Raw genomic sequence first — 123,024 nt, forward strand, 5'->3', positions numbered from 1 at the left:
GGTGCATTGTAAGGAACAACTCCGATCTAGTCAGATACAACCTTTAGTTATTTAGGTAAAACTTAGGCTAATAGTAGCTTCCAATCTTAAAAAAAGCCTTTTCATGATGCTTTCAGCTCCATCAGTACTGTTTTACAATTTTTCGGGGAGTGCAAGTAATCTACGTACTCCTGAATTGCAGAATAAAGACAAACAAAAAAATTTTAATTTTCAGAAGTTTCCATGATGAATCCATGCAATTCCCTGGAAAAAAAGGTGGAGGACTTGGCAATTTGGAGTATTTTGCTGATATCCTACACAAACTACTACTCCTACACACCAGCATTGTGTTACCATTGCAAATGCAAGTTGACTGAACTCAGAAAAGAAAAAATTATTAACAGTAGTAATCATCATCATACAGAGAAGATACAAAAAAATAATATTTCTTGGTCAATAACTTATGACAGGGGACTATTCATTTCCAGGGATTATCAGCTTCAGAAACCACTAGGTTTTTACCTGTTTCAGTGTATTGGTCCTAGAATTTGCAGATATATTTTCACAAGTGCAGGACAAAGCAAAAACCCAAACAATACCAACCTATGTCCCCAATAAAAAAACTTCATAAACCCAGCAGAGAGAAAGTAAAATTAAAAAAAAAAATTTGATTTTTTTAAAACTCTACAGAGGTAAAGTGGTGCAGCAGGACTGACTGAAATTAGAATGGTTTACCTGGGCCTCACCCAGCCAGGTTTTTACAACTTCAAAGGACAGAAATCTTACTACCAGACTAGAGCACTTGTATCCCAGTGCCTAGCCACTCATAATTCCTAAAGCTCACACCCACACAGCACATTTCCCATAACCTTCCATTCCCTGACAATCCCTTTTTAACAGAGGAAAACAGCAAATAATTTTTCAACTGCTGTGTAAGGAACAGATCAGAACACTCTTGCACAGACCTGCTCTGTTACCCCCTAATCTGAGGGGCAAACACATCTGCTGGGCTGCCTTGCTTCCCCCTCCAGGGCCCTTGTGAGGACAGAACAAATCCTGCACTTGCAGCTGGGAACCTCAACAGTGCTCTGCTACTCTACAGAAGACTGCATCCACATGTATGAATGACTGATTAAATTATCTTGTTTTCTGTCCTTAAGTCTCCTAAGAAATCTCCCCAAGAGAACAGAGATGATTTGTTGATCTCACCCACAATTACACAGTAAGGGGTACCCAAGTGACTTTTACAACCTGGACATGCAAATCTTAACAAGGGTGAGATTGCATCTACTCATTTTGGCTCCTGAAATTAGCCAGATGTGTCCAATGGCAATCCTGAAGGAGTGGATGTAGCCCATCTGAAGATTCAGCTTTTCTCTTCTGGACAGGAAGAGCAGGAAGCAAGGAATTTTCTTACAAAGATTTTTCTCAACAGAACATCCATTGAGGATCAGTGCCAAATTTTTCACTAATAAAAAGTGGCAACTCTAGCACAGAGGTTATGGACTTCCAGTTTAAATATCACTTTCATTCTGTCACATACAAAATCCTGTAATAGGAGCTCCTAAATCCTGTTTGGTTTAGGTCTGAATATGAATGAGTGAAGCATTTATCTGGAAGCCATGTTTTAGTAAATCCATAAATCTACCTACTGTTCAACTCTCCTAAATTACTGAAGCAGGAAGCAGCTTGCTGCTTCCTAAGAATTCACATCAGAAGAACATGTCACATTTTGGTGGATAAGGGTAAAAATAGTTGGTGTTGGATGAGATGCCGTTTGTCTTTCCTGACCTCACACACACAGATATGCATATTGTCAGTATGTGCTGCACATGGGCCAGTCATAATTTCTTTTTATACTCAGGCAACAATCTGTCAATAGAAAATATTATGAATGAAGCAAATACTTTTTTGAGAATCCATAATTGATTTGAAACCAAAAAGGCTACTGTGCCATAGGCAGCTCTAAGCCAAAACTTTTGCAGTAGCACAACACTGAGAATTGTGAGCAGAGCTTTAAACAGGCACTATCAGTTAAGGTTCTGAGGCATCCTCTGATATTTTTCTTCACACATTTTTTTGTTATCCAAGATACTTCTTTTCAGGCTTCTAAGGCTACTTCCAAAATCCTCCTTTTTTGGTACATCTGCTTTCCACACTTCAAGCCCCAATTGAAATGGTCTAAGTGCATAAGAGCAGCCACCCAATCAATAGCTCCGACATGTCTTTTAATTGAAGAATTAAAAGGTCATAACTTTGCTTTAGTCCAGGTATTACTAAATTTATAGCCAAACTGTACTGGCAGCAGTCAGCAAGTAGGCAGCTTCCTGTCTTTGAGAGCACAGAAGCTGACAGATTTACTTCCCCACAGTATACACCAAGTGATCAGTTCCCTGTTAGCTCGCAATTCAGGCTTTTCTTTTTACCCACAAATGAGGAAGAGCTCACATTGCTTCAAGGCATGCTGTTTTCTAGTGCTACTCTAACTATTGCTATGCCCATTCTCAAGAGGCTGCTCTCATGGAAAGAAACAGTGCTGAACCAGGAGCATGGTACCAGCTGTCACATTTCTGTCTTCTTACCCTGCCTCAGCACACAGGGATGGAGTTACAGAGGAAAACCAACGCAACACCAGCACTGATATCTCTTGTAAATAGGAGTAGATCACAAGTGAGCTCTTTCTGTGATGGACTCTGTGGGTCCCATCCCTCTATTCAATTTGCAGCCTCTTCCTTCCACTTTTCAAGCCCATGACTAGTTTTGCCTATGAACACTGTACAAAATAGTCACTAGGTGACTGGGATCAAGGGGATTTCTCATTTTTAATCACAGAACAGGGGTTCAAGGGAGAACCCTAATGCAGTCTACTAACAAGGATAGACAGTTGAGCAGAATCCATAGGAGGAATAAAGCTAAATCAGCATCTGGGACAGAAGGAAGAAAAAGCTGGAGTCTAGGAAGTTACAAAACCAATGTTGCTGCACTTAATCTTTGTGTCTGCAGAGATTATATATCCCTCTGTCAGCTATGTCCCACTGGTTAACTGACTGACAAAAAAAAATAATTGTTATTATCCAAGCTACAACTGAGTAGTTATTATTTTCCCTTCCCACTACTTCTCTGCTTCTCTCCAGCAGATACTCATTAAGATTGACCAAGTATCCTCCCTGATTGCCAATCCCTAGCCCTGCATTGCTGTCTATTAAAAACACTTCAGTTCCCTTTCTCAGTATTCACAGATATATATATACATCCAATCTCTGAGGAGGCTGAAACCTAGATTAAGAATTTGAAAGGAATTTAAAAACTACAGTAATTTAAAAACTACTAGGAAAAAAAAAGTTAATTAAAAGTTATGGCATCCCAAAGAACTAGTCAGTTGATCTCCTCTTGAGAATACTGCAGGCACTGCCTCCAGCTCCTCTGCTTTCTCATTATCGAAGGATCAAATCCGTAAGTACAAAAGAAACATGCATGCTCATTACTCCCTTCAGAAAAACATCACCATCACTTGAGGGCACCCATCCACCTTCCAAGTTCATTCTGAAGGTGCTCAGCATGAACAATTTAAAGCAGATGTTCAAAGTGTACATCAAAGAATGGGACAAGGTCGAGTGTCACTTCATCCATTAAGTATCCCATAAAAAAAGTACAGAAGAGTGACTGGTCTCCAAAGTTTATTAAAAATCAAAGAATAGAAAACTTTACATAAAAATATGTCAATTTTAGCTTCCACATAGTTGTCCACACAAAAAATTTAAACATTTTTTAAACCTGTAGCACATAACCACAGTGATAGCCAGGCCAATTCATTTGGTTCACCATGACTGAAGTGTTACATGATACCACTTTTCAAATGAGTTTTGCTTTAAAATGGACACTAGTATAAGACACCAATTAAAGCCTCTGAAGGCTCTTTAATGTAGTTATGCTCAATATTGCTAGTGTGTGAAGACTAAGCAGTACAGGCTCATGTAACAGCCCTTAGATATTATTTATGAATCAGCTCACAATTTTTAGAACTTTGTTATTGTGATGAGTCTGGAGCATTAAGACAAACTTTCTGCAAACAGATATGCACTACTCTAGTTTGGAATGTTGCCCTCTCTCCCCTCAAGGACCTGTTGTGTTTGACAGATTCAGTAATAACGTGAACTACTTCTGCTTCAAAGGCATACAGCATATTAAAAAGCTTCATGCTTGACACCTCATTTCAATATTCAGATACCAGTTTTAAAACCTTCTATATCTGTACACAGTATAGATGTCCTGTTAACAGTATTCTTTAGCTTTCTCTGCTAGTGGACTTATATAACTCACCAGTAGTTTTCTGTATAGCTTAAGAACTCTCACTTAAAAAAAGGGAAGTCAGAGGGCATGAGATGTGACCTACTCCCAGGACAACTGTGGTGCTTTAAAAACTCAGGGTTAGGCAGGATGTACATTTTTCAAAAAGTTAAAGACAGTGTTTGTCATGGCAATACACACTTGCATAGTATACCTGTATGCATCTGTAAATTAAGTGCCAGCCACTCATACTGTGTACAACACTGGGCTGTGCACTCCTGCAACACATTAAAAGATACTTCTTGTAATGCTTAGAGCAGCTGAAGTACTTTTTATATATTTGCTCTTAACAGAACTAATGCATACTACTATACAGATTCCTCAATGGAATCAACATATTTCCTTTCTCCACATTCCTTAAGCCGGGTACCTCTGTTTAATAGTGTTCTTTCAACCCAAACGTTAACAGGTTACATTACTAAAATGCATCAAAGCATGTAGTTCACAGCTTTTTAATTTCATATCAGGACTCGAACCAACCTTTTTCCCATTCCTCTCAAAAGTTTTACTTCTGGTACTACAAACGTTCGATTTGTTGTCTAGTTAAAGAAAATTAAAACTCATTGGTCAGAGCAAGACGATTGATAGAGGCCAGACAATGAGCTAAAAAACACAGGGTCAAAATGCTTTGGAGCTTAGTAAATTCTTAAAACTGTAAGCCAAATCGCACTTTCATTGTGAATCAAGAAGCCTCAAATATTACCAAATGTCATGTTTATAACACTGTTCAGACAACCTGCCAAAACTATGACCCCAACTTAGATAATGCAACCTGGGAAAGGATCTGTAAATTAAAAAACCTCTTCCCCTTAAATATAACTTATGTGATAATATGAAATTAAATTAAAAATTCCAAGTTATTGCACAAATCATACTTCCAATATTTACAGAGAAAAAAAATTGAGCTTTGAAAAAAAAAAAAAAACCAGGAGAGCAGCAAATTCACTTTTATGATTTCTCAACTTGATTTGCTGCAAAGAAGAAAAAAAAAAATAATTCCAAGGGGCTGAAGTTTCCTTCACTTCTAAAATAAAAGAAAAGGAACAGATATAGCCACAGCAAAAAAGCTACAGCATTTGTAAATGTCCTTGCAGTTCTATTGTCAGAGCTGCTTCGGCACTGAATGAACCATTGTGGGAAGGCAGAAAACAAACTTCCACATTGAATAAGGCTTCACAGATAAGCACAACTACTTCTTGAAGATGGACTGAACCACCACACAAAGAAACATGCAAAGAAGTCAGCTGCAGATATTTGGCAACACCAACAAAACGATGTGCTGGACGCTGGTCTCCATCCCTCAAGTGGAGTGGCACTCACTCAGTCTGTCTGAACAGGGAAGGTCATTTTGGCATCTGCCATTATCTGCTCAGACTAATAGGCAAGCTGTCTCTGTGTTTTTTCCTTCTCCATATGTTACGATTGTACTGGTGGTGTCCACGGTTACCAACCGGTTGCCTCATGCCTCCACTGCTCACAGGGCTGTAGCTGTTGCCTTGGCTATGAGTTCCTTTCATGGAAAACTTCATTCCACTGTGCTGCTAAAAAAAATAAAATAAGATAAGCATTTATTTAGGCATAAAAACAGCAAACAAAACATATATCACCAGTTGTATTTCCTCAACATATAAGTCACTTCCACAAAACACTGCTTGAAGCAACGGGTCTTTTCATGCTTGTTTATTTGTAGCTGTGCAAGTCCCAAGGCACTAACAGCTTACTAAGTGTTTTCTGAAGAAAATGTCCTGCAAATGAAATGGTGTAGATTTCAAAGCATCCTTAACACCCTTGGAATCTCGGTATGAAATATACTCACTGTACAACTCCCTTATAAAACCATGAGAGAACTTCCACATTAAATACTAACTGTGACAGATGGGTATATTTTGGAGTATCTCAGCAAGAGCATGACCAGATGAGATACTTCATTTCTTCAGAAACATCATGAAGAAATGTCAGGGCATGATCACACAAGCTGATGCATGGGGAGTACAAGTCAACTTTCCCCATAACCTCAAGTCAGTTACAGGCAAACTAAACTATTGTTTGTGAGGAGCTTGTGAATCCTACTCATCTGATCATCAGCTTACACAGTTCCTAGACTGTACCTCATATGCAGACCAAGGCAAAACAATTATGTGATCAGAAATATAGCAGAACACTTTTTTGGGGGGATCTCCAATAAATTGAAACAAAAACTGCCCAGAAGGTTTAGTAGCAGCCTGAGTAAACCTACCCCACCATAAGGTACCACAAGCATCTCTATCACTTAATGGTACACAATAAGGAAGTTGGCTTAATGTGTACGTACTTAAATTAGGTACAAGAGTTTCAGAAGATGAAACAGAAAGACTTCCTAAATACTGGTAACGCCAATGCAAGCAACCTTTCCTGAGTTTTTATTGTTATTGTCTGACAGCAATAACTCAGCAGACAACTGACTGCCTGTAACAAGAGCTAATTCTAATCTTAAGGGATTGCACAGGAACACAGAGCTAACATTTGGGACAATTGCTTAGAACACTGAAGTAGCAGCAGGTATTTCATATTTGGTATTTCCCAACGAGTGTGAAGTCAAAAGAAACAAGAACACCAAGCCACAATTGTGTGCACAAAACAAAAAGAGTTATTGAAAGCATAATTCCATAAGCAACATTTTACTGTCAAACTGTTACTACAGGAGACACTGAGCATCCAGAAAGACAAACTGATGAAGACCAGAGTTGAGGAACAACGACAGTTAACTGCAGGGTGGCAAAATAACCTTAAAATGATTTTTGATTTATACCGTGTCCTACAGCAACCTGATCAACCTTCACCATGCAACTTCTAAACACCAAGTGTTGTTCTCAGACTACCAGTGGCAAAATAAGTCAAGGACAAACAGAAAAACGAAACTCAAGCAGAGAATTTTCCATATTTAAGAGATACTACTTCCCAAACATAACTTATTGATACATGTTTCATAAATAGCTTCTAGTAGATATTTTAGCAAGTAAACAACATGAACCTATAAAAAATTAGAATGTTTTCTATTTTGGGCAAGTCGTCCTTCAAGCAAACACACCATGTCACATCCTTGTGCAAAGTTTTCTAGTTCAGTAAGTATAGCTCTGACTCAATTATATACACACATTTACTTGAAATGACATCAAAACACTAAAAATTACCCCGTAATCGTAAAGTACTAAGAGTAGCCAGTCATCAAAGTGACCCTCAACTATGTGCTGAAGAAAGACAGAGGAAAACTTTAGTATTGCTACTGAACAAGCAGAACAAAACTGATCAAGGATCATACAAACTTCCAGGAAGCCAATCTATTCCCTTCAGCTGAAAATGTGAAAAATCTGCGAATTTCTTCCTCCGTATCAGTAAAGATTCACCAAAAAAACCTTGGTGAATCCTCACTGATATTGAGGAAGATATACTCACTGATATACTCCTACTGGGAGCAGGATGGCAGGTGACCCCAAGATCAGACAAGCAGCACAGCAAGCATGACAAGTGCATCCACCTGTATCCTAAAAGATGTCATACCCCTTGTTTGCTCAAAAGGTAAACAAACCTTCAAAGAATGATTAATAACCTAGGCCAGAATGTGAACTCGAGCTTGTGATGACGCATTCTGCATTGTTTTTAGGCCATCAAGATAAACACTGTCAATCTACTGGAGCAGGATCTGAATCCATCAGTCTTAGGACTCATCAGCTGAGAGAGGTGCTTAAGGAAGTTGACTCAGGGACCACTTCAGTAAGAGATGATACCTTTATCTTTACCAGTTCTCAACTACATTTTGTTCACTTTTTTTTTTACACCATCAGCTTTTAGCATCCTGCATCCTGTGCTATGGCATTTCACAGCTTAAATGAGCATCACATTTAATTTGGCCTACTATGGGATGATGTGTCAGTTCTTGGAGTAAGAAATTTCTTGTCATTCTGTTCTCTAACTTTTTCATATACAGCTGATGACCACACAGACCTAGATCATATGCCTCATCTTGTTGAGGTTAAACAATCATTCTTTCTTCACACAGAAGCAATTTCATGTGTTTGATCACTATTGATATCTTTCCCTATTCTCCTTCCATTTGTGTTTTGACTTCCCTCTGATGAGGAAAGATATGGCAAAATCATACTCACTGCTGGTGCTCTGCAAGATGTCATCTTTACAAGAAACTGTCTGCTCAGGGCCTACCACTCTCTACAAAGTTTAAATTATTTCTCTCCCTCCTGATGCATCACCTTGAAATGTCCTTCTGCATCCTTTCTCAAGTAGCCCTTAAGGTGCTTCACACCATCAGCAAACTTCACCAGGCTTCATCCACTGCCTTTTAGATATTAGGCAGCACAAACTTCTGCAAGGCTTTCCTGGTAAACTTTATCTTTTAGAAAAATTGTTCCTCATTTTCCAATTAGTTAATTGTTTAAAATGGGACACATATCATTCACTTAGCTTCCTTCCAGACCTTTGATAAAAGAACTTTACTTCATGTTTTTGGAAATCTCAAAAGGCTGCATCAAACACCTTTTCTCCTGTGCACAAACTTCTGGATGTGCCCATGCTCAGGACTCACAATCACTGAGAGATGATATCTGCAGCAAATGATGTCTAGAGAGATCAGATAATCCAAAAAGAAAGCCCTTCCTCTGTGATATGACAGAAATCTTCTATTTAGAAATTTCAACTTCTTTGGATCTATTTCTCTAGATAGAACAAGCTCTCCCATCTTAAGGCTATTGATTCAACAAATAGAACAGACAGTATGGGTTTGGTTTTTAGCTGTGTTGAATAATCTGTTACATCTGGAGGGTAAACTAAAGAATTCACATTTAAGCCAGAGGTGGGGGTGGGGGTAAGGTGGAATTCTTCATCACATACCAGGTTAAAAAAGCTTCTAGAAGAAAAAAAACAAACAAAGAAACAAACCCCCCCAGAATCTAACAAAAACAACAACAACAACGAAACAAAACAACAACCAAAAAAACCAAACAAACATAACCACAGAGGAAAATTTAAAAAAAATTAAAAGCCCCAGAAAAAAACTCAAGAAAACAAATCTGGTTGCAATAGAGATTCCAACTAATTATTTGCTAAGGAAACCAAATTTCTATTCTTAAATACTGGCAAATTTACTGTACAAAACTGCTGACATTTAAAGACTGCCATTATTCAAAAAGAAAATGTTTAGCCAAAAATCAATCCCCTACAATTTGAAATAACACAAGTAACATAACAGAGCTGAAATCTAAACATAAACAGGCTTCTGAATTGTTTTGGTCTTTTGTTAGGTTTCTTTTTTTGCCTGATAGAATTTCTAAAGTAAGGAGAAAAGAAAGACAGAAAAAATGTTGGTAATAAAGTATCTGTGCTCAACTTAAAAATATATTATACAGCACTACAGTGCTCCAAAATGATTGGTAAGTACTTACAGAGGTAAAGGAAAAGCTTAGAAAAGGCATAAGACATTTTGAAAGATCACATATTTAATATTTTGTTGTTAAGAGGATTAAATGCCATGACTGAATCTAGTCTGCAGCAGATCAGACTTGTAATCAAACTCCTACACCTCAAAATCATTTAATGTGAAATACCAGAGAAGTATTCAGTGCTACCTTAATGCACCATTAACACTTTATGTAAACTTTAAATAACATATTATGCATTCTCAAAATATTTCACAAAGTTTGCAAACTATTTCCAAATTCTCTATTTTAGGCTTGTAGCACTCACTTACTGACTTTCTGATCATATAATCTGTAAATACACTAAAAAATTTAACTTCTTCTTTATGAAATAATCTATTTCATAAATAGTATGAAATAATCTAGTGTTTTGCAGAGAAATAATGGACAATGACCTAACCAACATTTTAGCCACAACTACATAAGCAATAAGTCAATTATTAGGCAACCTAGCCTCATTATTTTAGATTAGTTAATAGGATTCTGCAAGATATTTGCATGTGCTACCTGGGGGTACTCTTAACCTGGTAAGATTTGTATGTGGTTTAGAATTCTAAGCTGAAGTAGAGACAAACCAAAGTAAGTTATTCCAAAAGTTGTTCAGTACTGGCTATCTAAGGAAATAAGGCTCAAAGCACAGCAAACAAAGACACTTCTCTGTTTGGGACCTACAGGTCACTTTCAGCTACAACCAATAAGATCTTGAGTCCTGAATAGATTTTATAAAATGAGCCCAAATTCTTTTCTGCTGTTACTAAAAGGGGAAATTTATGGACCCAACCATAAGAACAGCAAAGAAAAGGAAAATCAACATGGGAAAAAAGAGCTCAAAAGCAAGAAAGATTTTATATGTTTCTCACCTTCCAGCACAAAAGAACTTGGAAAAATAAAAGCTTCAAGAGAGCAATTATTTCAATATTTTATATCTTATTTCACTTCATTATAGATTATTGGCAGAGCTACTGCACAAAGTTCAAGGTTCTCTTCACCTTTCACAACATGTTAGGCAGTATGAGTATGAGCAGCTCCAAGATAAATTAGTATTTGAGAGAGCAGAGGGCCTAGTCCCCAAAATGAAGGACTGACAGCAGGTAGCACCGTCAGCATCGCCACAAATACTGAACTATGTTATGGTAAAGAGAGCAGGATGACACACGAAATAAACACCCTTTTTGATCTTGTCAGTACTCAAGTTTCAAAACTGAGGGGCAAGAGTCAAAACAACACTACCAGAAGAGAGAACTCATACTGCAACTTTGCTGCTGTTGTGACATGGGCCATGAAGTGTATCTGCATACTTGTCACTACAGAGAACAAGAGATAATAGCTTTTTTAGCACAAAGCTGACAGTTTCAGACCTTAAAGAGAAATCTTACCTCACTGAGAATTCTCACTTTTGATTTGGAACAGAAAAACTATTACTACAGTAAGAAAAACCCTTTCCAAATGATACGGTGATACCAATACATGTGAAAAAGTCTGCAGAGGAAATACATATGTGATTATTCAAATCAATCTCAGTTTGTGAGCAAAAAGCTGACTACAATGACACTAGAAGATAAAGCAGTACTATGTTAACAAAAGGAAGGTATGACTTCTGCATTTCCATAAGTATTTTATTTATGGTGGGTTTTTTTATGTTTCTAAGAAACTACTAGGTAAGACTTCCCTGCAACTCAGGAAGCAACCAAAAATGTGGCCAGAGGATTTCATACAGTCCTTTAAACATCTAGACTAGATGTTTATAAGGAGCCCTCTGGAGACCACTTAATCCAACATTCTGTTGTAAGCAGCCACATGAGGTTAGCCAGGGTCTGGTCAGGCTAAGTCAGATTCCATACATGGAAGGATAACACCACATAAAGACTGTCTGTGTAAATACAGGGCAACCTAGACGGAAAATTCTGTATTTACACAGACAGTCTTTCGTGTTTTCAGCTGAACAACCTCTGAAACTCAGATTCAGTTTTTCCTTCTCTTCTTTCCTTAGAAAAGGAAATAAAACATCATCTTCCCCTAAGTTCTGCATGTGTTAAAAACCAAACAATGTTCTGTCACACACAGAAGGTAGGAGTCTGTCATTTAGAATCAAAACTGTTTCCAAAGTAGACAACCATAGCCTACTTCCTATGATGTTTCCAAAGTAGACAACCATAGCCTACGTCCTATGAAAACACATGGACACTAAAAAAATTACTCCACCCTAAATGAGAGCATTCTCAATTAAAAAAAAAAAAAAAAAAAAACAAAAAAACACAAAAATGTCATCTGGTTGAATGAAGAAGCCTTCAGTACCTAAACAGCTTAAAAATGCCATTGAACAAATGAGGTCATTTCTGAATTGAATTTGACATACTGAGAACAAGGAAGTATCTCAATACACAAAGGGAATTCAGCATACTTCTGCATTGGCATGAACTAAAATGTCTTCACAAACTTATCCTTCATCCAAGTTGAGCTACACTTTACTGTTTGTACTCATCTAAAAGAAAATTTGACTCGAGTCCCTGACCAATTTAGTTGCAATGCTGCTAACCTTCCAGCAATCATCTCAGAGACAGAAGCAGTATCAGCAATACTAGTGACACAAAGCAACACCATTAACAACTGCTCTGGATAAAAGCAAACTCTGAAACAAAGTATGCTAACCACAGAAGTGCCTATAATACAATAAAAAAAAGGCAGTTTTTCTAAGTTTAAATGTTCTACCTTATTTGGCCAAACTCAAAAGAATCTGAAAAAAAAAATCTACTCCTGCAAGTCCCTTTACAGGTTTTGACTGTGGTATTTCAGCGCTGACATTAAGGTTTCACTTCCTAGTTGTCTCTATAGCAACAAACATATTCCCAATCAGACACCACTCATCTTTACTGGAGACTTCCTCAGACACACTAAAAGCCAGCCAGTGCAGCAGAGGGACTGGTGCTTGCTGGTTTTAGATACTTTGGAATCAAAACATAACCCTTTGGGGGGGGAAAAAGAAAGCATCTTAAAAGTTAAATGAAAGAGTTCTTCTGACCTAAGAAAAAGGAAACTTCTTCTCTCTTCATTTTGGTAACCTAGTGAACAGTAATCCAGCATGAATTAAACTTATCTCAAAGCAGCAACAGGGAATGTAGTCCCTTCCTCTCCTTGGGAAGTTACCAAGCAATTTCTGCCCCCTCTACTAATCTGGACATGCGTCTCAGCATCTGTTTCTCCGCTTATTTCTAATGGGCAGCACTGCTTCGTAAACTTCAAGTAAAATTTCAAACTGCTGTCAGCAGAGTAGAAGAATTATTACCTTGGAAAAATCATGGATGATAATGATCCTGAAAAGCACACAGACCTGTGCCAGGAGCTTAATCAGTCCCTGAACTACCTGGAAATTCTCCAATTAATTTTGCAGTACATAAACAGAATTGGCAATCACACCAAACATATTTCAAAAATAAAAATACCAGGAAGCTTTAACAGCAGCAAACTTGCCTAGAAGGCAGTAATTTGTTCAAAATACAGTTAAATGCTCTTGGCACCTCCTGCTTTTGAGAGTTGTATTCAACACCCAGGTACAGCTTTCCAAGCTGAACTAAGGTGGAAAAAGCTGAAGACACCATGCAGACAAATGAGTTCCTTTCAAAATTTTTTAATAGGAAAGAAGATTTGCTTTTAAGAAAGCATTAAGAAATCATGTGCAAATCTATCAGGGCAGGAGTCCTCTAAGATAGTAGAGTGCACCTATTAAGAGTTATAAGCTAGCTGAGTCTCATCAACTCAAAGAAAAGCCACCGGCCTAATCTAGCACAGTCATGCTCCAGAAAGTTGGAAGTGGAAAGGAGATACTTACAGTATTCTGGGTAAAATGATTTCATTTCCCCCTTCTGATTCAATCATGAACTTTATCAAAAAAACCCACTTCTACTTCACAAAATATAAGTTTTTGGTAAATTCAATGCAAATAGCCTATTATCCCATTTCTAAACTACAGGTAGCAAGAAATTCTTCTGATTTAATGTGCTTCTCAAAGGCATTAACATCTTTGTCAAGCAAAGCCACAAAAAAATTCCTGCTTTTAAACATTTAAGTACTATAAAATTCTAACAGAACAGTTAACAATCACTTGAAAGGACAGCCAAGGAACACAAAGCCAGAAAAAGTGCTACAAAGCAGCTGTTTTCCAGGATTCCGAATTCTAGCAGACATCCAAAATTCACACAACACATTCTCTTCACAACTGTGGGAAACACTCTGAATGCCAACTTGTTTTGTACTAACAACTGCATGCCTCCTAGCTAGCTCCAGGGTACTTCAGAAAAGCAGAGCTGTTAAGGAAAGAATAACCTACACTAAGTTTGCATTTTAGATGAAGTTTAACTTAAAATAACTCTCCAGTTTTATTCTAAAAAACCTTCTGAAGTTTCAGACTGGACTGTACTCGCTAGCCAGTGAATACTCAACTGCAGACATTATAATAGAAATATATTATTCTATTAGCTTCTCACTAATACATTTCCTGTGCAGGTAAGCTGGTATTGCCTAGGTGGGACTGAGCAGTAGGGAAAGAAAGGAGGGGAAGAACCTGTGTAATCAGTTAGAAGCTTAAAACCAAAGGCAAGTCAAGGGAAGTGATTATTTCCCCTCTACTCAGCATAGGTGAGGTCGCATATGAAGTGCTGGGCCTAGGTCTGGGCTCCCCAGGAACAGAGATATGGACAAATAGGAGAGTGTCCAGTGAAGATCCATGAAGTGCATGCTGAATCAAATAAAAAAAAAAAAAGGCATTAAGTTGAAAATCTCCTGGCCCTTGATTCCCAAGAACTCTGATAGAAGGACTTGGAGAAGTAGGAAGAGAACCTGACCAAAACTAAGTTTCAAAGAAACCAGCTCACTGTTTTGTTACCACAGGCAACCTACAACCCACAATTTGCATTAAGCCTCATGTGAGGTATGTTTGACTAATAGCTGTAATTATCAAGACTGAGGGAGTGTTTTCCTGCAGGAAGAGGCACTGAGGTTGTACCAGAATGGATACATTAGCCAAAATACATTCAGGTTCCACAATTATGCACATATTTTATTTTTTGGTAAAAAACTTTGTGCATATGTCCATAATTAATCTTCTGTTTTCTACCCTTAAAATGTATTACAGAATATTACAAGTGTAACCAAATCTAATAATTCAAAATCAAGATAACAAAATAAGCCTAGAAAGGTCAGTACTATTCCTTAAAATTAAAAAAAAACTCTTACAGCTCCACCACCTATATGGTGGTGGAAATTAAAGAGCCTAAAAATCTACAAATACCCCACCAGCTGGGCACCAGGATTCTCAACTACAACTTAAGGAGTCAGACACCTGACACTCCTCCTTTAACTTACTCCTTGGTGTCTGTGCTGCACAGGGGCCTCTTCTCCAAACCCTTTCCCACCCTTTGCTCTCCCCACAGCTGTGACACAGCAGGTAAGTACTTTGATGACCACATGAAGCTCAGCACATGCTCTATGAAGGCTATCCTCAGACTGACAGCACAGATGAGCTGCAGCTGCAGTGTGACAGAGTTGCTGGCTCATACCTGATTACTGGCGGCCACTATCAGGGCTCTCGGAGGCGCAGATTGGGGTTTACCACTTGGCAGGGGCAATGCGGGTGCTAAACTGGCCATAAGCTGAGTCGGTGCTTGAAGACTGAACTGGTAAACATTAGGAGCTGTGCAAGGTGGTGTATCTGATTCCTTTTGGCAGAGAAAAAGGGGAAAAGAAAAGCAACTTTACAGAAAGTACAGTATATACAGGCTATGCACGTGAAAATGCACCCAAATATCAACTCAAGTGAATACTGTAAACATAACGATTTTTGTTCAATAGTAAAAAAAAAAAGTAAAATAAAAGCCAGCACTACGTTTATTTTATACATCTAGCAAAATTTTAACTGAACATCCATAACGAAGACAATGTCAACAGGTCTATGGCAATCACAGGTCAGTTCCAGTCAGCACAAATCTAAAGCCAAAGTTATGTCTCTAGCAAATTCAAACTAGGAGATAAGAACTAAAGCTGGGAAAAAACAGAACAAGAACAGTAACACTCTGGGTGATAGAAGAGCAAGAATTTTAGGTGTCATGACAGATTCTGTCCTCAGAACAGTGTTCTGGAGTATACTGATTTATATGGCAAAGTTACTCACTGTAATTGTCACAGTCTTCTCCCACTCCACCCAGCAACAGCAAAGTTAGGGCTCCACCTCCCAAGAAACAAGTTGATGCTCTGCCCCTCAGGACCAGTATATACACACCAGTCACACATGCTACTGCTCTTGGGGAGTTCTGCTCCCCTCACTTTCCATCTGAAATCTGAGGGACAGTTCTTCAGGGAAAGCAAGATGAATGCAGGATAACAGAAAAGATGGAACTGATATCACTGATTACTATTCTTCCTCCTTCCAGCCTGGTCACCTGCAATCTCAGATGCATCCTAAGCAAACATATTGGTGATGCTAAAGTACTGTGTGTCTGGAGCACCTAACAGCAAGGAGGCAAGCACAGATCCAGGGCTTTGCAGGAAATTCTGAAGTCTGAAAATATCCAACTACCTGAGTTCTTAAATGATCAATTATTTTCTAAGTTGAGAAATGCGGAAAGCAAGCTACAGCCTTTTAAAACAACTTTGAACACAAAAACTCTTTTAAAACTAATTTTTAAGCCATAACATAATGGCAGAAGTAGCTTTCCCTATGTTTCACTGCCGGTTTTTGCCACATTCTGAACTCCAAAGCATTCTCAACTTAAAAACAATGGAAAGACCTATTCTTTACCCCAAACCACTAGCGTTTTTTCCAGTGCCAGCTGTTAGGTTCAAAATATAGCAAGAGATGGGGGTTGGCCAATTAGTAGTTTAGAAGTTACCACATTAAAAGGCATTATTGGCTCAGGTCATCACAGATCTTTACTGTTCAAGTAATTACTGAAGCGTTCTATTGCTCTGTCTCTAAAGATTAATTGCCTGGAAGCAAAGACTCTTCACTTAAATCACATAAACTTTAAATAGATCTGCAGCACTACTACTTGCCCTCAAATGGCCTTGTTTTCTAAATTAGATTCTTCAGTTAGAGAATAGGCTGCTCAAGAACAGAAACAAGAGAATGTTTAAAAGCTTTTCTTGGGGAAGAAGATTACAGAAGTGAGACTGACAACTGTGAATACTGAGCAGCCTAAGCAATGAGCTACTACAAAGCAAAACTTGCATCTCAGCTGAATTGAATACTCATGGTAGAAAGAGTCCTCAATAAAACCAATTTGTTAGAACAACCAGTCTTTTATTGGTCTGTATAAAGTTGTGCTTACTAAAAAATGAGATCTAGAAAGAAAGGAGCTGCTCTCCTATTAGTTCAACTAGTGATAAAAGTTACAGTATGCCTCTGTGAAGCAGATAACTGCATCATGAATTCACTAGAGACACATCATGCTTGTAAAACAATCTGTGCAGAAAGTTTCTTATTTATGAGATCAGATATTTATTCTTTAATAAATATGTCCATCATAGAGGGAAACTACATGCTGTAGCACTGACCAAAAATTAAGCTTAGTTGATGCCTGGAATAGGTGGCATTTTTCTCCTTAGTCCAATCCTACACTATCAACACTGTGGGAACATGCTAAGGTCTCCACAAAGATGAGTTTCCTTGGACACTTTTGGTCATGGAATTTATTTAAAAAGCTAATGAGAAGAGAGGGAAATGAAGAGACAAGTTCTAAGCATGCTCACAAGTACCAATGAGCTAGCAAGTGGGATGGAGAAAGGAATCTTATTGTCTAGCCAAATCAATGTGCAAATCTGCAATGCAACCTTCACAAACCTGACCAAAGAACAATTTTAGTGTCTCCATTCAAAGGATCTCTTTTTCTCTTCTGCTTAGATACAATTAGATCCCTGAAGGTTCACATACCTAACTCAGATGGGACACTTCTCATTAATGAGATTTCTAAGGGGCTTTAAAGCAACAAAAAGTTGTTCAAAAGAAAAAGAGTAGCAGATGGCAGAGAGCATCACAACATTTAATTGAGATCAGAATTCACCACAAACTAAGCTTGTGTTGCTTTATTTTAATTTTTTAAAAGGTATGTTTTTCTGCCTCAAGCGTTATTTACTGAAACACATCTCATACAGGCAGATTGTATCCTTTTTCTAAGGCAATCCTGGATTGCCAGTAGCATTACGGTATGGAGTTGATATTGACTGACTTATATTACTGATATTTTGATGCTCTTGATTTTTTAAGAGCATCAAAACACTTCCATAAAGAGCAGTATTACCCTTCTTAAACTGAAAGATTAAAATTGGATCAGAAAATTGAGCCCAATGTGAACAAATCTGATTTTCCATAAGCACAGCCTACACTGAAGGATTAAATGTTTCTTGGTCTTCTAGACCACATTCTTAAGTGTAACATGCAAACTTCAGATGTTACAGAAGTTCAGGTGACCTACAAGTAAATACATGGAGGTAACACTTTTAACACATTAGGTACACATCTGGAAGACAAAAGCTCTGACCACTCCTAGGGTGTGGGCTACAGAGGTCAAATTAAAAAAGATAAATGTTGACTAAAGGGGTATGATCCCTCAATTGAGTTTAGCATATAATATAGGGATAAAGCTACAAGACTGCACCTCATAGCAGTACCTCATCCTGCAAGGAAAATATCTTCTAAAGATATCCTTTTGGAAACCAAGAAAGACTAACAGATGCAGGTATATCCTCCTGGGAGGTTTCCATTTTAAAACATGCTCTTTAACCAGTTTCAACTTCCTGATTAACAAGTTGGTATGTGGAAGGAAGAGTTCTACTGCTCACAGCCCTGATTACTGTAGACTCTAGTTTAATGCTGGAGGAAGGTATGGAAGATACCTAGAAACACTGATGAACTTCTGCCTAAACAGAAACAGTGAAACACTGCAGTCATATGAAAGATTAAGAACTTAAATCCAGGCTTCTCTTCTTGACACAGGATGAAAACAAAGTAAAATAATTTACTTTTCTGTAAAATGCATCTCCCATTATAAGAAGACTAAGGACCCCATGACCAAGAGAATATTTACTTGCCAAAACCTCATTACTGACTCGGTCTGGCCATAAGAGCTTATTTCAATTCCAATTAGTAACTCAAGGCTTAAGATACCTGGTAACTTCTCAGTTAACAACAGCTACCATTTTAGAGCTTTCCATTTTCAAGACAGTATGCTTTCCTAAGAGCTGAAGTCACCTAAGATTAATTCATGACCCCAGTGTGTTTAAGTTTGGCTCAATGCTAAAGGAGTCTAATTATCCTAAAGTCAGTACTCAGAAATAAAAACATAAAACAATAGAATGCAAGTTTCTTGATAGTGTGATGAGTTTGGGTTTTCACCCTCATCTCTAAGAATGAACTACAAGTCTTGGCAAAAAGATCCTTATTGTTTCCACCCTCAAAATTTCTTCCACTAACATTTTTTTTTCTCTTTCCCACAACATTCAGGAGCTGGAAGCTGTGAGAGAACAATGACTATTTAAGTAAAAACTCTGCTCCATCTTTGAAAGCAAAGAACTGAAAAGTCTTGTTTATAGTTAACACTTTACACTGTACATTTTCAAGTGTTCCTCTCCTTGCTTACAATTACAGTGATTTAACAGATGAGTGCTGCCAGTCTTACTCCTTCTGCCTCTTTTCCCATTCCAGCCTTTCTCCATTACACCTGTCTTAGCATCTGACATTATTATGTGCTAATTCACAGAGGTGAACCACAGAAACAGTAATCACCTTCTTACTAGTTTCACTTTCTGAATCAGCTCACCACAGGAGTAAGTGAACACCAGTACAGAAAAGCAGGAGTAGCTAATGAAAGGAAATTTGGCTAGCAAATACATCATATTACTGAATTAGCTTAGTAATGTGCAAAACCACATTCCTTTGAACATAAAGCAACACCAGAGGACTTCAGACATTTCCTAGTTTGAAGCCATGCACAGCAGAACTTCAATGCATGCTCTCATTTGAATAGCTTAAGCTCCAGCCTACTGAACTGTGCTTGATAAACCACCGTGCTTCCAAAGGTGACTGTATGATCACCCCCTGCCCTCATCCCGTTTCTTCCACAGTGCGTCATTTCCTTTCTTGGTAGGTGGAGCCATAACTTCAGCTATGGTGTAAATAAGTAGAATGGAGACAAACAAAATTTCTACTTTTATGGAAGGTCACAAGATAATTTGCATCAATATAGTTGCTCCACTTCCACTGGCCAGCCTATAAATAATGTAAGTCTTGAATTAAGGTGAAATTGGTTGATTTTTCTGCCTTTCATTGCAAAAAGAAAAGATCTTGGTCATTGTGATTACAGAAGGGGAGAAATGAAAGAATATAGGATACAGAAGCAAACTGAAAAATATGCATACTCCAAAAGCATTAGTGTTTGTTTTACAGAAAGACAACTGAAAACATTATCTAATTAGCATGTACCAGATTAAACACAAGCCCTTCAACCACACCTCATTATACCCTGAGAGGCCTGACTGCAAGCTTATTCCATGTTCTGTCAATACTCACTGTATTTCAGATAAGCCATCTTAAATAAAAAAGGTCCCAAAAGTGCATAATTTAAGACTTCCTTTGTTGTCCCAATACTTTTATTTCGCAGGCTTTCAACTGGTCTGTACTGCTAACAATATAAAAATATTTAATTTAATTTTCAAGTTATGCACTGAATTGCAGGACTCCTTATGAAAGGTGAACATGCACCATACTAGACTATAAATACTGAATTTAGGTTTTCTTCCATCCTAAAATGGCTTAGGTACCTCTGTGGGGTTTTTTTTCCATGGGAGGGAATGTTTAGATATGCAAAATTACAGCTTAGACTTCAGCACCAGAAACTAGTCTGAAGTCGACTCTTAAAAAATTACATGCTCCTCTCCTTACTTCACTGACCTCACAGCAGTAAAATCCCACTTTACTTGCTGAATTACAGATTCTCTCTGCATCCTCTGCTGCTTAGAATAACTTATTAAATAAAATTACTTTAGAATTTTGTATTCAATACTGTGCCTCCTGCAGCTTTGTAGAAATTTACTCCAAGTGGATATGGAGAAGAGACTGCTCAAGGAACTGATACAGAGGAACTGAAGAAAAGCATGAGACAGTCTAAAACTCCACACTGTCAGAGATACAGGTTAAAAACTTCAAAACCAAACATGGGGCCATACAGTGAAAGAGTAAAATAGCCCAAAGCAACACTGGAAAAATCTGTTCCCCTCTAATCCACACGAAGTGTTCATAATCTGCATAGCAAGTATAAGAAAAAATATTATCCACTTCTAAGGATTTGGGGCCTAAACTCTTAAATGCCCCAAATCAAATGTCAATTAAATGCTTTTCCCCAGTTAACCCCAGGTTGTCTGCGTCTCTGCACTCAGTGTTGCCCACTGCTTTATTTGAAGACAAGCTGTCTGCAAGTCAGCACTTACATCTCTCTGAAGGCTAAACATTAAGAGAGGCTTTTTAAAGAACTTGCTTCTATTTGTTCAGGAAGGGGAGAAGCCTAAGACAAAACCTGCATTATTCTACACAAAGATGATCAACTATTCATACATATTTGAACAGTTACTTTGGTTAGGACACAAGAATATACAGGCACGTAAAAAGAAGAGAGAAAAATCTGTGTAGCTCCTGCTCTCAAGGCTGAGAATTTTATTAGGCAACCTCCTTTTGCCCCCACTCCTTATACACACAATTTTAACTGCAACTCTATAAATTGATCTGTCATTACAGTGGATTTAACAAGACTTCAAGAAGAGCTGTTACATATTCTGAAGTGTCTGTCCCTCTACTGAAGATAAGCATGCCTCATGCCTGCAAATTTAACCACTTTTAAAAAGCACATTTATCCAGACAAGATATGTCATACACTCTATCACCTCTCTGTGAATATGGAAGCACAACAGCTCCTGCTAATAAGCTGACATTTAGCCTGGCTAATAGGAAGGAAGGTGAGATGGCTGATAATTTCATCAGGCATGTTGAGTTCAACTACTAAACCACCATTACTGTAAAGCAAGTAACAGTTCCAAAAATGAGTGTGGATCTTGTATGCATTCAGCAGAACTGAAAGAACAATGAGTCTTTTTCTTATCAGACACATTTTTATATTAGTCTCAGAATGTAACATCCAATCAAGGTACCAAACAGAAAAAACTTCAATAGAGTGAAAAGACAGATTCACAGAACACTGAAGGTTCTGCTCAGCAGCATATTCTCGAGCTGATGGGGCTGAACCATGGGCAGATCAAGCACTGACATTCTGATGAAAGGGTTATACTTAATTTCAAGAACCATCTGAAAGAAGCTATTGTAAATGTTAAAAAGTTAAAAAGAGGGGAGGATTGTGTACTCTCCAAAGCTAGACTACAGGGGTACCTTGTTCACTGAAATTTTAACTACATTGGCATGACTGCAGAATTCAGAGGTCTTCATGAAATTATCTCATCACAGAAGCCTACACAACATGATCACCAGAAACACTGAGATAAGGTGTATGAAATTTGGTAGAAACAAACTTCTAAGACAACTTGGAGTTTCTGTGATGGACTGGATATGACATTATAGATCCATAAGGTAACAGAAAAGGGCTTTAAGAATTTCCTATGAGCCATTTTATCTGCTACTGATATGCAGACACCACTGTCACATAAAATCTTAAGCTTTATTTGGCGTAACATTATCAGAACTGCAGAACATACTTAGCACCAGAAATCAAATCAGACCAAAATGAGACTGCAAAAACATACCTAGGATTATTTCTTGGCAGAGACTGTTGATCAGGCAATAGATATTCTCTAGCACTACTCTAGGACTTCCTGAGCTAATGAAAAGCATTTTTCCACAATGCTTAGGCAACAAGAAATCCTGGTCACCAGTTACAGAGTGCAGGTCCAAAATGAAAAAAAATGCACACAGAAAAAAAAACCCCAACCAACATAGCATTTTCAAGAGGAATTTGGTCACTGCTTGATTGTGAGACTGACATCTGTAACTACCCAAAACAAGTGGAGAGCTGGGGCTGAACATAGCTCATTTCATCTAGTTTCAGATTCTCATAGCACTCAGTACCAAGGTGAGATTTTTTTAATGCCAGAGGCTTCTTTTCTGTTGTTAAACAGTTTCACTCTGGCTTCCATAAAGTAAAAAAAGGACACTTTGCACTGTCCTTGATGGCAAAGACATTTATAAAACATCTTCCATTATTCGCTTCAACATTTGTTGGATCATGTAGGAACGCATCATATTGTACAACTTACCTGTTTGCAGGAGTGAAGAATATACCTGCTTTTTTCAGGGCAGCAGAGGGCATTTGAAATCAGAAGAAAGCTTCATTGAGAGAGACTTACTACATAGATCAGTTTGATAATTAACATAATTGAAAAAATATATGAATGGTCTGATATTTCTGATAACCAGATTCCTTGTATCCATAAGGTTTTTCAATACATGTTCTTTAGTTTGCTCCTGATCACTAATATTTACATTCTTCACAGAACCAAGGTAACATGGCAGAAATTTTAGTACTCAGTATTTTGCACAGAACTGTATTAGAAATACTGCTGAGTGAGTCAGAGCTCTGTATTGACATGTACAGTAGGACAATCCCATAAACTGAACAGCTCTCCCACTAATAGTTACAGGATACCCAAAGACAGACTTCTCTTCCATAACATCTTTGATCCAAAATTTACTGGCCCTTTGAAGAGCTGTCCTTTGTGATTAAGATTTTACAGTTGGCTAGAACACCTACTAAAGACAGCATGACTAGAATTTCATTGGCCAGAGAGTGCTAGACTAGGGCATTTTGTAAATAGCTTTGCTACTTTGGGAAATTCATAAAAGAATACCTTTTGTTAAAATTATGATCTGGTCTCATTAGATCAAGTTTTTCATTTTGGGCTGTGTAGACACACAATGGCCTAGAAGCATGTTCTCCTGCAAGCTAGTCCTAGATGTGCAAAGATGAAAGTAAACATCCTCCTGAGTTTCAGATAGTATGCTGAGAAAAACCACATGAATTTAAATTATATAGGGAAAGAGGAGACTGTCCTTTGAGAAGACAGTTCTCTTGTTCCTCAATGGTACTTAAGTTCTCATCTTTAAAAAGTTGCCACTAGTATGGAGAACTCAGGGTAGTAACTATAAGCTCTTATTTTCTTCCATTGTTCTGAGCATATACAGACATTGAGAGGCTGACTTCTAAATGTTAGATCTGGTTTATGACAATCCAGTCTTGAGAAAAACTTATTGTTCTGTTTTTCTGCTGCTGGAATAAATCTATAACCATTGCTTTAGCTGACAGACCCGTAAGTCCAAGACACCAGAAACAATTATCCATTCAGCTGCTGAGTCATATTTACAGATTATTAATGCAAAACCTGTAATGCTGTCAGAACTCCAAAGGAGCAAATCTTTAAAAACCAAACAGCATGCTGCATTGCAACCAACTACTAAACTATAGGGTTTAATAAAAATTCTAGGATCCCTATGAGCAATACTGCACTGCTCTGATAATGCCTACACACTCAATATATACTGCTAATATTGCTTCCAGGACATGTTGACAAATATATGCAAGGCCTCCAGACTTATCACCAGCAAACAGTGATGCGATGACTTCAAAATACAACTACTTCAGTGGATGGCTGGAGAGGGGCAATGTGAGAAAGTAATGTCACAAGTTTTCAAGCCTATTTCCTCTTCCTCAACACAAGTAAGCTGACTTCTATTATACTGGTAGGTAGAACTCAGAAAGGACCACTTCATCACTATTACCCGTGAAACTTTAGCAGTAAATAGAAAAGCAAATACACTATCTAGTGTCTATGATTTAACACATAGGATCCTGCATCTCACAAACAGCAAAAGATATTCTGCAGTCATGAAAAACACACCTCCTGAAACAATGTCTTATTGTAGAGTTTGTGCTTAAGGTTAACAGTGACATAGGAAATAACATCTTGCTATTAAAATAAAACCTTAATTATTGGGAAGAGTTCAGCAAGCTGTAACTCTGGGGTCTCCTCGGCTCCTGCATTTTCTTTATAACCAATACCTTACTTTCACAGTCCTCCAAGTACTGGAAAATTTCAGATTATTTAACTTTAAATAATTACAGAATCCTTCCTGAGGAACAATCCTTCCACAAGATCAGAGGTCACACTGCACGTAACTCTAAAGTGATGAGATGCACCATATTCATAATTACCTTCTTCTGAAGCTGAGAGAAAAGCTCATCACATCATGCCTATTAATAATGCATCAGAAGTTCTGGCACAAATACCAAATTGTCACACATGCCAGATGTTCCTCTGCTGCAACCTGGGCACCGCACTATGCCAGATCATGGCACAGATCACCTGAGTATGGCAGAATAGGCTTCTCTTCCTGAATCAGGTGCAGCTCAGGACTGCTCAGCCAGAACTTTCTCTTCTTCACAAGCCCAAGTAAGAGCAGGATGAACTCATCAGTCATTTTTTAGAAACCTGCCATTCCATTCCAAATTAAGTTAACATTCTATCAGTCTGCTAAGGACATGATGCCAATATATGACCTGGCCTTTCTCAAAACGACATGGACATGGTTTTTTATTTTGTTAGAAAACATGGCATTTCATTTTACTTTGTGAATGCCCAAGTAGATTTCAGTTCTATCTTGCTGAGGTCCTTTTCACTTTTCATTAATTTCTCTGGCATCAGGCAATGAAGTTTCACCTTCAACATCAAGCTAAACTGGACTAAGGGGAGTTCATAACAACTCACCACCCAATACTGTGCACTCCAATGTAATAAGCAAATATTTGCATTTTTCATAAAATTTATTACAGCAAAATCTTTTCCACTGATATACTTAAACCAGGAACATGGCTAATGGTATCACTGGCAAGTATCATGCTGTTCTTTGCTCATTAGCCAGATGGTACCAACTAAAACATTTGTCCTGTTTACTGAAGGTGGCATAAAAAGACAATTCAACACCAGAAGAACTGTAGCATGAAGTAATTACAGAAAGTAACCAGAACATATATAGGCAGTGCTTGTCCCTCAAAAATTACTATATGTTTATTGAATAAAATTCCCAATTTTTAATTCCATATTTGATTAGTTATTGAAAGCAGTCAAGAAACAGGTATTTGGACCTCCCTTAGCATTATCCAGTTATTCACTTCATAGTTGACTGCATATTACATCTCCTTCCATCAATGCCTTTACCTAAGACAGAATGCTTCAGAGGATTCACAGCATAATATAATGTTCATGTTCAATTTCAGGTATGGGGAACAAGGATCAGAATTTGACAATGGAAGACTTGGCTTAATGGAAGGATATATGAAGACATTTCTCCTCTTCTACTTGATTAGCTACTGTTAAATTGGGTTGTTATATTTCATTACATCTAACTACTACCACAAAGGGTACCAAAGATTTAGGATGGAAATAAGACTCATTTAATTCAAAAACAAAAAAAATTGATTTCAGTAATGTTTCTGAGCAGAGGACATTACAGTTTTGCTGTAGCAGTTTAGGGACAGTATCCCATTAACTGTTATATATACTGCTGTATCAATTGAGGCTTTGAAGATAATCTCTGCTACTTACTAGATTAACCCGTTAAAAGAAAAAGCTTACAATGTCACTGCTGGAGAGAGATGATACAGAAGAGGCAGATGAACCAGAGGATAACTGCTGTGTGCTGGCCAATGACAATGCCAAGTGCTGATTGTAAGATGGTTCAGAGTCTCTGTTCTGCTGCTGTTCTCCATTGCAGAGAGCTATTGGGTCTCTTATTTTCAACCTATTATCTGTTAACAGAAAACATAAGTATCATTTAAGAGCACAGAATACAAACACATGGGCCTTGAAGTCTAAGAAGAGCTGCAGTTTAACAAGCTAACTGAAAAACAGGCTCAGAAAAACTAATTTGGGTTAGAAAGTTACAGGTTCCTTTTATTTTTTCCTGTATATCTGAATGATTAATTTCAAGGCAAGAGTATTTTGAATTACATCAAAGTCAAGAAAAAAATTTAAGTTGGTTTCCTGCTATACCTACCAAGTTCAGGTGATAAATTAATTTTGCTCCCCCACTTCTTTTTAATCCAGGCCCTGTAGTCAATCACTTCTTGGGTCACTTTGATGATTCTACCTAATGTGCTAAAAAAATTTTTCAATTAAGTATTAAACAAAGACTGTTGGTTACATATTTGCAAGCATTTTAACAAGCTACCAAATTACACTAAAAGTCAGTTTTAGATATCCCTAACCAAAAAATCTTTTTGAACCTTCTTTTTTTTAGCACACCATTTCATCCACTGAAGCACCACTTATATTCATATTATTTTTCTTTTACCATACTAACATGCAAGCAGTGACACACAGGAAAGATTTTTACTCTATATTTCTAAATGGTATGCATATTAACTATAAAGAATGCACATGCTGATAACAGTATATTTGATAAAAGCAATTTATGGTTCTTGCATTTCTCCATACAGAAAATTTTTCCACAGAATCTGGATTATAAATGGGATGTACAGAAGACAAAAAGCATCCCAGTACCACAACTGGCTGTGTGGAGACAGAGACCTTCACTAATCCTTGCTTCTAGATTGACAAGACAAAAGGTGATAAGACCCCCACAATTATAAAGGAAGTACCATGGATCGTGAGGTAGTGGAACAAGAAACAGACTGGCTCCAAAATAAGGTAGGATTTCAATAAATTCATAACAGTGAGAGGCTCAGAGAAAAAGCTTACCTGGTCCTGCTGAACAGTGACCAGTTATCAACAAAGTAGTGTTTTCCCAACACACTTTCCCAACACTCAGCTATTTGAATCGTACTTCTTGAGTCTTCTTGTTTGAGAGATAAATTTTCAAGCTTTGTTTTCATTAGAGACTAATCATTGAAACACTAACTATAAACTCCACACTCAAAATACATGAAGAAATTACTATTGTACAAAAATGGGCTGTACAAAGTTACCACTGTGGAGCAGATAATGTTATTTTTATTCATCTTCAATGATTACATTAAAGTTTATTTTGTATTTCACATCAGAAAAGTACCTTGTACCAGTATGGAATTTTGTTTTAGTTTAGGTGTACAATGGGAAGGCAGGACATACAAAACCCTAATATATTTAGACTACCTTACTAGTTTTCATGCAATAGGTAGCAATAATTCTCCTACTATCCCAGCAATTACTATCTCATGCAAGACCAAATATCACATGTTCCATGTTAGTCTTCCAACTTTAAAGACATGTTACTGTTAGGATTGAAAACGTCAGTCCAGTAAACATTGAACCAAATAATATCATCTAAATTACAAGTCCAAGTGCAGCTGCAGATGGGCCACCAGGACAGAATGCATGTCATCCACCATCCTATTTATGTAATGTGGATAAAATGATGCATGCTGGAAAATAAAATCTTGAATTTTACACACAGAATTACAGGTGTACTTGTCAGCACTCAGAAATTAAAGATCTGGGTTATAATTAAAGATCAACTTTGGGAACCACAGTTCAATAGCTAAGCAGAGCACACTAAGAAAAGAACAAATAAGTCAGAGGATCACATTTTGTTAATGTATACTCCCATGACATAACAGCATTTTAAATACTCAATGCAGTTCTGGTTTCTCAGTCCCAAAGAGTAAGTTGAGCAAGAGGAGACAGAATGAAGATGGGGATGACCAAAACTGCAGAGATTCAGCCATGGCCCTAAAGCTGCAGTTCCCAAAAGAGCAACACCACTATGGGACTCAAACATGCACCAGCTGGGTCTCATCAGCACCAGGACAGGGAAGGAAATCTTGCAGTTAACAAGTTTCATCTGAGAAGGCCTTCAGAAAGAGTAGAGCTTCTACTCGAGGATTACACATAAATTTCATGACTACCACCAGCTGTGGTCTTACAACCAGAAAGTGAACATGGGCTGAGTAACAAGCTTATTTCATTTAAGGAGTTTGTCAAACATGATGCTTCTTCAGAGTATTGTCCTGGAAGTGAAGTGAGAGTCATGATTTCACATAGCAGAAGCAAAATGAACAATAGAGGTTGGCATTTTTATCAGACTGGGTGACTGATATACTGAAGAACAGGCAAAATGGGTGAAGTGACTGCTACACCAACAATTGTGGCAGAGTTGCACGCACAGAATGGGGGAATACGTTCTCTAACCAGAACCAGAATGGGGGAATATGCCCTCTCAAAGGGCACAGAGATCCCTCTTTTTTGGTATAAAGGTAGAAAAAGGAAATTCACTAAGTTATACGGTCAGGAGTCCAGAGGCAGATCCATGCTACATTGCTTGTGCAGCAAAATTAAAGACGTTCATTATGAGACATCAGAAGCTGAAAGGTGATTAAGGTTATACTGACATACACTTAATAAAGTAGCAAAGAAAGAGGAAGCAAGTGTGATCAAACCAGGTACTGACCTCAAAAGAACATCATTTCCTATGTATGGGACTCAAGCACATCCATGGGTTCAAAGACCAATTTTTTAAAATAAGCATTTGAAAATTGTTCCTAAATTTATTTTCAACACTGAAAATGCTTAGGAACAAAAAAAGCCCCTATTAATCTATCCTGCCTTTATTGTGAAAAATGTCATGCTTTTGGGGCTTTTATTTCAACTGAGGCCAGAACTTCTACAGATGTCTGAGACAAACAGTTCTTCAAATATGCTTGTTTGGAAGACTTAAAAAATACTGTTAACTGGTTAGTAAAATAAGACACATCTCCTGAGAAAGATGTCCCTTTAAGTTTTTTCCCTTAATATGATCATATAGTAAGACCATGAATAAACTATTTACCAAACCAGTTTATTTTATATATTTTATACATATATATTTCTATATTTATTTATGTCTATATTTATTTATATATTTATATATATTATTTATTTATATATTTTATATAATATTTTATATATTTATAGTATATTTTATATAAGGAAGAGACCCAACAACTTTCCAAGCACTGAGATGGAAAGATCACTTTCTACCTGGCTATGGCTGTTTTGAAGACTATCACCTGTAAATGACAACTCCAGACATGCAGTAGGACACTGACTAGGCTTTCTCAAACTCTGATCTTTTGGCATGACAGGTCTTTCCCTTATCCAGCTGCACCACATCCAGCACAATACAGAGCCTAATTTATAGTGAAGGGCATGCGACAGCAAACCAAGTCTTTCATTTCTCATTGCTTATGACCTCCTCAGCTTCCCAAATGTGGCCACAGAACTGTTTAGAGATGCAGTCTGAGCACACATTCCTAGCCAAACTATGTGACAGACCAGTGTGTGAGCCAATATCCCAATCTGCAAAACAAATATTAACCTAAGGATGGATTTTTGTCACATCCAGAGCAGCAAAACTTAGGGCTGTGAAACGATACAGTACCACTCTCTACCTCTTGCCCCAAATGTGAACTTCTGATGCTTCTGATCTACCCGTCATCAGCCACAAGCTGGATCAACTTCTTGACATGACATAAGTGTTGAGATACTTGTTTTCAGTCAGACCAAAAAGTCCATCTGACTCACCTTCTGACTGCAGGACTGCTAGATCTCATGCAAAAGGCAAGATTCAGACTGAGAGGGAAGGAACAGCACAGCTGACAGAAGATAGTACACAGGTACTTAGCCTGGGCAAGGTACAATATGAAATTACACCTTACTATAAAGGCCATGGATAGGGTGGTAACAGATAATCCACTATTTAAATGAACACTATTTAAATGAACAATAAGCAGAGCTTATTGAGAGCTTGCTGTCAAATATCTGCTAAGGTTTCCTGTGGTTCATCAAGAAACAGAACTGGAAAAATGGTCTCAAAACCAAGTCCAAAGAAGGGCAATGAAGCTGGTGAAGGGTCTGGAGCACGAGTCCTGAGAAGATCAGGTTGCTTATCCTGGGAAAAAAAGAAGCTCAGGGTTGACTTTATCTTTCTCTACACTACCTGAAAGGAGGTTGTACCAGGTGGACATTGGTCTCTTCTCACCAATGATAAGTTAAAGCATAAGAGGCAATGACCTCAGGCTGCACTACAGAAGGTTCAGATTAGATATTATAAAGAATTTCAACAACAAACAGGCTGTCAAGCACTGGAACAGGGTGTCCAGGGAAGCAACGAAGTTACTGTCCCTAGATGTACTTAAAAGCCATGTAACTGTGGCACTGAGGGACATGATTTAGTGGTGAACACAGTAGTGGCTGGGTTAACAGCTGAACCCAATGATCTTAGGGGTCTTTTCCAACCTAAATGATTCTGTGAAAATATCATTCCTCACAGACTGAAGAAATGATCTCACTTGAGATGGCACACTCTCTTTCCCAGAGACAGGCTAGGGGCAAAGATCATATGAAAGCTGTTCAAAGCACATACCAATACCAATCCTTAAGCAGGAGATATCCTGCCCATAACTGTATTTCACAGCTAGAGTCATGTCTCTGTGGCCCTAAATATTAAGACATCAATCACAATTTTCAGTCACCTTGTCTGAAGACAACACCAAACTTTACCTTGCATACAAGCTGTACAAGTTCAAAATGGATCAGTCTCTTTTTCTAAGAGGAAACTCCTTTTTCCAAGATGACAGGAAGCTGCTTGCTCTAATAAAATCAACCAAACTGTCAATCAAGCTCTCCTAAGCCATTCTCAGGAGGGGATAGGTAAGATTGACTGAGGACAAAATAGTGTTAAGGTTATTTCTGTAGCTCTAAGAATTACCTTCAGGATTCAGCTGATTACTGTTTCCACTGAGAAGAAAGCTTTTCCACGATAGGAGATAGCTTTTAATTCCCACTACATCTCAGATGTTCTATTTGGAAGCCTGAATGACAATGGTGGTAAGAGTGATGTAAATCTATCCCTTATTATTCTGTGAGACTTGCTACCACAGAACATGATGAAGAAAAAGGCCTATGCTGCTGAAGGACTACTATCTGACTTTTTTTTTCCCCATTGGGACTATCAGAAGTAGCAACTCTTTAGAAAGCCCTCCATGTAGACATATTTTAGTGTTGGACTGACCCTGAAAAAGAACTACAACAATCACCAAGAAAGATGTGAAATCTACCAAGTGTCATCTACAAAATAGAACTCTGGACACAGAAACCTTCCCTGGGAAGAGGAAATATGCATTCAAATCCATCAGATAATTCAAGAACCATCCCACTTAGGAACAGCTAGCCCCAATTAGGATAAAACGGAATAAACTCAGCCTGGAGAGTTCAGCCTCCTGCAACTTCCTATCCTTTCAAGTCATCTTCGTTTAGCCTTGATCCCTCTAGTAGAACATAATGTTCTACTAGAAGCCAGTCCCTGGTCTTAAACGGAGCCCATTGTTTATAGGTACAGTTATGTTATAGTTTAACCTACCTACTAACAAGTCTAGAAAAGGAAAAAAAATGGATCAGGAGAAAGGACTCCCAGATAGCCAAGCTTTAGGTCAGGTCACCAGAAAGGTCTTTATACAGAGCATGGACCACTCTGCCTTACAGCAGGAAGAGGGATCCACAAACATACCCGGATCACCCAAGCACATCAGGTTTAACTGAGACCACACATGGACTGCTGACTTGGCAACAAATTTGTTACCAAACAGCTCATCATCCACTTACAAGTCCTTTGGCAGTGACAAGACTGGTGCTAGGGGAACTATTTGTATACAGAAATTTGTTGAATGCTGTTCCCCTTGCAAGCCAGTGGCATGATGGGTTCTGAGATTCAGATGTCACTGGCACAGACAGCCCAGAACTCACAGACAGGTCAGACATGACACCTGAACACTGCTGCTGGGACTGCTCCACAGGTTTGCAGTTGTAAACAAAATTCAAACATTTCCCAGCTACAGTAACAAGTGCAAGTCCATGCAAAGTGCACATACTGATGACACCTGAGGCTCGCATTAGATGCTATACAAATATACTTTTTAATGCCTGTAGTAAATACATACACCTCATAATGACTATATTCTTCAGAGAAAAACAGAAGTTAATGGAGACCAGGACCCAAGACAAGCAGAACTTCAGGAATCCCTAGGTTACTCTACTTGTACTTAGGTAAGACCAAAGTTTCATTCAGTACCAAGAACTGTCAGCCAATACACATTTAACAGTGACCTTTAATATCTTAAGACAGCAGTCTCAAATGTCAGTGTGCAACACTCCATAGCCCCCTTCTGTACCTCCATCACAGTGCAGTCTCAACCTTTGTGAATTTAATACCACTGAAAACCTAAAGAATTTACAGGCACTCCTAAAGTACTGTCAGTTTTAAACTCACAAGTGAAAGACTGCGTCCACTTTGATGTAAGCTTATTAGAGGAAACTATTTCACCTTCCAATGACATTGATGCTGAAAGTTTATATCATGACTAGAGTTTGCAGTTGTACTGAAATGGTTTATGTGACAACTTACAGCCATCCTTCCCTGTGATTAGCTGGGGAGCTCAAAGCCATTGAGATTTTAGGGAAGTCTCAGGGAAGAAACATCTTCTGATCTAGCCCAAATTCACACTAATGGTTAGAACAAAAGGTGCTAGAGCAGATACATGAATGGAAATACCACGCCTGGAATACCAGGCATGGCAGCCATGCCTTCATTATCTTTCTCCTCTCTCTTTCAAAAAACAGAAATTGCAAAGGTGAGAGCTCAAAGTACTGGTTGTGTCTCTATGAAAGACACTAAGAACTGCATTTAAAATGGCATGTCTAAAAGCATGCTAGTTTTAATGGCAGTTCTGGCAATACAATCAAACTGGACCGATTCTATTAGGTTTTTTTTAATATAGTATTTTAAGTCTTTAATTCTTAAATACATATCAAATCTTTTAAAACAGTTTATGGGGGCATTTATTAAAGAACCAGGTAAATTCTTAGCCTTGTGGTCTAGTTTTCTAACAGCCTAAACAAGTAATTTGATCACACATTTCTTTCTGCCACAATACATACATGCATCATACTAAACATTACACCAGCAAACCCTCCTTTGAAATACTTCAAGCAGAATGTTGGACTCATCCTGGATTTTATCATACTCTCTTCATTTAAGTGCTGCACATTGAGGCATTGTACTCTCATATTCCTGGGCGGGTTAAATTTCTGTGCAGATTTCAATACGACCACAGTTAAAAAATAAATAACATTCCTTTTATTAATCTAGAACCAAACATTCCTAACTGATTACACAGACAAATGGATATTGAAAAAGTGAACTAATTACCTCTCAGAATCTCTATTTGGATATGATCTTGCAAGTGGTGATACTGCATGGCTAAGAACAATGTAGGCATAATCAAAAACTTGTTTCACTTGCATGGCACCGTAAGAACTTCTGCCAACGTCGTTTCCTGAAATAATGTGACAGTCATCAGATCATCTTTTTTTAATATCCATACCAAAACATTAGTCATACTTAAAGCTCAGAAGCCTCAACAATACAAGCTTAATTCTGTTTAAACCAGTTATCCCATCCTAGCCACATCAGGAACACCTAAGTGTGCCTATTTCAGCAAAAGAAGTTGACCTTACGAATGACACTTAACATTATGCACTTAGTTTACCACTTCTAAAATACTCGCATATAGTGCTTCAAAGAAACAGAGCACAGAGATCAGCTTAAAGCTTTTAGAGCTGTCTTCCAGAGGGAACGTACCAAGCTTAAAGAACCATGTCTCACTTACCAGTAGAGTTCCTGCAGGCCAAATTCAGTTTAAAATTTCATTTGTGTAACCTTCATTATGTCAGACAGACTCACGGAAAACCCTATTTAACCTTATCAAAACTACAGATTAATAAACCATCACATACAGATATTTATCTCCATAGGACAAGCCAGTTTTTCAAAAATCTATCATAAAAGATTCCAGAAGCTTTTATAGTACTGTTTTTTGATCAAGTTTGTAGCACTCTCAACTGCCCTACTTTAGGAATGAGTGACATTTTAATTGGAACTCTTTCCAAATCTATTGCAATGTGAACTGCAGAAGTTCAGAATGTTGTATACCTTCTGTATCAGTGACAATGTACAAGAATAGATCACCCATCTGATACCTAGAACAATCTTGCTGTTACTAGCAGAAGGCATTTGGGAGCTTCATGTGGATGTATTTGGCACCAGACAACAAAATTGACTGTCAGCATTCAATTTAAGAAGCACAAATGAAACTCCTTTCAAATTGCATAAAATATGGACTAGGTCTTGAGTGGGTAGAAAACTGCTTACAGTGCAAGGTTCCCTCCTTCAGAATGATGGGTGAAATGCTGTGAGAACACTAGAAAGGGAAGAACCACCAAATATGAAAATCAGATCAGAGCCCATGAATAAATGAAATTAATGAAAAATATAAATTAAAGAAAAATCTGCTTTGAAAAATTGATGGGTAAAGGACAGAATCCATCCTTTGGAGGACAGAATCCAACACGGCTGAGATTGACTTTAGAGGAACGCTTCACTCCCCTGAGTGTTTTGTCCAGCTACTATAGACAAACCTGCTGAGCTCTGCCCATCCAGGGGAAGAAAACAGATTCCTTTCAAAATTCTCCAACCATAATGCCATTCTAGCAGGAAAGTATAATCAGTGAAAGCTAACTGAAAACATAAATGCATTTTGGGAAAACAATTTTTCCAGTAATTCACATGGTCAAATAAAAACCGATCAAGAAACACCTCCTGCTCACTGACATAACAGAGTATCTTGCTCTGAGGGCACAACTGTGGTATACAGCAGCCACTAATTACAGAAGCCTCTCCAAATGGTTTATTTGCTATTGGACTCTATCCTGAAGTAAAAAAGAAATCAGTGTGGGCCTAGGACAGTGAATCTAGGAGGAAACACATGGTAATGTTCTTCACAGAGGACTTCACAAAGGACTTACTCCAAAGGTGGCTGAAAAGTGACCAAAATATTTTAGTAGTCATAAAATCAGAAGACAATGTTAATTATACTAAAAAGTAATGATTAATTCAGTAAGGGCTTTTCAGAGCCCTTACTGTGTGTCCAGCCACATAATGATATTCTAAACCTAGATATGTAAGATAATTAAACTCAGAAGCAAAACAGAAATGGAATACATACTAAAAACACATAATCGCACCTACCACTAAATTAAAGTCCATCTGTGGCTGGAGTTGAGGTTAGGGCTCTTTTCCAACCTAAATGAGCCCAATAAATTCACATAACACTAATTAAGAATACACACTCAACATGCACTCAAAGAATCTTTTTTAGTTTTGTCTAACCCAATGCTAGGCAGGTACATTTGGCATGTATCCTGCCAAAGTTGTACCAAAATGAAGACAGGGTTGCCACAAAATATTGGCTGTTTCTTTCATCAGTTGTCACTACCTCCTCTGTTGTGCCAGCAAAAGAAATCATAAGCCTTCCCTAAACCAATTAGAGTAAACTTGGGCAGTTTAGTTTTAATCAATGAAGTTGTGTTTGAGTCTTGATTGAAGCAGATTTGATAAGAGAGGCAGAATAGCTAATGCCACACCTTGCTTGGGTTCCTGGATTGCCTCATTCTGCACCTGCAACTCATTCATAAAACTGTCTGAATTAACAGGTCTTAATCAATTATCCAGTCTGCAGAGCTTTTACTTGGGCTGCAGCTGGAGCTACTGTGAACTGATCTGTCAAGTCTGTATAAAGATGACCCTAGCCAATCCACAAAACAACATAGTAAAAGAAGCCAGAAGATCACACATTTGCATTTGCTGCCCTGAATAGATTTTCTTTTGAGAGATCACTCTCATTAGAGAACCATGTCTTACATAACTGAGCATCCTTCTTTGGTCACAATCTAGACTGATCAGTTAGAAGCACGCAACCCAAATGCTGTCACTCTTTAAAAAAATCATACATACTTCAATCCTCAGATGTACATTAGCAGATTACAATGGTGTGTGATTTCATGTATAATTCAATTCTTATTCTTTCTTACAAAGCCTTCATCCCTAAAGGAGCATGTCCAAAATTTCCATCACTTGCTATCAGTATTACCACTCCATCAGGTAGCCTTCCTTTACCTGAAGCGGTTATAAGAACACGGCCTGAAAAGGTAAAGGTAAGACCATGAGCTAGAACTGCAGCAGACCCATTCATGTTAAGCTATTAGCTAGTAAACAGCTTTTTGCAACATTCAGCATTAAAGAGGTTCTTTCAAATGCTAACTTCAATGAACCTGGGTATTTTTATAAGCACTTATGTTTTATATACACACACATATATATTTGCAGGTTCTAATGATAAATAGCTGATACTGAAAAGCTGCAATGAATCATTCTGGGCAGCCACTAAGGCTAGAAGAGATAATCTCATAGATGTTGCCAATCTCAAATCTATTTACTTCCCATACTTGTGACCTATCAAGATGCAGAAGCAAGCAACATGAAGCATAATAAACCCTCCAAGTTAAAGATTCTCTTTTCCAAGGAAACACATTTAAGGTTTAGAACTTTCATTACTGCCCACAGCAATTAAGAATGAGGAACAAACTTCTCACAAATGGAGCTGCACAGGTGGAACTCCAAGTTTTAAACTTGGTGTTAAAGAGTAGCAATTTAGCTACTCTAGCTACTGCCAGCCTGAAACTAGACCAAAAATTATTCCTGTTCTGAGCATCAGAAATGACTGGAGAACCTTGATAACCACCTGATTCACAAAGGTATAAAATAACAAGCTCCCCACAACAGTCTGCTGGCTAAGTGCCAAGCTTGTTTTACAACCACAGATTAAAAGATTTGTCAACTGCCAACAGTTATGTCTTGCAAGACAGGATACTGCTAAACCAGCTCCAGACAAACCTCTTCCAAGATGACATCATCTACCCGGCTCCAATATATTCCGGTGAACAAACTTCTGAGTGCCTGGCTTTGCAGTTCTCCTTAATAAATGCTTTTACTTTTTATATATTTTACAAAAAGGACAAGTGCTTTGAGAAACTGAAATGGTGCAGCTACAAGATGCTTATGGAAATTCCCTCCTTTAGACAATGCTAAGGGAATGATTTTCATTTCATTACCCTGTCCTAGGACACTAACCCAAGAGGAAAGATCTTTGACTATCTACAAAGACCAAGTATAAATGATTACTTCAAAATTGAAATCACCACTATATTAGTCTGATAACTCAAATCCAGACCTCAACAAGCCCCCCACTTGAAGTGTTGACTCCTGACACCTTTGTTGGAATCCTGGTTCTTAAATCACACAAATTATCATCTTCTGGCACACAATGATCAGTCTCTGAGAATCTCTGAGGAAACCCTGTAGTACCTAAGAGAATCTAAGAAAACCCACTACTACCAAAACAACACCACAATATGGAACCTGGATGCCGGTTCCTCCCAAATCCAGGAACTAACAGAAGGTAATGAGCAGGTTAGAATGATGTATCACGTCCTCCTGATGACACCTTTCATCTCTTAGCCAGACATCACCCATCATTTCACACTGAAAAAAAACCAGTTCCTCCAACTTAAAGAAACTAATCCCACGAAACACATTCCTGTTCTCTGCAAGACCACTTTAAAGCTATTCTTTTGGGTTATACCCTTCAGTATCGCATTGCTGAACTACTGCATACACTCACAGGAGCGACTTGTACACTACTTTGATAACCCTTAAGAAATTGAAAGGGAGAGGGTTTTTTTATCCCTGTACTTTTTGTCTCATTTTGGGATTAAGAAGCCATCTTTTCAAGTACTCTTCCAAGGCTTAACAGGAACATTATAAACAGTTGTGATCAGGCTAAAAAAAAAAAAAAGATTGAAAAACAAAGTTAAAAACCTGAGCATACACAGTGCAAACACAGGTTTGCAGGGGTAAAACTCACCAGCACCTTATGCTAATTTGAGACATCTGTGTCCACTCTTTATGAAAATAATTTATTCCCATCTCCTTCACAGTACTGCCACCAACCCTCAGTCAGACATTGAGTGGATCTGAACAAATCTCATCAGAGATGACTTGTAAACTGGGCAAGGACTTGAACCCTTGGGAAAGATTTTTGTACTGGGACAGAAGGAATAACAGAACTAAACTAATTAACAGAATTCTAGATGTTACTAACATACACTTGACAGGCAATTTTAGATACTGTAGGAATATGTGATTAAGTCTGAATCTGAATCTAAGGAGGCTGTACTCATCAGATTTGATTCAAAGAGCCATCCTAGATGTGCTACATAATTTTCTTCCTCGCTTCATCTGGCAAGTTCTGAAGGTCTATGGTAGCTGCTAAAGAATATCCCTATGAGACACAGTGGTCAGATAACTTAAAAATATTGTCAGTTTTCATTTCCATTGCCAAAACACTATCCCCTATAAGAATTATATTATCTCACACCATACAAACTCTTTATTTAATTTAATTTCATTCTTATCAACTCTTTGACAGCATATAGGTATTCTTTCTTCTAAACTACAGTTCTTCGTTTCTGCAAGATTAATGCCAGGAGGAACAGTTCAGAGCCCCTATTAGACCTTTTTTTTCCTTCTCCATAGTACTATTGGCAGTGATTAAAACACTCAGTTGCACATGCAATTTGTTCTTCTTCAGTCCCCAGCAGATAGAAAGGAACAGAACTGAAGGGCAGGAAGGATTTTTGACTCTAAACAATTGTGGCTCATGCTGCTATTCAAACGGGACTTCAGGCAAGTAAGTACACAGCTCCTAAAGGAAATCTCAATGACAATGACAGTTCTGCACAATCACACCCTAACCTATGCCTGGCCAAATACAAGAGTCATGATGGACACAGAGTTACAAACGTATCAGACACATAGCTAGACAAATGAGTATCACAGCCTGCAACCTGTTCTAGGGAAGTATGAACATTCAGCATATTGAGTATTTAGAAAGGTGCCAGCTTTCAGCTCCTGATCCATGGTATTTGCTTTAGAAGTGCTGTACAAGTGCTATAAAATGTCTACACACAAAATGTGACAGTATGGACTTGGACTGCCAATTACATTCTAGAAATATTTGTGCTGAAGTCCAAATTAACTGAAAATTGACTTTGTTAAAAAGCTGGTTTGGAATTTCAGCTACTTGTGATGGTCTAAATAGAATACAAACTGAGTACTATAAAGTTGGAAATTTTCCTGAGGCACTTAGCCAAAATTAAGCTCAATTATTTTGAGGGTTACTGAATTAAAACCAAATCTAAAAAAAAAAAAAACCTATGTTAAGTACTATCCAAAGAAGATGCAACTCTAAAAACGCTAAATGGCATTCCCTAAAGATCCCTGTGCCGCACAGAAGCCAGTTATGCAAAGTGCTCTCCACACCACCACCACCGCAGCTGTTTTTTACAGATACCCACCCCTGCTCCTGTGCAGTCCCTGTGGTATCACCTTGCAGGACAGGTTCTGCACCTGGGGCATTTCTTTCCCATATGGTGTGATTTATCTGAAGTATGGCACCACAGACTGTGGCAGTTAAAGCAACACTTTCCAATCTCATTCTCACAGCAAATAATGGAGAACTGTTCTGCTAACAACCCTCCTTCCAGGATTTCCTGGAATTCTTTCTTTCACTACCTCTCAATGCTGTCAGAGAATCTCCTTATGTCCTCTGGATCTCCAAAGCATTATGGAACTACACTGTTTGTATGTAATTCAATTTACTCAGGCTAAGAAACTTGTGAGACCTCAAGCCCATATCCCTCAGCCCTCCTACCTGACTGTACCTCTACAGCAGCAATAGCCTCTTCCCAGTGCAGCTTCTTAACTCATCTGACGGACTAATGCAAGCTGAGAGCACAAGCTGTGCCAGAGCTCTGGAATACTGCAAGAAGTGTACAGTCTTACCAGGCAGAAGAGGATCTTCAATACATAGCATGGATGGTCTGTATCCATTAGTCATGACTTTCATGATTTCTTCTTTGGCAATATAGGCACCTCCATTTTTTATTCTAATACCAGTTTTCAAGTAGTTAAAATTCCTTCCATAGAGTTCAAAAAATTCTATTAGAAGCATTCCAAGGTTTTCATCAGCTCTTCTGGCATCAATTCTTGGATGTAGCTGTAACACAAACCAGTTTTTGCATATTAAAAACTACTAGTTTTCAGACCATAACACAGGGCAACAAAAAGGTCTCATTTAACAGCTGAGTATTTCTTCACAGAAGTCTCAACTGAATAATTCACTCTTCATGTACTTAAACCACTCTCACACAACCTAGAGGAGGCAGCACATCAGTAGTATCTGAAAGCCAAATTCTTTCATCTTTCCTCACGTAGCTTTTTGAGGATTAGGGAATTCTTTTCCTTAAGTCTCAAACAAGAAATAAGTACTGCATACTAAATTATAGCCTAGTTAGTAACAAAGTAGTACCCGATTTTCTACAACAAATTCATCCCTCAAAGCTTTCAGAAAGTGGGGGGCAATCTAGTTTCCCCAACTGAAATACAGTTTGTCTCTCTCTCTCTACTTATTACATTTGGTACATAAAATCTATAGTAATATTGCAGTCAACACCACCAGCAGCAGAATATGTAAGTTTTCCATTACCACAGCTGCTGAGAGATGTTAACCCTATATCTCATCATACCTGTAGGAGGCTCACTGTCACAAAACTGTATGAAGAGAAGTTGTAACTTGTTACTATTTCATCACTCAAGTACAGCATCTGCCAGTCTTAAGCATGTCAAAACCTAACCAATATTTAAGAAAAAAGAACCAAACTTGACTGTTGGATTTCATCATTTTAATAAACACTGAAATCAACTACTCTTCACATTCAGTACCAGTAGTCTGGGAAGCAAAAGACAAAAATGCATCCTGCAGATTTATGAAGCACCGTTACGATGATTCAGGTAGAGGCCCTGGTGTAGAGAGCAATGCACAGCCGCCATGCCTTTCACAAGGCTCCTGCTGCTGTTCCAGCTCACACAGGATAGACCCTGGATGTTTGAGAGGTAGTCCACCGGATCTTTCAAGAGTCAAACACTCAGAACCATAACAGTAATGCTGCACTGTGCAAGGGGCATCTGAAGAAACAGTACAATAAAAGGGCACAAATACAGAACCCAAAATATTTTATTTAAGAACAGAGAAACAAATAAGGAACAGACTTACCTGCAGGAAACTAATTGCCATTAAAATTAGGCTGTAAGAGCTAATTCCACCAGTAAAAACTTCATTCAAATCCCTCTGAAGGAGGAACTGTTTTAATACTAAAATCAAGTACGGTAGCAAAGAATATTTCTGCAAAGCAAAACAAGTTTTATCAATGACAACGTCAACATTCCAAAACAAACAAAGAAGTACACAATCTCAGTAAAGATTCATCTAATACAAAAATATTTCCAGTGGTGTGCTATACAGTGTTTCCACAGGAAGAACTGAAACAATTGCTTTTTTTTATTCTAGAAACAGATGAATAGCCTTCAACTCTTATTTGATCAAAGACCTTATGTATTAAATTTATTTCCCACCTAAACAGTAAGATTTTTATATCCTTCTTTGAATGGCAATATCACTGACTATAGCCAAAGGTTTCACTCTAAATAGTACTTTTACTACAGAGCGTAAAAGGAAACTTTTAAGTGTGTAGCTACACAAGAATTGGTTTTTGACAGTTTAGCAGGACAGTATTCATAATGCAGCATCACTTAAATTCAAGGTAAGCAAACCTTGAAAAGAGACTTGCTTCAGAAGCAAAGTTTAGTGCCTATCTGTACATCTAGGCATGACCATAGAAGGTCTTTCACAGTGTACAGGTTTATTCAAACACCTAGCACTCTAAGTGAACACTGAATGGACACCAATAGATAATAAATTAAAACATCCATGTTTAATTAGTATTAATGAAAATAGTCTTCAGCAATAAACTGTCAAGCCATACCAAAAAAGGTTAGCTAAGCATCTAGCACATCCTTGCTAAGTAGCATAACATTCAATACATGGCTGATACCTTCATGTATTCCTTGATAAATCGAGCTGCCTTCACACCAGTTTCTACATTAAAACTGATGTCAACTTTCACTTCTGTCTCCTGGTCAGTGAGTTTTATTATTGGTACCTGAAAAGATTAAGACAAGAATGTGAATCCCCAGGAATACAACACTGGTGCTGTTCCTTAGCTTACTCAAGACACGTGGATATTAGCAGTCCAAATGATTGCAACTATCAAGGCTGTCTAAGAGGAGGTAACAATCCTGACCTGACTGACCAATGAATGCTTTCCAGGGAGCTGATTAATGTACAATCACCTTAACCTACCATCACTCTAGTACTCTACCACAGCCATTAGCTATCTGCCTTCATAGCTGCAATAGCAGTGTTTCATATGACAACTTAATTTACTTAATGACTCATTCCAATTAATAGGAGATCTTGTAATCTCATAACCTGTGGGAACTGCATTCCTCTGACCCAGTATTGCACCATTCACTTGCTGAACTGACAGGAAACCAGCCTAGCAGAAAGTAATGCCTGTTGGTTTATCAAGATGAACTGGCTCAATGCAGAGTCAAATGAAAGCCAGAAGAAATAAAGCAAAGCCATACAGTAATATGGCAGGAATAAATGAATATAAAATGACTGAATATGTAGTTTAGCTTCACACCACCACTGGAAGGCAGTGCCCTACAAAATCATCTTAAAATCATAACCTAAACTTCAGCTGAAAAGATTTATTTTAAATTAAACTCTTCATATTTTTAATCTGAAATGAAAAATAAAAAAGAGCAGAAGTATAGCATTTTATACCAATATCAGAAGAAAAAAATAAGAAGGAATAGTACAATTGTAAGCAATTTTCCTAGTGCCATTTTCCATCATTAACTGGTAATACAGATTCTGAAAATCCCAATTGTTCTCAGGTAAACCAAAGACTACCAATGCTACTATTATGTACTGCTACTCTAATGAAAGCCACAGGAATATTATGAACCTAAAAGAGGAAGACAGTTTTAGAGACCACAAAACAGAAGCTTGCTAACAGAAGTTTGGAATACTCACCTTAGTCCCCTGAAGAAAACATCACTTGCCCAGTAACATAAAATTCTCATGCATTAAGTTTTTAACTTATTCAACATGATTCAGGCTTACAAGAAAGATGCAAGACGTAACACACATCAGTCTTACAAATGACATAAAGCTCTCAAATAGTATATTTTGGACAGGAAAACCCAATGTTAAGTTTGGAACACTTCACTATGCCATCAGAAACAAGACAACCTGAAAACCATGTTGAAAGCTAGACAGCTCTAGTTACTGGCTTAACAAATTCCCCTCAAAGGTCAGTGGAAAAACATTATGCAAATAGTTAACTTATTTTAATGGATATTCTGCAAATACTAACTTTCAGATCTTTATTGACAACCTAAGTATAAAGTATGGCCTTCAGTAAGCACAGTACATAGAATTACCAACGGCCATACAAAAGACTCCGTGCTATTGCTAAGCATATACAGATTCTACTGAAATCTTGCAGAGAGTTTAAGACAATATAATTTGCTCCAGGAATTAAGAATACTATTTATCACCAACATCTGAAGGGGTCTGAAAGTTTTTCAGTTCAGTATTCCACAGCTATGACTTACCGTAGCTTTGTCAAGTACTTTAATGGAATATGGCTCAGCCACATTGTGTTTTCTCAGTGCTTGCTCCAACAGCTGTAAAGGGGGTCGCTCCCATTTCCCAAAAACAACTAGGTCAATATCACTAGACAAAAAGAACACAGCATGAAACCCAGTAAATCTAAAGCACAATATACTGCCAAAAAGTATGGTAAGACTGGCATTCTACATATTACAAGTACCATGATAATTACAAGTACCAAATGACCACACATGGTGATCATTTTGCAATTTGCAATATAGGTTACCAATAAGCTTCTTCTAGGAGCATTAAGCAAGACAGTCCATGGTATTTTAGGACCCAAAGCAGTATTCTAGTTTTTTGCTTCCATTACTCTAATGAGTTTTTCTCCGAGTTCCTTTCCCTTTTACCTTTCATGCTCCCTCCCCTCTGACTTAGACCAATTCCATCCATCACCTGTCAACTCATGTTGACGGGCATTTGAATAATCCAAAGAATTTTATCAGTGATTGGTATTCACAGAAACAAAATTTCCAGTGCTTTCCTTCTGAAAATTTAATTTATATAAAGACAACCTCATCTTCAAGGCAGAGCTACACAGGTTTCCACATCAAACTGAACCATTAAGTGATAGAAAATACCAAATTAAGTAAGACATTTTGCTCTCCAAAAAGATGGGAATGCAGCACTGTGATGGTTCTTTTGACTTTACACAGTAACTCTGTGGTAAGTGACATATTCTTAGTAATTTATCTTATTTAACAAAACAGTCTTTACAAGGGAAATGCCAAACATTCAGTTGCACTGTCTGTTTAAAAAAAAAGCCAAAGACTAACCCCAGACACAAGAAAGAAAAGGTAATTCACCAAAGGGTCAACAAGCAGAGCAGTAAAATAATACATCAAATACAAATCTTGAAGTTCAAAAGCTCTTCCCTGTGTCACATGAATTTCAAAAGTTTTACTGAAAGTTTGACACATTTGCACATTCCATTCTAAACTCCTCTTTGAGATCTACCATTTCTCTAAAAGAAGACAAGAGTAAACTATTACTTACCTAGTTGGAAGATAAAGCCCTGTACTAAAGCTGCCAAATATCTGGACCTGAAAAGAACACAGCAAGAAAACATCTTGCAATTATGAATGCTCAATTCCTTTTACTTTCACAAAACTTCATACTTTTCTCCAGTTCTTAAGGACATAGTAAGTAAAAAAGTTACTTTACTATATACTCTCTGTACAAGCACACTTTTTCTTAGAGATGATACTTTAGAGGAAATTTGGCTTCTTTACCATGAAATAACTACCAATCCAGCTTGCAGGGAATAAATTTAGGCAAGTTCTTTGCATTACTTATTTCCAGTTTGACAGACATACAAGCTTTTACTCGTTTCTTTCCCTTCTGCTCCTTCCTTTCCTTACAGGACAGCTTTACTGAAACAGTTTAAGGGAATTTTTTTCCAAATGTTTATGTTTAAAAACCAGCAAGTACATCTAAACATATCATTCAGATAAATATGAATACTACAGATTTTACTGTCAAGAACAACTATGAAGTAGCAGCAGGTGTTTTTGTGTGGAAAAGCAGGCACAATGAAGATACATCCACAGACCACATCAAATACTTTCAGTGAGCTTGCCATCTTAAGAATTGAGATGTCCTTCCCTCTCTGACACAGAAGAGCCCAATGCACAAGCTCACTTGGTTTTTGGCCAGGCAACACAGGCCCTTTTCAGTGTTTATATCAATTTCCACAAGGTACAAAAATCTCACTATGAAGGAAAAACATGGGTGAGGATGAAGCAGATCAGCTTTACAGTATTTTTAGCTCAGTGCTGTAGCCTGAGCCCTTCACTGTCTGCCATGGAAGGCTACGAAATCACTGTGGTCTGAAACATTTTTCTGGTGTCTAATGACAAAGCTACAATCTGGCAATCACAAAGGTGATGCTAGAATAGAGTAAAATCTTTTTGAATAAGCAGACTTATTCATTGGGTAACAAAGTGTTTGAAATCACACCAGTTTAGATGGCAATGTATCTCAAGGAGTGCAATTTTCCCACTACAGTGGGGCTAAAGCAATTCCTTGAATGTCAAATTCATGAAGAGTACAAAAAAAATCTGCATTTAATTGCTCTTTCATAAAATATTTTGATTTAAAAATATCCACACATTCAGGACTCCTTGCAGAAATGGATATATAGGTAGTCAGTCCCACTTTATTATTCAAAATTAAATTATACAGAGACAATCAATTTAATAAGCTTTTTTTAAGAAAGGCACTACTAAAAGAATCACATTACCAGCTCTCAAAATGAAAAAAACATTCAGTAGAATTCATTAACCCAAAATCTAGGTTTAAAATTTCCCCTCTTTTTAAAATAAATTTCAAATAAATTTCCAAATATTGCAAGAACTGTGATATTAAGTCAATTGCCTTAAACGTGAAAAGTTACCTGTTCATTCCTAAAAGAAAGAAAGATAATAGCAAGATTAAGTGAACCAAGCTCTACAATTTACTAGAGAAGCAAATCACAACTGAAGCTACACTCACATCAGCGGTAGGCCAGAGATCTTTGATGACTGTTTCTATCCTTTTTACCACTTCTCTTCTCATAGCTGCTTCTTCAGGACGAGGGGACATGAAGTCATAGAAGTCAATGATTTCTTCATGTAGTCTAATGGAGAAAACAAGATCAGTTAAAGTCACAATTGAACTATTTAACTATTACCATAAATTTTACAAGAAACAGACCATAGGCTTTATTTAATATCATCCTTTACCAGAGAGCTCAGAACACTAACTCTAGTAGACATTCACTAAATTTCTTACTGGCTCAGCAGTGAAGGCCAAATTCAGCTCCTGATCCTTAATGATTCTTTTCTTTAGAAAACAAAGCTGAGCCTTAAAAACTACATTATGATGGAAATGTGAAGCAGCACAAGATCAACAAAAGTCTTCAAGCAGGTTTATTCTTCCAGCAGTTCTTTACTTCTGTGTATGTAGCAGTTTACACAGACTGCAAACAGGCTACTGGCAATGGTGAGATTTTGCAGAGGACAATAAAAAGGACATTTGAGAATTTCTTGATGTAAAAACATACACTTTGACACTCAAGCCCTTCATTAGCCATTCATTCATATAGAAAGCAACCTTCCAACTGAACTCAAAGTCAGAAATGTTAAATATATTCTCAAGTGTAAAGTATTTTTATACCAATGTTACACGAGGAGTCCTGACACTGGAACCTTATACACCTATTAAGCCCTTTTGTTTCACATCTACCAGCACTATAGAACTCCTGCTGCCAAATTTGAGTATTCAGGTGAATGTCATGTTTGCCTTCAATGGAAAAGCATCAAGCCATGCCAAACACAAATGCAAATAACTACCACTGTGACATTTTTCCAAAACATCTTTTTTGATGTTGACATATTTCTAAGAGTTCTGTCTAACTCACAAAATGTATCTAGTCAACATTGTAGTGAAATCCAAATGCTGTCCTAAACCCAAAAATTAGTCTCTAGTTTATATACTTAACCTTCCAAAAGCAAAATTTAATACCTTTCTAGTAGAACTCAACTCTTCATCTGAGACTTTTGCAATTCATTTTACTCAGTAACTCTCCTGCTAGCAGGTAACTTCCAAGAGACCACATGCCTAATTTTTAAGTGTCAGTATTCCTTCCCACACACAAAGAGATTTTTGCAGCAAAGCTCGAAGATACTTCCAAAAAGCATAAATATTTTGAATTACTGTTTGCCCTTTCTCTTTTCTTAAACTGAGCTTGGACCCACAACTGAACATTTAACTACACAGCAGATGTAACTAACATTTCAATTTGCTGATGAATCCACTTGATTCCAAAATTTTAGAGCAAGACAGAAAATACAAACTAACATGCTCTTATTTTGTTTTGTTTATAGAAAGTATGCTTTTTTCTTACCTTTCCAAGACAAAAAGACCAACGAATAAAATACCTGAATACACCTAACAGCAATGGGGACAGCCTAAAGACTTCCTATTCTTCTGCCTATAATAATCTGCAGTAGGCAGATAGAGGGTGAAAGCAAGAAAAGGCAAGAAAAACAAAGGTGCAACCATCCTTCCAAGCCTCCAGTAATTTCATCCGGCATACGTTCAGGGTGAATCCCAACCTGATACCTACTAGCTCAAAGAACTTAATTCCATAGATTTTTCCAGGTCTTTTAGTCCATTTCTGCTTTGTTATTTGTGGCATTCAATGAGAATTTAAGTATGCATCAGAATCAAGAGTGCTTTATTTTAAACTGCTGCCTGGTAATGATTTTATCTGATGTTTTTTCCTGGGGCAAAAAAAAAAAAGTTGTTACTGGCAGTTCACCTCAAAACACAAGACTTCTCAGGCTCTCAATCCATTTATCTCTATCCACCAGTAGTTTTCCAAGTGACTAATCCTTACAGGTTTTTGTCTCCTTTGACAAGAGGAAGCCCAAAGTTTGATCACTGCTAACCTCCTTAGGCATGTTTTCCATTTGCACCACGTTTTCTGACAGGTGGGCAGAAAGACACACAGAGTCAACACGTCATTCTGCCATTCAGTCCAGAACGCGCATCTGTTTTCATTTTGTTCTCCCTACACTTGGGAATATTGCTGCTTGAGGGTACCTGAGCACATAGCTGCTCTTTAAAAGAAACCATAATGAAGGAGCTTCAAAGTATTTTCTGAACAAAACTATCAACATAGAGCCCACTCACTGTGTGCATTCAGCCCAAATTATTTTTCTTCAGTCATGATTCTATATTTACAAGAATTTAATTTTACCAGCAATTTTATAATCTAATGAACAATGAACTCCCACGGTGTCTGTCTGCAGTCAGCTCTAGCTTTCTATTATCCTTTCTATCCTTTTCTCACTCGTTTCTTCCCTCCAGGTATTTATGAACATATCGAGCAACAGTCTTGACTACTTCTATTTGTAACTTTCCCTTATTATAAAGCAAATAATTTATTCTTTCCTTTGGTTATTTCTAAGAGCTAACCCAGCAAACCTGTAAATGTTTGGTTTTTACAGTCTTCAAAAAGAATCTTAAACATTCTTCTGAAAAAAAAATCCACAAGTTATGTTATCAACGGAACACAGGAATTAACAATAAATCCTTCAAGAAAATGAGACCTGTGAGACACAACTACCTTAATCAAAACATGTACTAGATCCTTTCTTTATGTTTGGTCACGCAAGAAGTTCTGGGTTTTTATGCTATCAGCACCATCCAACCACTTCAGGAGATCTAGACATTTCTGGGGAAAAAATGCATTTACAGTAGCCATCCTGTATTAGGGAAAAGAATAAAAGGGGAACCATCTCCATCACAACCTCTACCACACACAGCACAGCCTTTCAAAAGCAGCCCCAGTGCATCAGTGAGCTCAGGAAAACAGCCAACCCACAAGTACTCTCAACTTTGATGCCCCACCGAGCCTCTCTTCCAATGATTAACACAGTCACAATCGTTAACCACGTTATGAAAGACTTAGAAGAGTATCACTCATCACTAGTCTACATGTCCTTCCCTCATCTGCTCTTTAATATGAAGTCAGGTTCACATTTTCTACTTCACACTGGCAAGGCAGTACTTGGTTTAATGCTTCAATTTGCACAGGACAACAGCAGAAGTCTAGATATCAAAGCTCATTTAGCCATGAGTGTGGCTTGAACTCTAATTCCCAACTTCTTTGGCACATACCACAAGACATGGGTGTATAACCATGTATTATTCTGCTGACTCGATTTAAACTCTTACTGAAATTTAAAACTGCAGTTGCCTGGAGTCAAAGCTTTCTTAAGTCTCTGAAGTCCTTCTCTGACAGAAAGCAATTAGTTCACTTAGTTCTTACTACATGGTTTGTGTTCCCCCTGGTGCCCTTTCACGTCTCTCTCTGAGCCCTACTGACTCTGGCAGGTTTCTTGCTTTTGATGTGCACGACTTTCAGGTCTTAATGCATGTGGCAACCAGCTCTTAACCGTCTGACTTAAAAGACTTCTATTTTGCTTGCTCTTTCCAGTTTTCCTTAATTCAATTTCTAAAAGATCATCTTCTTGGTCTATGTCCTACTGGATAAGAATCAATGCTATACTCACAGTCAGCATAAGGTAGTACAACCACTGTGGCATTTTATCTTCTGGTTTACACCTGAAGAAGCTTCTCAAAACAGAGATGCTTTTTTAAAACTTAATGTTACAGGAGTTTGCATTCTGTAAACATCTTTGCTCAGATAAAGTTATAGGAACACTGTCACAAAAAAAACTCCAGCTCTCATGTATATAAAACAAGATCCTGTATGCTGTTCAGGACTAAGCCCAGTATAACCTCTCACTAGCTGAAAGAATAATGCAGTGTCTGAGAAAAACAGATAACCATGGAACAGTCAGCCAGCCAATACAGGGATAGTTTTTACTTAAGTATTTTGTCCACCTACCCTCTATGGTTTTCATAAGCACTTTTTAAGTCAGGACTGTGACATTATTTTAACCATTAGGGACATAATTTCCATCTGCAGCACATAATGTACATGCAGATACAAGTAACATCCTAACTGCTCTTTTTTTCATAGAGCTTCCCTTAACATATATACAAGTCAGTCTTCTCAATTTCCTTCAGGCTTCTTAAAGAATTTGGATTCCCAACAGCATCACAGCACCTAGCAATCTCCTGTAACATTTTAAGATGCCCATTGTATTACCTCACTAGCAAATGTAGGCCTTTTAATCAACTTTTTCACAAGACAGCTTTACTGTATTTATAGAAATACTGGGAAAGAAACTTGTTGGTAAGCTATAACTGTACTCTTACTTAATATAAGATGGGAAAGATTAGAACACAGGAATGAAAAAGAGAGGCTACTTGTACTTGCTAGATTATTCAGGTTGCTAATTTTAACAGCCTGGAGGAACCTACCATTTACTGATGTTATTACTGCTAAGCACAGCAAGCATCTGCTGCTTACAGGCTGAACTACGGCAACAAAATAAACATCTTCTGTTTATCAAAAAATTATCCCTTCTACTCTTTAAGGAAAGGCAGCCACTCTTCTAGCCTCTAACACTAAAATAACATTCAGGTGACATTCTCAGACTTTTGCAATGGTTTTCCTCAAAGGCAGGTTTCTAAGAAAGGAGATCATCCATTTTACTCATTTACTGCAAACATATTATACATAAGATTGACTTATTACTTCAAGGACTAGCTTCAATGCAGTGAAACAAAATTGTCAAACATCATAAAGAAACTAGAAGGTAAATTAAAACCTACAGAGACTTTGTTCCCTCAAGTAAGCATCTGGTTCAACATGATTACACTACTAAGCACAATAATTTATTCTAAAGGAACAGTACAACATGATTGCATCTTTTATGTGGAACAATTAACATTTTCTAAAAACAATCTTTACTGAGTATTTTTCTAGCTGAAGGCTAACACATCATCCAAGTATCCTTATTAAAGGAAATAACAGATGCCACAGTTAAAGCATGGGGGTCTAATACTAGGGATGTGTAGAAAATGGAGGTAAGGAAATGGGGAGGTTTACACAGCATCTCAAAAGAATCTCTGTTGAAATAAAGGTTACAAGTCATAGAATATATTCCTCCAATGAAGCAGGAATTCCAAAACATGCATGACTTCACTGTCTCAAGACTAAATGATGAAATGCACGTCAGTCACTGCACATATTTTGGAAATCTGTTGAACTGTACCTTCACCTATGACTAGGGCAAAGCACAATTGCATTATCATGGAAACGCAGGTGAAATCTCACACTACCACAATCAAATGCATTCAATAGTTGAAATCAGTCAATCAGTCTTACAGTCTAAAACTACAGAACACGGTTCAGTGAAATAAAGGAGGAGATACATATTGAGATTATATATATATATATATACACACACACACACAGAGAGAGAGAGAGAGAGTGAAAGCAAGGATGCATTCTGAGACAGATTTCTCCCAGTATGATCTAAGATTAAGACATCTGCAGAAGGGGCTAAAATGCATCTATGACCAAGAAGAGATGAACCACAATCCTTCCCATTCCCACTCACAACACCCATCAGATTCCTTTACCCTTGTATAATAGTCCTCCTCAACACTAGTAAGGCTCAGGCAGCACTACTACTGCTCCTCTATGCAATGTTCTAAGCTTACAGATGAGAGAAACTATGAAAACACAGTGCTACATTCACAGACCATACTGCTGCACCAAATCAGTCTCATACTACTACATTATTCAGACAGCAATTACCTTTGTCACTGTAATTGTATGGAAGGCAGCAAACTAAAATGACTGGCAGAATAAAAAAAAATCCCAATTATATAGTACCTACAAATCTCAGCTCTGAAATGTTTTACAGACAGGTAAATACCAAAGTCAAGAAGTGAGCTTGCTTTGCATGTTAGCTACAAAGGAGAGATAGGAAGAAAAAAGGAACCACAGAAAAAATACACTGTACATTTTCCACAAGAGATCATATTGTTCTTTTTTCCTCTCTAAGCTTTCTCTTTGCCCCAGAGTCATGCAAGTCAGAGCCCATCCTAACTTCAGACCAGGTTTCTTGGCAATTTGATTTTACGTCTTAAAAACACCTTGACAGTTGATGCACCCAAGAAACTAAGTTTGTTGGATTGATTTATATTGCAAGTGTCCAGACCTAAGTAACAATTTGTCTGCATTTTGAAGAAAATCAGAAACTAAAATATTTTTGCAAACTATATCAATCCAATAAAACTCAACCAATTACCTTATTAATGGCTGGATGGGTTCTGAAAAATCTGCATCATAAAAAAAATTACAAATAAGCAGATGTACATCTCCAATTCAATACATGGCAATGCAGATCTGCTACATAAGCTTCTGACTTGGACTGATGATCAGCTAATAATAAGCTTCTGACTTGGACTGATGATGGGCTAATGTCAGCATTACTCCTGACTTGGACTGATGAACCTCCCTACACCACCAAGAACACATCACAATCATTTTGTTGCAACAGTGAAGGAGAATGCCATATATTAAACCTTGGGACTGAATCAGCAAGCTTGCTATGCCAATAAATAGAACCACTAAACCCTGAAATTCCTGTCTTAATACCATTCTTTTCCAAATGCTCAAAGATAGCAAGCGATTAACATCCCAGACAAGTCAGACTGCAACAGCAGAAACATATTAGTGATGAGAGACTAATTTAGCCCATGTAGATCAGGTATTCATTACATCAGGTTAGCCACTGAAACATTAAAGAGAAGCAACTCTTGACGTAATTCTGAGCAGCAGACTCTTAATTCAAAATGCACCCATCAAAGCACTACTGGCAACAAACCCTTCACATTCAAAGTCAGCATCTCTGCAAGGCAAAAAAAGCTAGAAAAATCCTTTCTGGATTTAAGTACTGCTGCAGTTTGCCATATAACAGAGGAAGCTCCTTCAAAATCATAACCAAAAGAACAATGTGTTTCAGTCTTCTAAAGATATCACACTGGTTGTTTAGTGTGCATCACTAATCAGATTTTAGGGGAAAAGAAGAGCTTTTACTACTTTGTCATAGGATTCCATCAGAAGATGTCTTCAGAAATCCTGAAGTCATGTATAAAGCAGGAAAAGAGGATTGGAAGATTAAGGATATCAACAACGATTATGAGGAACAACTTAACAAGATGCAAAGCTATGACTAAGAAAGGCTAAACTAGTTCAAGAGCCCAAAAACCTGCTTCTGTTAAGTGAATTAAGTTATCAGTACAGAGAAATTTAAGTGATCCAAATGCATGATATGTAGAGAAGTTAGTGGTTAATTTTTTTTTAATTCCTCAGAGACTTCCCTCATCCACAACTATGAAGGAAGAACTTGTCCCAAACTTTTTAATAGAAAATACTTCGCAGCAAAACCTATTCCTGATAATTCAGCATTCACCAAAAGTCATACACACTCAATACTGCATTTGTACCAGAACAATAAGTAATCTGTCTTTTTTAATTTAAAAGGATTAGCTTTGACATTCAAAACAGTCAAAGTAGCCTAAAGCAGAATCAATGCAATAAATAAATAGCTATGACTATATCAAGATGCTAATGTAACTATCATGAATGGAAGCAGTGTCTTAAAAAAAAAAAAAAACAACAACAACAACATTCAGAGCTACTTGGAAGAATCAGAGAACCACACAGGAAAATCTATCAATTTTTTTGGATTTCCAAATGGCATTTGGAGTTTGACAATGGTCCCATGCACCCTTATGCAGGCTTATGAAGAAATTAAGCTGACATGGGATGAGGGGAAAGACCCTCCATATAGATAAAGAAATGTTTTAACCAGGAAACAAGCAACTGGAACTCTTAGCTTCCATATTAAAAGAAGAGCCCAGGGGAAGCCTCCAAGCACAAAAACATCAGACAAGTCCCATGCTAGTAATAAGGAGACAGAGTACAAGACAGAACAAGATAGCCCAAGATGTAGGAAAACTGTGACACTATCACACACAGGTATGGTTCATATGAGTCCCAAAGATAAAGCAGGGACTGAAAAGCATACAGCAGAGATAAACATCTAGAGGCAGGAAACAGTTTCAATACAAGAAATAATTTAACAGACTAGAAAACAAACAACTGTCAGGTGACTCAACCTCCCCCCTCCTCCTTTTTCAAGTCACCTGCAAAAAGCACTCATGGTCTGCCTCTGTGGTGCACAGACCTGCAACTGGCAGGCACTACAACCCTACTGACAGCCTCAGGATAAAAAAAATAAAAATAAAAATCATTACATAATGCATAGCTTTACTCAGGAACATCTTCCCACAGGTCATTGCTAATCCCAGATCATAAAAGATCAAGGCAAGACACATTCATACATAAAATCTACAATAAGCATAACAATGCACTGCCTATAACCCAGGTAGTCCAAGAACCACTAATAATCTAAAGCTGGGAGATGCTTCCAGAAAATATCACCACAAGCTCATGTTTACATATTCCTTCCCCAATATTTGGCATTGGCCTCTAAGGGTCTCACCCAGTACAGCTGTTGGTGTTCTTAGTGCCAGCTGTCTCTACTGCCAAAGCCTAACAACTGGCAAAAACACCATGGAGCTGATGCCAGGATTAAACTGCTCCAAACATGTCACATTCTCCTTTACACACAGATGTGAGCACCTGTCATACAAGGCCTTCTCATGTTTTACTACTGTAGCTCAGCCTTTCTGACCTCTAGTACCTCTGGTGACTCTGGAGCCTACTGCTGCCAAAACATTCCTTTCATTCCACTCCCCACAGCAGCAGTCTCTAACTCTACACTAGGTACCCACTTTGCATGGAAATTTTGTGCTTTACCAAGGCAACTTACTTGACCACAGGAAAAAAGAGATGTTCTGTTCTGGACAATTCATCCAGCAGCTACCCTGGAACTTCCCTTCATACCAAGCTTCAGGCATGAAAACAATCTATTTAACTAAATCCTGATGCTCTCTCCAGAAATTTACTATGACTAACAGGCAACTACTTCCACTTCTTGCATACACTCCAGCATATACTGCCTACTTCCACCCTGACCCTATAGTAAAGCAAAACAAGAACTGAGTGTAACATGCCAGTGTGACCTGCGTCCTCCATCAACACTTCCACTACAGGTGTCCATCTAGCACCACAGACAGCAGACACCAAGGACTGGACAGCAGTGTGGGTGAAGCACAGCCCACTGTGTTGATTCTTTACTAGAAGGTGTTGGAGCAAGACAGCACTGTTAAGCAAGGGAGAAGTTAAGAATAATCACCCTTGGGAGGCCCCCAAAAGCCCCTACAAGTGCTGGACATCTCACTGCAGACAGTAAAGGCTTCAGAGCATTTCCAAAGTCTACACTCTTTCAGCTCAAAATACAAGAAAACAAAATTTGCAGAAGGGGCTGACAGTGTGGCATGCCCACACATTAATTTGTATCTGACAGCTCTGACAGCAGGATGATAAGAAGAAAAGGTTGATAAACATGCAACCACAGCTATGCACAGCCCTGAATGCAATGGATTTTTAACAGTGCACTGCACTAAACTGTAATTAAATTTATCTTAGTTAAAATTCTGAAATATATAAAAAAATGCAAAAAACCTCTGTAAGACTGGAATTAGAAACACTGCATACCGGTGAAGAAATAAAGATGATCTAATATAAGCTTAGCACAGAGGCACACCACTGTATCTCTAGACATCACTTTTTGTGCACTGTATCGTTCAGCTGCAAACTGGTGAACACTGAAACAAGTCTTCTGTAGCAGCATTGCCATAAGCTCACCTTGCTTATGAGAACTCTCCCCAAGTACCTGCTGTAGTCATTAGGGAATACTGCCCTGAATCCTCCTTCAGCATAAGGAAATGTGGAGGTCTTGGTGCTCTTGTACTCTACAGCAGAACTTGTTTGTCATTATCGAGAGAGAGTTAAAGACAACAGCTATACAGGGGGAAAAATGAATGCAGGAACTCATCAGACACTAATTAGCCCAGGCAGAGCACCATTCCAATGTATCATAACAGTTCTGGTACCCAAACTAATCCTCAACAAGCCAGTTCTGCTGCTTCTGCACAGCACTGTAATGTGCCAAGCAGATATGCCAGGTATTTCAGCACTAACCTCATTCAACATCTACAATTAGACTGAACACTTAGTTGAAAGTATTAAGCAGTACAGACTCATATCGTTAAAACTGCTTTAATTTTTTACTTACTTTGTTAAATTCATATTAAGAAATAAAATAATTAAATCTGATGTAATTTTATACTATTCACAAGCAATTAGCTGCATCTTCAGAGAAAGCACTCCATTAGCTGTGCATCCAAAAAAAAGCAGTAGAAGCCTTAGCAAAAAGTTTAGAATAGCTTGATGCCCTCTTTTGAAGTAATATCTGAGCACTTCTCAACTCTCTGGATGCTTAAATAACTCAGATATATTTAAGATACTGACTTGACAGAAACAGAAGGTATTTGCTGAGCAAAGAATGCACACCCTAAGAGGCTAGATGTAGTTTTACACACGAGGATACTTTACAGTACCAAGAAACAACATGCACTTCTGAACATCAGTCACAACAGCTTGAATTAACCTCAGAATATTAAAGGATACTTCTCTGCCTTGCTTCTGAAACCAATCATTTTGTCATCTAAACTAAACTCAGGCACATAGGAATTTACACTGCTGCTATATTAATCACTCTCTTGAAGCACTGGAATAAATATGGCTTCAATCTCCTCACTCCTTACCTTCCAAAATTCTGTTAAAAGCATGATATAGGACAATCTATGGCATCCAAAAGAACAGCTATAGGATGAAATCTAATCAAACATAGCTTTTCACACTTGTGTTTTAAGGGAAAAATTTCCTTTACAAAGACTGTCATGCTGCTATCAAAGTGGCGAAAGCATGAGGCCACTGGAAAAAAATGAGTTATGTACATAAAACAGAGGAAAACACAGCGTTTAAACAGTATTCCTAAACATCACACTTACCATCACAAAGCCACCGACTACGAGCAGTGTGAATAAAACAATGACTTGCAGTGCCACAGACCATCCTCACCTCTGAATGAGAAAGCAGGAGAGCACAGTACTGACTGCTTCTGACAATTCATCAGAAGTAGGACTGCAGCCTGGGAGAGGGCTAACAGAGATTGCCCTGCTTACTCTGTTACCAGAAGACAATACAGTAACACTGTGAGCCACTGCGTATCACTTGGAAATTTCAGCATGCTGTAGAAAAGCACTGTTTTAGGAACAGGACTCAGCAGAGTAAGCTCCACCATTCACATACAGGGTAAGCATAAGAGCACCTGTGATCAAGTCCTTCCTCCTCTAATCAATGCCCAAACCAGACTGCAGCTGAAGAGGTTCAGGACCACATTTTTCAACAGTTGCATATAGCAGGATGGCAACACTGAAGATGCTCTGTCAACAGATGATGAGTTATCAAAGAGATACTTCAGGACCCAGCTGACTGTTCCAGGGAACAGCAGGCAACTGAAGGAACATAAGGGATCCACAAGAAACTCCTGTAGGGATCTGTCCCCATCCCAGCCTTTTCAGTGCGTTTTCATTTGAATTGCCAAATAACACACAAGCCAGGCTTCAGAATAAAGTTAAGCTCACCACTAAACAGGAATTACTGCAGAAGATAGATACCTAAATCCATCAGCAAAAATATTCTTATTTCAATCATGCAAGCACTTCATAAAAAATTAATAACACTAACGAGAAAATTGTTTAAGAATATTCACTTGTTCAAGATTCACCTTAGGCAGCAGTCCTCAAATTTTAAGGCAGAAACTGCTTGTCATATTTAGGTCTATGGTTTCAAGATTCATGCTCTCCTTCAGCACTAGTTAGTTCCCCACTACTTTAAGGAATGCTCTGGAACTACAGGATCGCACATGCTGCAGTTACTGGTATCCCACTGCCAGAATCAGGTGCCACTTTTGTAACAGAGATCCTTGACAGAAGATCAGGAAACACAGCTCCACTTTCAAAGATATTTAGCAAAAAACTTCTCATTAACACCAAAAGAACTACCTACATTACAGAACTGAACAGCACAACTGAATCTCAGCTAAACAATTTCCTTGCAGATGGATTCTCTAGAAACTCATATTTAAAGAGTAACATGGCCACTATTACATGAAAGCTGAAAGAAAACAGAAGAACAGATGATGAAAAAGTTATGTCAATGGCATAGGTGGTGCTGCCTAACAACTACAAAGGACAGAACTTCCAACACTTGGATTTGATTCACAGGTTTGCCATTTGCCATAGACCTGCTGGATGAACTCAGGCTGCTCCTTCCTCCACCTGCCTGGAGATCTGCCTCACTTACACTGAGATGACTTAAATTAAAAAGTTAACTCAGTGCTCTACCACATCGCTACGAAAACAAAAAAAATAAAACTTCACACTATTTTAAAGATACTATTGGAACTTGAGACACACAAACTCCTTAGTATAGGACTCAAAGCTCCTAGTGCAAGACACCTCTTGAAGATTCAAATTCTAGCTTCCTGCAAGGAATTTGAAGTTTTAGTGTCAGTCTGGAATTAAAAAGCAGTAGTCACAAGACTTGTCCTCACCCTCTTGAGGTTATGGTTTGCAAAAACATTACTTTAAAAATGTATTTAAATACTTCTTCATAACTTTTAACACACTCAGCACCTGACAGTACTACATGAAAGAGAAAAGGAAGCTACTGTCTTTAAGTTAAACTTAAAAACCCCCAGCTCATACCCTGTTATCTTTAGCTATTTTCCCTCTACAAATATGCAATGCCTTTATTCCACAGGCATCCAAGGGTCTTGATCTTAGGATGTTCCAAGAAACTATTTTTGAAGCGACATCAGAAATCTGCTACAGTCAGCCAATGCAGCTAGCACTTTTCCCAAGAATAAAATAACCTTAACTTTAGAAAGTAACATTTCCCCTTGACTGAATGAAATTTGACAAGTAAAATACAGCAATCTCATAGAGCATCCCAGACACACTTTGTTCAATTTTAGTCCCTTCTCCATGCCAATCAGATCAAACTGAATACTCGGCCTTACTAACTACCCATTCATACAAGAAAGGTATGGCTTACTAGAGAGGGTAAGCTTCATAAAAACATTCTCTTCAAAAAGACAAGATTTCTGCACATCTATCGGCAGGCTCAATTTATCCTAGAGCTAAAACACACTTGAGAGAAATGTTTTAAGTCTACACTGACTTTCATGTCTATCTCAGACAGAACTCGGAACCTCCCTTCCATGTGATGTTGCTAATATTCCCCAAGCTAACCAGCTTGCTGTAGCCTAAGCAGAGGCATTTAAAAATTAACACAAAGGTTTTGAGTCCCTCTGAACGGAAGCCTTCCACTTCCCCCTTACAATCTGAATTGAGACCTGGTAGCTCTGACAAGCATCCTGCACACATCCTTGCATTAATTATTTGTAGGTGACCTCTGATAATGGCCTGACAACTTCACCTCTCAATCTATTACAAAGTAAGGCCTAACCCCTTGCATATACGGGTTCCCGCACTGCATGAATCGCTGCTTCGGCCAAGAACCACCCAGCCAGCACAGACCAAGGTGATTTACAAAAGGGCACGGGTTTGCGCCCCGCCGTTCCCTGCCATCGGCCTCCCTGCCGCGGCCGGCTCCAGAGGAGTTCGTGTGATCCCACCCCACCGCCCCCCTTCCCGGAGGGGCCGCAGGAAGGAGGCGGCCGAGGCCCTCCTTCCCTCTGGGGCCGCAGCAGCCCCCGGGGCCCGGCTGCTCACCCCTGCACGCCCGGGCTGTATTTCCTGGTCTTCCAGGGGGTGCCGGGGCTCTGCAGCGCTGGCTGAGGCGGCTGCCGCTGCTGGTGGGGGGAGTTGTTGACGGCGACGCCGCGGCTGCCGGAGAGCAGGTAATTCATGCCATAGGTGCTGGCTTTATTCTCCCGTTTCCTGCGGCCCGGGTGGTACTGGTGCTGCTGGGGAGACGCCGGGGGCGGGTGCGGGCTGCGCGCCGGGTGCGGCGACTGGTGGTGCCCATTCACAGCGTTCACTTTGTTCTCGTGGAAGTTAAAAAACTCCCCGGGTCCAGCCCCGCTGCCCAGCAGCCCGGGAGGAGCCACCGCCACCGCCCGGGGGCCGCCGGAGGAAGAGGAGGAGCCGCCACCTCCGCCACCGCTGCACGATCCCGAGGAGGAGAAGCCGGGGCTCTCGGTGCCGGACTCCACCGACGAGCAGGAGGACGAGGAAGACACAGAAGGCGACTTCTGCAGCCGCCGCCCTCCCTCGCCGCCGCCGTTCACCGCCGCGGGGCCGCCGGGGACAGCGGGCACCAGTCCGGTCAGCAGGGCCGGCGGGGAAGGCGAAGGCGACGGCGGCGAGGAAGAGGAGCAGCAGGCGCCGGGAGCCCCAAGCCGCACGCAGCCGTGCCCGCGGGGCGGAGAGGCGGCAGAGTCCAGCGCCGGGGAGTTGAGGCAGAGGTAGTGCGGGAAGCTGGCGCCGCCCCGGCCCCCCACGCCCTGCGAGGTCTCCCAGATCTGCATCCACAGCGCATTCGCGGGTCCTTTCTGCTCGGGCTGGATCCAGGCCACGCGGGGATCCATCCACGCCCGCCCGCCGCCGCCGCCGCCGTCCCTCACTGCCCGGCCAGAGCTCCGCGCCGCCGCCCGCTCACCGCCCGCTCCCTCGCTCGCTCGCTCGGCCCGGCAGCGGCGCTAGGAGCGGCCCGGCAGCGGCGCTAGGAGCGGCCCGGCAGCAGCGGCATGTGTCGCGGGGAGGAGGGAGCGAGCGAGGGCGGCAGGGCGGCCGGAGGCAGAGCCGGGCGAGGCGAGCGCGGCTTGGGAGGAAGCGAAGGCGGCGCAAACTGTACCCGGCGCTGCCCGGAGCGCTCCGCTCGCCGTTCCAATGTGGCGTGTCCCCCTCGCCAGGGCCAGAACCAGCACTGCGCATGTCCCGCAGATTTTAAACCTTCACCGGAGACGGCCGCCCTGGCAACCGCACATGCGCGGGAAGCGGGAGGGAGACGGGAGCTGGGAATGCTCCCCCGCCCCGCGCGCCCCCGCCCGCCCGCGCCGGCGCGGAGCGCGCGGCCGTGCCTCAGCCCCGGCGGGCGGCTTCCGCAGCTCCGAAACCCCCAGAGTCACGGGTTGGGTCCGGCTGGAAGGGACCACAGTGCTCCAGCCTCCCTGCTCAAGCAGACGCGTCCCAGAGCACGTGGCACGCGGTTGCGTCCGGACGGTTCTTGAAAATCTCCAGTGAAGGAGACTCGAAAACCTCTCTGGGCAATCTGTTCCAGTGTGTGGTCACTCACACAGGAAAGAGGTTCTTTCTCATGTTTAGGTACAACTTCTTTTGCATCAGTTGCTGCCCTTTGCTTCTTGTCTTATGGCTTGGCACCGCCAAGAAGAGCCTGGCTCCATCCTCTTGACAACTTTCCTTCAGATACTTACAGACATTCATGAGGTTCCCTCTCACTTGTCTTCCCTTCATCTCTGTGAGCAGCTGGCACAGCTGCAGCCCTGCCTCCGTGTTGGTTTCTCACAAATACTGCATTGTCTGACCCCTCCATGACACTGCTCATCCCTGTGGAGAAGGGTAGCCCAGTTCCCGCAAAAATAAAAGGGTGGATTTTGAGGAGGAATTCAGGGGAGAAGCAAGTGCAGGCTGACCTCCATTGGGGAGGCTGAGGAGCAGAGGGTGTGGGGCTGGGCAGGGCCACTCTGCTCCCTGGGGGAAAGGGGAGGCCTGGGTGATGTGTCCAGGCAGGGCCATGCAGTTCATTACCAAGCAAAGGCTTTCCTTGGGTTGGTGGCACCAAGAAAGCACTGCAAAGCACCACATTTCCACTGGGTACTTCAGTTGTTATTGGGCTTGAGTCCAGGACTGTGGACAGGACAGGGAGACAGTGCCAGTTGCAAGGGGTGCCTCTAAGGGATGGGTTTTGTGTGCAGTGATCACTAAGTAAAATGGACACTGCTATTGGAACGGGATCAGACACAGACGTGCTGTGATCTGAAGATTGGCTTTAAGAGCCAGTGTCCCAGAATGATGTCCGTAATGGTTCTCTTTCTGACCCAATCTAATTCTTTTTTATTTCCATGAGCAGCTTCAGCGTGCATATGGATAAAGTGTTCTCTCCTCAGGTACCTCCAGAAACTCCAGCAGTCTAGGACTCCCCACATCGTTCAATAGAGCCCTTAACGTGGCTGCAGAACGGCACAGAGAAGAGTGACCGTGCATAAAGCCAAATACTATCAGGGAATTGTAGTTAGAACAGCCCTCCAATGCAGCTGCACAGTACTTCTTGAATGAACTAGCTGCTGCAGAAGGTGAGAAAAGGAGAGGTCCTGCTCTCTATAATCCTGCTAATTCCTTTCCCTGCTGCTTTGCACAATCCCTGATATTGATCAGTCAGCCAATTTAACTTTTTAATTCAGAAAAGACCGCACTTGGAAGAAAAGTAATAGTTTTCAGTAGTTCATTTTGAATTAGCTTATTTTGTGGTCAGAGCTGGCACTAAGGAGGGGGTGGAGAGAGGATGGGAGAACAAGACTGTCATTTGTTAGCAAAAGATAGTTGTGCATGATGCAGTTGTATTCTCGAACTATGCCCTTAGACTTCAGAGCAAGGGAAACTGATATGAAAACTGATATGAGGGTGACAGCCTGATATTTATTACCGGAAGTCATTCAGAAAAATCAGGTCATAAATTTATTTTTATAAAGGAATAGGACTATTTTCAGGACTAACTGCCAAAGTACACATAAAAGTACAAAATAAACTACCCAAGCCCAAACCACATGAAAGAGCTATTAATTATTTCTCATGTAGGAGTATGTTCACAACAATTTCTTGCATGGTCAATGAAGTGTTCAGATCTTAAGCAGAGATTTCAACTTGAGTTACTGACAGCAGTCCTTCATTTTATGGTTCATCTTGCAAAGGATTTTGGATTGTTTTGGTTTGGTTTTAATTGAACTTGAAACAAGACAAATAAACAGACCCCTTGACTCTCTTCTTTTCATATAGATGCTGTAAGAAATAAACCAGAGAATTACACTGTCTCTTCTTTCACTCCTGAATACTTTGCATCCTTGCCTCTGTGATGGCCTGGGTACAGCAAGGAGAGGTGAGGATGGACAGTATTTCTGCAAGCATAGCTGCTGTGGTATGCTAATGGTTGGAGGAGTTACTTTGTAGATCAGCTGTGAAATATTGAGAAGGCTGAGGCAGCTACAGAGCCAACATCTCAGTCTTTTTATTTCCGTGTTTTGACTTTTCATACATCCAGTAAGGGTCACATCTTCAACCTTCTGAGTTAAAACTCTTAAAATAAAGGAATACTGATCAGTGTTTTCATAGAATTGTAGAATCACAGAGTGGTTTGCATTGGAAGGAACCTTAAAGATCACCTAGTTCCAACCCTCCCGCCATAGGCAGGACACCTTCCACCAGACCAGGTTGCTCAAAGAGGTGGAGAGGGAAACCAAAAAGACACAATGGCCAGTCTTATGGAGACCTTTCCAAGCTCAACAGTTTCATGGCCTGTTTTCTTTGTTTGCTTCCCTGCCCTGCTGCCTTCTTTTAAAAGTTAGCACTTTCAAGAGGGCCTGATTTCCCTCTTTGCTAAAATTATCTTCAAGTTCATTTTCAGGTCTAGGTGGTAGAGACCACTGCTTTGTAAGAGGCAGTAACTCAGAAACAGCTTTTGAATGAAGAGAGACTCTCACCAATCCAAACACAGTCTTGGAAGAGGCTAGGCTGTTTCCTGAAGTAGCCACAAAGAGAGTTGTCCCTCACTGGCTTATGTTGTGTTAGACAGAATTTCTGAAGCTACAATAGTGCTTTGTCAGTTCTTTGTATGGATTGAAGGCAGCAGATACTATGTAAGTGTAATAGAGAACATGGGATGGATGGATGGATGGATGGATGGATGGATGGATGGATGGATGGATGGATGGATGGATGGATGGGCACAATGTGTTTGAAGGTCCACATTTTAAGTACTTGTGGAAGAAGGAAATCTCTGAGAAATCTATAAGCAATGATTTGATAATACACCAATTCCTTTATCTCATGATGATTTGTCAAAGCTTGTAGCACATCACTGAAATATCTCTGCAAACGAGGTATTACGTGTTACTACATAAATGTGTACAATATGGAGAAATAATACCCGGTGGTCTGTTGTGGCACGACGACAAGAAAGATTATCGTCTTCTAACACCAGCTTTTTCTCTCCTCTGTTTCTAGCCTCTCCAGTGAGAATCTAAATAAAGCATGTTTCTAATCTTGTCTCCCTAAAGTGAGAATTTCCCTCTAAAAGTAGCAAGTGAGAACTTCCTTTGCAAGGATTAAGTTTTGTTAAAGTCTTGTTGATTTTAATTCAGCTGTTCTTTACTGAGTGAAACTCTACACTGAAGATTAAATTCTCAGAATGTTTGGAAGTCAAATACAGCTTGGATCAAAAATATCCTTTCTTTTCAGTAAAGCTTCATTCCCACTGTTGAATTTGTGAGGATGCAGGTAATGAAAAGTCTCCCCCTATACTTGGCACTGGTGAGGCTGCACCTTGAATCCTGTGTCCCTTCAAAGTTCCAAGCCCCTCAAATCAGGAAGGACATTGAGGTGCTGGAGCAAGTCCAGAAGAGGGCAGCAAAACTGATGAAGCGTCTGGAGTACGAGTTCCATAAGGAATGGCTGAGGGGGCTGAGGTTGTTTAGCCTGCAGACAAGGAGGCTCAGGGGTGACCTTTTCACTCCCTACAACTGCCTGAAAGGAGGCTGTAGGCAGGTGGGGCTTGGTCTCTTCTCCCAGCCAGCCACTGACAGCACAAGAGGATACAGCCTCAAGCTGTGCCAAGGGAGGTTTATGTTGGACATTAGGAGGAATTACTTCACAGAAGGGGTGATTAGACATTGGAATGGGCTGCCCAGGGAGGTACTGGAGTCACCATCCCTAGAGATGTATAAGGAAAGACTGGACATGAAATTTGGATTTTGGCCCATATGATCTTGGTTCTGGCCGCCCACAATCACACTGCAAGCCTCTGATGCATCACCCCCTTCATGCTCACCAGCTCTGATCTCTTTTGTAGCATTTGTGGCCCATAGCCATTCACTTAAGAGCTGGACTCAATGATCCTTGAGGGTCCCTTCCAACTCAGAATATTCTGTGGTTCTGTGGTGGGATGGATGGAGAAGGCACAGAGACTAGGGCTCAGCAATATGTCTGACCACACTCGTACCCGATGAAGGTGAGGAGAGGAAAGAACTGAACAAATCAAGGTCTCTAGATGAGGGTGTGAGAGAAAGGCTGTCTTGCTGAAGGAGGTGCATCTCTAACAAGTGACCTTCAGAGTGTGCTAGTCACCAGGAGATAATGTTGGGGAGGAGGTGAGAGGGAGACAGCTTCCTTAGCTGCATTATCATCACTTTTTTTTTCCTCAGTAAATACATTCCTGAATGAGAGAGTGGAGATACAATTTTCATGTGTCATATGTAGCTGATCACAATAGGGAGACAAGTAGAAATCCAGAACATAAGTTTTTGGTTCCAACAAGATATGATTTGGGGTATTCTTTTAATCTGTTGTCTGGAAATGCAGGCTTTTACCTTCTTCAAAATGGCTTATGTCTCCCATTAAAGAAGGCCTAGCATGAGTAACCCTGAACAGGCTTAAATCATGTTTTATTTTCTCCCTTAAAACTTCTACTTGGCTCAGTCCTTCCTCTCTTCAAGGCTCCATGTCCTCTTCTGATGAACAGTAAGCATCAGCCAAATTTAAGTTGTTGAGGTATATTCAGAGCCAATTAAAGTACAGAGCCTAAAACAGCTGTCAACCACCAGCCATCTCCTCTTCCCACCCTGTCTTCTTTGCTCTTACAAGGGCTGCCAGCCCTGTGTCAGAGAAGCTGAACACATGATAAATCAGCAGCTGAACAGCTGCAGCTTCCAGCCAGGCATGTTCATGCACATGAAAATCCTTCCCTAGCTGCCCACATAGAATAGCTGTGTGGTAAATGGAGAACGCGTGGGAGGTGGTTCACAAGCCACTCTGTTCCCTTTGCATGCAGGGTGGGATCAGAGTGGGAGAGGGTGCACGGACAGCCGGGTGTGATCCTTGCCTCACGCTGCTGGATGTGTGTCAATGCTTCTGGCGGGAACTCTGCCTCAGAGACCTTTCATCACTCTGTGCATGGTAGGGATGTGCAATACTACCAGCAGGAGCAAGGTAAAGGTGCCGCCTTGACATTCCCACAGTTTATTTCCATTGCTATATTTGGGACTCTGATAGGGATTACTTTCAAAAGTCTGCTTTATTATGAATATTTATCTTAGCTTGTTACGCAGTACTTAAATACCTAACACAGCATATTTTTACAGTACTTGGTGACATATTAAATTCCTCTGTATCAAGGATGTTCTATGAAAGTATTAAAGTTGTCCTTGTGTTATGTTTTGTTTCTTTTAATCATTTAGAGAAGGTTTGGGAGCATACAGGTTTTGGAAAGTTTGTTTTTTAACTCAGGGATTGGGAATTCTGCCTTTGAGACTTGTGATTTTCCTAACAGAGGATGTTCTGCTGTCAGCAGTAACACTTAATTGTAGACAAATCTCACAGACTTTATTTCTTCAAAGCTTTATATAGATGTGAAATTAAATTGTGATAACAAGCACAAAGAGGGTTTTAAGGATAATTTCCTTAAAAAATGTAGAAAATAATCTATGCTGTAGAAAATAATCTATGAGAGAGATCATAAACAAATGAAGTTTATGCTAAATGTCTATAAAGCTTTTGAAAGCATTTTTCTAAGTGGGATCTGTGGAGTTGTATGAAATCAGATGCTCTGTCTTCCTGTCCTGGTTAACACAGAGCCCTGCAAAGAATCACTTTTGTCTGAAGCGTTGCTTGCCTTTGAATGACAGATTGAGAGAATATATTAAGGCCACTCTCATGGAAGTTCATAGTAATAAACTGGTTAGAATTCCTCCCTTACTTGTGTTTCCAATGTAGGTGGTCCCAGGATCATCTTTAGTTGTCACTCTCCAGGCTGCTGCAGAGGACAGCTGAGGGCATGCAGAACATGTTGTGTGAATCCTGACCGAGGGGAGGGATCCCAACTCACAGTGTGGTTGCATGTGCACTAATATGGAAGGAAAAAGGAGATCTGGCTAGACTGTCTTCTAGGAGAAGAATCTATCAGTAATGCATTGTTCCTCCTAGGAACAATATTAAAATAAAAACTCTTCTATCATGTCTGCTGGGTGTAAGCTTTCTGCTGGGGAGAACACGAGGGGACAAGCTGTGAGAAAGCTGATGTAAAAGTCACTTAGTGAGGATGTGCTCTGGAACCCTGATCTGCCAGGTTAACATGGCAAGCAGACAGGGCACCAGCTGCTTCTGTACTAAACCTGGAAGGATCATTTATGCATAGCAGAATGACCGTGGTTAGAATTAAGGTTACATCAGGTGTCAGCAAAAACTATCATTGTGAAAGATGTAGCCCACTTTTATTAGATCTCATGCTAGATCAAAGCCATATTTGATCTTGTGCAGATTTTGAGAAGATAATTTATCTTGTGTGGTCAGCTGCCTAAGTATTTATCATTGGTTCATCCTGCCCACTGGTCCTCAGCTATAGGCAGCACAGGCACATACCTACACGAATTCACTCTTTAAATAGAAACTGCTCCATTGCAATGCACCTCCCTCCCCTTAAATATATCTATGTCCTGCCTCTCCACCTTCAAAGCTATTATTTTTAACTGTTCTTAGGCCACAATTAAATTACTTGGACGTCTCAGGAAAGAGATTTCCATGAGAGAAACAGCTTTTTGCCAATATAAAAGTGCTGACCTGAGCTGTATTTGCATTGAGGCCATGGATAAGTTAGCAGAGAAGTACAGAAGATCAAAAGAGAGCAAGATGTTTTGGCAGGTGTACAGCAGCTGTTGGATAGATTAGATAGGGACTGATAAGAAAGAATAATATGGTTTAGCTGGTCCTTTAGAATGAGGATAGCAACAAAGATAGGAAAAGCATGCATCAGTAAGAGAACATGGCTGGCAATTTTATTTGATGTAGAGAAATATCTGGAGTATATAGAGAAGTATCTGGAGTAAGAGGAGCAAAACAGGTGGAGTGGTCAGAATGCAGTAGTTGGCTAGGGGCTTCACTGTCAGAGTGAAGGCTCATCAGTCAGCACACACATGTCCATTTGCTCTTTGAAAGACCTAAAATCAAGGCCAGGAACCAGAAGAGTATTCAGTCACCTCTCCCCCAGACTTCCTACCAGCACTCCAAATTTCTTGCACCAAATCCTCCTTATGGGTCCTATCCTGTGGTTTAATACAGGAATCGTATGGCACTGTACAACTTTCTCTGCCTTCCTTGAGAAATAAAAACCAGCCTGACCATCACCTTTTTCCAGTGCATAGACAGACTGTGTACAGACAACAGCTGGGACTTCTCCAGCACTTCTTCAGCTTGTCAGTACCACTTCACCTTGGGACCTTACACACATGCAGTCCAACAGATATGCCTTTGGGATCCTGAAGGCTGTAGATGAACAGAACATACCTGGGCGTTCCAAACTTGTGATGGCAGTGCCAGTATCTCCTCTCTGTGGGTATCAGCAGTGAATCACACAGAATATTTTAGATTGGAAAAGACCTGGTCCTCGAGTCCAACCTTTAACCCAGTACTGCCAGTTCCACCACTAAACTGTGCCACATCTACACATCTTTTAAATACTTCCAGGATCCCTTCAGGGAGTCAACCCTTGGTGACTCCACCAGTTCCCAGGCAATCTGTGCTAATGCTTGACAACCCTTTCAGTGAAGGGTTTTTTCTTAATAGCCAATCTAAACCTCCCCTGGTGCAGATCGAGGCCTCGATGTTCTGTAACTTATTACCTGGGAGGAGAGACCGACTCCCAGCTGGCTACACCCTCCTTTCAGGCAGTTCTAGAGAGTGATAAGGTCATCCCTGAGCCTCCCTTTCTCCAGGCTAAATAATTCCAGCTCCCTCAAATGCTTCTCATTGAAATTGTGCTCCAGACCCTTCCCCAGTCCACTGCCCTTCTCTGGACTTGCTCCAGCACCTAAATGTCCTTCTTGTAGTGAGGACCCCAGAACTGAGCACAGGATTTGAGTACTCAGCAGCACCAAGCAGAGGGGGAGGATCACTGCACTGCTCCTGCTGGCCACACTATTGCTCATACAGGCCAGGAAGCCATTGGCCTTCTTGGCCACCTGGGCACACCTGAACACACAGCTCATGTTCAGCTGACTGTTAACCAGCACCCCCATGGCCTTTTCCAATGTTCAGCTTTCCAGCCACTCTTCCCCCAGCCTCTGGTGTTGCACGGGGTGGTTGTGATCCAAGGGCAGAACCCAGCATAGTGAACGTGATTGTTACCTGCAATAGCAGATTCCATTCCACAGCCATGCAAACTGGGTTAAGGAGTCTGTTCATAATATTAGTCTCTAATCTCACCAAACATGGGCTTCACAGTAAGTCTATGACTCTGGGCTCCTGGGCTCATAAGCTCTATGTACATGCAGGTAACATTGAAGAAACAACATTCATTTGTTGTGGTGAGAGCAGAAAAGGCAAGAGGAAGGGTGAAATGCCAGCATTTAAGCAGATTAGGATTTCAGATAGCCTAAAGTTACTGTGCTTAGTTTAAGAGAGCAGAATATCTGTTGCTCTCTCCAGGCAGGTCATGGGCCAGAGCAAGGAGAGGCTGCCATTCCTGCTGCTGTGTGCCAAGCTGAAGCTCTCATGTAGCTTTGTGATGGGGCAGCTTTGCTTTTACCCATGCCTCAAATTCACCACTGGCTCAAAGCATCCAGAAGCTTGGAAACAGCTCCAGGTTCCAGCAGAGAGGCTTCACAGGCTGGTGATCCACTCCACTGAGTCCAGGCAGTTCATTGATGATTCTAGTGCTTCTCAGCTGAGTGAGAGGTCTGACAGCCCTTCAGCCAGGAGCCTGCCTTGGGGGAATCTGACCTCCATGCAGTACTACAACTCAAATTGAAGATCTTTGCCATCATTGCTAACAGATGACACTTGCAATGGGACAGGCTTTACTTGCAGAGTCTCCTGCAGAGCTCATGGCGTGGTATTGACTGACACCATCAAGCAGATAGGTATTCATTCTGTGCACAGAAACATAGAAGTTCAGCTTTTTTTTTCATTATGGTAGCAAGGATGCATGGACCTCTTTCTCCTGGGAAACAAGTTAATTTGGACACAAGACAGATGTACTGTGGCTCTACACTCTGCCTGGTGGGACACAGAAGGGCTCTTTTCATCACCAGGCTGTAGCTGTTTTCTCATTCAGCGTTGTCTGGTGATAGCTGTGAAGTTTATCCCAGCTGGTTCCTCATGAAGCAGTGACAGACATATGCATGAGACTTATTTTTGTTGGATGGAAATAATCAGGGTAGACTGATCAGTCCCTTTGCCCTCTCTTGAGCCTTCTCTTCCATAACTTACCATGGGGACCTGTACGCAGTATCAGTCTGTACCCCACAACGCCCAGTGAGATGCTTCAGAAGTTCCATCACATAAATCTGTGGCTGACTCTTGGCTGTGAAGTGCAGACCCCTTCAGAGTCTTCCCTTGAACTGGATCTGTTATGGATAGACAGGGGGAACATACAAGGATCTGTCCTGAAGATGTGGAAGCTGCCTTTTTCACCTTTTGCCCTGTACTTCTTCCTGCTGTTTTCTGCTTTCAGAATCCTTGTGACAAGTGAAATCTTTCCAATACCCGCCCTAAGTGTGGTATGTTTCTTGTTGAGGACATGTTATAGTTAACCATACACTACTTGGCTTTGCAATATTATTCTCTTGCATGGTGCTGGCCTGGAAACCATCAGTTCCTACAAGCAATGGCTCTGGCATAGGGCTAGGAGACAGGGTGGAAGTGGTTTCACCTTGATTATACCATATAGGATAGACAGCTCTGCCTCAGCTTTCTACACAGCTACAAAGAACAATTTCTTGACATTTTTACTGCATGGCATAATTCTTAGCTGGGACTGATTCAAACTCTCTCATTCAGTTTGAACTCTCTCATTTGGGCCACATGGAAGCCAGCAAGAATCACAGACAAAATGTTTTGACCTCACAGGAATTACATCTACAGTTACCCACAAGGAAAAAAAAATGGTCTGTGATGTCTCAGGGCAGATCTCATCTATCATCCTGGAAAGTTTCAAATTGGATCTGCTCGAACAAAATATTTACAGTATACATTAGGAAAGATAAAACCTTTTCTAGATCAAGTAGAGCTCTGGCTGAATGCCCAGCCTTGCTGCCAAACAGCTGGCCTTGCTGTTGTGCAAAGAGTAGAAAGAGGCAGTATGTTTCTCTGGAAGAATCTGTACAGAGGCTAACAAAGATAAGGGGCCTTGTCCGTGGAAATGAAAATTACCCGTAGTCTTCACAAGTATCCATTCCAAATCCTTACTGGAGAGCCTTTCAGAAAACTGATTTACTTAAAATGAAAGCCCATTCAAAGGCTGTTGTTTAAAATGCCTTTGGAGACGTATGTTCCTAGGCTGAAAAATACAGTATTATGGAAAGCAGTCTCTATAAACAATAGAGCTGTGCTTTGTATTTTGCATTTTCCCCTACATCTTATGCTACAGTCACCTACTTTAGAACATATTTAAGTTGAAAACAGCTAATAAATGTAGAACTCAACTTTTCTGGTCAGTACTAGCATTTCCCTTTCTGCTCCTTCTGTAAACAGTGCTTTGCAAAAATTCACCAGCACAAACACAAACAATTCTATGATAAAGAGTTTTGATATTATTAAAAGAAAAACCAAAAAACCCAGACCAAAGCCCAACCAAACAAAAAAACCCAAAACATAAAAAAAACCCCACCCCAAAATAAAACTTTGCTCTGAGTAGGCAATCTTTTCTCCACAGGAAACTCTCCAGGAACCCCTCTGATTATCAGTTCATGAGATAGTCCATAAATTCACTGTGTATGAAACAATGTTACATGAATAAATAATTTAATGGATTTTTTTCCCCCTGGTGTTTTTTATTGTTTGTTTGTTTTAACTGAAGGTGTTTAGTGAAAATCTGAGGCAAGAACAGACTAAATATACCAGAAGCCAGGATGGAGCTGGTATATTTAGAATTTTGCTCTCAGAATTTTGCATTTCCAAGTGGTGTCAGCTGTGAAGGTTGAGGACCCAGGGCCTCTTGCTGGATGCCCTCCATGTCTGAGCACAGTCAAGGGTGGATTCAAACTGTGTCCCCATGCATGCATGGGCTGGTGCCTCCAAGTGCCAGTGACTGAGATCCAGGGGCAGCTACTGGGCAGACTGGGTGCCTGAGCCCAGCTGCTGGACTTTGTACGTTTGTATTGACATATTTCCCAGAAACAGACAAAAAACTTCCAAGCCCAAACAAAAGTTGTAAGCCCCTGAAAGGCTGAATTAAAAAATTCTGTGGATGGGTTTCCATCTTTCTTGGCTTGCTTGGCTGAGTGCTGTGACACCAAAGGAGGGTCTATGCATTAAGTTCTTGCAAGGTTTAGCTATCAGTAACTCTGTAGAGGATGGTGCCTCTTACTGAGGGCTGCCATGCTGGGGGCTGGAGGGGAAAGAGGATCATGAGGAGGAAGTCTAGCACTCCTTGTTGTTCTACATGTTGTGCAAAACAGACACAGATGGCTGGTGCAGACCTCCGCTGGTAATTGATTCATGCTTGTTTGGGGGTGGATTCTTGTCTGCTTCCAGGGTCCCTGAGGTGGAGGAGAGGACTATCTTTGAATTTGCTGCTGTGAGTAACAATTTCTGCTCTAGGCAGTGCTTAGAGGGGACTGGAAACTATGATGCAATAGGTAGCCAGTAAGCCCACATCTGTGCAGCACCACAATAAGACAGTAGAGAACAGTGTTAGACTGGTTTTATATGTTAGAAAATGTTAGATAATCATTTCATGTTTCTAATTAGGCTAGTGTTAATGAAGACACAAAGTGGCAAAAGATGACAGTATTACTTGATGAAAAATAAGGCACCGTTTGTCATCAGCAGTGTTACTAGCAATTTATGTTTTTGATCTGATGCAGAAACAAGAACATTCAAGAAGATCTCTGAGGTTTAGCCACAGTAGCAGATGGGGTTACATCTGCAAAGGAGATTGTTTTGTCTGCTTTGAATTGAAATTAAAAGCTGTTGCAATGACAATTCATCTAGTATGAAGAATTAGGAAACAAAGTACAATTGCTTTGAGTTTTTTTACTCTTATTAATAATAACCATTTAAAGAGTAGTAATTACAGCATATTATTCATTGAAGTCTGGAATGTCTGCATTGCATGGCAATTTCAGTTTAGGAAAACCACTTAAAGCTATTGACAAAAGACTTTTCCTACAAGTGCCATGTTAGTGTTTTATTTTGAACTTTTATAAATTCAAATGTTTTATTTGGCTTGCACGACAAGGTTTTGGTAATAGGGGGCTACAGGGGTGGCTTTTGTGAGAAGCTGCCAGAAGCTCCTCCAATGTCCAGCAGAACCAATGCCAGCCAGCTCCAATACCGACCTATTGCTGGCCAAGGCTGAACCCAGCAGTGATGGTGGTGGCATTGCTGGGATAACAGCTGAAAAGGGGCAAAAAAACCTGCAAGTGGAGAGAGGAGTGAGAATTTGTGAGAGGAGCAGCTATGCAGACACCAAGATGCTCAAGGAAGGAGGGGCAAGGAGGTGCTCCAGGTGCCAGAGCTGAGATTCCCTTGCAGCTATGGGGAGGCAGCTGTGCCCCTGCAGCCCATGGAGGTCCATAATGGAGCAGAAATCCACCTGCAGCCCAAGGAAGACTCCACACTAGAGTAGTGTTCCCTTTTTGCTTATGAAAATAGCACATTTCTTCCTGGTCATTTAGCTTTCTATTCATAACATTATATGGCTGTATGCTGTCTGCATAACTACTCATATTTTCTAAACTACTCTTCCTAGTATTACTTTATTCTATCAGTAATTATCATATACTGCACTGTTTCAGAGTAAATATTATGTTTAATCTCATACTCTATTTCTGAGGCCTAGTAAAATCTGCAAGGATTATTTGAAGTGTGAAAAGGACTATTTTCCTCTCTGGTTACTGACTTCAGTATATCCTGATGACTGTCCTTTAACACTTGAGCACTTTCACAGTACTATTTGGGATTTCAAATTCAGTTCTTCTTTTCCATCCTGATGGTGATACCATCACCACTTTTCAAAGAGACAGGCAGAGAAAGAGGAAACATACTTACCTTTGAAAAACATTAAAAACATACAAATCTACACTATTGCACTGGGCTGCTTTGTCACAGGGCTTTCTTGCACATTAGCAGGACCCTGGCTCTGCACAGCATGTGCCTCTTGGTCTTCTGAAGCAAAAACAACATGTGGAATGGGGACATAAGTGGAAGCCTCTTGGACTGTTCACCAACAGACTAATATGGATTAAAAAGGTTAGATTCCAGCCCCACGAAGCAGCCAGCAGAACACAAATATAGCAGGTACCTGAAGCAGGTTTTTCTTGCTTACGTTGGACTGTTCTTTAATCTGGACAGTGCAGCTCAATGTCTGAGCCCCCATTCCCAGATGGCACAGCTGTTTCTTTTCTGGCAGAAGTTTATAACTAAATTTGCTGTGGTTTTCCCTTTCAATAGCCCAAGAGAAATGGAGTGCTCCCTCCCAGAGCAGCTGGAACATGTGGCTTTGCTAGTGCTAGCCCTTTGGATCCAGCCACCCATGTCCTCTCAGAAACTGGACAGATATTTCCAAAACAAGAGGGAGCAGGGACAAACAACACCACTGAGACACTCCTAGCACATTGGTAAGGCATCATCTCCAGGGCAGTATTACACCAAAGGATACCAATTGTTAGTTTTTCTTTCATCTCTGTGAACAAATAACCTATTGCTTCCACTGCCCCCTTGTACACAACAATGCATCATGTATTAGCTTTGATTTTTAAGCAGACATGTTAAATCAAGCAAGAGATGTAAAAAACATGCTGTTTTAAGATGTACAAGAGCAAGCTTCAGTTGTGTAATTCTTTCAGATGCAAACCTTGGTTAAGGCTTTGCCCTTCAGTTGTCCTGCAACATAAATTTAATTGCTTGCTTACACATATTTTTCTGTGGGCACATGAGCACATAGATGGTGATAAATACGTTGCATCACTGTAAAAAGTGGTGCAATTTTAACTTGAGATCTGCTTTCCTTACAAAATGGATGAAAGGCTGCCCTGACAACTGCAACTGTTATTGGTAAAACTGAGAAGCATAGAACAGACTGGGACAGTCTCATACTAAAGTTATTAATATATTTCAATCACAAAAAGGATTTAAAATCTGTGTTAGGCACTCAGGATTTCCTGTCTGCTGGAAGAATTCAAGTTTCTACAAGTCATTTGTATACTATCTTCAGTCCCCGAAAAGATAATATCATGCTGAATCTTAATTAAAACAGTTGAAACAGCAGCTGCTACAGTTTTTTCAATGAAAAAAGCAGCAGGAGAGGAACCCAAGTGAGCAGCCTCTGCTTCTGTTAATCTTTGCTCTAACTGCAAGTGTAGAACATCTCAGCTACATACTTTGTTTTACGTAACTAAGAATGTATCACTAGACAAATTTACCTTGTGACTCTTAATAACTGCTCTGAGTGCATCTCATCAAGTTCACACATGCATCTAGGTCATACAAATCCAATCTTGTTTTTACACTCCCCAAGATCTCAGCTGGGATAATGAAATTGTTGATACAAAAGCCTTGGTCAATCTCCACAAATTAGAGCGGGGATTACTAACAGAAAAAAAAAGTATTCAAGCAAGACACCAGAAATCATGTTTTATTAGTAAGGGATTTGGGGGAAAGATGTATCAATCTGACTAGAAGCATCTCTATTAAAAGTAGCTACAGATATACCCAATAGCAAGTGTGCATGTTTTCTCCCTCTGGAATGTGCAGAACAGAGTTCATTCTCACATTACATATTCTTGAGAAAAATGTTTCAGTATTAGATATTTTCCAACAGAAAAATCTGTCAGAGGTGCTGAAAAGGAAAGGGATTGCAAGTGATGGCAAATGAGTGGGATATTGTTTAAACAAAAGACAATTCTAGCATTTGACCAAGTTGATCACATGCTTTCACCAATGTACCCGGGTCTTGAAATGTGGGAATCACAGAGTCATTCCTTTAAGTTGGAAAAGACCTCAGAGTTAATTAAGTCCAACCTTAAAGCCAGCGCTCCCAAGTCCACCACTAAACCGTCTCCCTCAGTGCCACAACTGCATGCATACCTCCAAGGATTGTGACTCCATCACTTCCCCAGGCAGCTTGTTCCAGGGCTTGACGACCCTTTCAGTGAAGAAATTTTTCATAATAGCCAATCTAAACCTCCCCTGGCACAACATAAGGCCATTTCCTCTCATGCTATCACCGGTTACCTGGGAAAAGAGATAAACTCCCACCTGGCTACAACCTCCTTTCAGGCAGTTGTAGAGAGTAGTAAGATTCCCCCTGGGCCCCCTTTTCTCCAGGCTGAATAGTCCCAGCTCTTTCAGCTGCTCCTCATAAGACCTGCCCTCTAAGAACTGCCTCAAATAAAATCTGTACTTTACTTAGGGAAGGCTTTAGAAGTATGAGAATATAAAATATAATCACACAAAGAACAAAACCGTCTGGCTCGGGTTTGGGATTTTTCTTATTAATCCAATTAACTAACATTTCTAAACATGCTGACATTCACAGCCCACAGACCTTAGCTTTTCCTTTTCTGTAACAAGAGAGAGAACAGGGATAAGCTATCAGACTATCACACTTCAGATCCTATCCCACTGTAGGCAAACCATAAATTAACATAATGTGGGCAAACCAACTGAACTTTTAGGCAAGATAAATATTTATTAGCATAGTAGCAGAGCAAAATCAAGACATCTGTTCAAATTTTCTGGAAGCTTTGTTAGAAGACTACTGACTAGAGAGCTACAGCTCCTGAATATGGAGATGTAATAAACACTGACCTTTCTTTCACTGTTTAGTATTTAAAAGAACATTTGCCTTTTCAAAAAAGGCAAAAAAAAAGAAGTGTTAGATTAGAGTCTGAAGTGCTGCAGAAAGGTGATTTTTTACTGGTAGATTGACCCATTAGTGATTTTTAAACAAATATCCCTGAAGATATAAGATATTTTGGTGGGTCGACCCTGGCCAAGTGCCAGGTGTCCACCAAACCACCAAAGCCACTCTGTCACTCCTCTCCACAAATGGGGTGAGATAATGACCAGAGAGATCACTCATCAAATATTGACACAGACAAAAGAGACTCAAATTGGTGATATTAACTGAATTTATTACTAACAAAACCGGAGCAGGATAATTAAAAGTAAAATACATGTTAAAAACACCTTCCCTCCACCTTTCTCTTCTTCCCAAGCTCTACCTCCTCCCCCAGGGAGGCTCAGGGAGACAGGGAATGGGGGCTATGGTCAGTTCATCACCTGTGGTTTCTCCTGCTCTTCAAGGAGAGGAAGCCTTCCCCTGCTCCAGCATGGGGTCCCTCCCATGGGAGACAGTTCTCCATGAACTCCAATCTGAGTCCATCCCGTGGGCAGCAGCTCTCCATGAACTGCTCCAACATGGATTGCTCTTCCACAGAGTGCAGCAGTTCAGGCACAACTTGCTCCAGTATGAGTTCTCCACAGGGAGAAAGCTGCTCTAGCATGGGCTCCTCTCTCCAAACAGCCCTGTCACAACCCTGCTCCAGGACAGGGTTCCCATGGCTTCACAGCCTCATCTCAGGCAGCCACTTGCTCCGGCATGAGGATCCTCCACAGGCTGCAGGTGGGTCTCTGCATCCCCATGGTCCTCCATGGCCTGCAGGGCCACAGCTCCAGCAGGGGAATCTCAGCTCCAACACCTGAAGCAACTCCTCCCACTCTTCCTCTTGGTGTCTGCATAGATGTTGCTCTGCCCAAGAACATATTTTTTCCTTTCTTAAATATGTTATTACAAAGACATTACTATCCTTCATGATGGGCTTGGCCTTGGTCAGGAGCAGGCTGGCCCTGGGCCAAGCTGGCATTGACTCTACCAGACATGGGGGAAGCTTCTAGGAGCTTCTTACAGAAGTCACCCCTGGGGCCCCCATCACCAAAATCTGGCCACACAAACCCAAAAAAGATATTAATTCACCATAAACTACATAAGTGTTTAAATACCGTGGGGAGATAGTGGAAAAAACATAGGATTCAAAAACCCACAAAGAGATTTTTATAGGTGGATGATTTGGACAAGAAGATTTTTAAAAATGTTGCAGAGATAACAGGATTTATAAATATCCTGATATGTAAGACTCAGGTTCTAAAATTATCTTCAGAATATGCTTTAAGCGAACTATTGAACTTTCATTGTCAAATAACTCCATTTTAGCATTGAGGAGTAAATCAAACTCTTCACCATCTTCCTTCTCCAGCAAGCATCATGACTGCTCATCAAAACAAATCTTCCTGGAAAACTTAGCATCTGGCAAAATTATGTTACTAATTAGTTTTGAAGAACATAACCCAACATAGAAGTGCAAACAGAGCAGATGACACTTGGCAAAAGTTTGAATTCCATTTATTTTCAAATTATATTAGCAGCAGAGTTTTGGGGTTTTGCGGAAAGATTTTTCAGTTAGTGTTCATTTGTTTGTTTTTTAAATTTTTTAAATTATTAGAATTTGGTTGTTCACTTGGGGGGTTTGTTGGATTGCCTTTTTTTTTAGTTTTCCTTTGAGTTGTTTTGGGTTTGTTTTTAAAATTGCTGACACCAAAAAAAAAAAAGACTCTTTATTATTACAATCATGCAAAAGACACAGAACTTGAAAATCTGTATGCTTGGGATCCCATCATGTTCTTGAAACCATCTGGAGTCCTTTGTGAGCAAAAGGTTGGGGTATGAGAACGGACACAGGGCTCCAGAATTTTAGAATATAAAATAATCTAGAATGTTAGCAACAGAAGAAGGAAGACACTTGATTTTTTTAAAACACCATAGTAAGAAAACTTTTTTAAATATCAAGGTTTTTTTATAAATTAAGTTAGAAAACATTACACAATTGTTAACAATGCCAAATTGGCCTAAGTATCCTAAGTAGACTTCCAAAACCAGTTTAGAGTGAGAAGACACATATTGCATATTGAGATAGTTATCAATTTTAAGAGGTAGATGACAATATTAATCTATTAGCAGTACAACTTTTATGTAAATATCATTAGATATTGTCTGTACAGTGCCCCTATATTTGTGAGAGTGCAAAGAGAAGGAAAAACACTGCCTCTCATCTAAAAGCAACTGTATTCATCTAATTCCTTGGTCTACATCACCAGCTCCTCTGGAAACGCAGGTGGGGGGAATCTAAAGGATTACTAAGGCAAGGAAAAAAAATAAAATCAACCCTGTTTGTGTATGTAGGCAGAACACACCATCCAGACTGCAGTGAGAGTAGCTGAGCTCACAGCACAATCCTCAGGACAGCTTGCCTACATTGAGTGGAAACAGCAGAAGCCCTCACAGGCAGAAAAAGATGCATCAGAAGTCATGCACAGTACTTCCCACAATGCCAATTCAGACTCATTGCCTAATGTATTTATGAAGGTGCTTCACTGCTGGAAAACCATTTCTGTTCCTATTCACCCTGTCCATCAGATTTCTGGGTTACCATTAAGAGGAAAAAGCAGTAAGTAATAGCAGCACTGATGGAAAGGCTTTGCCACAGTGATGAACCAAGTGTGTTGCTAACCTGCCAGCATCTGTAAAATGTTGGCTGTTACTAAAAGCATCCATCTCAAAGTGTTAAAAGCACGGCTCAGTACAAAAATGGGATGACAATTTTTCTGTCCTTTGGATAGTCTTCAAATTTCTCAAGGTACCATCTGAAAAATAAAAAAAATCTGATGAGTATTGAGTCTTCAAAACACTGCTGAGGAAATTAAAGAATTGTACAATGTGTTTAATTTAATCCATACATGGTTTTGTCTACAAAAAAAACCCAAATAAACAAAAGAATCCCCAACACCTTTATAACCTACTCTGGATAGAAAAATGGCATTTACTGCACTCATCCTAATGACATCTAATCACCAAATATAACAAAACTAAGTTACATCTGCCAGCAATGGGAAATCAAACCAACAGACGTGGTGAGATATGTCAGGGAAGGAATAACCCATTATTTCAAAACGTATGGTGTTATACATACTGAGTATTTACATATTTTAAAATTAGAGGGAGAAAAAATAAAATCAAAAACCTGTCATTGCATAATGACTTCATGTGGAAGCAAGGGATACTTCACACACTGGAAGGAGAGTCCCATTCTGCATAGAAGCATCTTTGGCTGCAGTTAGAATCTGGGTAACCAAACTGAACATGATGAACATTGCACTTGCCTTATTGCTAACACCCCTCAAAGACCGTCACTATTTTCAAATCCAGACAATTAAAAATTGCAGAGAGCTATCAGATATTATTTGTGTTTTCACCTTTCATAACAAGCATGCTTACTCCTATTTTTGAATATTTATTCTGCTTCTCTGAAATAAAAGAACTAAGTTGACCTGGGCTCCTTGAAAGTGCAGATATTCATAATATCAATAGCTAACCAACTGCAAGATCAAAGCTGGAATAAACAGAACAGAACATGCAATGCATGATAGGTGCAACCTGCATCTAGGGAATACAGTTATTACCCTATTTACCCATTTCAGTAATTTATTCTAAGTTTTTTAAATAAACAAACTAAACTAACATGTTTCTTCACTTACATGGATTAGCTATTTTTTCCTGTATCCCTGTTCCATTTTCATGCATTTTTCCTTTAGTGTAAAAAACTTCCTTTAACAACATTTAGCTTTTCTTGATGTTCTGAAAGAATGCCATCAAGGCTTAAGATTGATGGAAACCAAGCATGGAATTTGAGCCTGAAGAAGGTAATACACAGGGAGAGGCAGGAGAACCTGTCCTTGCTTCATCTGCCAAGGAGGAGACATTCAGAAGTCAACTGGATGAGCCCTGGGCAACTGGGCAGAGCCTTGTGGTTTGCCACACACCAGTTGACTGGACAACCTTCAAATGCTCCTCCCAACTCAAGATACTCTGCAACTCTGCTCACTAATAGCAGGTGATAAAACAGGGAGATGATCAAAGGCAACAGGTTTGGAAGGCCCAGGTTGGATAGTGGAAGAAACTTGTTCTCTGGGAAGGTATTTCAGACCCAAACATCCTACAACAAGGAACAGGAAAACCTCTTTCTGGAGGTTTTTAGCACTCCATTAGACATAGACATGGCTGCCCTCACAGATGGTCAGTATTTTTTTTTCAACCCATTTCCTCCTTAAATTCATGTTTATTTCCTTTTATTCCACTAAGTTTCAACATGAGAACCAAAGCAGGAAGCTGAAAATATGCAAAATAAAATTAACATGTTCAAATTCATTTAAGCATGCTATTCCTTAATGAGAATCCTTTCAGGAAACAAGTCTCCCCAAACTATGGTCCTTCTTGTTAGCAGGAAAGCCACACTATAAACACAGTACATGAACAGTCAGAATGTTTAGAGCAGATAGTTCATTAAATGTCATCTATCAGAACTGTTTTCATAATGTCCATACAATTGATTATAGACAATATGATACAGACATGACTATAAAGTGTGCCTGTTAAAGACAGCTTGGGTGATTTTCAAAAATTTTTATATTAGAGAAACAAGTTTGAGAAGGGAAAGTATAGTATTTGATTAATTAAGACAATATTGCTAAACTTGCCTATAATTTTTACAGATCCAGGATGAACTATCTTCATTTAAACCTTATTTTGACCACCTTGTTGTACTGTGTTTATGTTCTGTACTATTCTGCTGAAATTCTGCAATACTTAGTTTTCTCAGAGTATTCTTTATCATATTCTGCCCTACAGCAACATTCTCTTTCACAAGACTTGCTCTGCAACATCCCTGTAGGATGAGGCATAATTTGTGAAATGGAAATGCAGTGTGGCATAGAGACAACAGAACTGACAAGGCAGGAACCCTTACTTGTGGTGTTGTCTTGCCCTTGAACTCAGGATGAAGAGAGTGCACAACGCAAATGCAAAGCTTTCAATGGTGCAGCAGGCAAGGGCAAACCCAAACCATTCCAGGATCTCTCCAAAAAAGTTGGCTCCACTGACATACTCAAACATTCCTCCTGAAAGCAGGACAGAGTTAGGTAACATTGAATATCTTGACTAAGGCATTTTGAACTTTTCTGTACACCAAGTAGGAGCTATATCACCAATGTCTCTATTTGATTTTTAAAGGCAGAGGAGACAGCATTTTTCAGTTTAAGCTGCACTATGAAGGAACACTTCAGACCTCATTCTAAGACAGACCTTTTGTAGCCCCACTTTTTCTCTTTAAATAAAGAAAGAAAAGCAGATTTACTAGCATCAGAAGCAAGTACATAATTATATGCCTTTGTGAATAATTACTTAATGACATGTTCTTTGATCATACCCTAAAACTTTTTTAAAATACGTAGAAATAGAAGACATACTCCCCTTGAGTCCCAGAAAATACTCATAGGGTTACTTAGCCTATAATTTCATTTCTTTAAGTACTTTAGAAAATAAGTTAATTATGAACGGTACTATTATTATGAAGTAAAGTTCCAAATTTGTTTTCTAGCTTATGAAGTTATTGCACTTTTGTTCCCATTCTTCATCAGATTTGCTGTTTCAGCCTCTACAGTCAGTGAAAATTTGGCAGCCTGTGTTAAATCGATTGTATAGACAATTGTGCATAAACAATTGGTACTCAGCTGCTAGGAATTTTATAAATCAAGAATTTCACCCTAATTCTAAAGTTGGTGTACAAATGGATAACATCTCAGTATGTGCTTTACCAGTAGGACTAAACAAACAAGTATTTGGCAAATGTAATAAAGGAGATGTTTTGACCTTGCTCTAATTACACTACCTTTGTGACAAAAGAAAAGTAAAATTCTAGCACTTAAACTGGATAAGCAACATCAAAAAGATCAGCTACTCCTGATCTCACAGCAAATAACATATTTCCTTCAGAACCTTTTTGAACACTGAACACAATATAGTATGTTCATATTAATTTTTCACATGAGCACTTCCATTTTACATATATTAAAATTACAATTATTTTGAAAAAATAACAGTTGACTTTATATATCTTAGTTCTTACAGTTTTATTTAAAAAAATTAACAACCGAGAAAAAGCAACAACTAAGAAAAAAAATGTAGTGAGATAACAGAATTCAGAGGTATTATCTTTCTGCTCTCAGTGAGTGTAATGTACTCAGAAGAGTGCCTGTTTCCAAAAGTCATAATAAACCTTAACACTTCAATATAGCCCCCATAAGAAAGCCTTTCATATTCTCCATTTTCCCATGAAGGCCAGAATTTACAATGCCAAATTCATTTGGATTTCTGTCCTCCTTTCCCTGAGTCTCCCTTTTCAAAATTGTTGCTGTTCTCCAATTACTTCAGGTACCTCCCTCTTATATCGGACATGAGATGGGTCACACATGGAGTACTTCCTTCATTCCCCTGCTGCCCCCACACTGAGTGAATAATTAAGGTCTTTCTTCTCCACCCACCTGCTGATTCTCTGAAAAGCTGGGCAATGCTGTTACATTTTTACCCCTTTTTAAAAATATAGCCAATGTTGGTCAAGAAACCCAAAGATTTGCACAAGCCAAGTGATATAATGAAACAGATTCCTTCCAATATTTGGCTTCAGGGGAAAAAAAAAAGTTTCCCAAACTATAAAATCACTTCCTGTGGTAGAAACCAAAATTTCTACCACTTCCCGTGGTAGAAAACAAAATGCTATTTCCAGTTGCCTCTTATATCATAAATTACTATCTCCTCTAAAATACACTAAGCTTTAGAAGGCCATTTTCACACAGAATCATTTTAGATTGGAAGGGATCTCTTGAGATAATCTTGTCCAACCAGCACAGTTGAAACAGGATCAGCCGGAACAGGTTGTCCAGGACTATGCCCAGTGTGGTTTCGAGTCTCCCTCCAATCTCTCTGAGCAACCTGCTCCACACCTGTATGTTTGACCATCCTCCCAGCCAAAAAAAAAACCAAAAAGTCAGATATAATTTTATGTGCTTGAATTTTGTGTCCACTTCCTCTGCTCCTGTCACTAGGCACCACTAAGGAGAGCCTGGTTCTCTCTTCTTCATAATATATAAACTTTGGTAAGACCTCCCTGAGCCTTCTCTTCAGTCTGAGGAGTCCAAGCTCTCTCCACCTCTTCTTATATGAGAGATAGCTCTTTTTGTTGTATTAATTTCTGTACTATTTTACTTACCTCTTGGTATCTTGTAACCAGTTTCCCCTGGTTTTCTCAGATTTCTGAGAATATGATCAGAATGAATATTGATGGCCATGCCAACCAACCATCCTAAAAAACCTGAAGAGAAATATTGAAAATACAATATTTAGTGCACTGTGTTTGTTCAGAAAACAAACTACAGTCCAATAGCACATTAGGCATATTGTCTCAAAGCAGTAGTAATGTAAGCAGCATAAACAGCTCTGGTGACATCCTGCACAGTCCCAGTCCCACACTGTGCTCTTCAATCAGCACAGCTCACAGTATCAACAGCTCCCTAGATGGGAAATAGCACTTTAAAAAATGAAGTTTATTCCTATGTTGCTAGACTTTTATAAATGTATGTACGTGCATATATACAGATGTAATGTGTATGTTTCCCTAACTTTGACATAGAAAAATATGCTAAGATTTTACACACTGAAAGAAACAGCCATTTTTAATCTTCCCAGAGGGGCACATCTTAGCCCCACTCTCCTCTGACTATGTTACTGATAGCACATCAGAATTTCCCCAACAGATTTCTGTGCAATAAAAGGAATACATCTGTGAAGGAATTAACATGTCATTTACTCATTCAGCAAAATGGTTTAGCCATTTATTACAGCCTTTTGCAGAAACTGAGATTGTTGTCACATTCTGCATCCTTATGTTGCCATGAGGGTGGGATAAATCAAAAGGAATTTAGGATTGAAATTCTTTTTTTTTTTATCCCTTGGCAACATGTTACCTATGTTATCTTCCCTTGAAAGCAGCATTCCCTGCTGATAAGGAACAGATAAGATCTGTGTTTTGAAGTTAACTAGTGCCTCATCTCAGATTCTGTGATAAGTTTTTCCAACAAGACACAATCACCTGGAGCATCTAGATACCTATCATTATTAGGAGAGACACTGGTAACCCACATCCCTTGCCTGCAAAATTATACACAGATTTGGACAATGCATACACGCTCTTCAGGTTTGATGTGCGAAGAGAGCAGAGGTGACACGTGTGCTTAGCTGCCTGGTGGCCAGATAAGAAGCTTCATAAAAAAAACCAAAACAAAAGCAACAGTTGAGGAGCTGATGTTCTGTAACCTGCACCTTGTAAGTTACGGGTGCTGTTCTGTTTTGCAGACCTCCTGCTAAAGAAGTGTTTTGATGCACACAAGAGTTAGCCATGGACATTCAAAGGAGGTAGTTGAATAGGGACTTAAAGAAGTAAGAAAAGACATAGCATACTGCAAAGGGTTTGAAGAAGCTAAAGCAAGCAAAGGAAGAAAGGAGTTTCCAGCTACAAGTGCAGAGAGATTAGGAAAGGACACAAGGGTGAGGCACAGAGGTGTTGGTGTCCTGTTTATAGCAGTCACCGCTTCAGGGTATCACCAGCTCTTTTGGTAAATTCACAAGCTCTTTATTGGCATACAGGTGTAAGGTTCATGCTGAAAGATTATGACGTTATTCTTGGTTTGCAAGCTTATCGTTCTGCATTTGAAGCAGAACATTCCTGTTTCTCTGAAAACACACAAGTTCAATGCTCTGAAATAAACCAACACACAGTCCAGAGAAACCATGAGGAAATCACATCAAAACCATATTCCTGCTCCAAATCAATTACTGCTGTAGATATAAGTTATTGTGTTCCCCAAAACAGACAAACTTTATAAAAGGGTTCCACAGTGAGAGGTTACACAGCCCACTACTCTGCCTTTGACTGATGAGGCAAAACATTCTGGTTTATCTTCAGATGAAAATTATCTTTCTGTAAAGATTTCATTAGGAAATGATACTATAATTTTAACAGTAGGCAAAAGTAGATGTCTAGGAAGCAAAAAAATTGAGTAAATAAAATATTTTGTCACTAAATACCTTAGTCTTTTAATCATATCCCTGGCTTCAAGTATAAATGTAACCTCACTTCCCAATTGGGAGTGAATGATCAACCCCTCCACCCCTTCCTTGTGTGGCCAGTTTTGTCATTTGACAAAGCCAGTCCCCGATTACAAGGGCAGCTGGATTGGTGCCTGTGTGTGTATCCAGTGTAGATATCCTGACACCAAGGACTTGCAGCATTTGCCATGGCATGTCAGTAGTTAGCAGCTACCCTTGCTAGGTTTTTTACTCCATTAATTTGTTACTTTAGTTTAATCTACGTGTTAGACAGAAAAGCTTTGCTTCTTCTAAATCTGCATGCTGCTGGTTCCATTTAGGGCTTCAAGCTTCTACATGAAAAAAAAATAATACATGACCTGGATTTACTTGGCTGTTATAGAGTAAATACAACAATCAGATCATCTAGCACTGCAGAAAGAAGTGTCAGTTCACAGGCTAAAAAAAGGTTAAAAGGCCGCCAGCTACACCAATGAGAAAATTATAAGAAGACTTATAAAATGGCATTAAAGATACTATAAAATCACAATTAAGAGCTATGAAGACAGAGGAAACTGACACCTGATGTTCTCATAACACGATTTAACACACCTGTAATGAAGCGTGAGCCGCCCAGCCAGCCTGGAGGGTAAGTTGCATAGGTGGTTAAGCTTCGGCCCTGCAAGTACCCGTTGAAAGCACAGAACAGAAGCGCTAACACAAAAGTGAAAAACGGTGTTGGTTTTCCTTCACGGATCAGAAGGGGAAAGATGAGTGCCCTATAGCAAACAAAGAAAAGAAAATGTATTGTATTAACCACAAAAATTATAGCTTTGAAGTCCAAACATTGCCCACACTACCCTACTTTACAAATTCTCAGCACCAGCCCTTGGTGTCTGAAAGGATAGCTGCGCTTGCTTTAATATCTAAAACATTCTTTTTTTTTTTTTGCCTAGTTGGAATTACAAAACCAGTCCTCTCTACTGTATGGCAGAAATTTTGAACTTAGCATCCAAGGCAATTACTTTGGTGAGAGGAATAAAGACAACTGATATTAAGCACAGTCCATTTTTGTCCCTAAACCCTCAGTTGTATCATCAAGCTTTCTGAGATGAGCTAGGAAACAAGACCCGTCCACTAAATTCCCCCAGCATCTCCAGGGGAAAAGTCAATCCCCTTCAAATTAACCTAATTGACCTCAGTTTCCTCCCTACCCTGTAAGCCAAAACATTAATTGCTTCACCTTGACAGTTTTGGTCTACTCTATGACACCTCTAAAGACAGGACAAACCCTCAATTGCCATCCCATTTGGGAAAGGAATCCTGATTGCTTTTCCTGGGGGATTATGCAAGTAAACAAACTAGCTCCAAACAAGAAGAGCAGGTGAATACTCTTGTGCTCTTTCTTGTGGAACTAGCCAACTCCCAATTGTCTATTAATTTAATTATGATCTATAATGATACAGAAACAGGATCACTGAAGCCTGAGCATTCTTCATGTGTTTTCCACCTACCCAAGGACAACTGCTTCAAAATAACCTTTCCAAAAGAAGTCCAACCCTAACAGCTTTCAAGAAAGAGTAATAAATTCACTACAGGATTATTTAAAGCATGCAATGCCACAAGAAACAGAACAAGATAACAGAGGTCTCTTCCAGTCTACACTCACCCACACAAGAGTCCCTTGGGTTTGGCAACAGCAACAAGCAAGTGGAAAAAAAGAAACTGCAGCACAGCTCACTTTTTTGTACAAATCATTGCCTCACATTCCTAGTTATTCCCAGACATCAAGGATGAGTTAAGATCCCATGTAAAAACTAATGTCTTTACACTTAAGAATAGAAAAAGGGGGAGCAAAGATTGCAGGTTTTCAAAGGCAGCCTCCAGGCCGACCATATGTCATATACCTCCCCACTACAAGACTGTGGAATACACTAAGTCAAAAGCAAGAGCTTTTCTCAATAAGTACCAGAAAATACCATTTCAGCCACAAGAGGGGCTTAAAATAAACCTGACAAATTGAACCCTCCTGTCCTGGTGGCAAATTTACTCGTGGAATAAGACAAGTAGCTACTGTCCATAACTTGAAGGGAACAGCAAGATCGCACCTGGGCTCCAACTACACTCCCTTCTCCAATTATTTTTACAAAATGCCTGAATACTCTTGACTACCTGGCAACACAGTGCACTCAGCCTCAGCTTTGCCAGTATTTTAATGAATCATTGAATATATTGAGCTAGAGGAAACACACAAGGCTCATCCAGTCCAACTCCTGCAACAAACCCTATGTTGAAAGACAATGCTGAACAATATAATTAGAAAATAGCTATTGTTTAGTAACATCAAGATTATATCAGTACACGGTGCTGAACTTTCCTTGTTGTAACACAGTAACCTTAAGACAGCCTGCTCAATCCACTGCTGAAGCGGGAGGCACAGCAGCAGCAGCACAAGGATGGAGCGGGGCGCTTAGGGAGCGCCAAGAGCATCGCCGGAGCATCGCGGTGCACAGCGCGCACAAGGCAGCCGGCACCGCATGGCCACGGCTATTCGCCCGGCTGCCGTAACAACACGGAACATATCGCAGTGTAGCGAAGCAGAAGAGACGTCAGTAACTATTACATTAAGTAACAAACGCCAATTAACAGAACCGCAGCCCCTTCGGTCGGGAAGCAGCAACCAGGTATCTCTATGAAGACCGACCCCTTCTCCCGCCCCCAGCACGGCAGGGAACCCCCGCCAGCCACCCCATCCCCGCCGGTGCCCGCGGGGAGCGCCGCCCGCCCGCCCGCCGCCGCACCTGTGCGCGTAGTGCAGGAGGAAGCAGCCCAGCAGGACACGGTTGGGCCGGGCGGCCGCGACCGCCCCGCCACAGGCGGCGAGCCCGAGCGGGACGAGGAGCGAGGGCAGCTCCTGCAGCACCCAGGCGGGGCGGGCGGGCAGCAGCCAGCCGAAGCGCCGCGAGGAGTACCGGCCGTAGGGCATGGGGATGAAGCGGAGCAGCAGGGCGGAGACGGCACCCAGCGCCATCAGCCCGTAGGAGAAGAGCTCCAGCAGCCGCCGCTCCTCGGGGCCCTCGGCCCGGCGCCACAGCGCGCACACGCCGCCATCGCCGGCAAAGCCCATCGCGCTCCGCCGCCTCGGTTCATCTGGCACCGCCAGTGGCCGCCGGGGGCGTGCCCGCCGCCGCCGCCCCGCCCCCGCCCGCCCGTTGTGGGTGGGGCCGCGCCGGGCCGGGCGCTCGGGAAGTTCCGCCGGGAAGCGGCGCTGGGAGAAGGCGGGCCCGCGCGTGCGCGCCGGGAGCACGCGGCAGCCGTGCGGTCTCTTTGGCCGGCCGGGAGCGGGACGAGAGCGGCCGCTCTTCCTCACGGCGGGGCTGGTGGCGCGGCTCGGCCGCTGCCTGGCTGCCATGGGCCGCAGGGCGCGGGACCGCCGGCGGCAGCAGCAGCAGCAGCAGCAGCAGCAGCGGCAGGAGCGGGGCGGCGGCGGTGGCGGCGGCAGCGGGGACCAGGCGGTGAGAGCCGGGCCGGGGGAGGTGAAGCGGGGCGGGGAGCGCCGGGGCCTCTGGGCTGACGGCGGCGGCTCTTTTCTTCAGGGCTGGGCCGGCGGCTACCCCGAGATCGTGAAGGAAAACGAGCTATTCGAGCGGTACTACCGGGAGCTGGGCATCGTGCCCGCCGGAGAGTGGGACGCGTTCATGGCGGCGCTGCGGGAGCCGCTGCCCGCCACGCTGCGCATCACCGGCTACCGCAGGTACGGCTGGGGGCTCCCGCACCGCGGCTGCCAGAGCCGCTAGCACACGGGGAGGTGTCCCAGCCACGGCAGGGGGGTGGAGCTGCGCCACCCTTAGCGCTCTTTCCAACCCGGACCATGCTGTGATTCTGTGATTCTCCATCCGGTGTCCCTCCGGGTGTCTCTCCATGCAGCCACGCCAGAGAGATTCTCCACTGCTTGAAGGAAAAGTACTTCCGAGAGCTGCAGGACCTGGAGGTGGATGGCCAAAAAGTCGAGATGCCGCAGTCGCTGAGCTGGTGAGTGATCTGGAGGCGAGATCAGGCATTCTGCATGGTTCCCTTCAACCAGCCTGGCTCATCCGTCTATTTCTTCTGCCTCTATTCTTTTACCGTCTCTTTTCCACCAGGTATCCTGAAGAGTTAGCCTGGCACACTAACTTGAGTAGAAAAATCTTACGCAAGTCCCCACAACTGGAAAAGTTTCATCAGTTTCTGGTTAGCGAGACAGAATGTGTAAGTTTTGAATAGATCTTTATTTTTTTCTGGCATATCCTGAGCAATGTTTTATTGAAATACATCATGAAAGATGGAGACTCTACTTTTTCTTTCAGAATTTGAATAGCTCAGAAGAATCTGGATTTTGTGGTGCTGTTGGTCGTGGTGCATCCAATGATTCTGGTGCATAATTGCAGCTACAAATATTTGCCTAAACTAATTGCATTTTTTTGTTGTTGGTGAGGATGTTAAAATGAGTCCCTGGAAAATGATCAGTTGCTGTTAGAAACCAAATGTTTAGACCTGATAAAAAGTGCATGCATGGGCATGACAGCATTAAGTGATGGATGTTTGTCACTTGATTCAAGTGATTTCTCCTCTCTTTTGAGCGGAAACTGCAGAATTAATACAATTAGAGTAAATACACAATTACTAGAAATTACAATTGGGTGAGATACTGTGATTTTTTTTTAAATTAAATTCTAGCAGAATTTAATCCTAAGTTTATAGCAGTGTGTTTCTGACTGCTTTCTTATTTTATTACCTAGCAATTTAAAAGTTTTATTGCAAAAGAAATGCATTCTTTCACGGAATGAAAACAGATTTAATTTCTTTTTTCCTTTCAAGGGAAACATCAGTCGTCAGGAGGCTGTTAGTATGATCCCACCTCTGCTGCTTAATGTTAGCCCTCATCATAAGGTAAGTCTAGAATATAATGTGTGCTAAAGTTTGTTCCCTGAAATTTGCTTAATTGAGCTACAAATCACAAGAGCAGTATCATGGCTGATACTCGCTTCTGTTTTGTGTTGGTACATTTTATGCTTTCTGCACATCAACAGCAACGCTCAACTAATGTTCAGATCACAAAAACTTTATCAGAGGAGCATCTCCTTTTTCAGCTGTGTGTAATACCCAGCAAAAACCACTTTGATTTTAGGCAATTGGATAGTCTTATTTCCAAAGTGAAAGTGTGTTTAGCTGCATCTGAGTTATGTATTCTTGTTGCAACCTGCTTTTAAAGTAACTGTTTTTAACTTCCTCTCTCCATCACACTGTGAACAGATGTAGTTTTCAAGATGCAAGTGATAATATTCCCTACCTCATAGATTTCACTCCTCTATGCCTTTTGAAGGAGCTGAAAAATTCTACTCTATAAATATAATCTGTTAGATGAAATATTTTGGGTGAGCTGAAACATGCTGTTGGTGGTGGCTAAACATTACAGGGTGCTAACTTTAACTAAAGTGTGTAAGGAATGCCCATGGTATTTTCTTAGGGCATGCCATAGGAATGAGGATATCTGGTAGCAAACTTTCTACTCTAACTTTGTGATGTTTTCATACTCTGTACTTGTTTGCAGACCGAATCTGTAAGGTGGCCTTACTCTCTTAAACTGTTAAATTAATGAGCTAGTTGCCTTTTTATCTCAAGCAGCCACATTGTGTTCTTCTTTCTTAAATTTTCATGCTGTATCTTAACTTTATCACTAACATGTGTTTTAAAGACTAGTTTGTACACAATTGTTTCTATATTAGCAGTTCTTAGCATCTATGACTTTTCCCTTTTTTTTCTCCTACTTTTCACCCCAACCCAGTGTATTTTTATTTCTGTCTGGAGTAGAACACAGGGCGAACACATTCATCTTAATGTAAAACACAAATTGTGGGGATATTTTTGCACACACCTTACATTGTATATGATAAGCTAGCAGTATATAGGCTTTACATTGAATGTATAATTTGGGTGAGTATTGCAGCAGTTTCCAGAAATATAAGATTTCATAAATCAGGCTAAGAATAGGTTCTTTATCGTCTCTTGTGCCAAAACAGCAAATGCTTAATGATGTAATGGTGCCCTGACTTGTCATTTAGGGCCTTTCATGGTCCTTAGTGCCTTAGTTTAGGAGCTGCTTGTTAGGACCAGAATTGCAGGCTATTTTGCTTAACCGGCATGTTCTGTATGTCACGTCTTCCACAAGGATAAAATTAATGATTGTCAAGCATTTCCATTTCATTTTTAATCTATTTTTCCCATTTAATTTTCCCCCACCATCAGTTTACTGGACAGTTTTAGAGTATGTTTAGAGTTTTGGAGTATATTTAGCCTTGTATATTCTTCATCATTTTTTGTACTTTGTTTTTTTCAAATTGGTGTTTAGAACAATCATAATTCTACATATTCAAAAATACTTAATTTAAACACGAAGTAAATTTCTCAAGCACTGAAAAAGTACAAAGCAGGAATTTTAAAAATTTTCTTATGTTTGTAGATTCTAGATATGTGTGCTGCTCCTGGATCTAAGACTGCCCAGCTCATTGAAATGTTGCACGCAGACATGAATGTTCCTTTTCCCAGTAAGTCTGGAAAACTAAAAACTTGTGACTTGGAATTTCTGCTTTTACTTGTGGTAGATTGTTTTAATGTCACAGATGAGTAACTGCATTTAACTACATACTGAATTCCCCAAGGGGTTGTTATGAGATTAAAGGCACCCATTTGAAACTTCATGGACTTCCTTTGCTTGAAAAACAGACATGAATTATATGTATCTTTTCAGTTCAAATTACAGTACATGTGATTAGAGCTTTATTTCTGTATATAAATCAGGTTTACTTAGTAGATGGCAGCCCATGAGCCTCTGTGCTTTCATGGTATCCTGAAAACACTGGATTAAGCTGCTTTAGACTTAAAGAAATTGTGATATTTATTGTTTTTGCAAGCTTCAGAATCTTTGTTTTTGTTTAGATGCTCACAGAAGATACTGCCCCTTGACACTGTAAAGTTGCAGAGAATGTGTGGATTCTTTCTGCATTGTACTGAAACTTTGCTGATGTAGAGATTGTCTTTGGTGACAGTGGGGGTTTTTCTATTTTAGAGATTTTTCTTTGAGAAGTTGAAGGGGCCTTGGCTGTGTCTTACTGCCACAGGATGGGAGCTAAAACTGTTGAGACTGACACATCAGTTAACCTTCAATATGCTTTAAGTTATGCTCAGTAAGGGCTCCCCTATTCATGAGCAGTCTTTTAAGTAAAAATCTTAAGGTGAAAGATTTACAGAAGTCTCAGAGATAAGGTAATAAACTATGTAAAATTATTTATCTGTTGAATAATAAAGCATTTTCCCACTATTTTATGTTCCCAGGTGGTTTTGTAATTGCCAATGATGTTGACAACAAGCGCTGCTATTTGCTGGTTCATCAGGCTAAGAGATTAAACAGTCCATGCATCATGGTGGTAAATCATGATGCCTCCAGCATTCCTAACCTTCAAATAGATGTTGATGGAAGAAAAGAGATCCTCTTCTATGACAGGATTTTATGTGATGTCCCCTGCAGGTACCTTGCACGTAAACTTGAATACATGGATTTTACTGTTTTAAGTGCAGTGCTAAATTTTTTATGTTACTGAATTGTGCCTTTTGAGGAGGTTAGTGAGTTAGGATTTATAGTTTGGAATGCCTTTTAAGTGTGGGGATACAGAATTTTTTCATTCCAAGTGGTCCTTAAATTTGATCAGTTAAAGGGCTTCAAATTTTGACCTTATGTTCAGGACACAGAAATACAAAGGCAGTGTAGGAGAACTAGTTACAAGGGAGAGGGATTGCTATTATTGTGCTGCTGTAAATTACTTTGATATGGAAAGAGTCTTACACACAAATAATACAAATCTGTTTGACCTCTGTTGCAGTGGAGATGGAACCATGAGGAAAAACATTGATGTATGGAAGAAGTGGACAACACAAAACAGTTTGCAGCTCCATGGGTAAAAATGCTTATTGCACATCTGCACTTCTTTCATTTTTCTCTCCTTTTTCTATATCTTTAACATCTGCATGTATTCACATGTTAATATATGACAAAGTAGAGAATAGGAAGAGTCATTTTTCTCTCAGATCAAGAGCTTAGTGGTATTGAGAGGAAGTGTAGGGTTTCAGATGTGAGGAGGAAAGCATGTGATTCTAAATTGCTTGTATTGTTTTGAATAGCTGTCATGGAAATATTTAATTGATTTAGACAGGATAGCTAATAAAATGGAACAAATCACTTGGTTGGGATTCTTAGCATTTAGGCAGGTAAAATACTGCTAGAAAATACAGAAAGTCGTAAAAGTTATTAGTGATATTTCAGAGTCTTTAGGATTCTAGAGATCATACACAAATTCAGTTACCTGAGATGGATTTATGTAAACTGATGGTGAATGAGTATTTAGCCTAGTTCAGGCACATGGTAAAATGTAGTGATTGAAAAGATAACAAAACTCAGAACATTTTATTGTGTATTTTTAACAAGCTGGGGATACCACTGGTTAGTGTGACTCAGCTGACCTATGACTTCTTGGCAACTCATTCATTATTGCAGGTCTCATTTTGGTTGGAAGTATGTAGGTAGGGTCTAAATCATGGTTCACCTCAGCGATACCTTTCTCAGAAGGCCACTGCTATGTTATCCATAATATTTGTAATATTATTGTAAGCTATGTTGTCCATAATACTTGTAATAGTCAGATTACTCCTCATTTTAACTGGATTTCTGAGAAGAGTCATATTTCCAGTGTTATTTTTCTAGAGTTCTCCATAATAAAACCGATTGGGCACTAGAAGGAAAAAAATATGTTCAAAGTTATGCTGTGTTAGTGTTAATGTTGCTAATTGTTGCTTTAATGTAATAGGTGTCATTGTGAGTGTGTCTGCAGTATAGAGTGCACTAAGCTTAGTTCAGCACTGACTATAATTTGTGTATTTCTGGCAGCTGTAGAACTCCCCAAGTGCTGGCTTAGTCCATGGAGAGTTGTGTGTCTGCAGTAAAGCTGTTTGTGTGTTTCTGAATGATAGCTGGCTAGACCAAGGGTGTTCTGTTAGTTTGCAGTTGAGAATTGCAACCCGTGGCGTTGAGCAGCTGGCAGAAGGCGGGAGAATGGTGTATTCCACGTGTTCCTTGAATCCCATAGAAAATGAAGCTGTGATCGCATCTCTGCTGGAAAAGAGTCAAGGTGAGAATGTAAGCTTGAACAGAGTGGGAAACTCCTTTTTTATTTTTTTCCCCTCAGCCAAAAAAGGCTATGCGTATGATGGTACTAGTGATAATCTTAGTGTGGGTAATATGCTGCTACTTTGCACAACTGTGGAAATCTTTTTGTACCAATAGTATTTCATTAATCTTTCTATGAACAGTCTTCTTAAATGGGAGTGAATCAGCTGCAAATACAATACCTGAAGAGTTATGTTAATGATACAGAAGGCACGTAGATCAGTGGTATTCTGTCTTTGTCATCTGGCTCCCACTAACTGCTGTCACTGGTTGGAATCCATGTCTGACATCTGTAATTCCTTTGGAAAACCCAGTGTGGAACATTGCTGCTGTGCACTATAGGAGTAAAAAGCCTGGGGTGTAGTTAAGCAGTTAGAGCAAAGTAATTGTACACCAGTAGGTGGGAGTCACTGATACCTTTAGCATCCTTTGCCCCACATTTTGACATGCTTGGATTTTTAATGTGTTTAAACTCACGGGGTTTTTGCATTTTTGGCTTGATTGCGAAGGCTGAGGTTACAAGAGGTGGAAAAACTGAGACAAACTGGGAAGCTGCACTGCATCACTTTGTGATAGTAGGGTTCAGTAGCCCATTTAGTAGCTGGTGTATACTGTTTTTTTCTGAATCAATAACCTGAAATTTGGAAACATTTGGCATGGAAAGTTCCACAGACTTTTTAAAGTTGAGTCTTTTACAGAGCAGAAGCAGCTCTATTGCTCCTGGAGCTGCACTTACTCTGGAAGTTGGTAGCTTGTTTTGTGTAATGTTTGCTTTGTGCCAGTAGCTATTCTGGCCCCAAATTATGCATGAAATTTCATTGTCTTAGAAACAGCACTTTTGCTACAGTGCTTGCAGGTTAATTAGGAATTGTCTATGTAATTTCTACTCCCACTCTTCTGTGCACTGGGGCAGCTTCATCTTATGTCCTGTGTTCAGCTTTGATCGCTTCAATATAAGAAAATTATTAAACTATTAGAAAGCATGCAAAGGAGGGCAGCAAAGATGATAAAGGGTCTACAGGAAAAGCCTGATGACGAGTGGCTGGAGGAGACTGAGGGGAGACCTCATTGCAGTCTGAAACTTCTTGTGAAGGGGAAGAGGAAGGGTAGGTGACCAGTGACAGGACCCATGGGAATGGCCTGAAGTTGTGTCAGGGGAGGCTTAGATTGGATTACAGGCAAAGTTTTTTCACCCAGAGGGTGGTTGGGCACTGGAACAGGCTCCCCAGGGGAGTCGTCACAGCTCAACAGAGTTCCAGAAGTGTTTGGACAATGCTCTCAGGCACAGGGTGTGACTCTTGGGGTGTCCTGCAGAGGGCCTGAGTTGGACTGAATGATCTTGGTGGGTCCATTCCAACTCAGCTTATTCTGTGAAAGGACATTTTTATTTAGAAGTAGTTTCTTCGGTAATCATAGACACATTTCCAGAACATTACAGTATGCTTGGCTTATTGAAGGCCATAGTAAGCAAGCATTAATTTTAACAGTGACAAGGTTGGAAAGCATTTAAGATCTAGTTGGGACAACAACTCAAAAGCAGTAGGATGTGGAGGCCAGCAATTGCAGCACCTGGGGGAAATTCAGTGCTTTGAAGGAAGGACGGGCTATGATGTTCAGATCTAGACTCTGCCCAGTGGAGGTATTTTGAGGCATACTTGGAGGCTGTGATGTGTCCCAGCAAGTAAATGTTATCCTTGGAACTTGAACACAGGTGTAGCTTAAGAAGGCAGTAGTAAAGAGGCAGTGCAGTGGTCTGCAAGGGGCATTGTACCTCAAGAATTAGTTCAGGTCAGTCCAGAAGGTTTGTTGGTAGTTCTAGCAGTGTTACCTTGCTGAAGCAGATGGGTGAAGGAGATGAGAGATTGCTTTTCCCTTAGGCATGAGGGAGTAGGGAGAAGGCCTTTTTGTACCATGTAGCAACTATTGGAAACTGTAGCACTTCTGACAGACTCTTCAGTGCCTGATGAGTCTGATGGAGTCTTGAGATATCAACTGAAGTCGTGCTGTAGGGAGGCAGGAGTATTCAAAGGATGGATACAAAACATCAAGTGTAATCACATTTGAGATGTCATTTTTGAATTTTTCTATGAATTCATCTATCTCCTTTTCATTTATTTAAAAGACTTACTTAAGTTGTCACTGTAAGAGTAGATGGTTATAGTCATGTAGGACAGGTTGCTAAATTGTGTACAACATGGGAAAAAACATACCTGACTGTTAACTATCTTAAGTATTTAGAATCACAGAGAAGCAATGTTAAAAGTTATTATTTTCTAGGGAGATCACCTATTTATATAAGCAGTAAATTTTTATATAATTCCTTCTGGACTTTGGGCAGCTTGAAGATTTTTATTCAGTAAATTAAGCTGTTGATGTTTCTTGTAGTAATTTGATACATTTTAGGCACATAGTCTTTTGTCATGTTAGTGTTAAACAGTTTGGAATTTTCCATTCCGTTTTAAAAATAACATTCTCTTTCCTCTCTCATTGGAATATATTTGGATTGTAAGTCCTTGAAATTAGAATATTGTAGGCATTTCAGAAGGCTTAGTTATACTAAAAGTTATTCCCTGAAAAATACTTAATCAGTGTAGTAAATCCAAATGCTGAGTAAATGAGAATAAGAACTTCAATGATTCCTTTGCTTAGAACACTGATGTTTAATAATACAGGTTGTAGAGTATTTCTCTGCAGCTGCTACAAAAATACCTAGCCATTATATTTTGGGTAATTTATGGTTACATCTTATGTTGTTATTATTAACAGTTCTTCTCACCTTCTTTGTTAATGTAAGTGGTAGAAGTTGTATAGCATTTTATTTCTTGAAAGTTTTAAAAGGTACTATTCATAAAATGGCTTAAAACTTTAAGGAAAACTATTTTTATAAAAGTCAATTGGCAACATAACTCTTAAATTCTGTTTTCAAAACATTTATGTTCTTGGGATTTTAGGTGCCTTAGAACTCGCTGATGTCTCTTCTGAGTTACCAGGTTTGAAGAGGATGCCAGGAATTACAAAATGGAAGGTACTTAACCTGATATTTTTGTTAAGTTCTTGATCTGTAGTAGAGTGTTAAATTAGGGAAATTCTGAAGTGTAACATGTCACAAAATTAGGTTGAGCTGCATTAATGGCAGAGATTTGATGTTTAGGGGAGAGAGCTAAGCTGAAAGTCTTTGCAAGGGTAGGTTCTTTTCTCCTCATCTGCTCTCCCCTTATCTCTAGGTTTCTTTCCTCTGTCTCCTATATTTTCTTGCTACAATTCCCTACTGTGTTGTGTGTGTGTGTGGCCTGTAGATGGCAACATAATTTCAGCCACTTTTAATGTAAGCCATCCCTCTCTGTCTTCAGGGTCCGTGAATGTTAGATTCTGCAGTGCTTCAGCTGATCCATTTCTTTCATTTGGAGTAAAAACTGTGAAACTGTTTCTGCAAATAAGCTGTAAAACCTGCAGTGATGGGACTAATCCTAGAATAGTAAGAGCATCCTGTATTTTGTTCCAGGCCTTAAATTATTTCAGTTTTGGAAACAAACTAATAGGAGGGGCAAAAAACCCAAAGCTGCTTCAGCTTCCTGTCAAGAGTATAGTCAAGAAAAGTAGAAGCCATCCTGGTAGTGGGGAAAGATACTGATTAAATTTTAATTATGAGTGTGTGCCTTTGCAATACCATTGGGTCTTCTGTCTTACCATCTCACTAGTCTCTTGCAATGCCAGGTAGGTTAATGCCTGTGTACAGGCTAATGAACAAGATCCAGGAAATAAAGATTTGTATATGTTCTGCAGCTGCACTGGAAATGCAGCTTAGAAACTAGTTGATTTCTTTCTTCTTACAGTTCCTAAAGTTTACACTGTATACTTGTACCTGAAGAATAAATGTAATGCATAACTGTGGCTCTGTGATCTTAATTTTACCTTTTTTTGGTACTCCATAAAGGCACTATATATATATTTATATAATGATCACTAAGGGTATTTTCTATTCCCTGTAGCATCTATTCTCTGTTTGCAGTTGAAATATAAATCTCCTTAATAGGTTTTAAAAACTAGTCTGATAAAATGTGTTGAAAGTTTGCCAGACTTTCTTCAGACCTGATTTGCTGCTACTGTATATTTTCATGCCTCACTGGCAAGGATGTCACTATGGATGTATTTACTTAATTTGGTGCACTTTTTACTTGGTGTAGTCTTTTGTTCCCTGGTGCAGGATTTTTTTTCTAGGAGCTCTGTGATTGATTGCATTGAGTATTCTTGAACATCAGTTGACTGTAAGTCTCTGGAAACAGCAAAATCTGAAATAAGGTTTTGTTCAAGGGACACTTGGGTGCTTGGAAATACCATTCAGTGCCCCCTCCGTAAGCCAGACGATGAATGAACTCCAGTGAATTATTTTGGGCTTGAAGGAAGACACCTTTTTAACTCCAAATTTGGTCATCTGTTCCTGCAACACTTTTATTCTTCCTTCTGCTCTAACAGGTGGTCAGTAAAATATGCAATGGAGAAGAGTTCAGAGTGTTCTTTGGTGCTTTGTCGTTCTACTAGTTACACCAACTTACCAGTTAGGCTGGCAAACCAAAACTGAACAGCACAGGACTGATATGCAGTTTTTCCAGTAAAACCAGAATAGGTTTTTTTTTAGACTTTGGTTATTTATCGGTCCTGTTGATGGTTTTTCTCAAGCTTGAGTCATGACTTCCAAAGAAGAGCAGTTCAGAAGTACAGTCTGTCTTGTCTCCTTCTAGCACTATGAAATGTAGCATATTTTGACTTGAAAAAGTAATTCTGAAAGTACAGTAATTTCTATTTCAGGAAATGTAGAAAGGCACAAGGTGTGATCTGATCAGTGTCTGAGAAGTGCCAGACTTCATGATGCTGAAATCTGCATTCCAAAGTTCACAGTGAAATTGTAGTCTAGATAAATGTTTCATTTCAGTTTCCACTAGAGCACTTGATTAAACTTTCAAGACAATCACAGTGAGATGTTTGAAACTGCTTCACCATATGTGCCAGTCCTGAAGTTGCCATCACTGCAACTGCTTTACTTTGTTGCCTTCACAACAAAAATGTGGTTAATTTATTTCAGAGATTAAGTTTATGCATTTGCCTTGTGTATCCCCTTTTGGGACCCTTCTTACAGCTTTAGCATCCAGTACAAAACCAGGCATCTAGAGCTCTGAAGTCAAATTTTCCCCGGCTTATTTTTTCACTTTGGTACCCTTGCTTGAAGAACATTCAGAATGCCTTCCTGTAAGAGTTGTGGCTCTAACCTTCTGCTTGTATCTTAAGAGTCCATCAAAAGCTTTGATCCTTAGCCAGACTGAGGTGATGTTATGTCTACACAGTGTCTTAGAGCAGATCTGTGGATAAGTTTTGAGTTCTAAGTAAAGGTACATGTGCTAGAAAATTCATGGGGATGTTTCTTCAGCAGCTCTCCACTAACACATCTCTGCCAGTGACTTGTATATGCCTGTGTCATGCAGCTTTCTACCTACCAAACTGTTGTGTTGCACTCCTGTATATTTCTTACGTAATGAAATTGGGATTCTTCAGATTTGATCTTTAGTAGACTGCAGTAGCTCTTTTCCCTTATATATATATATATATATATATATATATATGTATACTGCTTGGAAGCTGCCTATAACACAATGCTTCACAGCCAGTCTCATGGGAAAAAAGGAACAGTGTGTCTTAAATCTCATGGCTCACTGATCTTACATATTTCACCACTGTCCTTCCACTGGATGTTGGTGGTTCACATGTTTTAGCAGGTTAACAGAGATCTTTGTAGTTGATTCAGCATCAATCTGCACTTTGACTGTATGCCTTTTTTTTTTGAAGCATATGAAGTGAAGCAAAGAGCTGCAGCTGGCAAGAATCTCCTACTCTGAAGCACACACGTACAATGCACAAAGAAACAATACACTTTAAAGAACTTAATTTTCTGTACCAGAGAATAACTTCTTTATTTTGTGTCAGAACCTTGGTTTGCAAGTATTTTAATTAAAACTTGTAAAATGGTGACCTATATTCTTCACTGAATTTATATTTATCCCTTTGAAGGTGATGCTGAAAGATGGACAGTGGTTTGAGGAGTGGAAAGATGTGCCTTCAAATAGACAAACACAAATACGTCCTACGATGTTTCCAGTGAAAGATGAAGAGAAGCTAAAGGCAATGAATCTGGAGCGCTGGTAAGTTTCCCCGGAGTAAATCTTAGGAGGATTTGATGTAACATGTACGGTTGTGAGTAAATTATAATTAGGTCAGATTAAGAATGTGTAGGTTTGAGTATATTTTGATTGCTTCATATGTTGTAATGGCAGTGCACAATATTGTAACTCAGGAGAAATTACTGCAAGCTGCGTAAGAGAAATAAGTGCTCACGTGAAAAGGTCAAATTCTTTGCATCCAATAGAGATAAACAGTCAAAATTACTGAAAAAGTATGCAAAACTTTAACATATTGACAGTGTGACTTACTTGCTTTTAAAGACCTTCCACAGCTATTCTAAAAATATTGTTTAGAAATGAGTCATTAAGGCTCAAGTGTGAACAGTGAATGAATGTGTTGCGTTGATGCAAGTAATTTTGCCACAATGCTCTATTTAGATCCTGTTTCTAGTTTGGTAAATTAAATCTGCACAATCCTACCAGGAATACTTACCTTATCCTGAAAGTAAGTATAAATGTGAGCCTTCTAGTGTTTTGCGATTATGAATGCAGTGATGAATGTGCTGCAACATTTTTTTTCTTTCTAGTCTTAGGATATTGCCACATCACCAGAACACAGGTGGCTTCTTTGTGGCTGTCTTAATAAAAAAGTCTCCAATGCCATGGAATAAACGTCAGCCTAAGGTAACTTCCTTTAAATTATCTATAAATGTAAATTGCTAGTAATGTTTCAGGCTTTGTTTTTGAGTTGGCACATAATAGAAGACAAACTACAACTGTTCTGTATCTGCCCTTCAGTTATAGTTCAGTGTGTCAATTTAAAATAAATTCCTAAATCCATGAAGTACTGAAGAAGTACTTATGAAAAAACCATGAAAACTTTTAAAATAGAAAAAAAAATGAAAAGAAAGGGGATTTTGAAATAGTAGTTAAATAACAAGCTAAATCTTGACCCTAAAATTAAGGCTTTGGAAGAATTATAGAAGAAGATTATATCGGATAGCTAAAGCTGTCACTTCCTTCAGCTGTGTGTGGTCCCCTGCTAAAAGGCTTTTTTCTGCTGTGTTGTAAGCTAATTCTGATGTCAGTTTATCTCACTCTGTGGCTGGTTGCTCAGGAGTGATTCACTAGCAGATTAGCAGATCAGCAGCGCAGGGAATGGATGTAAAACTGTTTGGAGCAGCAGCTTCAGCCATCTGACTTTAATCCATTTGTTGTCAATTGTCTTTAAAACCCTGTCAACAGGGTTTTAAGTTGATGTGATTTATTTGATCTCTTAGATTGTCATGTCTGTGAGAACTTATGTTGTGAATCCCTTTTAGGTGTTTATTTGATTTGCTTCATTAGAACAACTTATGAGTAAAATGTATGTGGCAATAGGGAAGCAGCATTTATTCAGAAGTAAACATCCTCCAAATAGTTTTATGACGTTCTAAGTTAAAACATCGTAGCACTCTAACAGAAGGTGTGCAGCAGCAGGATGCATGTGTCATTTTGAGTGTCGGGAGGAAAACAGCAGATCCTGTTTTAAAAATCTGAGGGCTTGAACGTGATTTTGTAGATGGTACAGAAATAGCTTTCTTGGACAATTGGTGTGAAACTGTCCAGATCAGTACTGGAGGTAAATGCAATTTATAGTGGTATCTTGATCTAGTAATCAGATTAACTCCCTGAATGGATCTGTCTAAGCACATGCATACAAATTGACAGGAATTAAGCACATACAAAGACAACATAGGTGCCTTCTGTTACAAGCTGGATACTACTTTTGCTTTTTTGAAAATACTGTAATTTGAAATAGGTTCATCAGAAATTACCACAAAGAACAGGAGATACTGAAGTGACAGCAGCTAATTCAGGTAATGGTTCTGACTGTATTATTGAAGAACCAACACTTGCTGAAAATGAAGAGTCTAAGAAAATGCAAGAATTGCAGAATTTGGACACTGAGCAGAGTAAAAAGGAAGGAGTATGCGGGTAAGGACCATGTCTAAGTATTTACCCTGTGACAGGTCTGCAATTCCTGAGTATTCTGTAGTTCTTTTGTAATTTAGAAGTTAATCAAAAAAATTCATTCATTCATTCAGTTGTCTTGCATTTCCAAGTTTTCTGTCTTGTCTGTGTTCCATTCAGCAAGTTTGGAAAATAACCAGTTTTCTTATTAGCATTTGTTAAGTCTGTTAATACTTTCTTCTCTGTTAAGGGAAAAAATAATTTCAGAAGTTGGAAGATCTGTATTGCCTTCACAATCATTCCATCAGAAATCTCTGTTTACTTGTTTTTGTGAACTCTGTTTCCAAGCACTGCTTGACTTCCTTATTTTAACAAGTTAAACTGTGTGTAGTGTTAGTCAAGCACAAGAAAATGCCAATATTCTCTTTGGCATACTGTTTTTACAATACGCCAAGCGTTGACTAAATGAACTGAATATACTGATTTTAAAGCAAGTGAAATTTTAGTGAAATATACAATGCAATGTTATTTCCTTTTTAGACCTCCACCATCTAAAAAAATGAAGTTGTTTGGTTTTAAAGAAGACCCCTTTGTGTTTCTCCCTGAAGATGATCCATTGTTCGTTCCTATCCAGTAAGAAAAAAGATGTGTCTGTTTTGGCAGTATGATTCCTATTAGTTCAGGGATGTTAGTAGTTCAAGTTTGGTTCATTACAAAGGATGGGTCTCGTTGGTCTTGCATAACAGCTTTTGCCTGACTTTGCACCAGGGCCCCCTCTCCTCAACACTTAAATACTTATATGAAAATAGCCAACTAGAGTTTGCACTGGAAATTTTCCAGTGTGTCTCAGTGTCTATAACAGCTTGTCTTTTCTGATGTCATGCAGCTTAGAAAATCTAATCTTTGTGTTCTGAAGCCAAAGTGCTAAGTGCTTGCAGAGATAGCTGGAGGAAATGGGCTAAACCATGCATTTTGAGGATGTGATTTTATTGCTCAGTTAATCAAAACACGTATTATGGCCACAGGAAGTTTTATGCATTGGACCCATCATTTCCCAAGATGAATTTACTGACTCGAACTCAAGAAGGAAAAAAGAGGCAGCTGTACATGGTTTCTAAGGAGCTAAGGAATGTGCTTCTGAACAATAGTGAGAAGATGAAGGTATGGTTCACAAGCATCAGTGTATATCTCCTTGGACTTGCCAAGTGTACTGTTTGCATAGAGGATTAGCCCTCTGACAGGCTGTATTTTTTTTTTTTTAGTCTAGATGAATGTTTCCTCTCTGTCCCTCCTGTGATAGAGATGAAAAGTTGACTCTGAGAGGAAAATAACATTCTCTGAGATGAAAATCAGTACATATTGGGTGGATGAAAGAGAACTTAAAAGTAGAGAGAGGGAATATATAAGTTGTGTGTGTGCCAACATTTCTATGTAATCTTCAGGTAACTTTACATGTTTACATTGACAATGTTGTATTTATCACCCCCTTAATTATAAAGGTATTAAGAGCTTTGAAAGCCAACCAAAAAGATAAGTTCAGCTGAGTTATGTACTGGCTGTATTACACAGGGATATTGTTTCAAAGTAATTTTAACAATTAAACATTTTGAAAGTTCATTAGGCTGAGTGAAAATGGGATAATAAGTAGTTTTTGTGAATAGAGGGAATTTTTTTTTATGATTCCCTGTGGAAAATGTCTTGCAAATACTAAAGATTTGTCTCAAAAGTCATTGTGTAATTTAGGTTGGAATGAGGTTATGTAGTCCAGCTTCCTTCCTACATCAAACAGAGCTGACTTCAAAGCTAGATCAGATACATTCTGGGGACTCATCCAGTCAAGTCTTGAAAATTTTTGAGAATATTCAGTACATCTTTGCAACAGATTTTTGAGATGGGTAAACAATTACTCTTTTATCCCCTATGCAGGAAATGGCTACATAACTGACAAAATTTTAAGAAACTGGTGCATTATATTAGGTAGTGAGGCTTTGAGTACCACAAAGGATGGATAATGTCCAAATAGTGTCCAGCTTGTGTATTTTTTAAATCCTGTCCTTGACTGACTTTCCCAGAATCACACAGAAAATTCTTACTCAAACTAAAATTAAAATTAGATATTAGTAGTTTGTTGCCCTCTTTTTAAAACGGCCACTTCCTCACACTGTTCAGTTTTCAATATAGAAAGGAGTAAAAGGCATTTTATGTTGAGGGAGTGCCACATTTTTGTAGCAGGAGTTCCTTTTTCCCTTGAATAAGTTTTCACATTAATTCAGTATTCAGTGCAAATGAACTTTTAGTTGAAGAGTTGAGGAACAAACAAGTTCAGAGTGGTAATTTAGAATTTATGCTCCCTACTGATGTTTATTGGCTTTGCTGTTTGCAGGTTATCAACACAGGGATAAAAGTCTGGTCTCGCAACAGTGATGGTGAACAGTTTGGATGTGCATTCAGATTAGCACAAGAGGTAATTGCATAGCACTGTGTTCTCAAAGGAGATACTTTGGTTTCCTAGAGAGCCTCATAAGACAGCTGGCATTAACTTTGTCACATTAATGGTAATTGACATTTTCAGTATGGTTTAAAATTTTTTTCTGTTATTAGGTAAAGTGCATACTGTTTTTGACATTTTTCATTGAGAAATCAGTGGTTAAATTTTGAAACAATTGTCTTTATTTATTAAACAGGGAATTTATACTCTGTACCCATTCATTCATGCAAGGATTGTAAATGTCTGCATAGAAGATGTCAAAATTCTGCTAACCCAGGAAAATCCATTCTTAAGTAAATTTAGCAGTGAAACACAGAAGAAAGTCAAAGATATGGGTAAGCCTGCTAATTTTGCTGTCACAAAATGACAAAATTATTTTTCTTCTTTGCACAGAAGGCTATAAAATCCTGTAGCATAAACTGTGTTTGCTAAAAATTTGGACTAAATTTATCTTAAAGATACTTGTTAGGTAAGTAAGCATTACTGAAAGCCAGTGTGCTGCTAGAAATTGTAGTCCTTTCTGATTGCAGCCTTTAAGGTTTTTGAGCTTTAGATTACAGAAGAGTTGCCAAACCTATGACTTCTGCAAAGTAGTGCTGTGGGGCAGCATTTAAAATGTCTGATGAACAAAGATTTTATATGTGCTTCTGGTTTTTGTGCTTGTTAATGCTCCAGTTGAAACTGTTTGTCATCTGCAATTGGTTGTCATGACCTTATGTATCAAATACAGTTACTCAGATTTGATTTTCTTATATATGGGGAGCGATGTCTACTCATATTAAACTTTTAATTTCCTCTACACTGGATGCTTAAAGATATGAAATTTGGTTTTCAGCCTTTTGTTATTGTTTTATTTCCAATTCATTGCTGATCCTTGTAGTTCCATGTTTGATGAGACAAAATGGGAAGAAAAAATGTTCTGAAGTTTGGTCTGGCATACTCTTATGTTCATTTTAATTAATTAAAAGTTTTTTGCTAGATTCACTGAGTGACTTAATCCACTGTGTGTATTTTGTATTTTAATTTGTTTGTTTGAGATTTTGGAGGAGCCAGTGTTGGCAATTGCATCTGTGACTATGTAAATACTTTGGTTTGAAAAAAAAGGGAATAAAATCTGGTATTGTCTATAGTTCAGTGTACTGATGTGGATAACTGCTAACCATGTCATGCTCTGTGTTTGTCTAAAACCTTGTTTTCTTGAATATTTCCAGATTACAATCATTGTATCATTGTAGCAAGTAACACATCTGTTTTGTTTTGTTCCCTGTAGCAATGGGAAGTATAGTTCTGAAGTACGACCCAGACCCTGAGTAAGTAGATGTGTTGCTTTCCTGTTGATTATGCACTCCTAAGACCTGGACAACAATTTATTTTCACTCAGCAAAAACAGAAGTAGAGGCATAGAGATGCAGTGAGGGAAACAGTAAAGCCATATAGGATACAGAGAATAAGACAGGAAAAGAAGCTGTCTTGTCTGTGAATTCTTAAAAAAAAGCATAGAATTTGGCTTCATAAAGAAGAGCTGGTAATTGTGCCAGTGATCAACAGATCTGCAGAATCTGCATGTGATTTCTTTGTTTGTTTGTTTCCCTGTAAAGTCCAGCATTTGGAATGGAAAAAGTTACTTTTTATTGTTCCTTTTTGTGGACAAAACTCTTGAGAATTTTCTAAATGTAAACTTTCATTTTACTGTTCCTTGTAATAGTTTTCAACCCAGAGCCAGAAAATTATTTTGCTTGCTGCAAGAACTTAATAGCATTGAGTTTCTGGGTTTTTGGCTTGCCTGCTTGCTTGTAGACAAGCAGGTGTCTGTGTAGGTGTTGAAGTTAAGAACAATGTACTTTCATCTTCTTTGAATAGTTACAAAATGCATTCAGTGTTAGGACTGAATTGGTGTATGGCTATAAAATGAAGTTTTGAAGATGAACTTTCTCATAATTGACTGAATTAACTGCTTGTTTGTAGAAAACCTCATGATCTTCAGTGTCCAATAGTGCTGTGTGGTTGGCAAGGGAAGACATCACTGCGTGCCTTTGTGCCCAAGAATGAGAGACTTCATTACCTGAGGATGATGGGAGTTGAAGTGTTTAAAGCAAAGAGGAAAGAGGAGGACTTGGAAGACAAAACTGAGGAAGAAGTTCAACACAGACTGCTGCATAGTGAGGAAACAATGGATGTGGAAGATAAAGAACATGATTTAGTACCAAAAATGGAAGCAGAAACAGGTGAAAAGTCTTCCCAGAGTCCTGCCAAAAGCAGTGCTATGGAAATAGAAAATAAAATTGAGGATTTAGATCAATCTAGTAAAAATGCCAACACTCATGTAAGCCAGGAAGGCAAAGACACAGATGCGAGTAATGTGAAAGATTAGGTTTCTTTCTGTATTACTTGGCAGCTTCCATGAGGCTCACATACAGACTTTTGCTTTTAGCATGAAACTGTATTTTAAAATTTGGTCAGAATGGGATGTTCTTCTTTTAAAGTTTCACCTATTTTATATTTTAAATGAAAGCTATAAAGAAATTTCTCTTCAAGTGTGTCTTCTTTTCACCATTTAAAATTCCTTTTTATTGGTGGGTTTGTGTGTCTGTTGCTGGCAACAGACCAGGCACCAGTAAGATCTCAAGTCCGTATTTTTAATGGAACAGTGGTATGCACAAATGCACTGCACGTGTGTAACTGGTCAAAAATTCCTTCAGAAGAAAAACCTGGGGTTCCATTCAAAGCACATAGATTCCAAAAACATTTTTTCTCCTATGATTGCTTATCCCACCTACCACCCAATATGGTTAGTGTTGATAACTGCAGGTTCTTTAAAGGGTAAGAGAATCAGTGTATCCAGACAAGGGCACATACAGGATATCTGACTGACAACCTGGTGCATGGTTATTCAGAAGAAAACCATGTCCAGCATCCTGGGAAAAAAAAAAAGCAGAATGCACTTTATCAGAGACTGATGTCTGAGGTTCTTCTTCAGAGTGATTAATTGCTTGAGAGACCCAGGCAGTAAATATTGTTAGCTAGACCTTCAGGTGTGCTGAGTGTGCCTGGGAAGAGTCTGTGACCATCACTGACATCTGCTGTGGTCGTCTGTTCCTCTGTCAGTTTTTCAAGTGGGAGTCATCTCTAATTTTTGTAAGATAATTTGTTTATAGCTGAAATAATAGTTTAAAAGAAAAAGCATAGTGGTATATATGTTTTTGTATAGATGTTTAAAAGGTTATTTAGGTCTAGAAGGGTAATTTATTTAGTCTGACTTTAAAAAAAGTTGGCTACCTCAGAGACTTGGAATAGAAATTCTGTCCTTTGTGGCTTAGTTTCAGCAGTACTCTACTTCTGTCAAGTTGGTCTGAAAGGAAAATGACCAGCAGTATGAGGTATTGTCCTCTAGGACCATAGTGATGCAGATACTTGTTAGGCTTGTCAAGCAGAATTTTACCATGTCTGTTTTTATTGATGAAGTCTTATGTGGCTTGGATCATTTGCTGTATCTTGCTACAACAGACTTTTTGATGTCTGCCCTTGAACTACTTCATCAAAGGGAGAATTCTTGAGGGACAGACATAAAAGTGAAATAATGCCATGTCCTCTGATGAGATATTAGTCTCATGCAGTGAGGAACCATTGACAGGACTCATTTTCCTCTTGAGAGTCCATAAAATAGGTTAATAAAAAATCAGTTCTTGCCCTTGTATTTTGCCAAGGTTTGAGTTTGTTATTTGAGTAGAGAGCTGTGATGGGACAGCTTCTGTTCTGGCAGCTCCTTAGGCTGATGAGCAGCATAGCAGAATTTTCTTTTGAGCAGAGATGTGTGCAAAGTATATTTTTAATCCTTAAAGTATATGAGGAAAAAGATTTTGCAACTTGAAACTTCAAGCATATTTTCATATCTTTGCATTTATTCTGGCATATTGGGCGTTTGAAATGGAAGAAGAGTGGAAAGGCCAGTGTCACTGACAAGTCATCATTGTATTCTGCAGTTCTCAGCCCTGAGGATGATTTGAATCCATCCAATCTTTATGTTCTGATGAGCTCCATAAATTACATAAAGGTCAAGTGTTAAAACCTATGTGAAGAAACGAAAATTTGTTTTGAATTATGCCTGCTGTTACTGTATCTACTGATGTTCTTGAGCAGCAGCTTCAGCTTCTTTTCAGTCAGTGGCTCTGCTAAGCATACAAGTTTGACAGGTTAAGCTGAGAAGAATACTTGTTGATATAGACAATCCAGCAGAAAGCAAACTATAGAAAATGAACTGTCCTGGTTAGGATTTTTTGACTGAGCTTATGACTGGCAGACTAAAATGAGAGTAGGAAGCTTTTATCTGGGAGCTAAAGAAAAGTAGGTTCTTGTATCATAAACTGACTGAAATTCGGTATAACTTCTTGGACTTGTAATAGAGTAAGAGTCCATGATTTTAAATGGTCTCAGTAGTCCCATTTTCCTGTGTTATCTATGAATTTTTTTTTTTTTTTTTGCTTTGCCCTTGGTTTTTTGGAGGTGTATTTTTTTGCTGTCAAGTGCAAGTGGGAGAAAACAAAGAAACTAGGGGTCTTTCTTGTGCTGTTCAGCAGTTTCTGTATCTCCAAGCAAATCCAGAGATTGCAGATTTATTGTATTTTTTTTAATACTGTGATTTTCCTTACACCAATTGCTCTGTCCCAGTTGATCTTGCCTTGATAGCCAGAAAGGAAAATGCACAAAATTGTGTAGGTAGTGGCTGAAAGCAGTGTCCCAGTTTCCCAGGCTGGGAGCCCAATGAAATGGGTGTGTTCTGTTTGCCAGGGTGGTTGCTGCAATTTGAAAGGAAGACAAAAGAAAAGTGATAAGCAATCACATTGAGCTTGAACACAAGTTATGAAGTCTGTCCTTATAAGTAGTCCCTATTAAATTTTGTGAGATTTCTCTAGTTAGCATTGCTGGTTTTTAGAAACACAGGAGTGTAGATGCCTGCACTGATGGCATGGGGTTTTATATGTGATAGAGGGGAAAAACAAAAAATTTCATGCATCCAAATGAATAGTCTGATGATGTGCTGCTCAGAGAAGTCCTCAATAATAACTGCTGGATCCTTAAGAAAATCTGCTGACTGAAAAGTCTAGAAAGCTAAGGAGAGAACAAAGGGAACTCACCATATGGGATGCTTTTCTTCAACATTTACCTGATAGTAATTTGTTACTTTTGTATATTTTTTTTAGAATTTTCTTATTTTAGTTTGCCAAAAAATTAATATACCATAGCCTAGTGCCACTGAGGTGATTTATTCTTTTTCCTTAAAGGTCTGAATCCTATCAAAAGTCAATGAGGCTTCTCTAAGTATACAGACCCCTTCAAAAAATCCAGCCCATGATTTTCAAATTTAGATTAAACAGCAAAAGAAAGCAATTTAGCTTGCGCAACAGCCCCTTTTTGAAGCAGCGGCGAAGGAAAATCAGCACATTTCTTCCTTCCAGTGGGAAAACTCCGTGCCGGAAAACAATCGGCGGCGTGCTCACGCTGCACCGCTGCCGGAGCTGAGCTCGGCTTGCTGGCTGTGCCCAGGACAAGCCTTGTAAACAACCCCCAGCCAAGCGAGGCGGACACAACAGCGGCTCTGTTATTCCCAGCTCCTGTCCCGACCCAGCCGGCCGGGATGCCCGCACGCCTTGGCGGGGCCGTGCAGCTGCGGCCGGCGAGGGCGCTCCGCACCTGCAGCGCCCGCAGCCAGTGCAGGGACCGCGGGGACCGCAGGGACCTCAGGGACAGCAGCATCGAACACGCACCGGGCTGCGCACCCTGCCCGCAGCACCCAGCACGCACCGGGCTGCGCACCCTGCCCACAGCACCCAACACGCTCCGGGCTGCGCACCCTGCCCACAGCACCCGACACGCACCGGGCTGCGCACCCTGCCCACAGCACCCAACACACTCCGGGATGCAGACCCTGCCCGCAGCATCGAACACGCACCGGGCTGCGCACCCTGCCCACAGCACCCAACACGCTCCGGGCTGCGCACCCTGCCCACAGCACCCGACACGCACCGGGCTGCGCACCCTGCCCACAGCACCCAACACACTCCGGGATGCAGACCCTGCCCGCAGCATCGAACACGCACCGGGCTGCGCACCCTGCCCGCAGCACCCAACACACTCCGGGATGCAGACCCTGCCCACAGCTTTCTTGTCACACCTGTGACTCACTCTTGTGCCACACACGTGGTTGTATTTAGTTGTCATTTCATTTGCTTCTCCATGTTTCTTAAACACGCCTGAGTGTTGTTTTTTGACTAAAATCTGGTTTTCGCTAGGGTGGGGCTGCTTTTGTGACAGATTTAAGTTTCTTCGGCACTCGGTATTTCTATTTACTTAACATTTAAGCAAGCTGTTGGCTACATGGGTGCTTGCCCAGGTAGCCAAATGTTTTCTTTAAATGATTTATCCATGCATGGTTTTGGCAGGATGGGTAATTCCAAACCGTCACTTGAGAACGTGCCTGTACACTCCTGCCTCACCTGAATACCTCCTTGTATTTCTGATGTTTTGCCTCTCTCTTCCCATTTTCTGCTTGTCATTCCTTGAAATCACAGACTTCTCCCTAACTGGTTTTTTTTGGTGTCACTCAAATGTTTTCAGGTGTGTTTAAAAACAGACTTTTGCCTGTTCTCAAAGGGAAAACCAATATGACTGGTGGCCAAAACAATTCTTACAATTTATGTAAGAAAGAGGTAAATATACAATGATCCTTGCCCAGAATATTCTTCCAGACTCCTAGAGTTTCTTGGACCAGAGATTATGTCTTTGGATTTAATGGTCCTTTATATATTTATCCTCCATAAATTTGCTCCCTGAGACCATGTGGACTTTTAGCTCTCATGACATCCTGTAGCAGGGAGCCCTAAAATCCTACCTCCTGTTGTGTGAAGAATTATTTTAGCATCTAATAGTTTTGTTCAATGATCCCTGCTCCTTGCACTGAAAGCCACAACAAGCAACTGATTGCTGAGTAGTTTTTTCAGGACGCTTGCAATTTTATTGTCTTCTGTCATATCCCTTATCAGTCCTCTTTTTTTCCAAGCTGAAGGGTCCTAGCTGACTTGTTTATTTCCTCTGTGGAGACTACTCCAGATCTTTTGTCATCTTTATCAAATGTTTCTGAACTTTTCTCAATTTTTATGTCCTTTTTCAGAGGGGAATAACTGCACGTGGTGCTTAGGATGTGGTGTTTGTGGAAGCATGTGCTCACTCTTCTGTCCTCCAGTACACTGCTTGGTGATTCTTCATGCTACTAAATATCAAGCTGAGTTTTCACTGGAATTGCTTGTCATAGCCTCATTATTATGTTCTGAGTGAGAACCTGGGTTTTTTTAGATGTGCTGATAGCATTATTTTCCCCACATAAATCACTTTTGTCTGCATTGAGATTTGTTTGCTATTTCATGACTCAGTTGCCTTGGTCTTGTAAGGTCCTCCTGCAGTTCTTTGAAGCTGGGGCTAAACCAGTAGTTGCTGACTAAATTGTGTCCCACCCAGAATAGCTTTCTGGGAGTCTGCAGGTCCTTAGTTGCTCTGAAGGGATCCTAAGCTGGTTGTTTCTTTATAGCTAGGTCACAGGAAAGGAATTCTTCAAAAGGCTGATGAGCAGGATGACCAAACCCAAAGAGACTATAGTATTTTCTTTCTAATATTTCAGTAATTAAATATACATCCACAAAATACTGTCATAGAATGTCTGTTGTCTGGAAAACAGTAACTTACTGGAGGGAAAAAAGGGTCCTTAGGAGCACAGCAAAACTTCTGACAGTTCCCCTGAATCTTTTCCAGGGCTAATCAACCTAGAAAACTGCCAAGGAGGGTCTTGAGAACCACCCCTCAAATCCTCTATGGCTTCTCAGGCTTCAGATTGACCAACTAACTTGTTGTGCAGTAAGGTGATATTCTGTACATTGTGTTACCAGGGTTTCTTGCCCTTGTAGGTCTGGATGTCTCCCTGGCCAGCTGTTTGTCTGGTACACTTTCCAACTGTGTGTCCATATTTTCAGCTGATAATTCAGGGCAGTGAAGAAGGACTTTGAAACAGCCTGAAATACTAAAGTCATCTTTGTCATTTGTCCCAAGTGTCTTTTAAAGCCATTTTACCCTATAGAAAACTTTGCATTTTCTCTATCTTAAAATTTCCTAACTTTGAATCTGAATATCAAGAGACGAGTGCACTCAGCTGATCTGAAATGGTCTTCACCTTAGAACTATTTCTCTTTTACAACTTAGTAATATATTTTTATGGTGTTGTTTAAATTCATTGCTGCAAAATCAGCTTAGGTTATCTGGATTTATATTTTTTATTGGTGAAAGTACTGTAGAGCTTGTGAAAGGTGGCAGATTGACAGCCTTGAAGTTAAGCTGATTGTTCCATTATTTCCCAGCCTCTCTTAGCCTTCTAAAGACATCTGTTCTTTTCTAATCTCCCATACTCAGTTTTTCAGATGACTGCTAAGTCTTCTGAGTCAGTGAAAGCCACTTCTCTAGGTATCCTTTGATGAGGTTTATCAGTCTTGTCTAGTTTGTGAAGCTGTCTAATTTGGTTTGGTGTAACTTACTTCATTACTCTCTATCTTGTCCTTCCTCTGCTCCCTAAGAGGAAGAATATTCATGGATCTTATGTGCATAAGCAGCCTTGTTAAGGGCTAGGTCATCATTTTAGATACACTAAGTACTATATAAAGAATGCAGGTCCAAAAGAGATCATAGGTAACTCAGTTTGAAATCATCTGCTCATCCTTTTTTCTTGAATATATTTATCAGCATTTTCCTTGGGCCATTCATCAAGGTAAGAACAAACTGCAGAGAATGATGTCTTGTTATCCTGAATTTCTCTTGCTAAGTGGAATCTCATTTTGCAAAGGAACTTCTCAGGGCAAAGTGATGTGACTCACAGCAAAGGATACAAAGATGCAGCAAGGGAGGCTTCAGTGGGACATGAGGAAAAAATTATTCCCTAGAAAAGGAAGAGTGCTGAGGCAAGTGGCCCAGAGAGATATGGATCTCCATCCTTGGAGATCTTCAAAACTTGTCTGAGTGAGGCCTTGAACAAGCTGACCTAGCCAGGCAGCCAGCTCTGCTTTGAGAAGGGGGTTGGAGCAGCTCTCCTCCAGAGCTGATTCAAACCTCAGTCTTTTTCTGATCCTAGGATCATTCCCAGGTGAGTGCCTTCAGCCAAGCACAGGCAGCTGAGGCTTTTTGCTGAGTACACCTTCACCCACCCTCTGGCTCTTCAGATGTGGAAATGTTGCATTTAGTGACTGGGAAAGCACCTGCACCTGTCTAACTTGAGTTAACCCAGCCTGCAATGGTCTAATAATGCATTTATGGATCCCCTACTGACTACCTGCAGTAGGTTGGTATTGCCAGTGCTTTTCATTTTCTGTAATTCTGGCTGATTCAGTGGAATCTGTCAAAATGCAGGAGGAATAACTTCATGGTTCTTTCAACTATATCATGAATCAGAGGATAAAAGAGTTGAAACTGCTGATGAAATTGTTAATGTTAGATTGCTGTGGTAGAAATGAATCTCCAGGGTGGCATTTTGTACCACTACCACTGTTTTGCTACTTCAGGAACACTGCAGAAGTACAAGGCTGGGGAATTGTGTCCTGTGTTCCAAAATGCTGCATTGCTGGCTGAGGAGAGCTGCAGCAGATGAATAATGGGAGGCATCTACAGATCTGAATTGTTCCTGTTTTCATTAAGTCGTATGTTCAGCTGTAAATGTTACATTGTCTCTAGAGGCAGAGGATGAGTTGTACATAATGACTGTGAATTTCAGACAGAAAGGGCAGATCTGAGCAGTTTTAGAACTATTTTATTCTCTCAAAAAAAAAAAAAAAGGAAAAAGTGAGCACGGTTATTTGGTTACTAGACAGCACAGGAGAACCCATGCCCCCTTTAATTTTGGTCAAGAGTTGGCCACTCACCCCAGCAAGCAGCAGCCCAGGCCTGAGCTCTGACCAGGGGCGATGTTCACACTGCTCAGTGGTGTGTGGTAAAATGAGATGGTGCAGGAAATTCAGTTTGTTCATGATCTCAAAAAGGAAGTGACGGTACTAAAGGAATGGCAGCTGTGAGTCACTTGTCCTGGTGGGACTACAGGATGTTCCAAGGAAGTTGGAACATCTTCCCTTTCTCTAGGGAAGAAATACCAGCGGAAGGTGTTAATAGCAGGCAGGTGGTTTGACTGTCTTAAAAAGAATTGTTTTGTGGAGAGAAGTAACATATGTGTGTGCTGATGGTCTCCTGTAGGTCATACAGGATGTCAGCCAGTCCATGGAGATATTTCTGGTGCTCTGGAACATCTTAAAGGCAGTCAGAGGCAACATAAAGGCAACTGAGCAACTGAGCCTTACTTCCCTGTGGGTGGAACTTCAGGTTTTAACTGAATTGCTTCTGATACTAGCCAATCTGGGTTTTTTTCTGATAAAAAAGTTGTTTTGTAGGGTGGTTTTTGGTTGGTCTTTGGGCTTTTTGTTTTGCATTGTTTTGTTTTCTCATCAAAGCATTCTCAAGCAACACTGGCAAAAAAGGGGAGAGAAAGAGAAATCTAGAAAATGTGTGGCAAATAACAAAAGCAGTCATCACAACTGATGAACAATTTCTTTGATTTCTATGGAGAATCCAGTTATTCTGCTTTTCACATCCAAACAGGATTTGAATTGACATCCAATGTTTGAAAAATTCGCATAATACCTTACTCAAAAGCCTCAAAAAAGAACTAATTTTTTAATGTGTTCCTTCCTGTGACAAATTGCAACAGGTCATGGATGTGACACACTTTGTTAAGGACTGATATAATACAAGAGGGTTTACAGGGTTAAAATAATATGAAATTGCTGATCATGCTATTACAGAGACTGTGCTGTTTCCTTGGAGAAGAAATAGGGGGGATAATGTGATACAAATGGTGTGTCCGAACAGAGGGAATAACATTTAACATTTTGTACCCCAGGCTGCCTTGGTACAGGGCTGTGATAACAGGGTGATGCTGTCGACCTCCATAAACTACATTGAAAGGAAAGTCGAACTCAGCCTGATTCTTTCCTGAAGTTTATAGAAAAGCACATTAAATCAGATTTAATCTGAAAAAGTAAACATCATGGAACAGGGTATTTCCCTGCTATATTCTTTGTAGCATGCCAGCCGTCTCCAAGAACCTGATGTCATTTTCCGTCTCTCTAGATTAATTTCCGGGCTCTGTTCTTGAAGCGAACAAGATTGTGTTTCAAATCAGCTCTGTCCCCTAAACTGAGCATGCAGGACTGTGCAAACAGGAGAACAGGCTGGCTTGGAAGGGACCTGGGGCGGAGGTGCACTGAGCCTCCTGCACCACTAAGGACCAACCTCCCTGGTTGTTCAAGGTCCAGGTGAGTCTTGCATATGTCCCAGGGGGGACTGCCTTGCTGGGCAGCTGCTTCAGTGCTTTCCTGCTCCTGTGTGGAAGCCATGAAGCAAAATACGGCCAAAAAAACCCCAGGCACTTGACCCTGTCATAGAAGCATGGAATTATTCAGGTTGGAAAAGAAAGATCTCTGTGATCCTGAGTCCAGCTGTCAACTCAGCACCACTGTGTTCACTACTAAACCAAGTCCCAAAGTGCCACATCCACATACCTTTCCAACACTTCTATGGACAGTGACCCCATCACTACTTCTCAGGGCTGTCCATTCCAATGCTTGGCAACTCCTTCAGTGAAGACATTTTTTCTAATATCCACTCTAGACCTTCCTTAGGCCATTTCTTCTTGTCCTATCACTTGCTACTTTGGGAGAAGGGGCTGACCCTCACCTCACTATAATCTTCTTTCAGGTAGTTGTAGGGAGTACAGAGGTCTCCCCAAGCCTCCTTTTCTCTAGGCTAAAACACTCCCAGTTCCCTCAGCCACACCTCATAGGACTTGTGCTCCAGACCCTTCCCCAGCTTCCTTGCCTGTTTCTGGACATGCTCCAGCTCCTTGTTGTAGTGAGAGCCCCAGAACTGGATGCAGCACTCGAGGTGTGGCCTCACCAGCACTGAAGACAGGGTGACAATCACTGCCCTGGTCCTGCTGGCCACAGTGGTTCTGACACAAGCCACCTGGGCACATGCTGGCTCATGTTCAGCTGGCTGTGAACCAGCACCCCCAGGTTCTTTCCCAATGGGCAGCTTTCCAGACACTCTGCCCCAGTCCTGGAGAGCTCTGTGGAATAATACTTTATACAGCTGTACTGAAATACTGTGTTTTCCTGAAATACTGTAGATGTGTTTTAACACACACACACAAAAAAGCACGGTACACAGGATGACAGAGAGGTCTCAGTGGGAGATGACTGATTACTAACAAATTACCATTGATTTAGAGAGGGAATATACAGATGATAACTTTTGTCAGGCTCACTGCTGAAACTGCCAATAGAAGAACCCTACTGTGAAAGAATGAACAGTAGATGCTAGTCATAAGATTAATATAAAAATCTGAAACAGCTGGTAAGGACAACACTTGTGTTTATGGCTGGCTGCACCAGCACAAATGCCAACTACTGTTTCTAAACAAGATCTGAGAACAAAAATCTGGCAAATGCACTGTGATTACTGGAAATCACCGTGTTTGCCTCCAGACCCCTGACTGGGATTGAAGGTCTCTGACAGCAAGACTGGCTTTGGCTCTAGAGCTGCTCACCCCCTTCTGCCTGGAAGATGAGTGCTACTAATACCAAACTGCTCTCATGTATGGCACAGGTCAGGGATGCCCAGAAACAGCCTCCCAGACGAAGCCAAAGCAAAGGCAGCCTCTGAGAGCAGCTTCACAAGCTCTCGTTGTGTTCTATGTTCTTCAGAGGGGCGTGAACTTGTTCTAGAAACTGCTCCAAACCTCTGGCTCCCGCCTCCCTGGAGGATGTGGGATGTGCCTGGAGGAGCCCAGGGTGCTGAAGAAGCTCTGAGTAGAGCGGTGTGCCTGAGCACTGCTGCCTCAGAGCTAGGCGAGCGGAACCATTGCAAATGCCGAGTTAAAGCTCCTCGTTTCCATGAGCACTGCGCCCCCGCAGGGCTTCCTGGCACAGGGGAAAAGCTTGTGTGGCCTGGCTGTGGATCTGCTCCTAAATGCTGTGTGCCTGCTTCTTCCCAGAAGGATGCATCCATTCACAAAGGGCTTCCGAGCAGGGAGGCGACACAGGCAGCCAGCCCCCAGGGAGGCTGTGAGGCAGGGGCCTCCCTTCAGGGAGAAGGGATGAACAGGAAGAGAAGTGGAAGGGCAGAGGATAAGCACTAGGATAAACTTGGGAAGGTGGGAAAGATTGCTGGGAGCCAGAGGGATCCTGCAACATTAGGAATAACGAGCAATTTAAAGTATTGCAGCTGGCTGTGGGTGAGAAGGAATGTGGAAGGATTCTGAATGTCAAACATCTGATGTTAAAAGGAAAAGATGCTTCTGGGGAATTGTGTGTACAGCACTGGAACTGCTGCTTTCCAGGACTGAGCAACGTGATAAAGCACTGATGCACTTACTGGCTCCAGCTCCTGAGGGAAATGTGCCCCAGCAAGAGCTGCTCTCTCTGGTGCTTGAAGGGAGCAATTGAGGCCATTGCGCGGCAAGCAACGCGGCTTCCCAACAGCAACCGCCTCTGCAGGCAGCATGCCAGGAGAGATGCCAGTTCTGGGCTCAGGAATTATGGTAAAGTCTTCTGAGGATGGGAAGTACCAGAACAAACTGGTGAACAAAATAGGAGGCACCAAACCAATATAGCACACAAAAGAGTAGCCTGTTCCAACAGGCCCAGTTGACTTGGGCTCCAGAGTTTGGAAGGGGCATAAACTGGACACTGAAGGGACACTGAATCGCTGGACACATGAAATTATGTCATAGTATATAACACATGGTAAACCTCAATGCAGACTCTATACTCAAAGTTTATTAAATGTGTATATATTCAGATTACCTTAGTTGATTTACTTTGTGTTAAATGTTTATATTTATTTAGACTTTAAATCTATTATTTTAAATTTTTACTGATTACTGATAAACGATATGTATTTTATATTATAAACTATCTTACATACTCTGTATATTCCATATGTATGTTGTTATAGGTTTATTTAACAGAGGGTGTATAATATATGCACATGTTAGTATAATTATACAATACACTCTGTGCTATTAGATTACACAATAACATGCCATATATTATTTCACAGAATTATGGAATGGCCTTGTTTGGAAGGGACCCCTTCAATCTCATTCCAAAGCCCCTGCCATGTGCTGGGACAGTTTTCAGTAGACCAGATTCCTCAGAGCTCCATCCAACCCTGACTTTGAACACTTCCAGGGATGGGACGTCCACAGCTTCTCCAGGCAATCTGTTCCAGAGCCTCATCACCCTCACAGTAAAGAGTTTCTTCCTAATATGTAATCTAAATCTACTCTCTTTCAGTCTGAAGCCATCTTGCCCTGTCCTGCTCTTGTAAATAGTTCCTCTCCATCTTCCTTGTAGCCTCCCTTCAGGTTCTGGAAGCCTGCAATTAGGCCATCCTGAAGCCTTTTTGATTTATTATGATTTATTTATTATTATGATTTATTATGATTTATTATGATTTATTACATAATACAATGTAAGCAGTTCTATTTACATTATAGAATGCATAAAATATATGTATAGTGTTGCATTATATAGTCTGTTTATATTAATAATATTACATAATATATAAAATAGTATCTATTACATATTAGACATTACTTTCTCACTGAATCCTGGTTTTATGCTAGAAGGTTAAGGACACACAAAATGCTGAGTGTCTGTCTTGTTCTGTTGGGGTTTTTTTTATTTTCCAGATAAAAACCAAGATTTCTGGGTGATCCTCTGAATCAAGAGCCAGTAAAACGTATGCCTGCAGCTGGCAAATAAGTTTAACTGATCATTTGAAACAAAAAAAGAAAACCAAAACCCAACCAACCAAAATAATAATAAAAACATATATGAAGGATGACTTAATGCAATCAATCATTTAAAAATGATTTCAGGAAGTCCATTCTCAGTAGCTATAAAAATGCAGAATTTTCTTATGGCTACAAATCTGGCCATGATACAACAAGGAGAGCAGAACAGACAAATCAATTTTCAGGGTGGCAGAAGATTAGAAACATCAAAACGTTTAAAAACATTACGCTTCAACAAGTGATCTATGTAACATTAAATACGTGGACATTTGGAAAGGGGATGTGAACAGTGAGTCAGCAAAATTTGTGGAGACTTCAAGGCTATTTGTTTTGGTTAAAGCCTGAGACTATTACAAGGCAAGTTGAATGAAGAAGAACCTAATGAGAGACATGACAAATGGCCCTCCATAGTCAACACAAAGGAAAGAGAAGTGGAAGAAGAAGCTAAGCTTCTTCAAACACTTGAATTTTAGAGGGAGAATACCAACATGGTGGTGACATTTGGGCACTGCTGTAGGCAGCTCATGGAGACCTCTGCTTGGTGGGAGATTCCATGAGGATAAAACACTGAAATGTCACCCTGAGACACAAACTGGGCAAATGTAGCCATTCTTATCTTTCTTTTGAGCTGGTTTTATTCACTTCTCAGCAATGCAGGCCTCTCTCAGAGGCTGCCATAAAGAAGACAAGAGCCAGCAGCTGTGCTACTAACTGGACATAAGGAAAAGGGAAAACTCCCAGTGGGTAACTAAACACTGGAACTGGCTGTCCAGAGGGATGGGGAAGTGTCTACCTTTTGAGATATTTGGAATTCAGGAGGACAATGTTCTGAGGAATCTGATCTAATGTCCCAGATGATCTTTTTTGGAGCAAAGGGTTGAATGAGATCATCTCCATTCCAACCTGAATCATTCTGATCCCCAGGACAAGATTCTGATTCTACCCTGTGAGCCATTAGGACACAGAATTAGATGACTTTCTCATCCAGCTGGACAATTAATTTGTACCAATCTCAACACTTCTATATT

The 123,024-nt window shown here is 39.9% G+C and overlaps 3 protein-coding genes across 7 annotated transcripts; 1 reads left to right on the forward strand and 2 right to left on the reverse strand.

Moving 5' to 3' along the window:
• Window positions 1-3,639: 3,639 nt before the first annotated feature.
• Window positions 3,640-61,551, reverse strand: TENT4A (terminal nucleotidyltransferase 4A). Of its 4 annotated transcripts, none has more exons than XM_066559989.1 (12): window positions 60,710-61,551; window positions 46,955-47,078; window positions 45,458-45,504; window positions 44,404-44,524; window positions 42,771-42,878; window positions 41,933-42,061; window positions 40,663-40,876; window positions 34,072-34,198; window positions 26,887-26,987; window positions 26,466-26,638; window positions 15,344-15,502; window positions 3,640-5,864 (listed from the first exon to the last, which is right to left on the reverse strand). In XM_066559989.1, exons 1-12 carry the CDS (start codon window positions 61,525-61,527, stop codon window positions 5,688-5,690), a joined length of 2,298 nt encoding a protein of 765 aa, XP_066416086.1. In that variant the 5' UTR covers window positions 61,528-61,551; the 3' UTR covers window positions 3,640-5,687. The 4 variants fall into 4 exon arrangements, with proteins under 4 accessions (XP_066416086.1, XP_066416078.1, XP_066416102.1 ...); XM_066559981.1 differs by having other exon boundaries at window positions 3,640-5,867; XM_066560005.1 differs by lacking the exon at window positions 15,344-15,502.
• Window positions 61,552-78,276: 16,725 nt separating this feature from the next.
• On the reverse strand, window positions 78,277-90,321 carry SRD5A1 (steroid 5 alpha-reductase 1). 2 transcript variants are annotated; one of them, XR_010783261.1, is made up of 6 exons: window positions 89,996-90,321; window positions 87,807-87,973; window positions 85,321-85,422; window positions 83,023-83,173; window positions 80,731-80,863; window positions 78,277-78,914 (listed from the first exon to the last, which is right to left on the reverse strand). XR_010783261.1 is itself a non-coding variant. In XM_066545734.1 (5 exons), the coding sequence occupies exons 1-5, from the start codon at window positions 90,319-90,321 to the stop codon at window positions 80,797-80,799; spliced, it is 813 nt and encodes a 270-aa protein (XP_066401831.1). In that variant the 3' UTR covers window positions 78,277-80,796. The 2 variants fall into 2 exon arrangements, 1 of the variants encoding a protein (XP_066401831.1); XM_066545734.1 differs by having other exon boundaries at window positions 78,277-80,863.
• Window positions 90,322-90,558: 237 nt separating this feature from the next.
• Window positions 90,559-109,584, forward strand: NSUN2 (NOP2/Sun RNA methyltransferase 2). The gene is made up of 19 exons (XM_066560017.1): window positions 90,559-90,709; window positions 90,791-90,948; window positions 91,122-91,226; window positions 91,337-91,442; window positions 92,052-92,123; window positions 93,694-93,778; window positions 94,566-94,758; window positions 95,111-95,185; window positions 96,282-96,412; window positions 99,402-99,475; window positions 102,511-102,641; window positions 103,208-103,304; window positions 104,422-104,597; window positions 105,114-105,206; window positions 105,599-105,734; window positions 106,957-107,037; window positions 107,258-107,396; window positions 108,332-108,371; window positions 109,027-109,584. The coding sequence occupies exons 1-19, from the start codon at window positions 90,605-90,607 to the stop codon at window positions 109,430-109,432; spliced, it is 2,403 nt and encodes an 800-aa protein (XP_066416114.1). The 5' UTR covers window positions 90,559-90,604; the 3' UTR covers window positions 109,433-109,584.
• Window positions 109,585-123,024: the final 13,440 nt, after the last annotated feature.

Source organism: Molothrus aeneus, chromosome 1 (genome assembly GCF_037042795.1).
Source record: "Molothrus aeneus isolate 106 chromosome 1, BPBGC_Maene_1.0, whole genome shotgun sequence".
NCBI lineage: Eukaryota > Metazoa > Chordata > Aves > Passeriformes > Icteridae > Molothrus > Molothrus aeneus.

Excerpts from the sequence above, each read along its gene's own strand:
- SRD5A1 (XM_066545734.1), bottom strand. The coding sequence starts at position 90,321 with ATGGGCTTTGCCGGCGATGGCGGCGTGTGCGCGCTGTGGCGCCGGGCC. Across the intron at positions 87,974-89,995 it reads CTCCTGCACTACGCGCACAG|GGCACTCATCTTTCCCCTTC; the intron begins GTGCGGCGGCGG and ends TGTTTGCTATAG. Across the intron at positions 80,864-83,022 it reads AGGGCAAGACAACACCACAA|ATGGTACCTTGAGAAATTTG; the intron begins GTAAGGGTTCCT and ends TTTATTTTTCAG.
- NSUN2 (XM_066560017.1), top strand. The coding sequence starts at position 90,605 with ATGGGCCGCAGGGCGCGGGACCGCCGGCGGCAGCAGCAGCAGCAGCAG. Across the intron at positions 103,305-104,421 it reads GGAATAAACGTCAGCCTAAG|GTTCATCAGAAATTACCACA; the intron begins GTAACTTCCTTT and ends AATTTGAAATAG. Across the intron at positions 105,207-105,598 it reads CCATTGTTCGTTCCTATCCA|GAAGTTTTATGCATTGGACC; the intron begins GTAAGAAAAAAG and ends TTATGGCCACAG.
- TENT4A (XM_066559981.1), bottom strand. The coding sequence starts at position 61,527 with ATGGATCCCCGCGTGGCCTGGATCCAGCCCGAGCAGAAAGGACCCGCG. Across the intron at positions 45,505-46,954 it reads ATCTCTGGCCTACCGCTGAT|GTCCAGATATTTGGCAGCTT; the intron begins GTGAGTGTAGCT and ends TGTTCTTTTCAG. Across the intron at positions 42,062-42,770 it reads TTATCAAGGAATACATGAAG|AAATATTCTTTGCTACCGTA; the intron begins GTATCAGCCATG and ends TTTGCTTTGCAG.